The 144179-nt window shown below is 43.4% G+C and overlaps 1 non-coding gene across 1 annotated transcript; it reads right to left on the reverse strand.

Annotated features, from left to right (window-relative positions):
• Nucleotides 1-42653: 42653 nt before the first annotated feature.
• Trnas-cga lies at nucleotides 42654-42728 on the reverse strand. The gene has a single exon. It is a non-coding gene; the product is annotated as a tRNA-Ser (tRNA).
• Nucleotides 42729-144179: the final 101451 nt, after the last annotated feature.

The raw sequence follows: 144179 nt of genomic DNA on the forward strand, positions 1-144179 counted from the left end.
ATTAACACTCACCGCAGGAAGATTACACGGTGCAAATATATCTACAGTTATCTACACGTATTGCAGCTTTATTAGAGCTGTTCTGCAATACACTGCTCCTGTCTGGATGACATCAATTGCCAATACTTCTACGATCTTCACTACTGACGGAATGATACCTGCTAGAATTAAATCCAGCACTAGTAGGAGAATTTTGTATCCGTTAACCAACACAACCACTAAAATATAGACTTATAAGACTGTCAGCAAACTTTGGGATATCACGATTATCACTGGAAACGGTACTATTTAAACAACCTTCGATCAGATTAAATTTCTCAAGTACCCAAGTCTGCCATGCGTCATAACAAGAGCGATTGAAATAACATAGCCAGTATCTTATACTTTCGAGGGAATCATAGACGAACAGGATATCCTGCAACATCTAAAAGAGCCTCAAGACTAATTGAAGCCAACAGCGACTGGGCCTTTAGGGGAGGTTTTCCCTCACTTTTAAGGCAAATGCCACGGTAGCACATATTCCTCCTCACGGGAATCAAGACAAAAAATCAAGAAATAAATATGAAGGGATAATATACCAGAACCCAAATTTAAATAAAATAAAGAGTCACCACAGCGGAAAATATAACCTTTGGTCCAAACGAACTCAAATATTGTTCGAAAATAGGCCAACCACCCCCACCATAGATAGAATGACAACTGAAAAGTAAATAAATAGTTTTGGTCCAAAACGTGGTGGTGTGCTCACATGCCGAAATATCGGCAGCTGTCGAAGATGTTACTAGGCTGCATTACTGTAAGTTGTTGGAACAGTTTATACACCGGGAGGAACACAAGTTTCTCAAATTTCAGCGCTGTTCATGTTCTTAAAGGCTTCTTATGCCTTAGTTATGCTTTGTTCATTGAATTCTAAAAACACCAGTGACTGTGACAACACGAGGTAGCGCAAACAGCTTGTCCTCTCTGGCCGGAGGCAGGTCACATCCTAGTGGAGTGCTGCAGACGACTACGCGCTGGAGAAGTGAAATGTCTGACTGCTGGACTGCGTCAGGTCATGTAAAGCAGGCCTCAGCACCAGAGCCGGTATGCTTTCAAGGGCTCTTCGCACGGTAATTAAGGGAATGGCTCCTGCTCAGTGGCTCCAGCGCCTCAGTCAGTGGTATGTTCTCCAGCAGTGGCAGCGTTTGTGAGGTCACAAGGGGGAGGGCCATGAAATTATAGCCGTATCCAATTTACGTAAGAGCAATTGCCTTCTGGTTAAGAGAGACTCCACGGTAAAAATTGCTGGCACAACCTCCACTATTTAATTACATTAAGTCCTACACTGATGTCCCGTATAGACTACGCGCTGATAAGCATCCCTGGCGTAGGGGAACCGACGAAACATTTGAAAACAAATAAATCACCAGGTACAGACGGAACCCCAGTTAGATTTTATATACAGTACTCTACGGCACCGGCCACTTACCTAGCCTGCATTCATCGAAAAATCTCTCGCCCAGCACAATACCCCAGTGACTGGAAAAAACGCAGGTGGCTCCAGCAAATAAGAAGGGTGAAAGAATGGGCCCGCAGAACTACCGACCAATATCCCTAACTTCGGTTTGATGCACAGTCCTTCAGTTCGAATATATTAAACTTTCGTGAGACTGAGAAGCTTATTTTCACGAATCGCCTTGGTTTCAGAAAGCATCGCTCGTGTGAAATTCAGCTTTCTTTTTCTCAAATGATATGTTACGAACCATGGGTGAAGCGCAATAGATTCCATATTTATAGATTTCCGGAAAGCATTTGGGATGGTGCCCCATTTAGGCTGTTGACGAAGATATGAGCATATGGGATAAGTTCATACATATGTGAGAGGCACTAAGACATCTTAAATAATAGAACCCAATATCTTGTCCTCGACGGCGAGTGTTCATCAGAGACAAGGGTATCGTCAGGAGTGCCCCAGAGAAGTGTGACAGGATCGCTGCTGTTCTCTATGTAAATAAATGGTTTGGCGGACAGGGTGGGCTGCAGTCTGCGGTTGTATGCTGATGATGCCATGGCGTACGGTAAGATGCCGCAGTTGAGTGACTGTAGGACGATACAACATGACTTGGTGTGATGAATGACAGCTAGGCCTAAATGTGGAAAATATAAGGCAGTCCGAATGAGCAGAAAGAACAAACCTTTAATGGTCGGATACAGTATTCGTAGTGTCCTGCTTGACACACCCAAAGCCGGCCGTTGTGGCCGTGTGGTTCTAGGCACTACAGTCTGGAATTGCGAGACCGCTACGGTCGCAGGTTCGAATCCTGCCTCGCGCTTAGCTTAGTTAGGTTTAATTAGTTCTAAGTCTAGGGGAATGATAACCTCAGATGTTAAGTGCCATAGTGTTTAGAGACATTTGAATCATTTTTACCTAGTCAAGTTCTTTAAATATCCAGGCATAAGGTTACAAGGCGATATGAAATGGACCGAGCATATAAGAACTGTGTTAGAGAAGGCGAATGGATGACTTCGGTCTATTGGGAAAATTTTAGGAAAGAGTGATTCACCTGTCAAGGAGACCGCATATACGACACTGGTGCGAGCTGTTCCTGAATACTAATCGACTGTTTGGGCTTCGTACCAGGTCAGATTGAATTAGGTAAGATAGCGAACCAGTTCAGAAAAAAAAAATCATTGTAAGGCCTTATGAGACCAAATTGCTGGGGTCATCGGTCCCTGAGCCTACACACTAACTTAAAGTAACTTACGCTATGGACAACACTCTCACCCATTTCCGAGGCAGGACTCGAACCTCCGACGGTGGGGAGCCGCACGGTCAGTTAAAAAGCGCCTGATACCGCGCGGCTACCACGCGCGGCTGCAGTTTACAGGTGGTCTGGTAGATTTGTTTCCGGTTAAGCTCGAACAACACGCAAGTGTTACTGGGATTCTTCAGGAACAGAAACGGCAAGCCCTGGAGTGAACACGACGTTCTTTTCTAGAAACACTATTGAGAAAATTTAGAGAATCAGCATTTGAAGCTGACTGCCGAACGATTATGCTGCCGCCAACATACACTGCGCATAAGTATCACGGAAATAAGATAGGATAAATTAGGGCTCACACAGAGTCATCTAGACAGTCGTTTTTCTCTCTCTCTATTTGCTAGTAGAGTAGGAAAGGAAGTGACTAGTAGTGGCACAAGGTAACAAGGTAACCTACACTGGCTTCAGGAGCATCTCTGTAGATGTAGATGTATAGCTAAGTCCCGAAGGGCGCAACCGGGATACACAGAGCAAACTGCAAAGGATATGTGATCCGACTTGCATAACGCCATCAGCCTTCCGGTAGGTGTGATGGGGCAGGACAGAGTTTCATCTACATTGTCAGACCCTTCATCGCAGAGTAGCACTCACACCGAAAGACTGTTTAAAATATCCTTAATTATATGCCCTGTTACGATTTTTCCTTTCTATACTTCGCTCTAGCCCCACAGAAACTATTTGCTAATGCCTTAACACGTGTCATGTCAAACAATGGCTTCAGCCTTTTTCTGGAGAAACCGCAGATAAAAGACGACTAATCCAAGAATAAGTAATAATAATAATAACAATAGCAAATTTCATAGTAATTATGACAGCTGTCACCTCCATGAGTGAGCTATACTATTTTCTTACAGTGTCTATTACTTGGACACACTAAAGGATTCTCATCTGCGGTACCAAAATGAGCAAGAAATGCTGACTGTACTAACGGAGATATGAACAGTGGGAATAAAGTGCAGCAATAACGGATCCATATTATAACTTTTAATTCTAAATGACATAACGTGAAATTGGCATTTCTGTTTTGAAAAATTTGTCAGGATTTATCACGTTATTCTGTTTCTTCCATGATCTGGGCACATGTGATTACATTTTCACGCAATTTGGGTGCATAGGTCCTGAGGAATCAGTACCCAAAACAACCACCTCTGGACGTAATAACGGCCTAGAGACGCCTGGGCATTCAGTCAAACAGAGCTTGGATGGCGTGTACAGGTACAGCTGCCCATGCATCTTCAACACGATACCACAGTTCATCAAGAGCAGTGACTGGTGTATTGTGACGAGTCAGTTACTCGGCTACCATTGACCAGACGTTTTCAATTGGTGAGAGATCTGGAGAATGTGCTGGCCAGGGCAGCAGTCGAACATTTTCTGTACCCAGAAATGCCCGTACAGGAACTGCAACATACGGTCGTGCATTAACCTGCTGAAATGTAGGGTTTCGCAGGGATCGAATGAACGGTATAGACACCGGTCGTAACACATCTGAAATGTAACGTTCACTGTTCAAAGTGCCGTCAATGCGAACAAGAGGTGACCGAGACGTGTAACCAATGCCACCTCATACCTTCACGCCGGGTGATACGCCAGTATGGCGATGACGAATACACGCTTCCAATGTGCGTTCACCGCGATGTCGCCAAACACGGATGCGACCATCATGATGCTGTAAACAGAACCTGGATTCATCCGAAAAAATGACATTTTGCCATTCGTGCACCCAGGTTCGTCGTTGAGTACACCATCGCAGGTGCTCCTGTCTGTAATGCAGTGTCAAGGGTAACTGCAGCTATGGTCTCCAAGCTGATAGTCCATGCTGCTGCAAACGTCGTCGAACTGTTCGTGCAGATGGTTGTTGTCTTACAAACGTCCCCATCTGTTGCCTCAGGGATCGAGACGTGACTGCACGATCCGTTACGGCCATGCGGATAATATGCCTGTCATCTCGACTGCTAGTGATACGAGGCCGTTGGGATCCAGCAAGGTGTTCCGTATTACCCTCATGAACCCACCGATTCCATATTCTGGTAACAGTCATTGGATCTCGACCAACGCGAGCAGCAACGTCGCGATACGATAAACCGCAATCGCGATAGGCTACAATTCGACCTTTATCAAAGTCGGAAACGTGATGGTATGCATTTCTCCTCCTTACATGAGGCATCACAACAATGTTTCACCAGGCAACGGCGGTCAACTGCTGTTTGTGTATGAGAAATCGGTTGGAAACTTTCCTCTTGCCAGCATGTTGTAGATGTCGCCACCGGTGCCAGCCTGATGGGAATGCTCTGAAAAGCTAATCATTTGCAAATCACAGAATCTCCTTCCTGTTGGTTAAATTTCGCGTCTGTAGCACGTCATCTTCGTGGGGTATCAATTTTAATTTTTTCACATTAACAACCTTTATTACCTCTTTTCCGTAATCATCACAATCAATAAGCTCTGCAGTGTGTGACATTGTAGAATCTTCGAACTTTATTTTGCCAGAAAAATCAATCAATACAAATTTCTGGAGGTTTCCAATTCACTCAGTATTTATTGTTGCAATAGTGCTTAAGGAATACAAGAAATCAGGTTGCCCTCCATTCAGAAGGCTGTTGCACTCAGCGACTGTTATATTGACTTGTAAATAATAGATTTCAGCTATCACTCATACTTTTTAATTTTTGTTATTGATAGATCCCGATTTCAGCTAGAAACTATCCATTCTCAATGTACTATCATTCTCTTTCGTTTCCGATCAATGCATGTAATGCCTGTTGCTCGGGCGTCATCCACAGTTCATTGAATACTCAGCCACGTGAACATTCTCACACCCGTAGAAGCGATTCTGGATATCCACGCAGTACAGATGCCCGCCAGGCTCGTCCTACTGTATGGGCAGCTGCGGCAGTGTGACAGAACGTACAGCTACCACACCACAGATAAGAGGGCTCGTCACACAAACTGTTGCAAAGGACTACTGGCATTTACACCTCCAGCCTGTCTTCAAGGTACACAACAGCATCGACGTGCACGGCTCGACTGATGCCATCACTGGATCATTTGGAAGATGGAATGACGCGCGGTGGTCTTCAGGACGTAGATTCCGCTTGTACACAAATGATGGTAGTTTGTGCGTACAACGTGTACCTTGTGGATGATGTTTCATAGAGTGCATTCGTCCAAGACACAATGGCCCATCACAGGCCTTATGCTATTTTGGGGGGGGGGGGGGGGGGCAGTTCTCTGTACGTACAGAATGTTGTTAGATCTGATCTTTTGCAGGCCTTGCAATAGGAAGGTGACGTGTTGTTCCAATAGGGCTCGCCCATGCACTGCTTTTCAAACCCAATGTGCTCTGCAGGACGTGCAGCAACATCCCTGGAGAGCATGATCTCCGGAGTCACCTCCACACGAACACGTGTGGCATATGGGGGGACGAGAAGTGTCTCACGCGACTTAACAACAGATCTTACACATCTGCGTGAACTTTTAGAACAGGCTTGGCGTAACGTAATCCAGGACAGTATTCGCCATCCCTACGATTAACTGGATGGCAGAGTCAGCACCTGCATTGCCACACAAGGAGGCTACGCCACGTGCTTGTATGTGTGTTTCAGCATGGGTAAATTTAATCATTTCTTGTATTGAATTGTAAATAATACATTTCAGCTATCAGTCGTCCTTTTCATTTTTTTTTATTGGCAGATCTAAATTTCAGCTAGAAACTAGCCGTTCTCAATGCTCTGTCATTTTTGATCAATGCATGTAATACCTGTTGGTTCAGATTCATCCACAGTTCACTGAATACTTGGTATATGTTAAATTTTGGCTTGAATCCGTTAAGTATTTCTGATTTCATTGTAAGTACTTAAATTGACACTCAAGAGAATTACCGCTTTTTGCTATAGTGAAGAGAGCATTCGCTTTCAATCACTGTTTGAACCTGTGCGAAATATGAGCATCAATGAACGCTTTTCTCACTGAGTAGAATAAAAATATGGATCTAATTCCAGATTTTCGTCTACCCAGATTTATCAGTTTGACTACGTTTTGGTGGGCTGATTTAGAGTCTTTCCACAAATGAACCAATATTATTATATCCCAATGAGTGCCCTGAAGAGGTTGAATACTGTAAGCCAGGGATATTAGAACTGTAGTATCATGGCGAAGTTAGGTCCTTACTTTCTTTGTGATGCACCTCTAGTGATTGTGCACCCTGTTTTTCGTGTCGTGTGTAACATCCTGTCAGATATTGTTAACCTGTACAAGCGTTACAGATCTTACAGCGTTCCGAAGTATGTTTTACCTTGAGGACTTCTGTAGAAAGATACCTTTCTGATAAGAAAAATGTTAATTAGAGCTCCTCCCCTCTCTGAAGGAATCATATTAATCCTAGCATTACAAATGAGGGGCAGGGACTTCGTCTGCGCACCGATTTTATATTTGCATATAGTATCTACGACCTTTGATATATGAACTTGAAGTCAAAGCTAATTGTTCATTACTGCATTTAAAACGGAGTTATTATGGAATTTGTTAAAATAAATTAGTTATAATTTATTTATTTGGTTTAATTCTCCATAGGCGTCAGAAGTAACCCCCCTCAAACACCACCACCACTAAACGGTAATTCCAAGGAAAGAGTTCATATGATTGTGACTTTGGTATTAAATATTCAAAACGTAACGAAATTTTGCATTGTTTTCTTCAAACATACCGTTTTTATTTTCACTGCTTCTGCTGCTGTTGAACAAGCAACATGAATATACAATGTTTACGTGATAGACCTATTGAAAGAGCGCTTGAAGAAGTCTTGAACAAATAAGATGTAGATGAAAGTGAAATGGATGATGATGTGGATGAAATTGGAACTGATTCAACGCCTGAGAATGAAGATGAGATTCTGCCCAGCACACCATATATGGTAACGATACTAACCGTGATAAACTTATTTCCAAAAATGGACGCATGTTACGGAGCCATATCGAGAATATCGGCGTTCTGTACAAAATATAGCACGACTAAGAACGAGGACTAAGACAACAAGGAAGAACTGAATCTCCGAAAGAAGCTATAGAGCTCTTTTTTACATATCGTGTTATGAATGTAATAAAACTACACCCTAACGAAGAAGCTTCTCGACGTATTGAACACACTGATGAAGAGGAGTTTTTATTTATGAAGGGCTCTTACTTATCATGAGTTCATATCACGACAATAAGATACCTGTCCAAGATTCATGGTCTATACTTCAGGGCAGGCAAGTGTAGCGTGGATAAATGAGTTCGACCTGATTTTTCGACCTAACTAAAATATTGTGGTTTGATGATAAGTATTCAAGAGAAATTCGTCGCCAAACTGACTAGTTTGTTCCAATGAGTGAAATTTTTGAAAGCTTGAATTTTTCATTTCCATCGTATTTCATTCCTTGTACACACACCACAGTGCATGAGATATTGTCTTTGTTCCTTGGACGCTGCCCATTTAGAGTATGTTTAAAAGGAAAACCTGAAAAAAAACAGCATTCTAATTAGAACGCTGTCTGATTCTGAGCCTAGATATGTGATCAGTAGGGGCGTCTACACAGGAATGTCTGGAAATGCAGAGCATCTAAACGGACCGATGGATATTGTAAAGAGACAAATAGAAACCCATTGAGAAATCAGACCGCAATGATACCACGGTTTGGCACTATACTGCAGTGGGATTTGCTGAGATACTATTGAATGATTTTCACCTCACACTTGTCGGCAACCTGCGACCGAACAGAAGAAGCATACCTGAAAACCAGAAGACAACAGCTGGACCCAGTGTACAGTCATCCGCCTTTGCCTATACAGACACTCAGACCAGCTACTCTCGCATCAACTCTAGTCAGTGAGAAACCAAAGCGACTGTTACTGATGCTTTCGACTTACCACTCAGAAGGGGTGATTAGACAAGACAAAGAAAAGAGAAATATAAATATTTTCTATAGTTCTACAAAGGGAGACGTAGACAACATAGATCAGATGGCAAGATATTACAGCACAAAGAGAGAGAAACAAAAAGATGGTCTATGTCCTTTTTCTACACACTTTTTGACATAGCGGCAATAAATATATATTAAGTCTTCCGCTTCAACTTTCCAAGTTAGAAAAAGAATCTCCTAAGTCGCAGAAGAATTTTTCTCACTAACCTAAGTCATGAAACAATAAGGTTTCATGTTGATAAACAGGGTCAAAGTTCGTATGGGCTTTAGTAGTCAGTACTAATGGCAATGGAAAGCATCTCACAACTGAAGCTTACCTGTGCTATGGAACCGTCACCGTCAACAGCAGAGCCAGGAACACGGGAACCGTGCCAACTTTGCTGCCAAGAAGCTGCATAATGCACAATAATTTGGGAAAATGAGTTGTAACCTGCACTCAGTGCTGCAAATTCATCTGTGAGAATCTTTGCAAGAAGACAGCGTTGTTTGAAGAGTGAGATAGTAAATTCTGTTTGCTTCATGTAGTTGATTGAAATTAAATAGTTGTTTTATAAGAGTTCTATGATTTGTTGATTTTGTTCCTATTACAATTTCATTCTTTATTATCGAATGTACAATTATAATGTCTAAGCATTTCCAAGTGTTCTCATTGGTATCAGAAGTAAATAAACTTGAATTTTGATTAATTAAATTACCACTTTCTTTCTGGGTCCCTGAGATCCCACCCCCACTCCCCCATCGTTGCTGTTACTCGTAAATGAAATAAAAATTGTCTTGGAGAATCCTGGGTTAATAGCTTCGTCCTGTTTTAATATATAATGAAAGAGTTGAAAAGGAAAATTTTATGAGCTAATAAATGCTTGTTTCATGGAATATATTCCACTTTTGTTGTCCCCACCACTTTCCTACATCCCCGTTGAAATCTCTGTTACAATGAGCCCTGCTTGGGAAATGTGTAATAAATGTTTGGTAAAACTCATTCCTGGCTTGTCGTGCTGATGTCCCAGTATTAAATCCCATTGCGCTTTTCAAATAATTCATTGGGTCAAACGTACCTAAAATTTCAAGAAGACTTCGCATGACATGGCATGACAGGATGGATCTGGGATATAGAAAGAGTTTAGGTACTATTAATAAGAATCAGAACAGGAACGAAAAGGCTTAAATACATTGGAGTGTACAACCTATATAGCGTAGTTCTTGCCAAGAAGATTTAGTTCATGCACAGTTGGGTAAACTGCGCCTTTCATGAGGAAACTTTGCCACAGGATTCAGTGTCGCGGCAATCAGCCGTTTTTCACACTCAGAGTGTAATACCTGTATAAGGCGTAAGGCTGTAATTGACTTGTTTCTGTTCCTTTACGTGTCGTGCATTAATGATTTTTGTTTTCTTATTGATTTTTCTGTGTTGATACACAACCCTGATACGTCTGTTGCTTTATATTTGTGATTATTTGTTTTTTGTGGGGGGGGGGGGGGGGGGAATTTTATAAATTTCTGTATCAGTTTTACGTGAATATGGACTGTCGTTAGGAATTAATCACTTAATGGAGAATACGGTAACTGCTGTTCAAGCAGCGCATTGTTCCCTATAAACAGTGGTCATAATGATTCACTCATGAACTAAACGCTTGCTCAATATTACTTCTATATGCAAAAAATGGCGGAACTGTCCGTGAATGACCCCGTTAGGTGATGACACGTGTAAAACAGGCGTTAACCTGGACATGAATTTCCTTATCCTATGTCTTGGACAGAATGGCCCGGAGACAGCTCTTGCGCATCCCGACCAGTCACAGCCGGTATTGGGCGAGGTCTATAACCTTCCATTGGCCGCTATGATGCACAACAGAGCAGTAGAAACTGCACTCAATTTCGACCTAAATGTTTTTCAAGCTCAGTTAAATTAACTACCTCAAGCACAAAATACGGGCGTTAAGGAGAAATTTGATGCGCAGAAGGCTAGTGTTTAGGTACAAATTGTTAAATTAGATACGTTGCATCAGAAACTAGATGCGCTGTGCAAGATAATTTTCAAAATTTCGACAAAACCGCGTGAAAATTCTAACGTGTGATTTAATTCACATTTACAGAAAGAGAATTCGTGACAACGACTGCTGCTCTCCCTACGCACAAAAGGGCCAATCAGAACGAAAAGAGATTGATAGAACTTCGTAGAAATTTCAGTTTCAAAATTATTTCAACCAATTTTAAGAAAGAAGCCTCAAAAATGTAAGGAAACATGACAGTCACCTAAAAATTCTGTAAGTGTATTGCAAATTCATCACGTTAATCCATACGAAACTAAACATGAAGTCTCAAACATTCAGAAGTTCTTAAATTTAATACTAATTTGATACTGGCAAAATCCAGCCAGTGTTACTACCAAATTACTGGAACAGAACAAAGCACAAAACTGGGAATAGCGAAGGGAGAACAGTATCGAAACTTCCTTTCCTTGTTTCGTGAAAGTACTTTCAGATAAGTTAGGATCTCATTTCACGTAGGAGTTTTTTTGCAAGGTATGGATCTCTTGGTATTAGTAACTGAGATGTGCTATGTAAAGACAGTTCTCCGTTAGAGTCTCGTTAATGAAATACAGGAAGTTTGACCGATGCTATCAAGAGGAAGTCGGTTAAGTGACTGGAAACAGATGAAGAGCATCGAGATTTAGAGCTCTTTTTCATATTTCTTTTTGTTTTTATTTATAATATTTTTGATGAATTCCTAGACACGGATGTTGCCCCAAGTTTTTGTGGCAGTGGAGAGATTTTTTTGTGGAAGGTGCCTCAATTAACCCAGATGCGACAGTGGCCCCGTGCTTGTGTGAGCAAATGAATCGTAGGAATGGTGGTGGTTGTTGTTGGATGTTTAAGGGGGACTAAACAGCGAAGGTCATCAGTCCCCCATTCCAAAATCAGGCGAGCCGAAAATCGAATCGTAGGAATTGAACAATGGTAAAGTTAGTACTGTAGAGAAGCAGTGATTATTTACAGGTCATCAGAAGAAATATCATAGCAAGGAGTAAGCGGCGCACGACGACTCAAGATGACAGAACCTAAGGACATAACGTTCAGCGCACGAAGGATGAGAAAGTGCGAAATACGGAAGAGAGACAGGATAATCATCCACATTGAGCGTAAATTATGTGAAACAGAAAGTAAGAGGATGGCCAACATTATGAGAAACGAAATGCCAACGCCCACCTATTTTTTCCATGTTTGACATCAATAGCTTAGGGTAATACATTATTTTTAATGAGAGGACAGAGTTAATCATTGCTATGTCTCAGGTCGGTACTGCAGACAAGATAGAAATTCATGGACGCGAACCTATCGAAATCAGAAGATACCCCGTCAACATCAACACTTTAAAAAAGAATGTACTTCCGATGTGTAAGACGAACCAACGTTTCAATGCCTAGTGTGAGTATATTATTATGTCAGTCAGGTCATGCAAGGATACGAAATGTCTAATTGCTTTATCACATTTTCTTTGTGTATAACATAACGCAGAGTATCTAATAGCATTCGCAAATGCGGTTTTATATCCGCTACGGAAGACCGAGAAAAAAGAAGAATTGACGCATTGGGTGCAATGTTTCCAATAGAGTGTAGTTCTCCTTTACTATTATTCAGTAGTTTGGTTGTGTTTATGTGGCTTTATTAGCTATAAGTAGTCATCTGCACACGTCAAAAAGAGTTGTGCATCACAAAGTTTCCGAGAGTTCCGGAACCTGTACAGAAAACTGGAACAGAGATCAACATAAAAATCATTTCCACCCTTTTTATTGCTCATGACAATCACACATTCCGTGCTGTAACACCATACAGCGAGACCTTCAGAGGTGGTGCTCCAGATTGCTGTAAACACCAGCACCTCTAATACCCAGTAGCACGTCTTATTGGATTGATGCACGCCTGTATTAGTCGTGGCATACTATCCACATGTTCATCAAGGCACTGTTGGTGCAGATTATCCCACTCCTCAACGGCGGTGCGGAGTAGATCCTTCAGAGTGGTTGGAGGGTCACGTCGTTCATTAACAGCCCTTTTCAATCTATCCCAGACATGTTCGACATGGTACATGTCTGGAGAACATATTGGCCGCTCTAGTCGAGCGATGTCGTTATCCTGAAGGAAGTCATTCAGCAGATGTGCGCGATGGGAGCGCGAATTGTCGTCCATGAAGACGAATGCCTCGCAAATATGCTGCCGATATGGTTGCTCTATCAGTCGGAGGACGGCATTCACATATCGTACAGCCGTCACGGCGCCTTCCATGACCACCAGCGGCGTACATCTGCCCCACATAATGCCACTCCAAAACAGCTGGGAACCTCCACCTTGCTGCACTCGCTTGACAGTGTGCCATAGCCGTTAATCCTGACTGTGTTGCCTCCAAACACGTCTCTGACGATTGTCTCGTTGAAGGCATATGTGACACTCATCGGTGAAGAGAACGTGATGCCAATCCTGAGCGGTCCATTCGACATGTTGTTGGACCCATCTGTACTGCGCTGCGTTGTGTCATGGTTGCAAAGATAGACCTCGCCAGGGACGTCGGTAGTGAAGTTGCGCATCATGCAGCCTATTGCGCACAGTTTGAGTCGTAACACGACGTCCTGTGGCTGCACGAAAAGCATTATTCAATGTGGTGGCGTTGCTGCTCCGAGCCATAATCCGTAGGTAGCGGTCATCTACTGCAGTAGTAGCCCTTGGGCCGGCCTGAGCGAGGCATGTCATCGACAGATCCTGTTTCTGTATCTCCTCCATCGCTTTGGTTCACACCGAGACGCCTGGACACTTCCCTTGTTGAGAGCCCTTCCTGGAACAAAGTAACAATGCGGACGCTATCGAACCGCGGTATTGACCGTCTGAGCATGCTTAGCTACAGACGAAACGAGCCGTGTACCTCCATCCTGGTGGAATGACTGGAACTCATCGGCTGTCGGACCCCCTCCGTCATATAGGAGCTGCTCATGCGTTGTTGTCTAGATCTTTGGGCGGGATTAGTGACATCTCTGAACAGTCAAAGAGACTGTGTCTGTGATACAATATCCACAGTCAACATTTGTCATCAGGAGTTCTATGAACCGGGGTGATGCAAAACTGTTTTCGATGTGTAGATAATGTAGTGTGACTCAGGTTTGTACTTGTTTGCGTGTCCAGTAGAATGGGAGGAATGTACAGTAATTACCAATGGACTGGTCGTATTCTTTGCATTTTATAGTATGATCCTAACTTCTTCTGGTAATTACTGGAAAGAACGAACCGCTACTGTGTCAACGGAAGTCGTGCCTAAAGGGATGATAAATCTCTTTCGTTGTTTTTTTCCAATAAGATTCATGCAAATTGTGTTTGGGTTATGGTTTCTATAAATTTTGCTGGCACCTTCCTGGTCATGTACAAATATTTGTTAATAATATCATTGAGAAGTTTGCCTAAGAAAGTAACTCCTGTAATACTAAGATAAGAGAGTGTCTCGGGTACGTGATACTTTAGGAGTAATGGGGACCCATTCAGAGAAGAAGGACTTTAGAATGAGATTTTCACTCTGCAGCGGAGTGTGCGCTGATATGAAACTTCCTGGCAGATTAAAACTGTATGCCCGACCGAGACTCGAACTCGGTACCTTTGCCTTTCGCGGGCAAGTGCTCTACCATCTGAGCTACCGGACCACGACTCACGCCCGGTCCTCACAGCTTTACTTCTGGCAGTATCTCGTCTCCTACCTTCCAAACTTTAGAGAAGATCTCCTGCGAAACTTGCAGAACTAGCACTCCTGAAAGAAAGGATACTGCGGAGACATGGCTTAGCCACAGCCTGGGGTATGTTTCCAGAATGAAATTTTCACTCTGCAGCTGAGTGTGCGCTGATATGAAACTTCCTGGCAGACTGAAACTGTGTGCCCGACCGAGTTTGGAAGGTCGGAGACGAGATACTGGCAGAAGTAAAGCTGTGAGGACCGGGCGTGTGTTGTGCTTCGGTAGCTCAGATGGAACAGTGCGGCTCTCGCAGCCGAGCGAAACAGACGTGCGGTGTGTGCTCTCCGCTGTCAGAGGGCCCGCGCGGCTTGTTTACTTTCTTCGGCCGACACTACCGTGACGCCGTAGCGCTACAAGACCATGGCAAACCAATACAGAAGATAAACCTTGAAATTCACATTTCGGAACGACTTTACCCGACCAAAGGCGCTCGAAGTCGAACGCTTTTTAAAAGAGGAAGCCAAGATCCCGGCTGCCGACATTGTCGGCATTCACTTTTCGATCGTCAGTAGCACGGTCTATGTAAAGCTCATAAACGAAACTACATGCGACAAGGTGCTCCGTGAGATGAAACAAGAACTCCGCTTCTGCCACGCAGATGGCAATGTTGGCAACGTCGAGGTCGGCCATGCCGCAATGGGACTGCGGACTATACGCATATTCGAACTTCCATTTGAAGTCCCGGTGGCAAAAGTTGTAGCGGCGCTCCGCCCCTACGGCACGGTACACGAACACGTGGCTGAAAAATGGACCCAGTTTAAGACGTATCCAGTACTCAATGGCGTACGCCAAGTGCGCATAGATCTCCAACGACACGTACCATCCTATCTACAGATAGGAGGGTGCTGGGCCACAGTTATTTATGACGGCCAGCCGAAGACGTGTTCCGGATGCGGCAAGGAAGGTCACCTTCGTTCCGAGTGCCTCCAGCGTCGGATCACACAACTCCCACCGACGGACGTTGCACCACCAGCGACGAAGATTATTCTACCCGTGACTTACGCGGCGGCGCTCACGACGTTCTCCACACAACAGACAAGGCCGACCGTTTCAGCGGTATAGGAATCACTTTCCACGGACAAAAACCTAGATGATCCGCCGACCTGGCCAGTGGTGGAAAATAGTACTACGACTCTGGAGCTACCGAACGCGACAGACATTGACGACAGCAAGATGGCAATTGATTCCCTTATTGTACCGACCGAAGCGTTTGTTCCGGCGGAGCGTGAGTCAGTGCCGTCTTCTGACAATGAAGGCCGTGTACGGAAACAGCGATCACCGAAACGCCGAAAGCGCCGTCGTAGGACCGTGTCGGAACACAGCGGTTCGCATTCGGCCGGGGAAGAACAACTGACCATTCAAGAAGCCAGCCGCGAAGCTGAGGCTGTTTTCACTGACTCCAACCTTGGCAGAACGGACAGAAAAACATGCAGCTTTCGACCATCAGAACATTGACAGAAACAGTGAGCAGCGGGAAGGTACCAACCAGTGCAGGCAGCGAAGTCGCCCGGTCCCTTACTATCAAACATTCCGAGGCTATGGAACATGAACAGACATCCGCGCCCGCTTCGTGGGCCGGGGACATCGAGACACAAGATCCCGATCCGCGGCCAGCTGAGGCGCCGCCGGATCATGCAGCATAAGCAGCACAGGGAGGACCGCGTTCGGTGGGGGGTGACATCACTTCCGATGTTCGCTTCTCTCCAACTTCAACATGGATAACCTCGCCCAAACAACGCGTTGCCAGGCTTACCGCCTGGCGACGATGAATATCAACATGATCAGTTCTCCTGTCAAGATCCAACTTTTGAAAGAAACCATACGAGCCATGGGAGTTGACTTTTCTTTCCTACAAGAAGTGAAAACGACTGCACTCCCGCACTTTTACGGTTACGTCACACATGTGACGCCCGGTAGCCCTGCAGACACCGGATTGGCAATATTAGTGCGTGAAGGTATTGAAGTTACTGACGTCACATTTCTTCCCTCCGCGCGAGGAATAGCATTTACGGCACTCAACACCCGATTCATTAATGTTTACGCACCGTCGTACCACAAGGCGTCACAACCGCGCCAGATTCTACTCCACAGATGTCGCTCCTCTTTTCCTTGGACGATACGACCACAGCGCCTTCGCCGGCGATTTTAATTGCGTACTTCACCCCAAGGACCAAATCCCACATTACATGCCTTGTCCGGAACTGGGTGCGATGATCCACGAACTTCACTTGTGCGACACGTGGGACAAAGTCCACGGTAACCGCTCTGGCCACACTCATCTTACCAGTCATTCGGCCAGCCGACTTGACCGCATATATGTGTCACAAGATCTCACACAAGGTGTGGTGGACGCCGAACTATGGCCTCAAGCCTATTCCGATCACAGTGCCTATATCTGCACTATACACCTACGCCCCCAATAAGTCTGGCGCAGCAATGGCTTTTGGGAGCTCAACATAACTCATCTCCAGGACCTGGATTGCCGTCGGCAAGCTGCAGCAACGTGGACTGACTGTGAACGCCGCCACCCACGATACTCCTCGACCCTGGAGTGGTGGCTCCTCTGTGCCAAACCAGCAATCCGTAGGACACTTATGCAATATGGCAAGGACGTGACTGCGTGGCATCGACACACCCTCGATTTTTACTACGCGGCACTCAGGGACCTCGACGCCTTACCCCCTTCCCCGGAGAGACAACGTGACTAAAGCAGAATCAAGGCTCACATACTACCATTGACGAAGCGCCGACTAGAAGGTGCAGTAGTCCGACCGCGACGACACGGTTGCAGAGGAACCCACTATGCACCACGTTGTGGCAGATAAGCGCCGACAACGCCAACATTTAATCACACAACTCAGGACACACGACGGTCGCTTATGTACGACCCAGGCAACCATCGTAAAGGCGGTGGAGGATCATTTTCGTCTTTTTTACAAGGAAAGAACCGTCGATGACGAGGCCACTACTGAAGTGTTACAGCAAGTAACACGTACTATTGACGAGGCTACCGTGAATGCACTAACAGAGGAAATCTCACTCGAAGAAGTCGAAGACGCCGTGGACGAAGGTGCGGCCAATAAGTCTCCAGGACCTGATGGATTGCCCATCGAATTCTACCGGACTTTCCGTGACATCATGATGCCTCGCTGGGTTATAATTTTCCGCGAACTTACGTCTCCAGACTGTGTTGTGCCGCCAGCGTTTGTAGAAGGTCTTCTCATACCGGTACACAAGCCAGGTGGAGGGCTATCGATTAACGACTATCGGCCGCTTACAATTCTGAACGCCGATTACAAGATTTTCACCAGGATTATGGCGAGCCGTATTAAGACGACTTTGCCGATGATCCTCGCTCCAGAACAGACGTTGCAGGGGGGAGAAGCCAACATACACATGGCCACCGGTGACTGTAGGGACTTAATAGCGATCGCTTCTGCGTGCCGTCTGAGAGCGGCGATCGTCTCCGTCGATTTCAACCGCGCCTTTGACAGAGTACACCACAACTTCCTCCTACGAGTGATGGACTGTATGCGATTCCCCCTGGGCCTCATCGACACCCTCCGGCGTCTTTGGACCTCAGCCAGCTCACACGTCCAGGTCAATGGAAGGACGGTAGGACCAGTACCCATTAAGAGGTCTCTACGACAGGGTTGTCCCCTTTCTACCTACCTTTATGCAGTCGCACTCGCGCCACTCCTAGGGGACCTTAACCACCGCGTATCTGGCATCACGCTGCGGAACGTCACCTTTCGCTACAGGACATACGCTGACGACCTGCTACTGCTGGTTCGTTCCAATGACGAAGTTCAAAGCGTACTAACCTGGATTGAGCGATACGGACAGGCCGCAGGCAGTCTTCTGAACATCAACAAGTCGGGGGCGTTGGATTTTGGGCGTGGTCTCGGACCGGAAGCCCTCGCTCCCCTCCCATCAGTTTCTGATCTGCGATATTTGGGAATCACGTTCAAGAAAGATGTACGTAAAACAGCTGCAGCAAACTACCGACGGTTATTACAGATCATACGCGCAATGGTGCGACAGAACCTGCTCCGGGACTTGAATCAGCTACAACGTGTTGAATACCTGAACCTCTACGTGGCATCAAAACTCAACCACGTGGCACAGGTCCTACCACTACCGCTGGAGATAGGTCGCCGGCTTCAGGCGGCCTTCAGTTACTACGTTTCCGCAGGTCGTATCTTTAAAGTACGATACGACACTCTTACCCTCCCAGTGCACAAAGGAGGGCTGGGATTGGTCAACGTGAGGGCGAGAGCAGCTGCCCTTTACATGAGCAACATGAGGAAACGATTGAAAAGTCAATATACCTCTCTCACAGGTCGTTTACTACAGATTCTGATGCCAGTCTCTAACGTCCCGCCGGTGTCGGTAGCGCTTGTCGCACCACAGATCTCCCATGTGTCGACCTTCATTCTTGATTACAGCTATGTCAGCTCGAACTTCTCCGCCACACGTCCACCAAAGGCGAAAGATTTTTATACCAACCCTCTGCGGGCTGTTCCCCATAACGTGGTGGAAAACAAGTACCCTACGGTTCACTGGCCAAGAGAGTGGAAAACGATACACCACAACTTTCTGTCATCCACGGTGCGTTCGAAGTGGTATCAGATCGCCAACAAAAAATTTGCCACACGACAGCGACTTCACACTATTGGACTGGCAGACTCCCCTTATTGCCCAGATTGTCACCTTTTGGATACCGATGAACACCGTTTTACTTGCGCATCATCGTCCGGAGTTTGGCGACTAACACAGAAGATATTGGCTCGTTACCTCCGGTTCACACCTGATATGATTGACTCTCGGACCCTATTCGGTCCCGATGAAACTTACTTTCCGGCTGCAAAATATCATGCGCTTACATGGTTCAAAGGACTTACCATCGCCTACATCTTTAGCGACGGAGAGAAAGAGCAGCTTGATTACTGGTGGTTCCTACAAAATGCTCACAATGCCCTCGAACGCACACCGAAATACCGTACGCTCTTCGCAAATTATTTACGCAGCGGTTTCGTTAACCCCCCCACTCAGCTGGGGAGTGCCAAGCTGCGGTTAATGTTATGTGCCGCATCACACTAACGGCTGAACGTTCTGCCTTGTCAGCCATGGGCGAAGGAAGAGACAAGCTGCTGCAAGGATGCTGTTTTCCTTGAGGCACTAGCAAAGCAGAATGCCTCCGTTGCAGATGCCCTTCAAAGGCGCTATTGGAGATATCGGATAACGATGGCGAGGATCCAAGTGGAACCAGTTACATTATTGAAGAACCTTTTAGTTGGAATTACATCAGTGATTTATATTTTTATTTTTTGATTTTGTTTTATGCCACCTTTGTTGTTGTAACACTTACTTGTAACACTTCGTTACTAGAATTCTCATTTGTACACGTTGTCTAAATGTAATCATGTAAAAAAAAAGTTCCAAAGGATAGCCCTAACCTTGTTTTCCCATATTTCCCCTGGTATATCGGCACCTCTCTGGGGTGGGTTTACTCGGGAGCCGACGCCTGAAGTGGATCAGATTTTTTGTTATAGGATGAAACGTGGCGGTGGCACGTAGGTGTTTTTTTTTGGTTCCATTTTCCTAAGGAGCTTTTTAAGGGAAAACTATAAAAAAAATGTCGCGCAGTCCGGAACCGTGCGACTGCTACGAAAAAAAAAGAAAAAAAAGTGGTAATCGCCGTGCATGCTAAACTTATAGTCGCCTGTTCGCGTCCAACTACATTTTATTCTTTTTTTAACCACATTTCGGTCTAAAGTTATGAAAAAAATAAAAAAAAGGATGGTAGAGTACTTGCCCGCGAAAGGCAAAGGTCCTGAGTTCGAGTCTCGGTCGGGCACACAGTTTTAATCTGCCAGGAAGTTTCAAGAAGGACTTTATGTGTAGGTTATGCATGTATTTAACTATCACATTGGCATTTTGTTTTGATATGCTTTTGTATCCAGACTAAGAATCCTATTTGCGTTTAGAGGCATTTCGTGACATGATGGGAAGACGGCTTATTTTGTGCGTGAACGGTTGCCGGTATTTCCACGGTGGGCCTTCCATATACGCAAGCGGGCAGAACCCGATGGACGATATGAACCACCAATACCTGTCTGCCTGGGAGTCTTCTTTCTCACCTCTACTGGGCCAAAATACTCTCTTGAACCTACCTACTTGGCAGGTGGCTCTAACTACCGTCAGGTGTTCTCGGCGACTCCTGCAGACGACACCCTAGGACGCATCAGGGCTGCACCTGCTGCTTGGGGAAATACCAGCTACATGTTTCTGTCGCCGTGAGCATTTCTCCCAATGAGCGCCTTACCAACAGGCCTGCTCATGACGCCACATTTCGGTCGCGCGCCCACGGTCATCGATTGTGGTTGCAGGCAATCTCTCAATGAAATCAGCGTCTGAAAATTTGGACAACTACGGCTTGTTGTGACGGGGTTGTTTTTAGTACGACCTTCCCACATATTTTTGTTGTGAAGGCCTGTATAAATGTAAGAGACATGTTTTGCTTTGGTGTGATTTGCATTTGTACGCATATTATCAGGTAACTATGGCTGAGCTTTGTCATGAACTCTGAATAAATGTCTGTCACTTTCAGTGAGACTGGTAGGATCTCCATCAAATAAAAAAAGGGAAAACTTTGTCGGCTTAAATTAAGGATATGTGAGTCTGTGAACTGATATATAGCAATAGTGGGTAGTATGTCGACGGATTCCGAAGTTTTTAATTGCTGGTGTCATGAACACAGTGGCAGAGTCGTGAAATCGCGCAGGAAATGCTTCCTAATGAAGGTGGAAGTAACACATTTGAAACTGCATAAACCTTGGTTGACTGTTAACTTACGAGGCAAACATAAATAGCGACAAGGGCAAATGATGGATACGAGACACTAGTCTATGAAATGACACTTAGTTTACGTGTGCCTGGCAGTAAAGTTTCATGGACTTTCCATGACCGCCTTCCTAGTTTGCAATTGAGAAGAGATGTCAGCCCTAACGAAACTTCCCGTCATCCCTCCCCTCTTTCGACAACTGCGAAAATCGTGCGAAAAACCCGAGTGAGGTGGCGCAGTGAGTTAGCACAATGTACTCGATTTTGAGAGGACGACGGTTCAAACCCTGGCCACCCACATTTAAGTTTTCTATCATTTTAACCAGAGTTTTTGCTCCAATGGCCTCGGTGTCTAGGAGACGTTAAACCCAATGTTACTTCTTTACTTCTTTTCGTGTGAAAAGCGCAGTGGCGTAGAAACAAATGGAGAGACGTGAAACACCTCAGTGATTTTCTATTCATTATGTGTTTTCTTCTAAAATCGTCCCAAGGGTTTGTACTATTGATGCTATGGTCTCATAAGCCACACTGTCCAAATCATTCCATAATTTTTCGTAAATACTCATTTTTGTTAAATTCTTTTATTATATTGTAATGATGACTCACGAATTGTAGTGCCAGTAAATATCTTTCATTTCAGTTATGCACGCTAAGACTGGTTAGACACACAGACATTAAGACATGATTTATTACCTAGCCCTTCTTTTTTATTGACGTAATTATTGATATCCCATGATAAGAAATTTTGTTAAACTTATGTATTAAGATGATTTTTCTAAAACAGTTTTAATTGCAATGCTCAGTATTATACCTCGACAGTCACACATGTTAGATTATGTGTAACCAAACAACTGTAAGTAAATGAGTTGCCTTTTAGCCTTTTGGATGGTTATCATGGTGTTCTCCACGACCAGTTTGTTGGGCATGTATACTGAAACATTGCTCTGTCGAATGTAATTGTGAAATTAGTAACGTTTCATTTGGTGGGCTCAAATCTGTTTGTGAATCCTGTGAGGGCGAGAATCACTTTTTCCTGATGTTTTCCTTTAATGAACATCACTATTACCAAACTTTTGTTCAGTTTTGTGAATTATTTTGTGTTGGAGGGTTTAATTTACACATGATCATTAATTAGTATACATTTGAAATAGTTTCTAAAGAGAACAGGGTTTACTTTTCCACAATATGGCCCTGTTTGCTGTATTATGCTGAAAGCAAATACTTTTCCTTTTTGTCATATCATAACAGCAAGTCTAGCGCCATTTCCCTTCTCAGCATTGGTGTAATGAAATGGGACTCTTTAAGACTATTTACACATTCTTTTAATTTTTGTGTTTCATATTCGCAATCTGTCTTCTCCCTTTTCCATAATCCCCACCGTGAATAAGCTGTGCCCTTTGTCATATGCGGTTCATTGAATATCCAAATGAATCGGTAGAGAGGAGGGTAAATTTTCCTACTTCTCTTTGTTCGGTCTTGGGAATTTTCCATTAAGTCTTTGTTCAAACATAGGTTGTGGCCTGGTGTGGCTGAGGACAATGGACATCCTGCGTCTTTGTGATTCATGAAGCAAGCCGAATGCGTGAAATCATCGAAATTTTCCACTTAACTCTGCTCAAAATTTCGTCTGGGAAAGTGGTGTGAGTACAGAACAATGTCCTCTCACACTTTTTGATGTCCACCACACTGGGTAAGTGAATGGCACCTCCTGAGAATTTGGCAACTGACTGGCCACCGCCCCGCTCTGTAAAGTCAAATCCAACAACTGCTATTGTAAATGAGCTCTAAAAATTACCAGCACAGAACTGGGAACAGCGTAAGTGCTAGCCTATCGAAATTACCAAAACCCTAATTCCTTTAGTATCCAAATACAGAGATATGTAGACAGGGAGAATTCGGTGCTGCGGTCGGCAACGCCTATACAAGACAACAAGTGCCTGACGCAATTGTTCGGTTACTGCTGCTACAAAGGTAAGTTATTAAGATTGGAGTGACTTTGAACGTGCTATTATAGTTGGCGAACTAGCGCTAGGACACAGCATCTCCTAGGTACCGATGTAGTGAGGAATTTCCCACATGATCAATTCACGAGTGTACTGTTAATATCAGGAATCCGGTAAAACATCAAGTCTCCTACATCGCTGTGGCCGGAGAAAGATCCTGGAAGAACGGGACCAAGGACGACTGAAGAGAATCGTTTAACGTGACAGAAGTGCAACCTATCCTCAAACTGCAGCAGATTTCAGTGCAAGGTCATCAGTAAGTGACAACATGTGAACCATTCAACGAAACATCACCGATAGGGCCTTTCGGAGCCGAAGATCCACTCGTGTACCCTTGACTACAGCACTACACAAATCTTCACCCGTCGCCTGGGCCTGACAACACCATTGGCCTGTTGATGACTGGAAACTTGTTACCTAGTCGGACGGGACTCGTTTCATATTATATCGAGCGGATGGATGTGTAGGGGTGTGGAGACAACTTCATGAATCCATGGACCCTGTATGTCATCAGGAGACTGTTCAAGCTGGTGGAGGCTCTCTAATGGTATCGGGCGTGTGCAGTTGGAGTGATATGGGACCACTGATACGTCTAAATACGGCTCTGACAAGTGTCACGTACGAAAGAACCCTGTCTCATCAGCTGTATCCATTCATGTCCACTGTGCATTCTGATGGACTTGGGGAATTCCGGCAGGACAATGCGACACCCATACATCCAGAACTGCTACAGAGTGGCTCCAGGAACACTCTCCTGATTTTAAACACTTCCGCTGGCCACAAAACTGTCTTACCTGGTATTCAGAAAATATCTCCACCCCGTCGTACTCTTACGGATTTATGGACTGCCCTGCAGGATTCACGACGTCAGTTCCCTCCAGCACGACTTCAGACTTCAGTCGAGTCCATGCCACGTCGTGCTGCAGCACTTGTGCGTACTCGAGGGGACCCTACACGATATTAGGAGGATTCTTCAATGTAAATGCAGGTGACTAAACGTTCAATCCAAATCTAAAACGTCTAAAATAGTAGCATATTCCAAATGTTGGACAGGCCGTATATTTTCGGCAATCTGGGTGGACAATGATTTGCCAGAAACTGGAAAGAAAATCATTTGTCAAAAATAACGCCACCCCCTTGAAATTTTGTATCAGTTCTTCCGGTTTATCTGGTCTGTTCGACTCTGTCTCAATAGTTGTGTTTATTTGATACGTGTGCAGTACGAGACGAATGGACCCGTCAGATTTTCGACCACAAGGGATGGAATATTATAGGCTGATGTTGCCCGTTATGTAATGCCATTATCTATCATTCCACAAAAGTCCAGGAATGTACTGATACGCATGTGGAATCGTATATAGTGGTACGAAGGATCTTCTGTGTTGTTTTATTCTGAATGTGAAGCCAAAGTTTTTAATGGCTCCTGGCTTCGGCGATAACACCTCCGAAGTATCTCACAGGATGACCTGCAGTTCTTCTTTTTTCCCTGAACTTCTCACGTTGAAGTCCATTGTGGTAGACGTGAATAGGGAGAAGAAGTTACTCATCTTCCAATGTCTAAGACAGCTAGCTGTTCGTTTAAACAATCGACACCGAAAATTCTGTCGGTTCCCAAATCAGGCACGGTTACGAAGATTGTTCCTGGCACATAAATTGAAGGTGGGTCTGTAGGCGCACTCCTGTATGATTTCCAATAAACGTACCTTCGATTTGTGTCTTACTCATCGAGAGAACTAGCGGGTTTTATTTTTCATGCATTTCTTATTAGGTATTTCGGAATCGGCAGTCCTGTGGCTACCACTATCCAAAATGCCAGTCAGCTTAACACCAACCACCACCTTTAGGAACGAGTGCAAATTCTCCCTTGTGGTCACGAACTTTTCTTGTAATAAAGTTTGACCTGGGTCCTCGTACTACAATATGCTTACTTGGATCCTTCTGAATGGCGTTGTGGATGAATTATGAGCCAGATCCATAGCGACAACTAGCCAGTTACTTGTAGAGTTAGCATTTTAATGTTCCTCCATGGCGTCTGGAGGTTGTACTTTCATAATAAAAACTGGCTGTGGGTTCAGTTCACGCTAGTTTCTTTCGAAATGTCGTTGGTTGTTGTTCCATACAAAATTATTCCAGCTCTCCTTCCTGTCAGCTGGTGGACCGTCTCCATGAAGCCTGCCGTAACCATGACTTCCTGAATTCTCACACCGAGGATAGTTTCTTCTGTTTCGAGAATGAAATTTTTACTCTGCAGCGATAAGAAACTTCCTGGAAGATTAAAACTGTGTGCCCGACCGTGAATCGAACTTGGGACGTATATTTTTCGCGGGCAAGTGCTCTCAGTTGTCTCTAGTTCGAGTCTCGGTTTGGCGCAGAATTTTAATATTCCAGGAAGTTACAGTTTCTTATGTTGTTATTTCTGTTTGGATGTTCTTTCACTTCCTCTTCTTTTTTCTCGTGCATCGTATGCTTCATATGCGAAATAATGCCTTCTGACGATACTCTTAACGCTTCAGTGCCATCGCCACGTCTATCTGCCAATACCTACTGGTGTTAGTTTCATATAGAAAAAACGTATCAATTGGCTTGCACTGCAGGTTGCATAGAGGAACTTGGTTCCCTCAATGTGTGGTTCAAATAATTTCACAAGGCTCTTGAAACCCGGTGATTTCAAGTCATGACAAAACATTATTTCGTACTTAATTCTTTACACCAAAGATTAGCGAGGAAAACGTTTCTAAATTCCTGGTACATAGTAACAATTCTTGAGATCGTGCGCATCTTCTCTGCGACCAAACGTTTCATGTACCTGCAGCTAAATTCTAGTTTTTACTCTACTGGCCAATAGATAGGTCGAACTGAGGTATCCAAGGTCTGGCATGTAATCAGCTCCCCGTGTCTCAGTACATCTGGATGTTTTGGAGCGACAAAAAATGTTTGTAGTCATAACCCACGTCTTGGTTCGCATTTAATCGTTCTCGACGCTTTTAGACACGCACTTCTTCTCTGCTACCATTAATTACATTTTACGACACGCTGTCAATCCTCCCAACACTATTCTCTCCATAAATGTAAGAATTACATCACCTCAGTGGCAGACCTGTAAGGTTATAAGCAAGTACGTCTGCCATATGAACGGGCTCCGTCCAGTCTGAATATACTCCTCTTCCTCTTCAGTATATCTCGTTCGAAACTCCCTCTCCCTGTTCACGTCTACCGCAATGGACTTCAACGCTCTTGACACGTGCCTGTATTGATCTGATATCTTTGTCAATCTCAGAGTGCTGATCTCTAATTCAGGTCAGCTCGGTTTCCCCTTCAGATTCGAACAACTCTATCCTGCGAAATTTTTATGTCTGTTTCATGTACGACCTTCTTTCCATGCTCATAGCGACTAGCTAAAACCTTTCCCGTTTCCGTCATGGCACACCTGGCAATTTTAGCTTTTCTCTTCGCCACAAGTGCCTCCTTTCTTGCGACTACTATTATAGCTAAGTTTGCTTCTTTCTCGTTCGCTACGATTTTCGAGTAGGACGAAATCTTCTTTATTTTGGTGATCCCGCCCATAATCTTGTTCATATTTTCTATAATCTCTTTTTCAAATTTCTTCATTTAGTTTTCGCGCATAGCATTTAGTTTTTCCTCTTTATCCCTCTTTCCTACCCCAGCTAAAAACAATTGCAACACTTTATCTATCTTCTGATGCTATCTTTATCCACAACTGCTGTCCAAGCACGAGAACTTGCCGCATTGCGTCTTTGATTTGGCGAAAATGACTGAATACCGTCTTCTTTGGAAAAGTTTCTGATGTACACCACAGCATCTACATGACTGGAAGCTACCGCTGTGTCACTGATACTCGCATCCATCTCCCTCGCCGGTTCTTCTTCCTCTGAATCAGACCTATTCATTACGTCATTCCGACTGCTTGACCGTTCCGGTCGCGAATGAATTTCATCGTCAATCATGTTTAACTTTCTAATCGAATCTAGATCCATATCGAGAACGATTCTCACGCCTTCCTATTCTCAACGTGCCTAATTCCTAGTTAACATTCATTCTAATACGTGCAATAATTAAAATCATATAGTTGTCACTTGGCAATCCACAGAAAATGTCCTATAATTTCACTACCACAGCATAAAATATCAGAAACTCGTCCAAAATGATTGATTCTGTTATCAATAAAGTGAACACATCACTCAGCCGTGACGCACGTACAAGCACTTTTGAAATAAAGACAAAAAAAAATTTGTCATCTTACGACATGCACTAGCACAAAATAAAATTGACTAATACTCAATTCTGACATCGTCTCCGAAGATTGTAAAGCTCTAAATCCTGGCAATTTACGGGATGTGAGGCTTTTAAAATATGGGAAAGGGGGGGGGGGGGCACCTGCTGTAAACTTCTATCCCGGAAAATCACCCTGATAAGAATGACAAATACCCTGTGCACAACGCAATTAAATGCAATTTGTCATATGCATAGCTTCAGTAACTGGAATGCTTCACACCTCTATCCCCAAATATCACATTTATCTATTATTTTCCTCAGTAGGATGACATTCAAATCATCGATAGCAGGATACCATCTACTTCAGTTCTAAAAATGGTTCAAATGGCTCTAAGCACTATGGGACTTAACATCTGAGGTTATCAGTCCCCCAGACTTTTAACTACGTAAACCTGACTACCCTAAGGACATCACAGACATCCATGCCCGAGGCAGGTTTCGAACCTGCGACCGTAGAAGCCTCGTGGTTCCGAACTGAAGCGCCTAGAACCGCTCAACCGCAGCGGCCGGCTACTTCAGTTATAGATCGTATGTCATAAAAAGTTTTTTCCCAATGAAATGCAAGTTTATAGGATCTAAGAAGAAGAACTGCAACACCACAAGATGATTAAATATATGTTTGCTAGTCATATGTACATTGATTGATAAACTTACACAGCATACAGCGACTAAAATTAATTAGGATTTACGAAGTCGAGGAAGGATTTCGACGACTTTCCCCTGGATGAAGTGAACGGATAGCGGCACCTAACAAATAAATAAAAAATAGTGAAAGTGCTGCAAACTCACCGGTATATGGCGTCTAAACCTCACGTACAACGGCTCTTATGTTAAAAACGGTTCAACTTTACTCGTGAATAAACTCTTGTGTGAATTTTTCAGCCTGAGCGTCGAGAATATTGCAGTACGTTGTCTCACAAGTAACGTCGAACGGACAGCTGCCTATCCTGGAACCTGCCCAAGTAGACGCTTGTAGACGGTGTGTTTATTCCACGGCTCTGCTGGCCCAAATCTCCTTTCTCTACGACGCCGACGGGAGAAGTCCTTATTCTCCGGCTCCCATGATCATAGTGTCTTCACTGCACGCCGCTCACAGGCGAAGTGTATCCTCTACGTTCGCTCCGTAATATTCCCACGTTGCTCTACGTGGAGCAGTCACAAAAATATGTTAGAACACCAATACGAGCGTTGTTTCGCTTCTCTGCATCGATCACACCCATCGATCGCTTTTAACATGGCATAACGCTTACACAATCGCAGGACAACCCATCTGCTTTATTTCAGAGGGACGCTAGCAAGAGCCGACGCTATCCTAAAAATAAGCTAGCCGACCTTTCACACGGCGGACGTCTCAGAGCTCCCCAGAACACTGTAACCTGCATTCACTTCTCTTTTAGCAGAGTTTCTTCTCGTGCGCAGTCACCCAGGGAAGGGGACGAGACGTGGCATCGCCGCTTTGTCACAGGATTGTTCGCCCTGTGTTCAGAAATCAAAATTTCTCCGGCGACGCTCAGCCGGTTTCCCAGTCCCATATGACAAAATCCGTCCAACACAAAAGAATAGCTTAGCACTGTACTGGCCGCCCAAAAGTCGCCATGCTAACGCAAACCTCGTACTGTGCCAGACGCAACGCCTGTTCGCACCTCTCCGTCCAGCGAGCACCCAGTTGCTTTTACAATGTGCGACTGAAGGTGTTCCAGTACCTGGCCGCAGGAGCGCTGCTACGGTACAATCACAAAAGATCATAAAATCTTTTCTCTCCCTGGTGACGCAAAATACATCTGTTCATCCCACGGCTCTTCCCAACAAGCGATATTATGCACAGCAAAATGCCTTCATCTGTCAACCAAATCCATTTATAAACCATTCTCAAAAACGTTTTACATATGAAGAGGTTGAAAACTCTGCCAAGGAGTTGCAAATAAAGGTTTATTAGCCCTTGACCAAGGTTTCGATATCGATAAAAATATATTCTCCACAAGCAGTGAAGAAGACATTTTTGCAAATTTCGAAACCTAGGTCAGAGGCTAATAAGACTTAATTTGCATTTGGTTGACTGACTTTTCACCTGTTCATATTCACACAGCTGCTGTTTCGCAACCATATTTAAGGTTCTGTTTAAGATATGCACCTACAAGGCCAGCACAATTAATTACCGAATTAACTGGCCCCTTAAGAGAGCGTCTTATATCTCGATTTTGATCTTAAAGTGGAATGAAAGTGAGTCAAAATAATGTGCTACGTTTCATAATCTCCAGACAAAGCATTCCAAACATGAAACAGTAAAAAATGAAAAAAAAACCACTGTTTCTGGTATGAAAAATAAGCTGAAAACTTAATCAGACGGACAGAAAGACAGTATTAGAAAAGGTCATCTCCACGAAAATGAAGAATACTCCCACAGAAACAGCGGTAGGACTTTTTACAAAACCTTAGAAACAAAACTAAATTAGAAGCTGCAACGAATCTCGATTTAAGAAGGGAAATGAACAGTTGGCACATAGCACCCAAGAAAATTGCAAGGAACTTCATAAAAACTACTACATTTCCGTGAATTCATGGAAATTTTTCCAACAGAAATTCCAATGAACACCACGACAGACTGAGAAGCACCAAATGAACTGCAAAACTGCAAGGGAATTTAAATGTTAAAAATAAACAAAGCAAGTGGCGGAGACAAAGTAGCTGCAGAACTCCTGCAATTACGCGGCCAAAAATGTTAAAAGAAATCACACTAAAGAAGGTAAACATTTTGAAGACTGGGAAATTTCTAGTTAACTGGAAAACTGCTTTACACGTCCACTACACAAAATGGAGGCGGAACAGATGGTAATTATTTTTGACGGATTACTCGTCTTCTTGTTCCATACAAAATTCTTTCCCAGTGTATCCTGCGCTCAGCTCAAATGCGGCTTGAACCGAAAACTGGCGAATAACAAGAAGGTTGCAGACCAAATAGATCGTGTCCAAAACAAATATAACTTGTGATTCTAATTAACAGGCATAAAAAAATTTCAGTTAGAAAGTAGTTGGTACTTTCGTACATGTTATAAATGCTTATGACTCTGTGGACCATAAGTCTCCCTTTCTGATTTTAGAAGAACGAGATGTGGACTCCAAAACCATTGCTATTTTCAGCGATACAGTTACGGGTACAAAATATAAGGTAAAATTCAGGACAGATATTACGAATATGTTGAAATTACAGGATGAATGAGACAGCTGTAGTTAAGAAAAGGTATCCAGGAATTTCAGAAACGAAACCAGAGAGAAATTGAGGAGCCAATCAAATAAGGAAGAACTTCTATTACGAGAGATTTGTAACTCCTGCAGGCGGCCTGGTATTTCTATGTCAAGTCGTTCACACCGCACAAAAAAAATTAGAAAGTCTTAAAGACACAGCAGAAAAAAATAGAGCTCCAAGTATCGTCTGAAAAGTAGAATACGCGACCAATTCTAAAAACAAAGCACGGTGTAATGTAGATCAGTAGTCGTCACTCTGCGACCCGCAGCTGGCAAGTATCCCGAATCAAGCACTCACGTGGCTCGCAGTTCTCAGCTGTATTTTATAACACTGTAACGCTAGAAATAGCCGAATCCAAAAACGTCAGAGTTGAGAGCTTCTTAAGAGGACAGTTTTTCCGCTGAGTGACAAACAGGGAAAGTACCAGAGGATATTGAACGGTTAATTCAGTAAGTGAAAGCAGTTATAGGAGAAGGAGTAGGAAAAGAGTTATGGGAGAATATTAAGGACGTTTTTTTTTTGTTCACTCTGAGACTCAGAGTCCTAAAGTTAATGACCTCTGAAAAATCTGTTGTCCACAGCTTTCATGGAGACTTAGTTTGCTACTACAGGTCCTGTGAAAGTCGACGGTAATATTTTCGACGGCGCTGAAAAATCTGCAGTTAAGTTACCAGAAACATTCAAGTATATATATAATATTTCTGGTATTTCAAATGCAGATTTTTCAGCGCCGTGGAAAATATTTCCGTCGACTTCCACAGGACCTGTGGTAGCAAACTAAGTCTCCATGACAGCTGTGGACAACATGAACATTATTGCGCACCATCAGTCCTTGATTTGTGGTGTTTGATAAGGAACTAAGGTTGAGGCTTTGTAGTGATCTTTATCGTCCTTGCCGTTAATTTGCTTCCAACATTCCCTAACCGCCTGTCTCTGAGCGCATAGGTACGCATGCTTTCCAGCTCCCGCATATTGCAGCACAATACACTCATGTTTCACGTGGGATAATTAGTCAAGGAGATACTTTTTTTCCCTGGGCTCGAGGTGCGGCCACAATACACAGCAAAGTTCCTCCATTAACCGTTGGCCTAATACTGATGTATACCGATTTAAACATTCCGATTAAGGTCCCGTGGATGACCTCTTATTATTGATACGTTTCATGACGAACCTAGGAGCTGTCAACAAATAAGTCGATAGATACGGTGTGCTGTAAACCGCTCACAGTGCAATATCTGCGCAGTGCAAATTCTGGACAGTAAAAGTCGAGGAAAAGTGCAATAATCCACTGCTTCCCGACTTGCTTGACAACTAGAAGAACCGAGGAGTCTTATGTGGTGTGGTGATAAATAGCATTTGAGATGAGACTTCCTGGCAGATTAAAACTGTGTGCCGGACTGAGACCCGAACTCGGGACCTTTGCCTTTCACGGACAAGTGCTCTACCACTTGCCCGCGACAGGCAAAGGTCCCGAGTTCGAGTCTCGGTCCGGCACGCAGTTTTAATCTGCTAGGAAGTTTCATATCAGCGCTCATTCCGCTGCAGAGTGAAAATTTCATACACCATTGGAGATGTTCAAACGAGGATGCAAACACAAAAATTTTTGAAGTCGGTGCGATCATCATTTATTTTATTGTTTGTTGGACGCAGTCACAGAATCTTTTGTTGTTACCCTGCATCCAAGAACTACAAGGGGAAACTCAAAAACCAAGTTACAGACAAGCAATTTGAAAATCGTCATTATTCTACTAGATAAAGCAACAAATATAAAATAATACAGTAAATGTAAAATAGTGTATCGTCTGTACCATTGTATCAGTTTATGTAACGTGCAATTTACGTAAGTTGTGTTGTTATATAAGCTGACTGGCCAGGGTTAAGCGTGTATAATAGTGTCGTAAGTTGTACATGGCTCCTTCCTAACATCTTAACGTCACTGGCCATTTGGATGGCGGCTTTGACGAGGCTTCAACAGGCCAACACAACACCTAATTAAGAGCATACGGAGTGTTTACCGCTACGGGAACTGACGCGGTGGTTGTAAGCCATCACTTGGCGAGCAGGGAGTTTCCAGAAAATATGGGCGCAAGTTTCATAGATTTTTTGTACAGGCGCGAATTTCATTAGGAACAGATTTCACACGCTCACTGGATAGCACAGTGAGCCAGCGGCTCCACGGCGCCGTGAAAGCAGGAGTGTGGGCTGCCTGTGTGGTCCTTGCGACTTGTCTGATGGAGTGGCGGACCTCCGGGAGTTTCAGTTGGTCGCCCGTAACACAATGGGTCAGAGGGAGAGACGCCGCTAGCTCCCCCCTCCACCACAGTGCAGCACGGCCACTTGTTGTGCCCTGCATCCATCCCAGATCGATACCCCTTCGCAGTGCATAAATCTACGGCCGCCCACCGTTCCGTTCGCCAACCGCGGGTTTCGCTAGAACATCTCTCTGTCACGCCTCTCCGCCCTCGCTCAGACCTCACACTGACTCGACAGTACTTTAGATGGAGCACGTTGATCCAAGCCGGACTGTCTGAAACCTGCTTCTACACCAATTCGTCTTCTCCGCGCTATTTCTGGCGTGGTTACAAAGCTCGAATGAGCTTTCAAACGTGTCCCATACTATGCTCTATAATGCCAGAATCACCAGAATGTGAATATACTTCCCTACGTCCACCGACAGTATTTTTATTGCTCCCGTATTAGATGTGTACCAAATGACTTACTGAACAAATTGAACCAAAGGATATTAAACGTTTTGTGAAATCATATGTCTAAAAACAAGAAGTAAAATAGATTAGAAAGTCATTAGCAGAGTCCATCAATGATATGTACCGCTGCTGAGATGCCCATACGTTACCGACACCGTATAGTAAAATTTCTTCAGACAAATACCATCTACTACTTCTTAAAATTCTAAAATTCTAAGTTAAATATTGAAATTTAAACTCTCAGTCAGCATCTCGTTTGCTGGAGTTGATTTCGACAAGCATTCAATGGAGAATCAAATATTTAACAATTTTTGTTTCAAATTTTTTTATTATTTTTAAACCTTATTCGGAAAGTACGAATTGTATTTTAAAAGGTCAATCGAAATCCTATAATTATTGAGAGTTTGTATATCTAGAGAAAGTTTCGATTTATTGCTGTGATTTGATATTTCTTGACTTTTCCTTTACTCAGCTATCAGTAGCTGTCCGAAACATTTCAATATTTCCTCGGATCGGGAATTAAGTTTTTCTTATCTACGCTGATTACTTTCAAACCACTGAATACTTTTTTGCAAAACTAACAGTCATTCATCTATTTTCCAATCTTCTTGGGAAAAAATTCCCTCTGTTCTCTTACTTACTCTTAATTACCCTGACTGCTTTCAAGCAATTACACTCTCTTTTTGCAAAAGCAGACCCTACACATATCAATTTGATATCTCATTTCTGCGTATCCCATTCTTTGTTTGACTATAAAAATTCGGACGATAATCCGTTGCACAGTTTCTAAGCAGCCATGATTTTGCTCCTCTCAAACATTTGACCCAAACTCAGCGACGAAGTAGCTATTGGATAGTCATGGACATGGACACGAGCTACTCTTGACTCTAGGTTTAACATAGGCTTATCATACCTACTTCTAGGCCAGGCAAAATATTGTGGCTAAGAACTCTTCGGGGTTGCAAACAATGAGAGGTTCCTCGTAAATATTTAAATGTTCCAATGTGTCTGAATTGCTAAGGGAACAAACTGCTGAGGTCATCGGTCCCTAGACTTACACATTACTTAAACTAACTTATGCTAAGAACAACACGTACACCCATATCCGAGGGAGGATGCGAACCTCCGGTGGGAGAGGCCGCGCAATCCGTGACATGGCGCCTCGAACTGCGCGGCCTCTCCGCGCGGCTCGTAAATTTGGCGCATCTGTAACGTCTGTTACAGTTTCGGCGCATAGTAGGCAGCGATATTAGGCAATAATACATCGTAGCTAGGACAGCTGTTCTTGATACAGAGCAAACGAAGATAGCGATTTTCTTCTCTTCAACTGAAGAGATACAGATAAAACATTAAAGCAAGGAAAGCCAGATGAGTGGCCAAGTGTTGGAACACCTCGCTTTTTTTGAAATCGTAGTGAGTTTGATGATATATTCATGTTGATTTTCGTAACTCGTTTACGACTCACTTGTTAGTGTATTCCATAATATGTGAATAATATCGCATTATATCCCCATTTTTGCTATGACCATAGGAGGGCGCCAATTAAGTATTACAGTATTTGCACTATATTCATGCAATCGCTCAACGGAACATTCATCGTATTGTAATATAATTCTACTCAACTCTCCGCTATTTTCATAATTCCAAGATCGGCTGCACTCTCACGATCTGTCCCAAACCTATTTCATCGGAGCTGGTTTGTAAATTGTAGCAAGTTACTAGATTAAAAACAGGAGCCTTAGCTGAATGGGGGAACTTAGGCAGTGTAACGTGACTGGTACATACAACTTCACGTCTCTGTATCAGCAAATTACATTTATTGTGTGAGTAAAAAACGGAAAGTACTAATTTAGGAGGAGGTTGTAGGTTCTCAGGTACGGAAGGGAATTCTGGTATAGTCCGTGTTTATTGTCCAGTTGCGGCTGAAAAGCTTTCCTGGAGAGTTTGGTGGCATACTTGGAAGGCTCTCAGGGATAAGTCGGGACAGCCCACTTGCCGGATTCTGAAGTGGCGGCTTCCTGGTACACAACCTCAGCGCGCGGCCGTAGGAGTGCCTCAGTCCTTAGGTGCCCACTTGAGCTGTGACAACTAACTATTCAACATGGATGTCAACAAGTACACCACACCTTATTTTCCCTTGGAGCATGAGAAAATTCGTACCATCTCTCCAACCAGACACTACTTACACTAAATCCACCAATAGCAAAAGAGCGTTCAAACTTGGTATCAACGTTGCAGCTGTAAAATGGGTATTTTCATGCCATGTCAGACAAAATCTAGCAGCCTTGCCCTCAGTATCTCTGTTATCTTTCACTTCTTGTCTATTGTTCTCGCCGAAAGAGGAGTTTGAAGATATAAGTGTCCCTTTTACAGAATCGCACTGGAGTCCGTATTCTCAGCAGCTCGAATCTAACTCATTCAACCATTCGTACATCTAGAATGCGGAGTTCATTATGTTTTTCTCATGTTCATTTGAAAATGCGAGCTGACCGCAGGAGAACTTTTCTTTTTCTTCTTCTTTCAGTCTTCCTACCAGTTATTTCAATTTAAGTCCCTCATAAGCTTCAGATTCTCGTGTTATATTTCTGAGCTCTTGTTTTTAAGGGTTATATTACAGCAAGATTTCCTGTTGGCTTTTTAAACTGAAAAAAAAGTTTGGAACCTGCGAAATCAACTTACATTTGTGAACTCTATTTGATACAGTTTCTCCCATGCTTAGGCGAGCCTTACCAACCAAGTGCACGTTAAGCTGATGTACCACACAAGCGGCTCGTAGTAAAATTGCGTGCTTATGGAATATCGTCTCAGTCATGTCACTGGATCTGCGATTTCCTGTCGAAGAGGTCACAGTTCGTAGCAATTGACGGAAAGTCATCAAGAAAAACAGAGGTGATTTCAGGCGTTCCCCAAGATAGTGTTATTCTGTTCCTTATCTTTATAAACGATTTGGGAGACAATCTGAGCAGCCGTTTTCGGTTGTTTACAGATGTCGCTGTCGTTTATCGCCTAATAAGGTCATCGGAAGATCAAAACAAACTGCAAAACAACTTAGAAAAAATATTTGAATGGTGCGAAAAGTGGCAGTTGATCCTAAATAACGAAAAGTGTGAGGTCATTAACATGAGTGGTAAAAGGAACTCGTTAAACTTCGGGTACACGATAAATCAGTCTAATTCAAAAGCCGTAAATTCAACTAAATACCTAGGTATTACAATTATCAACAACTTAAATTGGAAAGAACGCATAGAAAATGTTGTGGGGAAGGCTAAACAATGGCTGCGTTTTATTGGCAGGACACTTAGAAAATGTAACAGACCTACTAAGGAGACTGTCTACACTACGACTGTCCGTCCTCTTTTAGAATACTGCTGCGCGGTGTGGGATTCTTACCAGGTAGGACTGACGGAGTACATCGAAAAAGTTCAAAGAAATGCAGCACGTTTTGTATTATCGCGAAATATGGGAGAGAGTGTCACAGAAATGATACAGGATTTGGGCTGGAAATCATTATAAGAAAGGCGTTTTTCGTTGCGACGGTATCTTCTCACGAAATTTCAGTCACCAACTTTCTCCTCCGAATGCGAAAATATTTTGTTAACACCGACCTACATAGGGCGGAACAATCACCACGATAAAATACGGGAAATCAGAGCTCGTACAGAAAGATATAGGTGTTTACTCTTTCCGCCCGCAATACGAGATTGGAATCATAGAGAATTGTGAATGTGGTTCGATGATCCCTCTGCGAGGCACTTAAATGTGAATTACAGAGTATAGATGTAGATGTAGAATGCGCAATGTGATGGTGTTTGCATTGTGCACAGTAGCCAAATAATAAGAGCGACGATACACACAGGGGATGGACAAAAATATTGAACACCACAAACACAAAGCATTACCATGTCTAATATGGTGTAGGAAAAGCACTGCCATTCAAAACATCCAGTCGCCTAGGCATGGATAAATACAGGCCCTTCTGGGTTTCAAGACAACCTTATACCACTTTTCTCGCAAAATAGTGAAACGTTCTGACAACGATGATGGAGGTAGATAGTAATCACGCACGCTTCTCTCCAAAGCAGACCACAAAGACTCGGTAATACTGGCATCTGGCGACTGTGGCGGCCAGTGAGGTTTCGACGATTCATCGTCGTGCTAATAGAACCAGTCCTGTACGATGTGACCATGGGCAATGTCGTCTTGGATCAAACGTTGTTCCAAGAGATGGGTCTGATCAGCCAGAACTGTCGCGTAATGCTTGGTAGTAATGAGACCGTGCACAGTAACCAAGGAGCCCATGGGACACCACGGTATGGCTGACTAGGCGAGTAGCTGCAAGCAGTGTGAAATAAGTCGCAGCCGATCAAATGACGTTCTTCCATCGGACCATAGTCCAGATTTTACGGATTCGGCACTACATTTTCTCGTTACGGGCACTTGCTTCTCTGATCACTGATTTTGGAATGCCAATCGTACTGAAATTCCCGGTTTGTGGGTGGACCATCGTGCTGATTTGGTGCTGACATGGTTCGCGAGTGAGACAGTCATTTCTGCAGTGGCCTGCACCTGTCGCCTCGTTATTGTTCGTTAAAATCCTCGTCAGTGACCGTCATTCACGATCACCCAGTGCACACTCTCGTCCGCATTGTGACTTAGTGGAGGTACGCCGTAAAATTCTTCGATTCGGTGCGCCTTGAAACCCCAAACACTTCGGCTATCTTGATTGCGGAAGCACACACCGTAAGAGCATCAACAAACTGACACGTTCCAGTTCACATAGCTCCGTCATAATGCATTCACAACTACATAACACTGTACTGAATGGTTCTGAGCACTATGCGATTTAACTTCTGAGGTCATCAGTCGCCTAGAACTTAGAACTAATTAAACATAACTAACCTAAGGACAACACACACATCCATGCCCGAGGCAGGATTCGAACCTGCCACCGTAGCGGTCGCTCGGCTCCAGACTATAGCGCATAGAACCGCACGGCCACTTCGGCCGGCGCTGTACAGAATACGGATGATGCTTGCAGTGTATTGAGGACATTACACAAGATGCTGATCGCAGTCGGATACAATAGATCAACCTCCTGGCTTGGATACCCTCTGCATTTACGTGAACATCTGTAATAAGCAGGCGAGCGGTGGCCAGCACTCGCACGTTTTGACAACAGAGTTCTAAATTAAATGCTAAAGATGAAGTATTCACCCGTATTAGCAGTTGTCGGGAGAGTCTGTATACGATAACGACGGATGCAACAAGGAAACGTTTTAACAGCTACAGATGCTCATGTTTTCATAACGACCACGTATAGTTTTGATCTAGAGCGGCACGCCGCGCAGCAAGATATTTCGAAGCATTGTACCAGCGTTGCTGTTTAAACACAGAATGATAGTAAACAAGCATTACTCTAAGATTCTTATGTTACTTAAAAAGTCAAAATCACGTTTAGTACATTAAGGAACCCAGAATAACCAACGAAGTATATTACTTTTGAATACATTGTGGGAGTGAACAGTGATCAATGTGTTACAAATATTTACTACAAAAATAGTCTTGATCCAATTTATTTATTATTTACGGTGACCGGTTTCGACCACTACTGTGGTCATCTTCAAACCAATGAGTAAGAACCTCCTTCTGTTGGTAAATCACTACTCTGTAGTACGAAGTATATCCACAGGAGTTTCGGATTTGGGATTCTACGTTATCAGAGGGGTCTATTTCAAATAAACAGTAGGGCGAGGTGAGTATGTTGGGTATATGCGTTTCTCATTATACATCCAACTGTAAAAAGTTCCAATGCTACTTCTGAAATTTATCTTGAAATTAAAGTTTATATGTGCACCTACATTTGTAAAATCTCAACTCAGCCTACTTACGCTGCTCAGTAAAATGACAGCTTTGGCTCTGTATTCCAACTGTCATGTCGATACTCTCAGTGATAATTATTATAAACCCAATTAACTTTATAAACCTCCTACAGCGTAAATTTCGTAAAAAAACTTAGTTTGCCTACACGTAACCACCTACCACATTAAGAAACTATGAATACTGGCACTGCTTGATTAACCTTGGCAGTTCAGGATCCAGCCGTAACAGATATTGCTTACAGAGATGCAAGTCTCAAGTATGAAGTATTCAGTCTGTATCTGTTCATGAAAATGTCTCGACATGAACTGTCGAAATAATTTGATGTTCACAACATTAGAACTTTACAATTCATGAACGGCATCACTTCACATTTCTTATTATGTTGTTGTTGTTATCTTTAGTGCAAAGACTTGTGACCCGTGCTGCGGCTCGCTGTTGGTGTTGTTTGTAGATTTCCACCCACTGTTGCAAGCCAGACGTATCGTTAAATTGGCATGGTTGCGGTTGTTTGTCTTGTCCTCGCACTGACTGGCGCCACTCGGTTTCGCAAGCGTTGCCTGTTCGCTAGTGTCAGCAGCGGTGGTTATCGAAATGTAGTAACTGTTGCCCTATCTTTGGGGCGATGTCGTTGTTTTTCCGGATTGTGTGAGTGTGCCAGTTCAGTTGGGAACTCATGAGGAGCCAGGTCCGCCCAGTGCGGTAACACGCCGAGACCGCTGGCGACACGCATGCACTCCAGATGGAAGGGCGGTGGTCAGGGGGGTGCATGACCTTGTTGTAAATCGGATCCAGCAAGCTTTGAGTGCATTTCAGTCCTAGTAGAGCAGAGTCAGTCACTTGGACCCCGTAGTACGCATGTGATGTTGTAAGGCGTATGTTTCGCCGGCGATGGGCGAGGCATGACAGAGTCTCTGACCAGAGAGTAGTTTATTGTTAGTTGTTGTTTGTCGCGAGCCTGCGCTAGTCTGCGCGAGTCGACAGTAGAAGTCAGTCTGCGCTAGTCTGCGCGTGTCTGCAGTAGTAGTCAGTCGGATACAGTAGTCTGCGGGAGTCGGCATGCGTCGGCTGTGTGCTCTCCTAGCGACTCTGGTCAGGATTCTGGAGGATGAGCATTGTTGTAGAAGGTAAAGAAGCAGCCTTGCGCATATTTAATAATGTATATTAATTGTAATTAATTTGTTCAAAAAAATGCCCCAATAATAATTTTTTATAAAGTCACGTTAATTTCGTTCCCAAATTTCGCTTTGTTTTCCTTTACTGCTTGCTCATTGTATAGATAGAACAATATCAAGGACAGACTGTAGCCATGTTCCGCTCCTTTCTCAACTACCATTTCTCTTTTATGTCGTACTCTTACAACTGCAGTCGAGCTTCTGTACGAATTGTAAGTAGCCTTACGCTACATGTCTTATAGCCTTACTCGTTCTAGAATTCCAAGAGCGTGTGTTTTATTCGACATTGTCAAAAACTTACTCTCCTACAACTACAGATGTTACAAACGTAGGTTTCCCTTTTGCACCCCATGTTCTAATATACGACGTAGGATCAACATGCCTCTCCTGTTAATATTTTTCCCCAATACCCAAACCGATCTTCCTCGAGGTTTCTGTCTACTGATTTTTTCATACTCCTGAAAAGTAAGAGTGACGCAACAGCTTATTCCAGTTAATATCTTTCATGAAGATATTTGTCTGAAGTACAGGCTCGTAAGGTAATGAAACGTGGACGATGAGCAGTTCATACAAGAAGAGAATAGAACCTCTTGAAATGTTGTGCTAAAGAAGAATGCTGAAGCTTGGATGGACATATCAGGTAACTAATGAGTCGAACAGAATTGGGAACGAATGAAATCTGTGGTACAAAACATGGGAGAGGTTAATAGGATACTTTCGGAGATACCAAGCAATCGTCAATTTTGTATCGGAGTGAAGTGTGACGGTAAAAATTGTACACGGAGGAGAAGAGGTGTATACAGCAAGTAGGTTCATATATGTGTAGTTTGCAGTAGTTATTCGGACACTGAGACGGTTGCATAGGAAGGAGCAGCGTGGAGGGCTTCATTAAACCAGTCTTCGGACTGAAGACCACAACAACAGCAACAATCGATTTCAACAACACATTTAAGGTTCAAAAAATGGTTCAAATGGCTCTGAGCACTATGCGACTCAACTTCTGAGGTCATCAGTCGCCTAGAACTTAGAACTAGTTAAACCTAACTAACCTAAGGACATCACACACATCCATGCCCGAGGCAGGATTCGAACCTGCGACCGTAGCGGTCTCGCGGTTCCAGACTGCAGCGCCAGAACCGCGCGGCCACTTCGGCCGGCCAGATGGTGGACGAAATTTTCACTGCCACTCTTTCGCCGGCAGGGGAGAGAGATGTTTCGACGTAAGGTTTCTGATCACCAGTCTTCGCGCCAACGTTCTGGATAAAATTCCAAACCTCTCCGCAGTGTCTCATCAAGTGAGGACATACGACACTGTATATGGCGATCCATCCTTCGGGTGGGGACTTAAATCCAGGCTTCGCCGTTGGTGTTTTTCAAGAGGAGTAAGCAATGCGCCGGCTTCTAGTTTCAGTCTCTCCCTTCTCTATCTATCTCCAACACGAACATGACATCACACTACACACGCGCAACCATTACGGTCACCTACATCTGAGGCATCAAGGGATCACCAATTTAGTATTGGAGGGCAGCGTGGAGGGTAAAAATCGTAGAGGGAGACCAAGAGATGAATACACTAAACAGATTCAGAAGGATGTATGTTGCAGTAGGTACTGGGATATGAAGAAGCTTCCACAGGATAGAGTAGCATGAAGAGCTTGCATCAAACCAATCTCTGGACCGAAAAAAATGGTTCAAATGGCTCTGAGCACTATGGGACTTAACTTCTAAGGTCATCAGTCCCCTAGAACTTAGAACTACGTAAACCTAACTAACCTAAGGACATCACACACATCCATGCCCGAAGCAGGATTCAAACCTGCTACCGTAGCGGTTGCGCGGTTCCAGACTGTAGCGCCTTTAACCGCTTGGCCACCCCGGCCGGCTCAGGACTGAAGACCACAACAACAACAGCAACAAGAATGAGATTTTCACTCTGCAGTGGAGTGTGCGCTGATATGAAACTTCCTGGCATATTAAAACTGTGTGCCCGACCGAGACTCGAACTCGGGACCTTTGCCTTTCGCGGGCAAGCGCTCTACCAACTGAGCTACCGAAGCACGACTCACGCCCGGTACTCACAGCTTTACTTCTGACAGTATCTCGTCTCCTACCTTCCAAACTTTACAGAAGCTCTCCTTCGAACCTTGCAGAACTAGCACTCCTGAAAGAAAGGATATTGCGGAGACATGGCTTAGCCACAGCCTGGGGGATGTTTCCAGAATGAGATTTTCAATCTGCAGCGGAGTTTTAACAACAACAACATTTAACAGATGCACTTACGCACACGGTTCACATATTTCGCAAAGGAAAAGTGACTGCAGGCACGAAGGAGAGGCAAAGCCCTTTCAATTGGGGGTCTGAACGTGCCATTCATGGTCTCTCAGACGTTCATTCCATATGAGTTTACTTTTCTTTAAACGATTTCAACAGGAGGCTGCGTGTCGGTGCGTCATATATCACATGACGCTGCCACATGCTAAGACTCGTTAGATCAGTTATTAATACTGATATATAACCAGAATAAATGAAGTCCACAATTTCATTTTGCTTCTATTAGACTGGTTAACTCTTTACGAAACTGACTGATAACAGGACTGTTTATTTATTTATTTATTTATTTATTTTTTGTTTCGCGTGCGCAGTCGCTTCGAAGTTCTAAGCATGCCGCGCTACGTGTAACGTAACAGTGCAGTGACTCATACACTCAGAGACAATGCTACCCTTTCACTTCCACACAATGACCCATGATGTAGCGATCATCTAGAATGAACTGCAGTCTACTATAAATCCCAAAAAACATCATCTGGTCATGGTGCAGCGCCGTATTGCGAAATAGCTATCACTGGCTGAATCCGACGTTTCGGCCACGGTCACCCACTACTGCACCCGCTTCTGTACACTTTATTGTTACAGATCTGATGTAAACAGGAGCAACCGTTTTTTGATACTGAACATGTAAGCAGCCTGAAACACTCCATCGATAGCTTTCTTCAACGGAATCGAGTCTTTTGAACATCGAATTCAGATTGTCTATATTTGAGCCCTAAACAAGTTGCAAATGCGAAGAAACAGGTGTATTACTACAACTTATGTATTGGCAAAATATCTTTAATGTGCCTGAACGTAGACATTATTCGTGTACACTGGAACAGTTACTAGTAGTGAAACTTAAGAGGCAAATGAAGGGGAAAATCACATTGGTATTAAGAATTTTAAGTATTCTCCAGCATTACAATAACGAAATACAGTCCTACGATAAACAGTTTATTCGTTTTCAAAACACTATATTTCCAGATTATTACATGTACAAACAGGATTGATCATCGATGCATTAACGGAACCGTACATTCACCAAGTTTGCATTTTGCACTCTAGGGACCTTCTATAGGAGCCCCTCGGTGTTCGACACACATGCAAGTAGCAATCAAGTTCGTTCCATACCATTGTGGCAATGTGTAGACTATGGTCATCAAAGCAGCATTGATACGTTCTCTAAACTATTCCAGGGCTCTAGAATGAAATTTTCACTCTAAAGCGGAGTGTGCGCTGATATGAAGCTTCCTGGCAGATTAAAACTGCGCGCCACACCGAGACTCGAACTCGGGACCTTTCCCTTTCGCGGGCAAGTGCTATACCATCTGAGCTACCCAAGCACGACTCACGCCACGTCCTCACAGCTTTAATTCCGCCAGTACCTCGTCTCCTATCTTCCAAACTTCACAGAAGCTCCTCTGCCAACCTGCCTATTCCTGGGTTCTTGGCACTGGGGGCACGTAAATAAGTCTACGGGACTGATGACCTCAGATGATGAATCCCATAGTGCTTTGAGCCATTTGAACCATTTTGAAAACAGTCCCTATGGCTTTGTCTGCGACACTGCACAGAAAACGTTAATCTTCGACGAATCACCCACACGCGATACAATTTCATGAGGGTTTTCATTGTCAAACACTATCACATTCAGGCGATTAACGTCTCCCCATAAATGGAAGGTTAGTTCGTTGCTGAATATCAGGCAGGAAGTGAAAAGTTCATCCTAAAGTGCTTTCTTTATTGTGGTGCAAAAACTGAAGGCACCGGGCATAATCTTGCGGTTATAGTTGTTGCAATTTTTGCAGACACTGCGGTTTAAAATGTAACTGCCGTCGCAAAATCTTGTATAGAATTGCTGCGATATTCTAAGTTTGTGGATGTGCGGACAGCTAATTTTTTTGGACTGCGCACTAGAATTTTCCCTCGCCGTCTCCCCTTGGTCGACCGGTAATTTTCTGTTTACAAAGACAAACATTATGCCTAAACCATCGAGACTAATGCTCTGTTTACATGGCGGTTGTTTTCCGTAAATCCTTGTGAATGCACACAGGACTGTTATAACAGATGAACTCTTTTCTTCCTTTGTCACTATTTTGTCAAGGCAGTGCACTCGTAACGCCAACCGGCGGGCACAATGCAGACTCAGTCAGCTTACCGTTCAATTCATGCATCAATCATAGCTGTACACGTAATACTTCGAAAAATATAGAACTCTGAAATTGTGCCTAACCGATCAAATTATAGCCTGGAATCCCCCCTGGAAATACTGGTAATAACGGATTCCACAGAGACAATGATTTGAAATGGGCCGGGTTGCTTTATCCGTGGGTAAATATGATTTCGTGGAAGGTACTGAAAGAACGAAAAAGTAATTTCTATAAAAATGGGAGTCGACTATTTTGCACCTTCTGTGATATTGCGATCGCGAGACCTGTACGAAGTATTCATTTCGGTCAACGTATTTCAGTTTCATACAGATAATACTCCAATGGGAAGAATGTAGCTCTGTGGTCGAGTTAACACGTGCTACGTTATATCCTACATCAATGAACTTCTGCTTTCCATGGAACAATAGCGATCCAGCGAAATGGATTTTCATTGTAGCTATAAAAAGTAACAGTTTGCTACGGGCACAATAGGGCCATTGTCCCGTTCAAGGGCTCTTCCGATGCCCTCAGCTGTGACTGACGCGTCGAAAAGAGCTCGTCATTTTGCGGTCTTTTCCATTGTACTTTGGGAAATTTTACATTGATATACGTTAATCCACACTTCTCTCTCAGCTGTAGCGATATATATAACAACGGGTGGACAAGATCATATCCAAGGATTTCACGTTATCGTCACTTTATTTGAAGACTGTCTTGGGTAAAGACAGGCGTTTGGAGAAACAAAAAAAGAGGTGAAATTATTTTATAAGGAACTATAAACATAGAAAATGTCTTCTCTAACAATTTAATCTGATTCTTTTTGCTATTATACGGTATTTCCTTTATATATGTTTGTACATCATATTCGAAGATTTGACGTTTTTGTTTGTTTGTAAAGACAATACATGTTTCGCCTAGGAAACGTAAAGTATTCAGCACATGTCTGTTCATTACTCAATTATTATCTGGTTAGTAGGGAAGAGTGTTGTAACTTGAGAGGATTTTCATACTTTGCCTCTAGCTGCCTTTGTTATAGAAGATTAATGTCTTTTTATTCGATTCTTAAATGACAGCAGTCTTCCTGAGTTTGGGAAGTTACTCTGGTCTTTCCCCATGCAACATCAACTTCCGCGATACGACATGGTCGTCTACCTATTCAAATTTAAAAGTGTTGTAATTGGTAGATGATCTATGGATTGTCACCCGTGGAGAGTGAAATGAGACGTCAGGACAACTGTAAATTATGTACTAAGATGGTATCTGTTCTTTCGGACATGTCCGAAAGAACAGATTCCTCGGTGACCATACAGCTCGTTAGGCTGAAATTACAATGAAATGAAAACCCTTAGCTGACGACAGGCGTTGACATACATCAACGGTGACAGATGAAAATGTGTGCCACCACCGGTACTCGAACCCGGGTCTTCTGCTTCCATGGCAGAAGCTCTATCCATCTCAGCCACCGAGGACACAGAGGATAGTGCGACTGCAAGGATGTATCTGTTGCACGCCTCCCGCGAAACAAATTCTCAACGTATTGTCCCGCACTACATTCATAGTGCCCCCGCCCATTATACTCATTACCCGCGGTGCGGTGCCGATTCCCATAAGAGTTGTGGCACTGGTTGTGCATCCGCACAGAAGAAGAAGATGTTCAATTGGCCAGTGAGTCTTAACTATATATACACTAAGATGGTATCTGTTCTTTTGGACATGTGCGGATGCACAAACAGTGCCCGAACTCTTACGGGAATCGGCAACGCCCCGCGAGTAATGAGTATAATGAGTGGGGGCACTACGAATGTGGTGCGGGACAATAGGTTGAGAATGTGGGTTTCGCGGGAGTCGTGCCAGAGATAAATCCCTGCAGTCGCACTATCCTCTGTGTCCTCGGTGGCTCAGATGGATAGAGCGTATGCCATGTAAGCAGGAGACCCCGGGTTCGAGTCCCGGTCGGGGCACAAGTTTTCATCTGTCCCTGTTGACGTATGTCAACGCCTGTAAGCAGCTAAGGGTTTTCATTCCATTGTAACTGTATATTAGTTTAATTAACTTCTTTATTTTGATCCTCATCGGTAGTGCAGTTGGAACAGCTTGCATCTCATGTGAAACAATAGACGTTTGGCACTCCTGACAGTGCAAAGAGTGGGGCTGAGCATGGTGTCATTCGAATGCCGATCTCAGAAGCGTCTCCGGCTGTGACTGTGACGACACCGTGGCAGCGCAGCTGACGATACTGTGGAGATGACCGTGAACTCCCTCCAGCGAGGAGGAGGCCCTCTACACTGGCAGCGACTGCTCTCGTGACTGAGGACAGTCTTCTTCCCCATCGTGTGGTCCAACAGCAGACTCTGTATGGCATTCCAGGTGTCACAGGCTCGTGGTGGAGGCTGTGATACTTAGACGAGAATAGTTTAGTACACTAATGGCTGAGAACTTACAGCTCTGGGCTACGTTTCTTTAGAGCTTAAGTCACGTACTCTGAACTCTTCCATGATGCCAAGTGAGGAAAGGCTTCAATCCTCCTACTAGCGCGTTGCCGTCTCGGCTGTACCGAACTCAGACGGATTTGCTGCCCAACGCCCGTCAGCCGTGTTTTGCTTCGCAACGCTTACCACACTAGCTTGCCTGTGGCTGGCTCTGTTGCAGCTCACTTCCACTCTGGTGTACTTTTTTACTGACTATGTTCGATATGCTACACAGTCGAGGATATCTTATCAATAATGCATTTAGTCACCTAACTGTTACATCATCAGTCTACACATACTAGTAGTCAGCGAGTGGACTGAAATCAAGCAGAAGCGTTTTCATAAACCAGTTAACAGTGAAACACTTTTTGGGGTAGAAGCTATTGGGCAGTAGCAATGTGTTGGTGGTCCTGTGCCGGGCGAGGTATGTAAGTTTTGTACTCTCATACAGATAATTGTTTTAGTCTGAAATAAACTTAGTTTAATGCTGACAACTAATTAAATACACATATTAGTGTGGTTTTGATGCCTATCATTAAAGGTTTCATTTTTCTTTGCATATTATTCGAGAAAAAGCGAAAAAGTCATAGTGTTATACATTTCGGCACAGTAAACTTAAAGAATCTCATTTAATTGACCTCCTTTCATTACAATAAGTTAAGTACAGCATATCCCTTGATTGTTTTAATTTTTGTTTGGGAATTGCAGCCTAAATTCAATTTGATAGATCTAGAAATATTGAAATAATAGCTTTGTTTACTTACTGTTGCGAATAGGCCAAATTTTTGGAAACACGTTATCTTGTTTTTCGGTAACGTAATTCACTTATCCTCACTGAAGCATTATTTTTACCATGAGTGAAGAGTGCCTGATATCTGTAGAACTGTTAGCTCTTGGTTTGGTGTGATGCATGCTGTAGTTTTTCCATTGGGGTGGATGTAGTGGCAAGGGAATTGAGGAAATGAATGAAACTCATCAGTAGTTCTGTAGAATATGTAGTAAAGTTAGGTAGATAGTGGAACAGGAGGGGAACATTGCTCCACTCCAGGCTGAATTAAGCCAGGCAAGTAAAGATCTGCACAAGTTAAGGAAGGAGAACGGCTAAGAGACATGAGAAGTGGCAACTGGCAACACAAGGATCAGGATTAGAACTTCGTCAGACACCTTGGTGGTGACTACAAAAAATAAGTATAACCTGATACTTCAGTTTGAAACTAATGAGCTTTAGGCAGAGGCAGGTGTTGACAAACTTTCTTCAAGAATTTTGGTAAGAACGTAGGGAAGTCAGTAGGGGGCAATAAGGTTAGTTGTTTGGCACTTATCATGCCAGAAATGTAGGCCAACTTTTGCGGGATGGATTAGGATCAGAAAACCAGATCCCCATTCTTTTAAACCCATTCCTTGTTTTGGTGAGATGACAGAGGATTTAGGTTCACTCTATAAATACTGTACCAAGGAATATTTGATTATTGTGGGTGGGCAAGGCAACAGTATTGACAGAGATCCTGGGTACAATAGAGAGTGTAACCTGGTAAAGATTACATCAGCATCGAGGCATACCAGAGTGCGGTTTGTGTCTGTGTTGTTGCGCCATGACAGACCTCATTTGAACCCTTCTGTCAAGAGAGAAATTTGGAGTTGGAACAGCTGCATGAGTCGGGTGTGGGATCACGTATTGGTTTGCTTCCTGTTGATTTTGTCAGTATAGGGGATTATTCTACACATGACTTACATCTGAATAGGAAAGAGAAGGATAAACTGGTTGGGCTAATAGCAGGAAATTTAAGGGTGCGGAGGTGATAAAATACAAGCGGTTACAGGTGTTGGACCAGCACCTCTTTTTAGAATAGGTAGGCAAGAAAGAAATCAAGTTGTAAGAGATGTCTACAGCATGTAGAGCTGTGGAGCTGCACGCCGAACGTATTTCTATGGCGGAAGCGTTCGACGTCTGTGTCAGACGCTCGGGAACGGCCCAGCGATTTGCCTTTACGCAAAGAACCTTTCGGGAGTGTTCTGCCATTGTGTGCAGGAGGATACTCAACATACCTGGTACAAAAGTCACGCTGAACGGTTGCTACTGACCCGCCCTGCTCGAAACTTAGAAAGCAAAACGCTTTCTGGTGTTCCGCCACCATTTTTACTAGACCTGAAGTGGGTGCACACAGCTGCTACCTAGCGGGAACCATGCAATACTCTAGAGTTGGCTATTTACAACAGTACGTTGTTCACGAACATATCTCAAATAACATTATATATACGACTTTGTTTAAATCGGATGATTCTTTTTGATACACCCGGTAATTTAAAACTGGTCTGTTTTTTTTTAAACGCTGACTAGATACCAGGAATAGTTGTTACAACGCAAGTGCATTTTGAGCCGGCATGGATGAGGGAAAACATAATTTGAGTTAAGGAATAAAAAAAGAAGATAGCGTGAATGGCAACTGAAAAGATTTCTATACGTGTTATTCATCAAATTTATCTATCTTAACATCTTGTAAACAAAGTACAGGGTTATTACAAATGATTGAAGCGATCTCACAGGTCTACAATAACTTTATTATTTGAGATATTTTCACAATGCTTTGCACACACATACAAAAACTCAAAAAAAGTTTTTCTAGGCATTCACAAATGTTCGATATGTGCCCCTTTAGTGATTCGGCAGGCATCAAGCCGACAATCAAGTTCCTCCCACACTCAGCGCAGCATGTCCCCATCAATGGGTTCGAAAGCATCATTGATGCGAGCTCGCAGTTCTGGCACGTTTCTTGGTAGAGGAGGTTTAAACACTGAATCTTTCACATAACCCCACAGAAAGAAATCGCATGGGGTTAAGTCGGGAGAGCGTGGAGGCCATGACATGAGTTGCTGATCATGATCTCCACCACGACCGATCCATCGGTTTTCCAATCTCCTGTTTAAGAAATGCCGAACATCATGATGGAAGTGCGGTGGAGCACCATACTCTTAAAAGATGAAGTCGGCGCTGTCGGTCTCCAGTTGTGCCATGAGCCAATTTTCCATCATGTCCAGATACACGTGTCCTGTAACGTTTTTTTCGCAGAAGAAAAAGGGGCCGAAAACTTTAAACCGTCATATTGCACAAAACACGTTAACTTTTGGTGAATTGCGAATTTGCTGCACGAATGCGTGAGGATTCTCTACCGCCCAGATTCGCACATTGTGTCTGTTCACTTCACCATTAAGAAAAAATGTTGCTTCATCACTGAAAACAAGTTTCGCACTGAACGCATCCTCTTCCATGAGCTGTTGCAACCGCGCCGAAAATTCAAAGCGTTTGACTTTGTCATCGGGTGTCAGGGCTTGTAGCAATTGTAAACGGTAAGGCTTCTGCTTTAGCCTTTTCCGTAAGATTTTCCAAACCGTCGGCTGTGGTACGTTTAGCTCCCTGCTTGCTTTATTCGTCGACTTCCGCGGGCTACGCGTGAAACTTGCCCGCACGCGTTCAACCGTTTCTTCGCTCACTGCAGGCCGACCCGTTGATTTCCCCTTACAGAGGTATCCATAAGCTTTAAACTGCGCATACCATCGCCGAATGGAGTTAGCAGTTGGTGGATCTTTGTTGAACTTCGTCCTGAAGTGTCGTTGCACTGTTATGACTGACTGATGTGAGTGCATTTCAAGCACGACATACGCTTTCTCGGCTCCCGTCGCCATTTTGGCGGCTTCAGCCGAACAAAACTTTATGAGTTTTTCTACGTATCTGTAGTGTGTCGTGACCATATGTCAATGAATGGAGCTACAGTGAATTTATGAAATCGCTTCAATCATTTGTAATAGCCCTGTATTTGTTACGTGAATACCTGTATCTGCGCACATTGCAGAACTGGAAGTTTCCGCATTGGCGGCAAAACATTAATGACGCTTATCAGGAAGGCCAAACACCTACAGAACGAGTGAAATACAGACAGTATTTTTCTCTGCTGTCATTTAATTATTTCCACGTGGATTCTTACGGAAATTACTGCTGCGTTGGCGCCGTGGCTTCGTCGTTTATCAGAGAAATCACTTGCGCGGCGGGGCTGTTAGAGCAATGAGTCTTTTCCGACTCGTTCTCTAAATTACTCTGCCCCTGCCAGAGCCGGGAAAGGAAGAAGGAAATGATGTGCGTTCAGCTAGACAGAATGTGACTGGCGAGAGCACTTGTTTTACGCGGTCTTAAGTCATTAGCGCCACACAGTCGCTCTCATTTCTCTTGAACTCGGAAAAAGTTTGAAAAGTCAGTAGGATCTCATTACCGTGCGCTGTTTGTACCGAAATAGAAGGAAGAAAGAAAGGGTAGGTTGACGTTTTTCCTTCCATATAGAGGTCACTAGTGATGGAGCGGTGGGTAGCTTCGGGAAGAACGAAGATGTTCAAACGGTTCAAATGGCTCTAAGCACTATGAGACTTAACATTTGACGTCATCAGTCCCCTAGACTTAGAACTACTTAAACCTAACTAGCCTAAGGACATCTCACATATCCATGCCCGAGGCAGGATTCGAGTCTGCTACCGTAGCAGCAGCGCGGTTCCGGACTGAGGTGCCTAGAACCGCTCGGCCAAAAGGGCCAGAGACGAAAAAGTGCGACCAAAGCGATGTTGAGTGAAACATTCCTGCATTTATGTGAAATGAGAAGACTCTGAACCATTCAATTCCGGATACCCTGTTCTGGAATTATTACACAGACACCAATTTGTGATTACAAATAATGGCCTTACTGCTGTCCACTGTATAATCTGATAAGTTAACAATTAACGGGTAGGAAAGTTAATTGTTTCCTTATAATAGTTAAAGTGTGTAAAGAGAACTACATGAAAACTGTTCCGTTCACCAACGATAGAGTCGATTATTGCACCTCACCTTGAGGTCAATGCGACCACGACAGCGCCTAGAACCCCGAGAAGTTGCCTATGGAATTTTGATGATGGGAATTGTAGAAGTAAAATAGTGAAATTTGCACTTCACTGCTAGAATACATTCAAACCAAAACTAAATTCTGTGATCAGGGCGAAAGGACCGAGCGATGACGAGCGGCCGTTATGTCGTCTTCCTCCATACATCTCATTCAGAGATGGTATGTAGACGCATTGCATCAGGTGTAGTGTCCAAATGAATAAAAACGAAACAAATATAAGGACGAAATATACAAAATAACATTGTGTCAGCAGCATTGCCAGTCGGCAGAGATACGATAATAAATTATTTCAAAGAAAATTCCGCACTGGCTGTATGAGTGATTTTTATTAAATCTGCGACCGGTTTCGCACCACTTATCGGTGCATTCTCAGGATATCTGTACCAAAAATAATATAGTAAGAGCTCATATAAACTATTCGATTCCCCCCTTCTGAGGTGTAAATTAAACTTTTAACCAGCCAGTTTTTTAATGAAACAAGAAAGTACTCACACATACGCTATTTATAACATAGTAACGTAGAACATAGCCCTGTAGCCACTCCACACCATTCACGTCCAATATATCGTCATCTGATGAAAGCGGTAGTTAAAATTTAAAAATCTTTTTTTTCTTAATTTTAAATGATGGGAGCAGCATATGACCTACAAATAAAAATAAAATACGGTGCTGATAAAACTCCCCTAAACACGAGCGACGAAGAGCGGAACCTTAACATGAACAAACAGCGCAATTAGGGACATGTAAACATATCGGAACATACTGTGCGAGTTGAAAGGAGCGTCGCGAAAGCGGACACGGCCTGACTGACTCTCCGAAACCCGGAAAGCGCTCACGAAGTGGCGCGAGAATCGCCAGCGGCCGGATGACGTGTACAAGGTGTGAAGAGTGGAGGGTGCTGAACATTTGATAAACAATTCATTATGTGTATTTTTTAAAAAAAGTCTAATACCATACTAGGAGGCCAATATAAAAAAAGAGCAGTTAGTTAGAACAATAAGAATAATAAATGTGGTGGTTCTGAATGTGAAAGGCCGGGAGTACGCATAAAAGTATATTGGACAGAACCTGCTAACAAGTAAGCTACAGGGGTAAGGCTACCTGTTTAAGTAATCAACATTTTCTAAAACGCCCTTGTTGCTCAGATCGGTCTGGGCATTAAGTGAGGAGCGAGGGGATTTCTTCAGAATTCTGAAGATTTCAACCTCTTCCAAAACATTAAGGGTGTTGCCCTTACTTTCCAAGTGTAACACCCGCATGTTGTTCTGGATACCGGTGATATGGTGACCCGTTTCCCGCAAATGCGCAACTACGGCCGATTTTGAGCCTGGGTCACTGATGTGCTCCTTAAAGTGGGTCTCAAAACTTCTTCCTGATTGGCCTATGTACTCCACATCACAATCATCACCCCGACGACTTGAACCTATTCCATGTTGCAGCTTCCTTGTGCCTGAACTTCTGTCCATTGTTTTTAGGAATATTAAAAAGCCGGATTTATTCCCTTAGAACTTCAGCATTTGTCGATTCTGCTTGAAATGTTACCATAGAAAGGTATCCTGTGGAATTTACGCCCGATAGCTAATTGGCTACTTGCTGGCTGTAGGGAAGTGAATGTTCCGGGTGTGAGTGGGGTGCGAGCTGTGTTATGTTTCATGTCTATCTTCCGCAATACACCCCTGTTAATCTTTCCAACAAAACCAGCGTCCTATCCATTCGAAAAGGTGATAAACTGTATTACTTTAAATTCCCTATCCCTGGCTTCTTGAGATAATGTAATCGTATGCATCCTGTGTAGTAAAGCCCTGAATGTTGCCTTTTTGAATTGCAAAGGATGATTAGACGATCCATGTATCGCGACGTCAGAAGTGGTGGGCTTTCTGAAAATATCAAAATTAACCGAGTTCCCATTGATTTCTACCAATAGATCTAGGAAGAGAAGGGTACCATTAATACTCTGTTCCATAGTAATAAATGTTACAGCTGAATTAATTGAAGTAATGATTAACCGATTTTGCTATAGTTGTAACTGACAAAAATACCACCGAAGACTGCTATCAGGGTTATCTCAACAACAACAATAACGAGTTCGTGGCGATACGTATACTGAGGTGACAAAGGACATGGGATAGCGATAGGCGGTAGTAAACAAGGTATAAAAGGTCAGTGCACATGCGCAGCTGTCATTTGTGCTCAGATTTATGGGAAAAGGTTTCCGACTTGGTTTTGGACGCACGACGGTAATTAACAGACACTGAACGTGGAATGGCAGTTGTAGTTAGACGCATGGGACGTTCCATTTCGCAGATCGGTAGGGACCTGAATATTCCGAGATCAACAGTGTCAAGAATATGCCGAGAACAACAAATTTCAGGAAATACCTCTCATCAGGGACAACGCAGTGGCCGATGACTTCCACTTAATGACCGAACGCAGCGGCCTTTGCGTACAGTTGTCGTTGAATAACAGACAAGGAAACTGCATCAAATAACCGCAGATCAATGTATCCCGTACGACGGACGTATCCTCTAGGACAGCGTGACGGAATTAGGCGTTAATAGGCAATGACAAAAGAAGACCGAAGCGAGAGCCTTTTTCTAACTGCACGGCGTCGCGTGCTGGACCTCTCGTGGCCACATCAGTTGGCATTGTCGCATGAGTCCTGATTTCAGTTCAAATCTGATGTTAGGGTTTGGGTGAGACGCTGGCTTCTCGAAGCCAAACTGCCAACGAAGCACTGTGCAAGCTTACAGTGACTCCATAATGGTGTGGACTGTCTCCTCTGATCCAGCGAACCGATCATTTACTGGAAATGTTTATATTCGGCTACTTGGAGGTCATTGGCAGCCATCCATGGAGCTCATGTTCCCAAACATATCACTGGGTCACAGTGGCTCGCGATTGGTCTGAAAAACATTCTGCACAAGTCGAACGATTGGTTTGGCTACGCTGATCACCCGAAATGAGTCCCATCGAACACGTGTGGTTCAAGTGGTTCAAATGGCTCTGAGCACTATGGTACTTAAATTCTGAGGTCATCTGTCCCCTAGAACTTACTACTACTTAAACCTAACTAACCTAAGTGTTGTGGGTTGGCAGGAGAGCCAACACCGGGTTACAAGAGGAAGCCGAAAGGCACGCGTTTTAGCTCACGCAGGCTGGCGTGAGGTCTGGAACAGGACAAGGAAATTAGAATTTACAAAAACCCTACGTAGCTGGTGGAATACTTAACGTCAATCCATAAATGGTGAACGTCGCCCTTGGCGGTACATTATTCATAATATGAATAGTAACTGGTAATGGCGCCTTGCTAGGTCGTAGCAAATGACGTAGCTGAAGGCTATGCTAACTATCGTCTCGGCAAATGAGAGCGTAATTTGTCAGTGAACCATCGCTAGCAAAGTCGGTTGTACAACTGGGGCGAGTGCTAGGAAGTCTCTCTAGACCTGCCGTGTGGCGGCGATCGGTCTGCATCACTGATAGTAGGGACACGCGGGTCTGACGTATACTAACGGAGCGCGGCCGATTTAAAGCGTGATTACATTAAAGGAGAAGGAGGGAGGAGTATATGGACAGACAGCGAGGGGGAACGTGAAGATGGACACACATATAGACAGGGGCAGAAGAGGAGATAGACAGAGATAGAGGAAGGGGGAAATGGACAGAGAGAGGGGGAAGGTGGAGATGGACTAAGAAGACTGAAATAAACACATGCCCATGCAAAGCTGGATACTCAGTACCCTATACATTTACTATATTTTGTTCTATTTTATCATACTTTCTTTCATAGCTGTCAGAAAAAAAGACTACCTTGAAATCTAAGGCTGTTACGTTTTCATATAACGCGAAGATATCTGTACTGGAATTCATGATAGTCAAGGGAGCTTCTCTAATGGTTCATGGGTAACAGAATTACGTGAGAAATCTGAAAATTTACAACAGTAAATGAAGATGGATTTCGCGGTTCCAAAGAAAATAGAAGAAGTCGGTATGTTACCGTTTTTGCACAAACAGAAAATTGTTGAAATATATGCATTGGGAATTGAAAAATATAAACTCAGATGGAATGGTAAACATGGAAACCATCTTCGAAAATTTAAAGATGGAGTTTCACAAGGCGTCAGAGAGTTTATCATTGCCACACCAACGTATAAGAGTCATTACAATAGGCAACGGAATCCCTAAAAAGTGTATTTGGAACGTGATGTAGCAACTGCATTCTTGTTTTATGACAAATAGTTGTAATACTGCAATTCATCTGAAAGTAAATTCAGAGAATCATAGGTTTCAAACTGACAAATAGCGACAACTTTTCACAATTTGATGCGTTTCTAATGGCAAAGAATAACCAAGGATTGTGTAGAGCAGAAGTAGCAGAAAATAAATGACCATAGCAACTGTGTCCGAGAAAGGCTGACAGCTGGCAAAATGCGAGTACGTCTTTAACTGCTCTGACTAAAGACAACTCTAAATGGCACGGTGTAATAGCAACGCACATTCAAGATACGTTACGTACAGCTAAACTACTGTTGGTCCAGCATTTTGTGAGAGGAAAGTGTGGACATACAACTACTACTGTGGATCAAATAAGTGTTATATGTTTCATTGGAGCGAGGAAGTTGGAGGAAGGGTTTCAGATTAGTTTGGGAGCTGCTTCTTAAAATACGTGGAAGTAGCTTTCCCTCAAACAAAACATCTCGGCATTGCTACAGTTAACTGCAACGGACAGGCAAAGAATTTGTCACTTATTGTTTTCCAAAGGACTGTGGTGGCTGCGAAAAAGATTTGCTGCTAGGGCACGCTGTAGTCTTTATCTATCGCGATTTTGATCTCACTGAAGTGCACATCAGAAACAGAGTCCTATAACATGCATTCAAGATGAATGAGTAGGAGTAGCAAAATTAGAGCGTCAAAAAGTTCATTGTAACCAAAATGGAAAGGGAAGAGTTTAGAAGTTTGGTCAACCTTAAGAGATTAATCTCGAAACGCTCTCTATACTCCAGCCAAATTACGAAAACTGGGTGAAAATCTATAAAGTTTTGAGATTTTGGGAGAACACTCTTTGTGGATGTCGAAGTAAAAAACAAAAATGTTCCCTCCCTCATCAGTGGTAAATATTAAATAAAACAGAAGCCGACTGATGGTGGCGCAGAGGTGCTGAAATATGTTTGGGAACTTGGAAAAAACGGTGTTTTGCATGACTGGTGGACCTTACATCCAACATTTCTTTAAATCATCAAGTGAATGAAACGTGCCAAGTATTCTCTGAAATAACTGCTTTGTATCGACTTCAGTTATATTTTTTTTCAAGTCGAACAGTTGAGATGCACATTGTCTTAACCATGCTGGACCGCTTAAGCTTCAGAGAACCAATTTTTGACGAGACAGTAACTATTGTTTGAAGAGCTTCTTCACCAACAGACACAGGTTTGTAGGAGTTTACTTCCTAAGGAGCTACTAATCCAGATCCTAATGAATACAACTGCTCCTTATAAACAAATGGAGTGTGTTTTTGCAACCATACCTGAAATGGTCTGCGAATTTTCTCGTCAATTTCTATCCTCCCACTCCTCAGTTCAACATGTTGATCACTCGAAACCGAATGTAACTTGCAGAACTGTTCCATACCTTCACATACGTGATGGGCTATTGGTATACCGCAAGTCCACCGGTTCAACACACTACCGGTGGAACCTCTTCCGTATGAAACACCTCCAACATCCTTCAGGTTCTTCATGAGCGTTTGTTCTATCGTCATGCCGGTCCATGCTCTACACCAATAATTATCAGAGCGTCGAACCGTGAAGAAGCTGTCCTTGGTGAACTTACCAAACTCCGCGGGTTTCATGGTTTCTTTCGGTTTTTCCATGTCCTCGAGGTACGCCTTAACGTACGGGAAGTGTGCAGTTGCTTGGAATATTGGGAGCATAGCTCCCACGCATTCTATGTGGAGCTCCCAATTCCCCATACACTCTACCTGGATGAAATGCAATGCCAAGATGACGAGCTGAATATATTGTATCCATAACTGGGAAGCTTTACCTCGTTGCTTAATATCTTCCACTGTGTTGACAAATTTATTTTTCAGCTTTTCAATGACGTGATGTTTTTCCAAATCGCCAAGGAATGCACCATTTCCACTCATATCAGACGTACAGTGTTGATTCTCCTCCTTCATGACTGCCATTTCCTCCAGTATTACGTTGGAAAGAGCAAATACGACTGCAGGGTGAGCCTGAATTGCGCTCGTGCATGCACGACCAGAAAGTATGTGGGGAAAAGAATCTACAGCACGTACAATCTCCAAAAGTTGAGAGAGTCCACTGAATCCTATTGCTCCTAAAAAAGGCATTATCAAGTGAAAGCCTGCTAATGGAATAACTACATTAGTGATAGCTCATTCCCTCCATCAATCTCCACTGAAACCGTATCTTTAGCTTTAATGTTGAGTGGTTGATCGAAGGTCACGATTATGTTTGCTGTACGGTCTTCTTACTCTCCGTGATGGCATAAGATGGAGCATTTAAAATAGTACGATTATCTCTGAACGGATTGTTGATGATTGAAAGCGCAAATACATTTGACTGCGTACAAGGTACTTTAGTCGTGATTTTTTCCATATAACCTTGCTATGCAGAAATATAAAGCTGTAAAAACTTTCCCATCAACCCAGTCAAATCGTGATAGGTAGGCACTGTTGCTTTAGTGAATGATTGTTCAGAGTAGAGATTTTGCAGAACAATTTCTCCAATTGCAACTCTCTTCTGCCTTCGGAATATTAGCAGAAAAACTTTTGGGCACTTGCTGTTTCAGTAGAGCTCGGCAGTATAGAGAGTTTCGATATTTTATGATGTTCTGCCGCTATCCAAGAAGTCACACACCTGATTTCACTCATAGCATGGAACGTACCTTTGCTCTTTTTTTCTTTTTTTTTTTTTCTTTTTTTTTTTTTTTTGATATGTTACAATACAGCATCACCGGTCTATTGCGGTCTAACTGTGTTGGTGAGGCAGTAAATTTCGTCCACAGGGCAGTGACTGCGTCACTGCAATTCGCTTTGGAGGTGTGGCGGTGGGACTTGTAGTCCCGTACCACCCTCTGACGGTGACAGTACTACATGAGTCAGGCAGAAAAATTTAGCCTAACGTGGGCAGGTATGATTGGAAAGTATTGGACGTAGAATGGGGGCTAGTCCCGTCAAAGCATGCGTCCGTGGTGGGCGTGCCAGACCTATCGTTAGCCATCGTCCGAATCCGTTTCCTCTAGGATGGTTAGGGGAACCGGATGTCGATGCCAGCGGCGTGGAAGTGTGGTCCCAACGTGGCGTAACCCGTGGACAGTGTCCCGCACGGCATCCATTTTCTCATAGAGCCGCCGCGCGTTGTTGCGTATGGTCGTCTTTAGGGGGACGATACCTGTCCTTCTTTCAATATTGAAGTCAACATTATCGAAAACGAACTGCGAGAACGAATTATTTGAAATATTTGGTTTCCCGAACCGAACGGCAGAAGCCTCAAGTAAATCCACAATGCTATATGAACGGCAGAAACCAATATTCCCACTGTACGAAACAAGTACACTTCAAGATCAAGATGCAATGAGCAGATACACGAACGAGGCCTGGTAGCTGAACTACCGAATGGGATACTGCTGTACATTATTTTATGTAAAGGGAGCTGTTCAGTACCTTTCTTTTTTGACAAAATCACACCCTTCAAAAATTCGTGTAAATTTTAAGGAATCATAACTTCAGCAATCTCTGTCAAGTCATTGATATCTGGATAATCGGCAGTACTGTAAGGCGTCATTCTTTTTATCTTCGAAGATGATAGCTGCTGCTGCTGCTGCTTCTACTTTTCTCTTTCTCTCATCTTTTTATTAACGGCTCGTTCACTGTATCACTGATTCAAAAGTTTGTGGCCATTGCCACGAAAACATACAACCCAGGGAGTTTTGGCATTGTCGCAAATAAGACTCCACCACCCAAGTGTCCAGTCAGTTTATTTTTCAGAGTTTTTACAATCATTGTCTCTCCTTCTGGGAGACATTCGTTAATTTTCTGCAACAAATCGAGCAGTGATACTTGACATTCCTCTGAACTATCTATAAATTTGAACAGTTCTTGAAAAGCAGCATCTATCTTGAGGGCACCGTCTGTTTTGAACAGAGGAGGGGTTCGACACTAATTTAGCATAGCAGTCTTGATGATAACGGGCTTCTGCAGCTACTAAACACGGAACACTGTTGATGCGTTCGGCAATCTTTCTACCGAAAGCATCATCGCGTTTCTCTGCTTTCTCAAGCAGCGTATGTTTCACAGTTAAAGAGCGATCTTCAAACACTCCACGGCGTTATTGGAGTGGTCTTTTTGTTTCCCCCTCTACATCACATTTTTCAGCACATATGGTACAGTCTTTTCTGAAATTGAACGGATAAGAGAGAGAGGATCTCAAACTTTTATCATCTGCTTGTGCAACATTCTGGTTAATTAGTTTCCCTATATTACGTTCCTTAATATATTCACGTCGACATACCTTATGCACTTCAATCAGTCCAGTATTCTGTAGAAGATTTGCCTGCGGTATTAGTCACACTACAGATCCCATTTCAATGAACCAACTAAAATTTATGTTTGAGTCTGAGGATCCCTTAAAACTAAGTGTGCATTGAAGTACTGCTATTCAGACATGGGAGTCCACACGTCAGTGGATATTCATATCGGGAGGAAAGGAAGGCCTGTTGAACCAAATCCCCTTCAGCTGTCAACAAAATACAGGAAGCCATTCTCGGCTGGGGGAAAAAAAAGGATGATGTACCTCACGGCGTACACACCTGATGGAAATCACGCTTCTTTCGCTCATGTAGTGGAAACAATGTGAACAATGATAAGGTATAAGAACTTCCTTGAAGTAAATATCTCAATGTAAGATGATTTAATAGTCTCAGTTCTGTCCTACGTATGTATAAATGTGTACAAATTACAAACATTGGTCACATATTAAGTGTTGTTCAAAATAAATCCTTAGAAATTCGTATTTTAAATTTTAAATTATTTCTGGGAGTCGCAGTAATAAGCCACTGTTGAGTACATCTCAATTATAATGGCTCTAAAATTGTTTCAGAGTCATGAGTATTTCTCTGCACGCTTTTCATGGCACTAAGCTATTGTATAATGTATGAAGAAGGTTTCTGCTCTGAGTACACATTTTTAGATTTCCATGAAACTTTAAACTTGCTGTAACACGAAACTTGTTACACGTGGCTTATGACTAGATCTCTCTGACCCATTCAATTATTGTCTTTGTTGCATGGATTGGCACCTCCATAGCACAACTGTTTATCGCTTTCAACCTAATCTTCCCCAATTTTAGTGTTTCGCTACATGATTTTCTCATCTCTTCTGCTGTCCACTACTTTCGTCCTCGTTCAATAAATTGCGCGAGTCTTCCGTGATATTCCATTGCTGCTACATTCACTATTGCAATGTTGCCAGAAAGAATGACATCCAAGTTGCAGGTTACAGAGAGGTACAAAAATTACAGCAGACGTAGCGCGTCACGATTAGGGAGGAAAAAGTTTCTAATTACAAGAGTGAAAGCGACGGGAAAAGGATAGAGGCGAGGCAGAAAAGAACTGAGACGTCCGGGTGTGCAGTATTCAGGCGCCGTAATATGAGACGTAATTACCTCTTTTACCTCGCAACATGGCCGCCGATCCCCGCTCATACACACACACACACATACACGCACACTCTCTTTCTCTCTCTCTCTCATACACACACACACACACAACACACACACACACACACACACACACACACAAAGACTCGCACTCGCACTTACACACGTCGAAACTCACCCTTTCATAGTCTCGCAGTATTCTATTCTTTTCTCTTTCTTGGTGAAAAATGGGATAACCTCGTCATAATTTCGCTGCCAGTGACGACGGCTGAATGATTAATTACGCTGCGGTCCGAGGTATTAGGACAGATTTGGTATAATCTATGCCTCTGCGGCTTTTATGAATCCAGGAAATAACAGTCAAGTCAATAGCAAACAGTGGAGTTCACTGGCAGTCGTCTCTCGCTTTATTCTGTTAGTAAAACTGAGCCATTTTTTTATCTCACAAACAGAAACGCTTGTTCCAGAAGTTCAATACTGAAACAGTGGTTTGAAGGCACAAACGCGACAGCTCGAACATCTGTATTTTCACTTTCAACGGGAGGTGCATGGCAGAAGTAGAAGTTCCTTGACCATTATACCTCACGGTATCTTCCCCTTCAACAGTATAGTTTATTGGTTGTTGAGCTCCTATGTGGATTATATTACAAAGATGTCAGCCGGCAACATGTCGGACAATGCACTGCTATGTGCAACATACAAATGAAGAAGTGATTGTGCCACGATTGTAAATGCCAAAATCGGAACAACAAAAATGTTTAGAATGAGACTGCGTCTAGCGAGTAATATGTTGCAAATATTCGACTCGCGTGGTGTATTAAATAAACAAAGTTATTATTTTGCAGCTGCGGCGTTCAAACTGAACCGATGATTTTAACGGTGTGCTGAGCGAAGACTGAATTACGCCAGCTGAAGATGGCTGAATGCCCGAAACGCATATTAACGTAAATAAAAGTATATAAAAAGGTGGCTGGTTGCTGTGTTTCTTAAAATAAGGGGAATGTGGGATAGTTTGTTTCTAAATTTATTCCCTTAATACTGATTCCTGATACCTAAGTGGCAGTTGGTGGGATAAATGACGTCTGTTTTCAATGGCTTGACAGTGCAGGTTCTTCAGCATCTCCGTTGCATTCTCCAGTGACTCAGACAAACCTTCAACCATTCGTGGTTGGTTGGTTGGTTGGTTTGGGGGAAGAGACCAAACAGCGAGGTCATCGGTCTCATCGGATTAGGGAAGGACGGGGAAGGAAGTCGGCCGTGCCCTTTCAGAGGAACCATCCCGGCATTTGCCTGGAGCGATTTAGGAAAATCACGGAAAATCTAAATCAAGATGGCCGGACGCGGGATTGAACCGTCGTCCTCCCGAATGCGAGTCCAGTGTGCTAACCACTGCGCCACCTCGCTCGGTCAACCATTCGTGCTGGGCTTCTCTAAATACATCCAAAACCCCTGTAAATCCTATCTGATATGTGTCCCACACATTTGGGTAATATTGTAGGAGGAAAGCCACGAGTGGCATGCAAGAAATCCCCTTTGTAGGGCGACTGCATTTTCCCAATATCCTGCCAATTAACCGAAGTTTGCCGTCTGCTTCCCGTACGACTGAGTCTTTGAGATCGTTCATTTTGTATATCCACAAACTGTGGCACACATGTATTTGCGAGTGTTGCTTGACTCCAGTTCTGACTCACTTCTCAGCGTTTTGTGAAGTCCATAGTTTCACATTTCTGTATACTTAAAAGAAGTGGCCAATGTTTGCACTATTTTCGTTTCTTGCCAAGGTCTGCCCTAATGTGTGTGATGATTACTTTTAGTGGTACCTTACAGCAGTGGTTCCCAATTTTTACGATACCACTACCACTGAGTCCAATCAGATATGAGCTAGAACCCTCCACCGCCTCATCCCCCATTTCCCCCAACATCATCAACAAAGACTGAGAGTGAAAAAGTACTTTCTTTGAACACTGTCATTTTTAACTAACAAAGGAAACACATTATTTAGTTTATGTGGGTAATTTATTAAACCACGAACTAATGAGTCCATAAGACAACTGCTGCTACTTATTTCTGAGAATCCTTTTTACACAGTAATGATCGTAACTGGTATGTACCTCTACTCCTCAGAAACGAAAGATTACCATCCTCGCCGCCCGGAGTGGTCGAGCGGTTCTAGGCGCTACAGTCTGGAACCGCGCCACCGCTACGGTCGCACGTTCGAATCCTGGCTTGGGCATGGATGTGTGTGATGTCCTTAGGTTAGTTAGGTTTAAGCAGTTCTACGTTCTAGGGGACTGATGACCTCAGAAGTTAAGTCCCATAGTGCTCAGAGCCATTTGAACCATTTTACCATCCTCATTGGGGGCTTCCCTCTCTCCCTAGCGACACTTGCTACACCCACAATCTGATCACACATTTAATTTCAACAAAGTTAAAATCTGTGCACTAAACTTACAGTTTGCAAATCACTTGATCGCTGGACTCCTCGCTTCTGAACTGGCAAGATTTGGAAGCCTTCAGTCGACGCTGCTTTGTGTCTGTTCTCTACAGCTAGTATAACTATTAAAACAGATGGAGCAAAGTAGTTGTCAGAAAGTATTTGTTTATTGTGGCTTAATCGTATGCCATAAATGATTCTCCTTGTAATATTGTTGTATTGTAGCTCTGAAAATTTTTTAGCTCACTCAACAATGTCTCAGTTCACATTTCTGAATGGTAACACTAACACTCGAACAGCATTTGTGTAACTAGAGACATTTCACGCACTCTCTGGGGGTATTTTTGTGGCGGGACGTGCATTCAGCAGCACTGTTGTTCAAGAACATGTGGCGTTCGCTGTGTTATTCAGTGCTTTGGTATATAAGTAATTTGTAAATGAAAATGATAATGTTTTTTCATTACAATGAGTAATTACAAAATAAATTTTTCTCCCGGCTAAAGACTTGGTCAAGTTGCTAAAGAAATCCAAGTTAACGTTGGGTCAAAGTGTTGTCTGTAAGTTGTGTAAGTGTCACTAAATCACAGTTCATACAACAGATTCTATACAACTATTGATTATGATGGAAACAGTTACCTTCAGCAAAATGATCATTAAAACCACCGAATATCAGCTGCGCACAGCACTGACGTATGTTACCTTAAACAATATTCTTCGCAACTCGTGCGTAATTAATTTCGGCTACATACATCAGCAAGAAAAGTTTGCTATATGGAGCGTGCTATGACCACTGTTTTTAAAGAACCAATCTGATTCGAATTATTTTCGTTAAAGTGAGTTCGGGACCAACGCACATTTACTTTTACACATTTTTATTACCTCAGGCATGTATGTCTGCAGAGTTGCGTAATTTGAATTTGCCGCTGAGATAATTGTTAAGATGGCGGCAGACAATTGACAGAGACTTTCTATTGTTAGAGCAAATTTCCTTTATCAGGATAAGTATTTGAATTAATGGTTACTAAACATCACTTTTATATTGTGCACTATTTAGACTAATTTTCATCAAGCAAGCCTTTTATACTTTAGTAAGAAACACAGATAAAAATGCGACTAAAATCTCAATCAAAATGGCTGCGCTCCTTGCCGCGGAAAGAAGTAATTAACACAGATAATGCTTATTGAGAGAGGAATTATAGTTACAAATAATTATCCACTCATACTTATAGTAATAATGAACGCTATTCTCAAGTAATAAGTAACAAATAATTACAATTTCCTAACAGACCTCAGTTTGTTATACGTCTTTCGTTCGCAACCTACAAAAGCCAACCAAAAAAAGATAAAAACAAAGGAAGTCGAACGCAGATCATAAAAGGAATTTACAATTATCATTGTCTTTGTATGATACACATCGATATGTCCAATTACATCATAAAAAATTATATAAATAATTAATATTTATCATCGTTTTGTTTTATTTCACTGTTATTCTGTATGTCGGAGAGATACTGTTTGTAACTGTTGGAGGCATAATTTCCTCTCGTCGCACTGTAGCTAAAATTTATCTCGTCGATGTTACAAGCAGCACCATCTGGAATGTACAGAACTGAAGACAAATTTTACTGACTAAATTTAGCCGGCCAGGTTGGCCGAGCAGTTCTAGGCATACAGTCTGGAACAGCGCGATCGCTACGGTCGCAGGTTCAAATCCTACCTCGGGCATGGATGTGTGTAATGTCCTTAGGTTAGTTAGGTTTTGAGTAGTTCTAAGTTCTAGGGTACTGATGACATCAGAAGCTAAGTCCCATAGTGCTCAGAACCATTTGAACCATTTTTTGACAAAATTTAAGCACGGTCTGTTACAGATTCTGTGCAACTCTTTCCCAGTTTTTTAACAGGTTGATGAAATGTTTTCAAAAGATCGCATTCCTACAAGATTCCAGGAACTGCCGGTCAGGCCGATGAGCCCCAGTCGTAACCCAGGACAACGTGGCACGAGCGAGAGTGTTATTCAGCGAGGAGACTACTACAACAACGTGATGTGCAGCGCAGCAACTCAGGAAGTCGCGATGGTCTTTCCAGAGGATAAGAAAGAGAAACTTTTCCCTCAAGAGAGAAATGGAAAGTGGAGCGGCCATATTCGTTTGGAAAATGAAAGGTAGTATTGCATTCTCCAGCAAGGCGAGTTCCGCGCATCACATTTTGTCAAACGGTGTGTCGAAAATCCTAAAACCCGTCACATTAGAACGCACTATAAGCTAAGGTTCGTCGCCATCAAGTTGGCATCACCTGTCTCCTTGTGATTTTTGCCAATGTGTATATTTAGAATAGTGAGTCTGAATGTATTTCAGACAGTTGTTTGGAGACTAAAGTGAAATACCTTTAAAATACGTTTCCCATGTGCTAGGAAACAAAGCGACACATTTTTCCCTTACATGCGTTCTGCAAGGACCTCGAAGCCGGCTGTTAAAAGTATTTTACGTACATGAAGTATTACAAACACTGCCTACGATGTGCCAGAAAATGTGTATTGATTTTCGACATTTGTGCTTGTACGTGTGTGTGTGTATGTGTGTGTGTGTGTGTGTGAGTGAGTGGATGCGTGGTTGCAGGGGAAGGAAAGAGGGCGCATATGTCTCTCCCGAAGCAGCACTAAACATGTTCTGATTTAGGTTATGACATGTTCGATATGCTTGCCACCATTGGCGATGATGTGGCGGAGACAAATAACGAAATTCTGCATGACCCGCTGAAGTGTCGGAACATCGATGCTGTCGATCACTCCCTGAATGGCTCTTTTCAGTTCAGCGATGGTTTTGGGGAAGTTCTGAACACCTTGTCTTTCATATAGCCCCACACAAAGTAGTCGCATGTGTTCAGATCCGGAGGATATGGATGCCGTCCAGGCCCATCCGGTCCTCAAAATGCTCCTCCAGGATATGAGACACACTCCTGCTTCGACGGAGTCGAGCTCCGTCTTGACTGAAACACATCTTGTCGAAATCAGGGTCACTTTGGATAATGGGGATGAGATCATCGCCCACATCCTTTACGTGCTATTCGGTAGTCACGGTGCCAACAAGGAATATCACACCGATTATTCCGCGACTGGACATTGCTCACCAAACAGTCACCCGTTGAGAGTAAAGAGATCTCTCGATCGCCAAATGAGGATTCTCAGTCTCGCAAATGTGCCAATTTTGCTCATGGACGAACGTATCCAAATGAAAGTGGGCTTCGTCGCTAAACCATGCGTGAGCGTACTATTCCCATCATTCCCCACGACCTATTGTGGAGTTTGAACGTCCTACGCAAACAGTTCAGAAATTACGACAAATTTATTTAGTTTAGTTCAATAATTGTCACCCTGTATGTTTTCACTGTTTGGGGAAGAATATACAAGTTATTCGAAACATTACTCTGAATTTCTTCCTTCAGTCTTGGTCATTTCATTATTTTTATCGCACGTAAAATAGTTTCACGCTACCATGCTGTTTAATTGTCATATCACTGAAGAGTGTGTGATATCACTGTGTGATAAGTTAAATGATTCAGTCCTGCGGTAGTGTTGCAGCACATCAATAATGAATACTGAGTCTTTGCATGAAGTAAAACTACAGGAGGAAAAAAGTAGGTCACTGGAGCTGTGCTGGAATATTGACCACTTTGGAAAAGTGTGTGTTGTATTTTGCTATAATAATGAGACATTTCGTGGAACATACGATTGTAAGAGGTTCTCTGTTTTCAATAGTATGTAGAGGTTTTGTTCTTAAAGTACGTCACGTTCTCATTGGTTTACTGAAGGATTTGACTAATTATTTTTTCAAGTGAACATCCGGAATTTAGTGATTCAAGAAAACAGCCTCATTGCAATGCTTTTGAATACAAACGGAAAGTAAACACACTAAATAAACGTTTGGACTGTTTTTGATGAGTGCTTTCCTACTATCATGCGTCACAATACGTATGTATGCTTGTTCATTGCTATTGCTTTTGTATTAAGTAAGTGTATTCGTGTGTGTGACTACTTCGTTAATCAAATGGTTCAAATGGCTCTGAGCACTATGGGATTTTACATCTGAGGTCATGAGTCCCCTAGAACTTAGAGCTACTTAAACCTAACTAACCTAAGAACATCACAAACATCCATGCCCGAGGCAGGATTCGAACCTGAGACCGTAGCAGTCGCGCGGTTCCGGACTAAAGCTCCTAGAACGGCTCGGCCACCGCGGCCGGCCTTCGTTAATCATTTGTGGTCAGATATAATTTGTATACAAGAGGAGAAAGAATTTGTATACAAGAGAAGAAATATCCATATTATACAACATAATCTCAATAGTTCAGGGTGTACTTAGCTGCTCACGTTAATATAACACTGCACCCATCTTACAACAACGGTAAGTCATTATAGATGAAAAAGTTAAACGAGGATTTTGTTATTACTTGTAGTTCATTACCGTGTCGCACTGTAGAATTAATCCGCATATATTAATATTTCTATTTTGATGTCGAGATGATACTCTGGCGATGCCCGTCGATGCTGTGAGAGAGGTTCTGTGTAGTTATCCCCACATGCCTTCAGAATTATGTTAAAATACCTGCTCAATCATATTTCGGCATAACGGTACGGCAATGTTGCATATTGTCGTCAAAGACTGAAAGAAAGAGATATTTCCGAGTATTACTTTCAGTAAATATGGTCATACTGATATATTACACATTTAATGTAGTGACGACACCATGGTTTGTGATACGTATAACGAACGGTACACATTTTTCTGTCGGTTTTCTGCTCAAAGATATACTGCACCAGTTCAACTAGTCTTTCTCAGCCACCTGCTTCTCTCGCGCCTCTGCAACCCAATTGCTATATTTCTACCACATTGGCCATCACTTACTTTTGCACAGCTCTTGCAGGTGATGTTACACAACTACTTCATGCGAAAGGTTTCTATGTGTCTTTACTATACAATAATACCTTAACTGCGTCACAATTGTTGCAAATTGCAGGCTGTAGCTGTGAGATCCCTTTGTGAAGTCTATTTGAAATTTTGCGAATACATGTGATATTGCAGCAGTTTTCGCCACTGTTGTCGCGTTCCTGTTGACCGGGGTATGGAAGTGGCATAACACTACTCATTTTCTTGTTTTTCATTCGTGAGTTAGATCAGGCCTTTGTCCGCAATTGCGTTTGAAAGGTTGATTCAGATAATGGAAGAAATATGAGGTGATGCAATATTGAATGGAATGCTGCATTCAGGAATTAGTGTATCAGTATTTGTTTTCATGCAGTTTCTATGTGAGATTTACGTCTGTGCTAACCTGTGTATTGTAGCCCAACAGATTTATAGAAGAGCTGCCCAGCTCCATTGTGAACTGAATTCTGTTGTGGCAGGAGTTTAAATGTGGGAAGAATATAAGTAACTTTCTATTGGTACCAGCCCATAAACATAATACATCATCCATCCATCTGACGTTGTGTTTAATTTTACCACGCTAGGGCTGTTTATGCAAGAAAAACTTACCCGGAACTGTCTACGAATATTTCAGCTAAATCAGGTCAGACAGAGGTACCAAAGGCTGGCCCGTGAACTTTAGAAACGTGTTTCAAACTGGAAGTAATTCTGATTTAAGCATGTCAGAGTATCACAGTAATTCTTCAGAGATTAATCTAGGTCACTATATAATACCGGCTTATACGTTTGGTCACTCATCAGTGGGTACTTTTGTAACTAAGCCACTGTCGTCAAAATATATAATCTGCAAGTAGCTAGCACCAGCATATCTCAACCATATTTAAGTATTCATTTTATTTCCTTTTTTATGTTAAACTCAAATAGCCATGCTCAGTTCTCAATTAGACCTGCGTATCAACACAAGTTGTATAAGACAGACGCTAGTAGAGAAAATTTAACGCCTATGTGGCTTAGCACCTCCTGACAACATGGGTGGCGTGAAGTAGTGACCCAGAGAGAAAGACTTAAAGCTTCCACCTCCGAAGCATATCCGCTCTATGGACACGTATCCACCAGTCAACGCTTCAAGTGGAGGAAAAGCTCTGTAATCTACGCACCTAACCGAAAATCTGACTGACAAGCAAACGCCCCAGCTTGACCTCGTATTTGAAGGAGAAAAAAAAGAAAGCACATTTGCAAGATATCGGGCCCAGCAATCGATCCCGACCTTCTGAAATTCAGTTTTCATTCTCGCGCACGGGGTATTTGTCATTTGCATAATGCACGAGAGTGAAATACATTGGAGTAAGAGGTTTATAAATTACTGTTTTCAGACCGTCAGCATGCTTTGTTCATTGCGTCAAATTGAGCGCTTTCTAGCCTGTAGCTGGTGCCAGAGTTCTCTTTGCTTTGAACATTTTTATATAGCAATCCACAAATGCTGGGTAAAAGTACGAAACGAATTGTTGTACCAATAAAGAAGTAAGGTAGCACTATTTAATTACTAATATCGCCATAGTGCGTCTTTTTTTCTTTCCACTTAAAGGTAGGACTGTTAAAGTGAACTTCATTTGCAGGAGATGCGCTGTTCTTCATGGTGATTTGTGTGAAAAATTGTAAATTGACAATAATTAAGCTTCATTTCGTATTAATTCTCCAGTCACTTGTGGTTATTAATTTCGACTTTGAGGCATACATTTAGCTGCAGAATATCAGTACGAGAATACTGTTAACATCTACATCTACGTGATTACTCTGCTATTCACAATAAAGTGCCTGGCAGACGGTTCAATGAACCACCTTCAAGCTGTCTCTCTACCGTTCCACTCTCGAACAGCACGCGGGAAAAACGAGCACAAAAATTTTTCGGTGCGAGCCCTGACTTCTCTAATTTTATCGTGATGATCATTTCTCCCTCTGTTGGTGCGTGCTAACAGAATGTTTTCACAATCGGAGGAGAAAACTGGTGATTGAAATTTCGTGAGAAGATCCTGTCGCAACGAAAAACGGCTTTGTTTTACTGGTTGCCACTGCAAGTATCATGTCTGTGACACTATCTTCCCTCTTTCGCGATAATAGAAAACTAGCTGCCCTTCTTTGCACTTTTTCGATGTCATCTGTCAGTCCCACCTGATGCGGATCCCACACCGCACAGCGATACTCCAGAATAGGGCGGAAAGGCGTGGTGTAAGCAGTCTCTTTGGTAGACCTTTTGCACCTTCTAAGTGTTCTGTCAATGAATCGCAGTCTTTGGTTTGCTCTACTCACAATATTACCTGTGCGATCGTTGCAATTTAGGTTATTTGTTATTTTAATCCCTAAGTACTTAGTTGAATGTACAGCCTTCAGATTTGTGTGACTTATCGCGTAATCGAAATTTAGCTGATTTCTTTTAGTACTCATGTGAAAAACTTCACAATTTTCCTTATTCAGGGTCAAAGTGTATGTGCTTGGGGTTGACATATCATGTACTCACATTACCCACTATTTTTCACGTAGAATATCATGTGCTCTAGTACAATATTACAAAAGATGTTGGACAAATGCTTCGACTTCCCACCTCCTCTGCCCGCGCCTTCGATATCTCGTCAATAACACGGTTCTGGTTGTAACTCGCGTGCACTACAGTTAAAGCAAGGTCATTAGGCGACAGCAGTGGCGACGATCGAGCGAAACAACTGGTCAACTCGAAAGATTAAAAACTGTATTTCCAGAAGCTCATAACTGGGAACTGTCAGAAATATGACCCAGACTGTCCCTCCGGATCGATTTATGAGGCTATCTTGCTAGAGTGCTTTATACTCCTTAAAATATGAGGTGAAGTTCGAAGTGTTTCCTTGCGAGTCGTCCCGACAGACCTGGCTACAACAATTGTTATCAGGCAATAATCAACTGCCTGACAGGTTGCTCGTTGCTGTATAGACTTCGTACAGGAGTGGGTAGATGCAGAACTGAAAGAATAAGGTGCGGCAATCGGTGGTAATCGGCTATATGCTAACGTGTAGATGAACAAGAGGTGTGATCTCATGGACAGTCCTCTGTGCTTGATAGCACGCTCTTTTGAACACCTGTTGGTAAGAATGCCGCTTTGCGTTCAACGTACTCACTTTCTGACCGAACGTATCATTTCTTTACTGTGTACTTGTAGCCGGCCGAAGTGACCGTGCGGTTAAAGGCGCTGCAGTCTGGAACCGCAAGACCTCTACGGTCGCAGGTTCGAATCCTGCCTCGGGCATGGATGTTTGTGATGTCCTTAGGTTAGTTAGGTTTAACTAGTTCTAAGTTCTAGGGGACTAATGACCTCAGCAGTTGAGTCCCATAGTGCTCAGAGCCATTTGAACCATTTTTTTGTGTACTTGTATGTTCGTTACGTGTTACGTACATGGTCTGCTTGTCGAAGTCTTAGTGATATTTCTCAGTGAAATGAAGAAAATTTTCAGACATAATGTGATTAAGAGATCGGGAAGCTACATCTTCAATTGCACCTCCATTTATGCCAACAATATTTTTGCTTTATAAAATTGCGGGTTTATCTCCGGTGTGTTACTCCAGTTTGTACTATGGTCAGCTACGATTTATGTCTCCACACTGAAGAATGTTTCTATCTTTGCGAGGGTTGGGGGAGGAGGATGGTGGCTACGGAGGTCGTTAATCATGAAGTAACGTTCGTGCGTGTGACACGAGACGTTGTAGTTCTAGTCTGCTCTGTCCTGAACTGTGTTATGTTCTTCGTTCTTCTTTCTGCTTTATCTGGCGTGTTCTGGATTCGGAGTACTGGAATGTGGGAGATTCTGGGTGAGGTTAAAATTGCTTGCCTTGTTGCCTAACAGACGATGTGTTAGGACATGTCAGTCAAGCGCTACAAATTTCTGCTCCAATCGTCTTGTACGCAGAACATTTAGTGATTTATATAGTGAGATGGTAACCTTACACGTGGCCACGCAAAGGCTCATGTATTGCTTACTTTAAGGGAAACGGAAATTGATTAAACGATAGAGCAATATCTTTCCCATCCGCAGTGTTGTAGATTCAAGCTTATCATCCTCTCCAGTCTTATAAATGGTTTATTGTCTTATTGGAAGGAGTGTCTTAATCACATCCCATTTCTTTATTTTTTTTCTATAAATTCGCTTCATGTTGTATTGCTTGAGAACAGATGAGGTCTTTGTGCTCCGTCTACTTTGTTTTGAAAATAATATACCCACTTTTCGTAATTTTTCTCTGCAGTATTTCGATGTGTCTAAATAATTTCTTTGTTACCGCACGTAAGATGGATACACTAGCTGTCACACTGCGACAGCCAGTTGCCTTAGTCTTGGTCATAACATTGCAGAATCAGTGCACTATTTCTTACATGATTCACTCTTACGCTACAGTAACAGTACATTAATAGGGAGACATGGCGCAGCAGTTCGATCTACCTTTGCGCGAATATCGTCTTTGCCTCATACACTGGTCAGCCAAAACATAATGGCAACCTACGTAATAGACGGTATATCCACCTTTCGCAAGGATAACAGCGGTGACGCGTCGTGGCTTGGAAGCAATGCGGGTGTTAGCACATAAAAGGTACCTAATTCAAATAAACCCCGGGGAGGATGGCCGATGAGTTCTTACGCCACGTTCAGTCACATCCCAGTTACGTTCGATCAGTTTCAGATCTGGCGAGTGGGGAGCCAGCGCATGAATTGGAATCCTCCACTGTGTTCCTCCAACCACTCCATCACACTCCTGGCCTTGTGACATGGCCCATTATGTTGTTGAAAAATGTCAAAAATGCCACTAGCATCGGGAATCATGATCGCCATGAAGGGATTAAGTGATCTTCATCCAGTTTCCGATACCCCCTGATCATCCTGGTTCCTTGCACTGGACCCATGGATACCCACGTGAATGTTCCCCAGAGCGTAAGGAAGCCGTCGGCAGCTTATTTTCGTCCCGCCGTACAGGTGTTGACTGATTCGTGCCCTCCCATTAGCATGACGAAGAACGTATCGTGATTCATCAGACCATGCAACACTCTGAAACTGCACCAACGTCCCGTGCCGACGGTCACGTGCCTATTTCAGTCTTCATTGTCGATGTCCTGGTGTCTACATTGGCACGTCCATGAGTCGTCGGCTGCGAAGGCCCATCGTTAGGAATGCTGGGTGCAGTGTGTGTTCCGACCACTTGTACTCCGCCCGGCAATAGTGTCATTTTAGCTCCTCCCGGCGGGGTCAGGGATTTTCTTTGCCTCGTGATGACTGGGTGTTGTGTGCTGCCCTTAGGATAGTTAGGTTTAAACAGTTCTAAGTTCTAGGGGTAGCGTCCTTGATTCATAATCAAAAACGTCTTCGGTCCCGGGTTTGATCCCCGCCACTGCCTAAATTTTGATAATTAATCAGCATTGGCGGCCGAAGACTTCCGGAATAAGAAGTCAGCCTCATTCTTCCAACGGCCTTGTCAAAGAGGGCGGAGGAGCGGATAGAGGTTCAGGGCACTCTCTTGTCCTAGGGGTGGGAAATTGCCCCTAAAGGCGGAAGAATCATCAACGATCAATGACATGAGGATGCAGAAGGCAATGTAAACCACTGCATTAAAGACACGAAACGTGTATCCATAGGACATGTGGCCTGTAATTGAAGAAGTGTCATGATGATCTCTCCATTGGCAAAAGATTCCGGAATAGTCCCCCATTCGGATCTCCGGGAGGGGACTGCCAAGAGGGAGGTTACCATGAGAAAAAGATTGAATAATCAACGAAAGGATAACGTTCTACGAGTCGGAGCGTGGAATGTCAGAAGCTTGAACGTGGTAAGGAAACTAGAAAATCTGAAAAGGGAAATGCAAAGGCTTAATCTAGATATAGTAGGGGTCAGTGAAGTGAAGTTGAAGGAAGACAAGGATTTCAGGTCAGATGAGTAGCGCGTAATATCAACAGCAGCATAAAATGGTATAACTGGTGTAGGATTCGTTATGAATAGGAAGGTAGGGCAGAGGGTGTGTTACTGTGAACAGTTCAGTGACCGGGTTGTTCTAATCAGAATCGACAGCAGACCAACACCGACAACGATAGTTCAGGTATACATGCCGACGTCGCAAGCTGAAGATGAACAGATAGAGAAAGTGTATGAGGTTATTGAAAGGGTAATGCAGTATGTAAAGGGGGACGAAAATCTAATAGTCATGAGCGACTGGAATGCAGTTGTAGGCGAAGGAGTAGAAGAAAAAGTTACAGGAGAATATGGGCTTGAGACAAGGAATGAAAGAGGAGAAAGACTAATTGAGTTCTGTAACAAGTGTCAGCTAGTAATAGCGAATACCCTGTTCAAAAATCACAAGAGGAGGAGTATACTTGGAAAAGGCCGGGAGTTACGGGAAGATTTCAATTACATTACATCATTGTCAAACAGAGATTCCGAAATCAGATACTGGATTGTAAGGCGTACCCAGGAGCAGATATAGACACACATCACAATATAGTAGTGATGAAGAGTAGGCTGAAGTTCAAGACATTAGTCAGGAAGAATCAATACGCAAAGAAGTGGGATACGGAAGTACTAAGGAATGACGAGATACGTTTGAAGATCTCTAACGCTACAGATACAGCAATAAGGAATAGCGCAGTAGGCAGTACAGTTGATAAGGAATGGACATCTCTAAAAAGGGCCATCACAGAAGTTGGGAAGGAAAACGTAGGTACAAAGAGGGTAGCTGCGAAGAAACCATGGATAACAGAAGAAATACTTCAGTTGATTGATGAAAGGAGGCAGTACAAACATGTTCCGGGAAAATCAGGAATACAGAAATACAAGTCGCTGAGAAATGAAATAAATAGGAACTGCAGGGAAGGTAAGACGAAATGGCTGCAGGAAAAATGTGAAGACATCGAAAAAGATATGATTGTCGGAAGGACAGACTCAGCACACAGGAAAATCAAAACAACCTTTGGTGACATTAAAAGCAACGGTGGTAACATTAAGAGTGCAACGAGAATTCCACTGTTAAATGCAGAGGAGAGAGCAGATAAGTGGAAAGAATACATTGAAAGCCTCTATGAGGGTGAATATTTGTCTGATGTGATAGAAGAAGAAACATTAGTCGATTTAGAAGACATAGGGGATCCAGTATTAGAATCGGAATTTAAAAGAGCTTTGAAGGACTTACGGTCAAATAAGGCAGAGGGGATAGATAACATTCCATCAGAATTTCTCAAATCATTGGGGGAAGTGGCAACAAAACGACTACTCACGTTGGTGTGTAGAATATATGAGTCTGGCGACATACCATCTGACTTTCGGAAAAGCAACATCCACACAATTCCGAAGACGGCAAGAGCTGACAAGTGCGATAATTATCGCACAATCAGCTTAACAGCTCATGCATCGAAGGTGCTTAAGAGAATAATATACAGAAGAATGGAAAAGAAAATTGAGAATGCGCTAGGTGACGATCAGTTTGGCTTTAGGAAAAGTAAAGGGACGAGAGAGGCAATTCTGACGTTACGGCTACTAATGGAAGCAAGGTTAAAGAAAAATCAGGACACTTTCATAGGATTTGTCGGCCTGGGAAAAGCGTTCGACAATATAAAATGGTGCAAGCTGTTCGAGATTCTGAAAAAAGTAGAGATAAGATATAGTGAGAGACGGGTCATATACAATATGTACAACAACCAAGAGGGAATAATAAGAGTGGACGATCAACAACGAAGTGCTCGTATTAAGAAGGGTGTAAGACAAGGCTGTAGCCTTTCGCCCCAACTCTTCAATCTGTACATCGAGGAAGCAATGATGGAAATAAAAGAAAGGTTCAGAAGTGGAATTAAAATACAAGGTGAAAGGATATCAATGATACGATTCGCTGATGACATTGCTATCCTGAGTGAAAGTGAAGAAGAATTAAATGATCTGCTGAACGGAATGAACAGTCTAATGAGTACACAGTATGGTTTGAGAGTAAATCGGAGAAAGACGAAGGTAATGAGAAGTAGTAGAAATGAGAACAGCGAGAAACTTAACATCAGGACTGATGGTCACGAAGTCAATGAAGTTAAGGAATTCTGCTACCTAGGCAGTAAAATAACCAATGACGGACGGAGCAAGGAGGACATCAAAAGCAGACTCGCTATGGCAAAAAAGGTATTTCTGGCCAAGAGAAGTCTACTAATATCAAATGCCGGCCTTAATTTGAGGAAGAAATTTCTGAGGATGTACGTCTGGAGTACAGCATTGTATGGTAGTGAAACATGGACTGTGGGAAAACCGGAGCAGAAGAGAATCGAAGCATTTGAGATGTGGTGCTAAAGACGAATGTTGAAAATTAGGTGGTCTGATAAGTTAAGGAATGAGGAGGTTCTACGCAGAATCGGAGAGGAAAGGAATATGTGGAAAACACTGATAAGGAGAAGGGACAGGATGATAGGACATCTGCTAAGACATGAGGGAATGACTTCCATGGTACTAGAGGGAGCTGTAGAGGGCAAAAACTGTAGAGGAAGACAGAGATTGGAATACGTCAAACAAATAATTGAGGACGTAGGTTGCAAGTGCTACTCTGAGATGAAGAGGTTAGCACAAGAAAGGAATTCGTGGCGGGCCGCATCAAACCAGTCAGTAGACTGATGACCAAAAAAAAAAAAAAGTTCTAGGGGACTGATGACCATAGATGTTAAGTCCCATAGTGCTCAGAGCCATTTGAACCATTTAGCTCCTCCATAGTTCACCACCTGTCCTGTTTTACCAGTCTGCCCAGCGTACGACGTCCAACACCTGTAATGATTGGAGACAGCCCAACCCCACGACGTCTGGACGTGGTTTCACCTTAGTTTCGCCATTTGTTGAAGACACTCAAGACAACACTGTCTGAACACGCGACAAGTGACGAAGTTACCGAAAAGCTCGTGCGGAGCCTTCGGGCCACCACACGCTGCCCTCGTTTAAACTCAGATAGATCGAGAGCTTTCCCCGTTCTACACACGGGCAGCACCCTCGCCGATACTGCATGCATCATGCGTGTGTCTTACTAGCTTTTATTCCTCTCCAGGCGACGCTGCTGTCTCTTGGATGGGTTTATATTAATAGATGATCAGTGGTCATAATGTTCTGGCTGACCAGTGTATATCGACAGTGGTCAGCTGTTTGTTTGGTATCAGAGGATAGTATGTAGGGGAGCGTATTCTCAGTAGTGTCCGCTTGATGAGTGATCTCGAGAGAAATGCAGCGGTGTATCGCGTTCGTCAAGACAACGTGAGTTGTGGTGCGCTCTTACTGTTAGCTGTGCACTTGCTTCGTCCTTGAGTGTATTGCCGTGGTGTTTCGCAGCGCGTCGTGGCGGCCTTTGGCACAGCGGACGGAAATTAGAGTCGGTTGCTTAGTAAGCACGATAGTTGTTTAAGTCCAAGTAGTAAATTTTGCTCGTTTGTGGAAATCTGAACGGGTTTCTTCTCAGCTGTGCGTGTTCCTTTTTTCTGTTTCTCTTGTGTGTTCCAGGTGCCTTGATACTTGTGCTTGTAAATACTAGCGCTTGTACTGTTGGCTAAGGAGTGTTTTGTAGATCATGGCGTGGTGGTTCCATGTTACCGCTACGTGTACGTATTCCGTCACTTGGTGCCAGTAGCTGCTGTATTACTGTAATTCTTGAGACAACATGCAGCCTTACGGATGCGTAAAGTTTAATTCTGTAAGTAGCTCAGAAAGTAATTCATTTAATGAAATTCTGTGGTAAGGATTCAATTGGTTTTAACTTTGTTAGTGTCTTGCAATCTTGCTTTGGTCAATGGTGAACTTAGTCACGGTAAGAAATTATTGGCTTGTAGCAGCTGTAATTTTCCGTAGTTAAAGTTAATTGGGCGTTTCAAGGTTTGATTAAGATGTGATTGAGTTTCCTTTTCGACTGCTTGCTTTTTCTAGTCCATTGTGGACGAGATATCAAAAGGTGTAACTAAAATACTGTTGTCCTCTGGGAAATTTTGTATGTAATAAACGTGTTTTAAGATGCTATGTGTTTATTAGCTAATCCAGCCCCTCACCACTATACTACCTAGCTCCTGGCTATTGCAGCATTTCAGGCAATAAGTATCAGGCCCTATGCAGTATCAAGTTGGAGAAAATAGGCCACTGGACGGTACTCTGGAATGATGAAGACTTCGGAAAACAATGTATTGTGGTTTTTACAATATTCAGAAATTTCGTAGATCACAGGAAAGTGAAGGGTCTCTATTTTCAATAGAATGTGGAGGTTCTGTTAAAAAATTACGTCATGATCTCACTGGTTTAATGAAGCATCTGCCTTATTCTTTCTAGCCTAAATCGTGCTGTTACAAGTACGAGAAAACGGCCTCATTTCACTGCCTTTGGCTATAGGCTGAACGTTGTGTACACCAAACGTAACTTTTGGACAGATTTTTGGAGTTATTACCTACTATCTGATGAGAGAATACACAGCTATGCAGTATGGTTCAAATTGCTCTGAGCACTATGGGACTTAACATCGGAGGTCATCAATACCCTAGAACTTAGAACTACTTAAACCTAACTAACCTAAGTGCATCACACACATCCATGCCCGATGCAGGATTCGAACCTGCGACCGTAGCAGTCAAGCGGTTCCGGACTGAAGCGCCTAGAACCTCTCGGCCACCGCGGCCAGCAGCTATGCAGTATCATATCGTTGCGCTTATATTAAGTATGTATCTGTCTGTGACATTTCATTAATCATTCCTAGTCAGGTTGCATTTTCAATTGGATACTGGGGCATAAACATTCACAACACAGCATATCTCAATATCAAGTCTGTATATGACTACTCACGTTAGCAGCTCATTCTTAGTACACAAAAGGCGCCACTTGGATTTTGCACTACTTCTACATGATCGTCAAAATCTGCGGCTGGGTTGCTAGGCAGTAGCTGGAACTATGTACTGCAGAGGAACCTGTTAACATTTGTTGTTTCTTGTCAATACATACGAAAGCGATGGCATTGTCATCTGGCACAAATGGCGAAACGCCTTAGAACCACTGTAGGTTGTTATGCGCCATTGTTACATGCCAACTGCTGCTTTTACGATTGTTACACAGTAAACGACCCATCATAACGATGCTGCGTGACAGAATGTGCTTCACACCAGTGTTGCACGGCAAGGGATGCTTATTACCAATATGGCATGGCAGAACGTGCTTCGTTCGATGCATGGCACAGGTTACTTCCAACCAGTTTTGTGTGGCTAGTGGTGCTTTGCTCCAATGTTACTTGAAAGAGACTGTTTCCTATCAATGTTGCGTGGCAGAGGGTGCTCCATACCCATGTGGTGTGACTGAGTGCTCCCCTTACCAATATTGCAGGGCAAAGGGTGCATCATACCGATCTTGTGTGGCAGAGGTTGCCTCGTACCTATGTTAGGTGGGAGAGAATCCCTTGAACCAGTGTTGCGTGGCAAGGAGTGCTTCGTGCAAATGTTGCATGGCAGAGGGCGCTTCATATCAGTTTTCCGTGGCAAGGGCTGCACAGTGCCAGTGCTTCATAGCGCGGCGTGTGGCGGAGGGTGCTCTGTGTTGGCTGTGTATGGAAAAGTTTGCTTCATGCTGATGTTGCGCCGAAAATTGTGCTTAGCAACGATTTTTACTTTGCGAATACTGGAAAAGGTCACACAGAAAAGGGCACTCCCTCTGTGCAGGTGAGCGACCAGTAAGTGGCCATATACAGCTCTGATCTCCATTTCGGTCATGCTGGCCGTGCCATATTGGCACTGCAGTCGCGTAGTAGGCAAATGGGCGTAGCTCGTGCTGAATTGGCACAGCATTCGGGTGGAGTGGGCGGCGAAATAGCTGGGAGCTCCCGTAATTACAGTGAGATGTCACAGTAAGTACCAGCTAAATATGAAACAGATAACATTTGCGCCTACTTAGAAATTTACTGCACGTGGAATTTAAATCGTTTATATTATATGATTGTGCTGATATCGAGTTACGTGACGTTGTTCTCAGAACGTTCGCCATAACTCCATGCAGTGACTCCATCAACAAAACTACCGCTCCGCGTGTCAGGTCTTCTGGCTGTAGATATTTAGTGCTAGTCATATGAAGCCGGGACAAGTCGCTACTTACTAATACGGTCACTTTTGTTCAATAACATGAAATAACATTAACTTCTTTAATTGGTTTGGTTTGGTAGCGATGACGTCGTTGGAACTCATTTATTTTAAGCTTGCTGGGGATATGCGTTTCATGGCATAGAATTGCGTCACTACTAGCAGCCATTACTTTTAGATAGTGAGATACCAGTTAGTGGTCAGAACGTGATCCTCTACTGCACACTCATAGTCCAATTTTTAGAACGTCTGTCTGTTATCAGAGACGGTGCAAGGTGCAATATATTTAACTCTTTTTCTACAGTACTTCGAGATCCGCAACGATAACTTATGTTTGATATTCCTGTTCCTATTAGCTAACTTCTGCTAGCGAATACATCTTACTATTAGATTTTCTTGTATTAATTGTAACAGATTTTTCGCTTTGCTGCAGATATATACAGGGTGTTTCAAAAATGACCGGTATATTTGAAACGGCAATAAAAACTAAACGAGCAGCGATAGAAATACACCGTTTGTTGCAATATGCTTGGGACAACAGTACATTTTCAGGCGGACAAACTTTCGAAATTACAGTAGTTACAATTTTCAACAACAGATGGCGCTGCATGTGATGTGAAAGATATAGAAGACAACGCAGTCTGTGGGTGAGCCATTCTGTACGTCGTCTTTCTGCTGTAAGCGTGTGCTGTTCACAACGTGCAAGTGTGCTGCAGACAACATGGTTTATTCCTTAGAACAGAGGATTTTTCTGGTGTTGGAATTCCACCGCCTAGAACACAGTGTTGTTGCAACAAGACGAAGTTTTCAACGGAGGTTTAATGTAACCAAAGGACCGAAAAGCGATACAATAAAGGATCTGTTTGAAAAATTTCAATGGACTGGGAACGTGACGGATGAACGTGCTGGAAAGGTAGGGCGACCGCGTACGGCAACCACAGAGGCAACGCGCAGCTAGTGCAGCAGGTGATCCAACAGCGGCCTCGGGTTTCTGTTCGCCGTGTTGCAGCTGCGGTCCAAATGACGCCAACGTCCACGTATCGTCTCATGCGCCAGTGTTTACACCTCTATCCATACAAAATTCAAACGCGGCAACCCCTCAGCGCCGCTACCATTGCTGCACGAGAGACATTCGCTAACGATATAGTGCACAGGATTGATGACGGCGATATGCATGTGGGCAGCATTTGGTTTACTGACGAAGCTTATTTTTACCTGGACGGCTTCGTCAATAAACAGAACTGGCGCATATGGGGAACCGAAAAGCCCCATGTTGCAGTCCCATCGTCCCTGCATCCTCAAAAAGTACTGGTCTGGGCCGCCATTTCTTCCAAAGGAATCATTGGCCCATTTTTCAGATCCGAAACGATTACTGCATCACGCTCTCTGGACATTCTTAGTGAATTTGGTGCGGTACAATCTGCCTTAGACGACACTGCGAACACCTCGTGGTTTATGCAAGATGGTGCCCGGCCACATCGCACGGCCGACGTCTTTAATTTCCTGAATGAATATTTCGATCGTGTGATTGCTTTGGGCTATCCGAAACATACAGGAGGTGGCGTGGATTGGCCTCCTTATTCGCCAGACATGAACCCCTGTGACTTCTTTCTGTGGGGACACTTGAAAGACCAGGTGTACCGCCAGAATCCAGAAACAATTGAACAGCTGAAGCAGTACATCTCATCTGCATGTGAAGCCATTCCGCCAGACACGTTGTCAAAGGTTTCGGGTAATTTCATTCAGAGACTACGCCATATTATTGCTACGCATGGTGGATATGTGGAAAATATCGTACTATAGAGTTTCCCAGACCGCAGCGCCATCTGTTGTTGAAAATTGTAACTACTGTAATTTCGAAAGTTTGTCCGCCTGAAAATGTACTGTTGTCCGAAGCATATTGCAACAAACGGTGTATTTCTATCGCTGCTCGTTTAGTTTTTATTACCGTTTCAAATATACCGGTCATTTTTGAAACACCCTGTATAATTGATAATAGCAGTTGCATGTTCATTTATGAGTACATTGCCATAAAAAGTATTGAACTCCAGTGACAGTCGTAACTGTATAGCAAAAAATTTAAAAATAGCGAAGATACATTGTCGAGGGTTCCTTTTCTCAAAACGGCTCTGAGCACTATGCGCCTTAACTTCTGAGGTCATCAGTCGCCTACGACTTAGAACTAATTAAACCTAACTAACCTAAGGACATCACACACATCTATGCCCGAGACAGGATTCGCACCTGCGACCCTAGCGGTCGCTCGGCTCCAGACTGTAGCGCCTAGAACCGCACGGTCACTCCGGCCGGGGGTTCCTTTTTTATTTATTTACACGTCACATTCCGTAGGGCCAAATTGAGGAGCAAATCTCCAATTCCATGGAACGTGTCAGTACATGAAATTACAACATAAAAGTAATAACAGATAAAAATAAATGGCTATAATCCTGAGAAAGTCTGGAACGCCCGCTAAACCCGCTGGGCACAACAGGTGATTAGGATTGTGGAAAGGGCCAAATAAGGTGTCGGTGAGGTTCACTCAAAATTGTAATTTATTGTAATTTAATAACACCTTCAAACCATGGCTGAAGGTCTCCAAACAAGAAATCTTAAAGGAACAAAATAAATCTCGGCAAGGGTGAATAGACAAACATAAACAAGATGCAATACGAAGGCCCACAACAAAATTTTCAAGATTTTAAAATATATTACCATAACCTTTCAAAGGCAGAAGGCCGCAATGTTTTTTTTTTTTATTTTTTATTTTTTAGAATAAGGATTTAAGTGGTTGAAAGCCCACAATTGATTTCCCAAAATTCAAAAATACATAAAATACAGTAAAAGCACGGATATTTTAAATCATTGGTTATGAAATATTATAAACAGACAATTAAACACCAGTGAGAGGAAAAATAAAGAAAACGACACTCACAAGCCCTCAGGGAGGTCTGCCTGTCCTCATTCACTTAGGTGAGACAGGTGGTGAACCCAACTACACTTGATCCGTCGGAACCCAACCAGGGGACAGCCACGGACCGACCGAGAAAACGACTTGCTTGCCACCAATCAGTACATGAAAACTCAAACACAAAATGTTACGAACGTGATTGTCCACAATGGAATATGTATTAAGCTGTCAAAACTACATGTCATGTTGGACAGCAACAACAGGTGAGGAAAGGACGCTGACTGAAACTAACTTGGTGGCTAGGGCAGGTAACAGGAACACTAACGGCCACGAGACAGAAAATTCCGCTAGTGGACTTGAATTGCAGTCAGCCAATACAGTTAATTGCACCGCATTGTGGCTAAATTTCAGGAATAGAGACACTCCGTCTTACTCACAGGAGAACCTCCCCAACAGTGAACCACCGAAACGAACCACCACAACATGAATGGACGTGGCTTGGGTAGTTGAAACTACTGCTCAACTTTGACTTCCTGGGTCAGTGAACCACGAAGCTCGTAGCCATCAGACACCTCCACAGACTCTCCGACACTAGCAGGGACGACTGCAACGTGCGGAAATAACTTCCCTGGTCCGCAGCAACCGACCGACTCTTCTGACAATGCCGACAACATCTAAAATAGTCGTCAGTGGAAATAACGCCAACTACACACACAACCTGACAAACACTTTCACGATGACCTGAACGATACCCAACAGTAACTAAGCACGCACGAAAACAAATCAGGAGTCGATGCCCACACACACACCGCCGACTCATGAGCGATCGGCGAGCCAAATCGCGTCGTCCTGTAGGACGACCGACCGACGATCCACCAAGACAGTGGCCCGGCGCAAGTGATGCCTGGTGGCAAAGGTCGGGCGAGCCATGACGACGCAGACCACACTGCTGCTCCAACACGACTGCACTAGTGCCACGTTGCAACTCCCCGACCTGGAGGTCCGGACTCGCTATCCACAACTGGCTTACGACAGATTTTTTTTTTTTACTTTATTGTTATTTTAACACCTGAACAATCAGGTAGGCTGTCAGCAGCATGCTACGCCGCTCTTCAGCCATAGAGTTGACAATAACAGTACAAGAACGGAGAATGAAAATGAACATAGAGACGGGCAAAAAATAGTGGTCACAGTCACACAAAAAACACGGAGCCGTTCACACTCGACGAGAAAGACAGTGAAAACACGTTGACACGGCGCACAGAACACTGATGAATCCGATGGCGCAAGTGAACGGAGAAGCGTGATGGCGGACACTAAAAAACACTAAACGACGTCACACACACGAGACACAGATGGCGATGATCTCCGGCGCGCGAAAGTCCACGTAGCGTGTGCGAGTCCGAGGACCTGCCAAGAGGGGAAGAAGGGTGAGGGCGGGTGGAGAGGGTGGAGAGGGGAGAACAGAGATGCCAATGGCTGAGGAGAGGGGAGGAGGAGTAGAAGGACAGGGGAGGGGAGGCCCGGGGGGAAGTGGGGAGAAGGGGGGAAGGGATGGAGGCTGCCCAAAGGAACAGATACAGGAAGAGGGAGGGAGGATCAAAGTTGGTAAGAGGGGTAGATGGAGGGGAGGAGGACATCATCAGGGAGGGGGAGCTGGCGGAAGCCACCTTGGGAGAGGGTAAGGTGGGTGGAAAGATGGAGACCGGGTGGGACGTGGGAGTACAGGCACGGCAGCGGGCGGGGGTGGGAGAGGACCGGGGAGACGAGCGGGTGAGGAGGATCGAGTTTACGGGAGGTGTACAGGATCCGTATCCTTTCAAGGAAAAGGAGGAGGTGGGGGAAGGGGAGGAGTTTGTACAGGATCCGCATAGGGGAGGGGAGACGGATACGATAGGCGAGGAGGAGAGCATGGCATTCAAGGATTTGGAGGGATTTATAAAAGGTAGAGGGGGCGGAGATCCAAGCCGGATGGGCATAACAAAGGATAGGGCGGATGAGGGATTTATAGGTGTGTAGGATGGTGGAGGGGTCCAGTCCCCACGTACGGCCGGAGAGGAGCTTGAGGAGACTGAGGCGGGAGCGTGCCTTGGCTTGGATTGTCCGGAGGTGGGGAGTCGAGGAGAGGCGACGGTCGAGGGTGACGCCAAGGTACTTAAGGGTGGGAGTGAGGGCGATAGGACGGCCATAGATGGTGAGATAGAAATCAAGGAGGCGGAAGGAAGGGGTGGTTTTGCCTACAATGATCGCCTGGGTTTTGGGCTTACGACAGACAACAACCGGGAAGTAATAGCAGTCAAGCAAAGATACTACAAGATGGTAAATATCGATATGTGCTGCTAACGCCTCTCACAGTCAGGCAAAACAGCAGCTCAGTGACACTAGTAATTCAAATTAACGTAGTGAGGTGGAAGTACGCTAAAAACAGGGTGTAAAATACATGATGGCGGGAACACGAGCTACGCACGGCTCGAAGTCATTTCATAAGTTTGAGTAAACACAATCAACAACAAGAATCAGCTTAATTTTGCAAGGCACTCGTCGACAGAATAGAAGGAGTGACCCATGAGGAAACTCTTCAGTTTGGATTTGAAAGCGCATGGATCACTGCTAAGATTTCTGAATTCGAGTGGTAACTTATTGAAAATGTATGGAGCAGTATACTACACACCTTTCTGCACAAGATCTAAGGAAGTCCGATCAAAATGCAGGTTTGACTTCTGCCGAGTATTAACCGAGTGAAATCTGCTTATTATTGGGAATAAGCTAATACTGCAAACAAGAAATGACAGCAAGGAATATATATATATATTGGGAGGCCAATGTCAAAATACTCAGACTCATGAGCAGGGGTGGACAAGATGTTCGTGAACTTATACCACTTATTGCCAGGACCGCCCATTTCTGAGCCAAAAATATCCCTTTAGAATGGGAAGAATTGCCTCAAAATGTAATACCGTACGACATAAGCAAATGAAAATAAGCAAAGTAGACTAATTTTCGTGTCTAACGATCACTCAATTCAGGTACCGTTCGAACAGTAAAAATGGCAGCATTAAGACTTTGAACAAGGTCCTGAACGTGGACTTTCCATGACAGCTTACTATCTAACTGAACACCTGGAAATTTTAACTGTTAAGTTTTAGTAATCATATGCCCTTTCTGTGAAATTAAAACTTCAGGTTTTGTTGAATTGTGTGTTAGAAACTGTAAAAACTGAGTCTTACTGTGGTTTAGCGTTAGTTTATTTTCTACAAGCCATTAACTTAGATCATGTACTGCAGTATTTGAAGCCGAGCCAATGTTGCAAACAAGATCCTTTACTATCAAGCTAGTGTCATCAGCAAACAGAAATATTTTAGAGTTACCCATTGTACTATAGGGCATATCATTTATATAAATAAGGAACAGGAGTGGCCCTAGCACTGATCCCTGGAACACCCTCCACTTGACTGTGCTCCACTCAGACCCCATGTCACAGCTATTATCAACATTGTGAATAATGACCATTTACTGTCTGTTGCTGAAGTAAGAGGTGAACCAATTGTGAGCTCTTCCCGGTATTCCGTAATGCTCCTACTTCTGGAGCAATGTTTAGTGATCAACGCAATCAAATTCCTTAGTTAAATCAAAAAATGTGCCAAGCGTTCTAAACCTTTTGTTTAACCTCACAGAGAAAAGAGAATACAGCATTTTCAATTGTTAAACGACTTCTAAGGCCGAACTGTACATTTGATTTCAATTCGAGTGATATAAAATGATCAATTATCCTTACATACACAGTCTTTTCAAAAACTTTTGCAAACGCTAATGGCTAGAAATAGCTCTAAAATTATCTACATTATCACTTTCTCCATTTTTATAAAATGGCTTTACTACTAAGTACTTTAATCGTTAACGAAAGTAAAAAAAATTAAAAATATAGCTAAATAAAGAGCTAATATGTACAGTAGAGTACTTTAATATTCTGCTAAGCACTCCATCACAACCTTGAGGGTCCTTAGTCTGTATCACAGAGGAGTATTTCAGACATCAATCTCGGAAAGGCATTTGCCAAGAACGTTATATGATTCCCTGTAGAAACTAGCGATGCTCAGAAGAGATTGTCAGATACTGTACATATATTTGATTTATCAGCAACAGAAATATTTTTGCTGTGAACTGACTTTATATCGTCGACCTTGTGCTGCTAACCAGACACTTCCTTCACAACTGACCATATGGTTGCAAACAGCGTTCAGCAGGTACTGTCAGAAACGGTGAATAAGGATCCCAAGCAGCTCACAAGAATCGAAAATGTGGCGCAAAGTGCTACACAAACCAAGAAGAACTGAACTCTTGGACGGAGAGTGGAGCTATTTAAACATATCATACATCGTACGATTCAGAATGCTGATATTTACAAAGACATCGAATACTCCAGAAAGTACTTATTCACTGCTGAACAGAAGTTTCGAATACTGTCGTAAAATGTAATCTACGATACCAGAGGTCTCATTGACCTAGGCACATCATGAATTCTCCAGTTAGAGCCCATATACTGGATGGTTTTAGTGTTTTGTGGCCGTTTGCCAGACATGTAAACATACCGCTATCGCAGCGCCATGCCGCGAGCTGTCCAGTATCAACAGCAGCTTCATTCAGTTGGTGTTCGGCACTGCAGTAACATGCCACGAACAGGAATACAACACTTTGACAGAGTCAGGATAGTGGCTTTACCTTCATCAGGTCATACACAGCAAGATGTTGCTGATCGGTTACATATCACTCAAAGAAGTGGGTCTAAGGTGTGAAGAAGGTACAGGAAGACGGGGAATATGAACGATAGACATCGCAGTGGTCGTCCTCTTTTGACAACACCAATTGAGGATCGTTTCCTCCAAATGTTGTCTCGCAGGCTCCCGACATCAGCTCCCAGAAATATTGGAAATTACATTTCACAGGCAACAGGCATTAGCATCTCAGGCCAAGTTGTAAGGTGGCAGAATAAACGAAGATCAGATTCGCACCTTACATGAGAGCTTTATACATCGCAATGGGAAGGTGAATATGGCACCCAACTTAATTCGGCGGTAATGAGTAAATTTCCCTAGCAGTATGTATTGCAAAAAGGGATGACATTCAATGCATGGTAATTAACACACCATTCCTATAATGCATGTTTGAACGGAAGGTGAAACAAGCAGCGAGAGGAATTTTAGTTTAAAATTCAAAGGGACAACGCAGAGGCAAGGTTGCGCTATGGGGGGTAATACGGAAACCACTTAAAGAGGTGTCCCAGGTGGAAAATCAACGACAACCAAGTGACTCAGCCGGGGAGAGCGAGTATAGCGGCGCATCTGAGGGAGGACAGGAAAGAAAGTTTTTAGAAAACTAGATTTCGGAATTCCAAATGGATACAAAACAAGACCAGTGACGCATTTTCGATCATGTGTCCAGTGAGTGGTACACACGTGAGAGAGTCAATGTACGCATTTAGGCGTCTGGAATGGGCACAAAACGTCCGATTGACGGAAACGCGCTAGGAAGGAGAAAAGAGCCAAAGTTTTGACGCAATTTGATGGTAGAGACCTTGCGATTGGTAGAGAGAGTTTCCAAAAAATAAGTGGAACGCTCCTCTTGGTTGAAAAAAGCAGTACCGTGAATCTGTGTGAACACTGCGTTCACACCGGCTGATATCCAGCTAGAAATTAGCTGTAGCAACTTCTTGCTCCAACTGTGGAGAAACGGACCAGCGAATTAGTTAATTATTCTTGCGAGAACTGAGAGGGCATTATAATATGGATGCTGCTCCAAGCATGCGCGTGTATATCGCCACATTCTAAGACTAGGGATGAGTACATGTTCTCTCGCATAACAAGAAACGTAGGGAAAGTTTCTGCTGGAAAACTGAGCAAAGGTGTAATTAGTTTTATAAGAATTTCAGTGGACGAGAGCGACCTAGCAGATGACAGCTCATCGCACATTAAGGTAAATACCGCTTGCAGAGGCGTAAACTTGTTGGTTCACCAGCTTGCATCCACTGTAAACTCGAGCGACCTTGGGTAATCATTTGCTCAATTTGTCACATAACTAACCATCCATTGTAGACTTGATTGTCATCCTAAAAATAGTACCGAACCTTGAACCGGAATCGGAAGGTTTTCGTAGTACTGGCCAATATCATAATGTAAGTGTAGGAACAATTTTGTAAAGGAACTTCTAATTAAGCTTTAATATTGTCATGTTTAAGAAAATTTAACCTTCTGGCAGTTAATATATAATATTGTTGTGTTAAGGATTTTTCACTTTGTGATGCTGATGAGATGCGTTATCCAGACAACTGTTTTTTGTTCTCACATTGAAAACTGTGTAAAAGCATGTATTTGTGGGGTAATATTGCGACAGTAAATACGTCATTTCAACTTACACAGTTGTCTTCAATCCTAGAATAAGTAAACCGAAAAATATTGCACCTTACAAAGTAGTGCGTAGAATTTTGCATCAGGACAGTCTTCATTCCAGGACACCAATGAAACGTTTTACGCTGCACCAACGGAACTGACGCATTCGAAGGGCCTGGACTCTTGCACATCAGAACTGGACCATTGTAGAATGGAGAAATGTCTAGTTTGCTGACGAGACCAGCGACGCTGACTCCTACGCCATGGTAGGTGCACTGTATCTCGCGACATTGCTCCTTTTCCTCAAGAAACGGCAACACACCGTTTTGGAAATTCTCACTGGTACCGAGTGCGGCACCCTGGATGTCGATGTTGTCATTGGTCCTACGTGTGGCGGCACTGGCGGCTCTTCCCGTTCAAAAAATGGCTCTGAGCACTATGGGACTTAATATCTGAGGTCATCAGTCCCCCAGAACTTAGAACCACTTATATCTAACCAACCTAATGACATCACACACATCCATGCCCGCGGCAGGATTCGAACCTGCGACCGTAGCGGTCGCGCGGTTCCAGACTGAAGCGCCTAGAACCGCTCGGCCACTCCAGCCGGCTCTTCCCGTTCCTTTCGTGTTGTTACAACCTCTTCACTACTATGAGCGTCGAAGGAAGCCTCTCCCATTGCTGCTTCACGATCTTCGAATGAGTCATCAGTTTGTGCAGGCGTCAAAATCCAGACAAAATCTTTTGAACTGTGTCTCGCTGTCGGCGCTTGGCGTTGTAGCGCCCACGGTGTTTCTCCTACGCGTCTAATGTACGTATGCAAGCCAGCTGCCTTGTTTCTTCGTCCCTGGCGATGATGTGTTTCACGTAGCCATAATGAATATCGTCCGGTTGGAAGGGGAGTAGTATATCTGTTGTCGTTTCAGCCTAGCTACCATGGATAAGAAAGGTGTGAATCCTGTAGTTTCTTCCTTCGCTGTGTTGTATGTGAATATCATGAGGAGCAGAATTACATCCCAATCTGTTTTACATCAACGTATGTCGAGAGCATATCTGCCAGAGCGCTATTAAAGCATTCTATGAGGCCACCAGAAAGGCATTCTGACGTTGCCGTTGATGATCGCAGAAACACTAAAGATAAATCGAGACACGTTAATAGGATTTGTCGACCTGGAAGAAGCGTTCGGCAACGTCAAATAGTGCAAAATGTTTAAAATTCTGAGGAAAATAGAGTTGAGCAGTAGGGAAATATACAACACATGCAAGTGCCAAGAGAGAAAAATAAGAATGCAAGACCAAGTACGAAGTGCTCGGATCGAAAAGAATGTGAACAGGGATGTAGTCTTCTCTCCTACTGTTCAATCTATACATCGAAGAAGCAGCGATGGAAATAAACGAAAGATTCAAAAGTGGAATTAAAATTCAAGATGGAAGGATATTAATGATAAGATTCCCCAGTGACATTGCTGTCCTCAGTGAAAGAGAAGAAGGACTACAGGATCTGCTGAATTGAATGTACTGTCTAATGAATACAAAATATGGACTGAGAGGAAGTCGCATGAAAAAGAAAGTAATGAGAAGTGTCGGAAATGAGAACACTGAGAAACTAAACATCGGGATTGGTGATCACGGAGTAGATGAAGGAATTCTGCTACCTAGGCAGCAAAATATCCCATGACAGACGGAGCAAGGAGGACATAAAAAGCAGGCTTGCACTAGATAAGGGCATGAGAGAAGTCTACTGGTATTAGATATAGGCCTTATTTTGAGGAAGACATTTCTGAAATGTACATTTGGAGCAGCACATTGTGTGGCAGCGAAACATGGACTGTGGGAAACGCAGAAAAGAAGAGATTCAACATTTTTGAGATGTCGTGGTACAGAAAAATGTCGAAAATTAAATGGACTGTTAAGGCAAGGAATGAGATGCTCTCAGAAAAATCGGCGAGAAAAGGAATATGTGGAAAACACTGGCAATAAGAAGGGACAGGATGGTAGGACATCAGTTAAGACATCAGAGAATAACTTCTATGGTACTAGAGGGAGCTGTAGAATGTAAAAATTGTAGAGGAAGACAGGGATCGGAATACATTCAGCAAATAATTGAGGACATACGTTGCAGGTGTTACTTTGTGATGAACGGGCTGTGCAGACTAGATAATTTGGTGGTGAACTGCATCAAACCAGTCAGAAGAGTGACGACAAAAAAAGAAAAAAAAGAAGACATCCGTCTTTGGATGATATGCAGATGTCACCCTGGGAACGTTGCAACGTGAAATTAACTCAGACACTAGTCTCGCCTGGAAAACTTACTGATGTGTCGACAGAAGTGCTGACACAGTGTTATTTTGAGGGGGCCGATAGGCACGCTATAAGCTCACGCAGAATATCTTGAAGTCGGCCGATTTAAGCTACCACCTAGCAAGTGTGGTGTCTGGTGGTGACACCACACTTACTCATGTTTAAAGCTCATCACACGAGGTGCTTTAGAGCTGTGTCTTCCAGAAGGAACCTTGCAATTTCTAGAGTTTTGGCAGTCGAGAAAGCTTTATTGACAACATATCGAGTGAGGTAATAATGCAGACTTATTATCCATCGGTCCTGGTTGTTGATTTCAACAACCTCTCCAAGAGGTCGATTTCAGTTGGTTGGAACGGTGTTGCTGCAGGCGGGCATGGTACCAGGTGTTGTTATACCGGAGCCAAGGTAGCCCCTGAGGGCCGGCAACCCATAATAAGTCGCAGGGGATGAGGTTGTCTATGCCCAAGGCGAACCAAAAGCATCATGGTAAACACAGGCTATTTACATGTCAGATTTTGGGAACAGACATTCCGAACACTACCTCCAGCAGGGGGAGCTCGACCTACGGCCTGCAGGAAGTATCACTACGCCAAAACCTGATTGGCTGGAAACAGCTATATAGGGGCTACAACCAGTCCCAAAGTTCAGTTCACGTCGGATTCCTACCTCATTTACTGCGACAGTTGAAGATTACGTCTTCGTCTCGGAATTGGACTGTTATTAGTGTGTGTGTGTGTGTGTGTGTGTGTGTGTGTGTGTGTGTGTTACCACGAAACTTTGTGGAAAATTAGAAGCGAACTTTTGTTTGCCTCAGTTAGGAGACTTTTACTGGTATCGTTATTGTTACCTTTCGTTGTTATGTTCAGTCATCAACCTTATGAACTTACATCAATAAAAGTTGTGTTGCGAATTGTCAGTCACAACACCAGGTGCCCCAGAAGAAATTCGGGAGTGCACGTGGCTCCGTCCTTGGCATTCCTTGCGGTAGCTGAGATAGTGTCTAAACGGATTGGCAGAGAACTGGCCCGTGATATTTGCTTCTGATTATGGCTATACTCTCGACAAGTCCCAGGTAATCAGATGTTGGTGCGTCATGGAAATACTTCAGGATAGCAGGATTTAGAGGATCTGGGATGATGAGGAAGCATTCTGGCCCGTTAGATCGTAGTTATACAATGTTTCATTAAATAATTCGAAGTCCCCTTTGATCGCATCGTCCTTCAAGTCTTTTACAGTTTACGGCAGTGCTGGATCTTTATCCTGTTAAGCAGCAACGCCACTTAATGCGGCAATTATTGAGATTTCCTTCACAATGCTGTGTTCTCCAAAGGATTCCTTGGAAAGTGGTAGGCGTCCTTGTGTTTGCGCCCGCTTTTTTATACCTCTGGCACGTTGTATTGCCCTGAAGCCCCAGTGTTCATGTTACCTATCCACCCAGTTGATCCTCCAGCATAGAGAATGGTGATCCGCCACAGTGTTGAACGGTTTGCCAAATGAATACTGCTGGAACTTGTTGTTTCCCAAACATACTGCAATGTACTCTTTCGCGGTTTGCAGAGTAGTTCATCTGGCAGCACTTTTCTGAATTTGTACTAGACTTGCCCCTGTTACAACACCCCTATCATTGGTCTGAATATCTTTCTCGACATACAATGCTAAGAACTGGAGAATATGTTAAGAATAAGGAGAGATCTCTCTACTGCCCCGTTCCACGAAGGTCTGGCGCTTCCTCTATACTACTTGTTGCAAGGGATGGTTTTTGTTAGGTGCCACTACTAAGTACCAACGCATTCCGACTAAACCTGCCAGGTCAGGAATGTACTGAAGAGTCAGAAAAACTGTGACTGTTCTTATTTTCTCTGGATCGGTACGTACACCATCAGTATTCACTATGTGCGCATTGATTAATTATTTTATTTATTTATTTATTATGGTGACAAAGGGGACTTTCTCTGATTCAGGCGGAGAGTTGCGATCATTAGACAGTTCAGCATGGTTGTCAGATTGCTTGGACATCCTTCAATTGTCTTCGATAAAACGACAATGCCATCCAGACAGGAGAGACACTCGTTCCTTTAAGGTGTCGAAACAGGTTGACAATCATACTTTCGAAGGTGGCAGGCCCTTTACCCAGTCCAAACGGCGTGGCTTTAAACTCACGGAGGCCGTTACGAGTTACAAAGGCAGTCTTATCCCGGTCAGCGTCATCAGTCTTAATTTGTCAGTAGTCTGCTACATTTCTGTAGTTGATAAATATTTTACTCCTTTCAAACAGTCTAGGATGTACCAGTGCGCAGCACTGGGTATACATGTTTCTTTGTAATTTTGTTCAGTGGTCGGTAGCCGACGCAGAAACGCCATGTACCGTCCTTCCTTTTCACTGACAAAGATCACAGAAGACGTAGGCTGTGGGAAGGATCAATACTGTCAGCTTTCGGCATCTGCTCCACTTCTCACATGATTACTCGTCATCCAACCGGAGACCATAGACACGGCCTCCCAAGTATATGCCGTGTTTCTTGACTTCCGCAAGGCGTTCGATACAGTACCCCACAGTCGTTTAAAGAACAACGTAAGAGTATATGGACTATCAGACCAATTGTGTGATTGGATTGAAGAGTTCCTAAATAACAGAGAGCAGCATGTCATTCTCAATGGAGAGAAGTCTTCCGAAGTAAGAGTGATTTCAGGTGTGCCGCAGGGGAGTGTCATAGGACCGTTGCTATTCACAATATACATAAATGACCTTGTGGATGACATCGGAAGTTCACTGAGGCATTTTGCAGACGATGCTGCGGTGTATCGAGAGGTTGTAACAATGGAAAATTGTGCTGAAATGCAGGAGGATCTGCAGCGAATTGACGCATGGTGCAGGGAATGGCATTTGAATCTCAATGTAGACAAGTGTAATGTGCTGCGAATACATAGAAAGAAATATCCCTTATCATTCAGTTACATGGCCGTGCGGTTCTGGCGCTGCAGTCCGGAACCGCGGGACTGCTACGGTCGCAGGTTCGAATCCTGCCTCGGGCATGGGTGTGTGTGATGTCTTTAGGTTAGTTAGGTTTAAGTAGTTCTAAGTTCTAGGGGACTTATGACCTAAGATGTTGAGTCCCATAGTGCTCAGAGCCATTTGAACCATTTAGCTACAATATAGCAGGTCAGCAACTGGAAGCAGTTAATTCCATAAATTATCTGGGAGTGATTTAAAATGGAATGATCATATAAAGTTGATCGTTGGTAAAGCAGATGCCAGACTGATTCATTCGAAGAGTCCTAAGGAAATGCAATCCGAAAACAAAGGAAGTAGGTTACAGTACGCTTGTTCGCCCACTGCTTGAATATTGCTCGGCAGTGTGGGATCCGTACCAGATAGGGTTGATAGAAGAGATAGAGAAGATCCAACGTATAGCAGTGCGCTACGTTACAGGATCATTTAGTAATCGCGAAAGCGTTACGGAGATGATAGATAAACTCCAGTGGAGGACTCTGCAGGAGAGACGCTCAGTAGCTCGGTACGGGCTTTTGTTAAAGTTTCGAGAACATGCCTTCACCGAAAAGTCAAGCAGTATATTTCTACCTCCTATGTATATCTTGCGAAGAGACCATGAGGATAAAATCAGAGAGATTAGAGCCACACAGAAGCATACCGACAATCCTTCTCTCCACGAACAATACGAGACTGGAATAGATGGGAGAACCGATAGAGATACTCAAGGTACCCTCCGCCACACACCGTCAGGTGGCTTGCGGAGTATGGATGTAGATGTAGATGTAGACACTTTGTATCAGCCCTGGCTAATAAGGTGTTTGGCTCTTATATGGAAATTGTCTTAAGTGATTAAATATGTCATTTTGTGCTCCTAAAAAACTTTCTTTCTTCTTGTAGTTCAGTAGTAAAATATAAAAATGGAAATGAAATCAATGTAATTTGGAAGCTCGAGTCATTTGATGCCTGTGACGTCACTGGCTACGTCGCTGCTCCTACTGTCATAATGTTAATTTAGTGATGTCTTGTTTTGGAATCTACGTTTCGTAAAATGGGTTGCAAATAGTGTGTAGTACCATACGGTACAAACGCATCTATAAGAACTCCTGAAAAGTTGACCTGAGTATTCCAGAAAATGAGAAAAGTCATAAAAAATGGTTGCACTCTACGGGTAAATTGCCACCACGTCGACGCACAAGTTCACTAATGTAATTAAAAACGTGTTTCACTGTGATATAAACGCAAATTTACCTACGAGATACGCTCTCCACGGTTACAGAGAAGAACAGCGTCATTCAGCGAAATTAAAAATTTCGTCAAAATTGTCATTTTACCCTACCGCACCTCAGTTATATGGTAGTTTCGGCGTTAGAGGAGTAGACCGTGGAATTTTACCAGCTGATGTCCATGGATCGCTGGTTTGTTTCTAACCCTAAAGAGCACTTTTATTAGTAAAACACATGTGATAACCAGACCACAATCACAAAGCTTCACCACAACCATCAAAACAGAATATTATTGTGTTTTCCTTGCTGTTCACATGCGCTTAAAATTGCATTCCCTATTCACACGATTTACACACAAACTTTTTACTTTATGAGAAACAACTTTTTTTATCTTCATGCTTTCCAGCTAGGAACCTTACTGTTTGAACTTACGCAGTTTCATCGTCTTACATAAAGCTGATGTAGGTCTGCCTCAGACGCCAACACTAGTTTACATTCACAAACATCACAGCCCTTACATTTTTGTGATCTGCATGTTGTACAAGCTTATAACCCCATTGTGCTACACCACATTGTACTGTGGGGTTATAGTGATACCTTCACAACTAGCAATATTTCCAAAATACTGAATTGGTTATTTGCAAAGTAAATGCGTTTATCCTCCGCTGTCCATTTCTCGCACTAAGACTAATGTGAAGCTACGTATATAACACATCCCACAATCGAAGCAACTGCTACAATCAGCTCTTACTGACGCTATTTCGTATTTCGTGCCAAACCTTTAAAAATATGTGGCATCTATATCTGCATTAAAATCCGTTATCTTTGCGCCATTGAACGCCTGATGCAAACAGTACCTTCGCTGAGTGTCTTCTACACAGGAAATTAGAACTAAGTTTTGCCAAGAATAATTTTATTGTGCTTCGTGTCGTAGTGCATGACAGATGGTGGACAATCTAGTTGTAATGTATGGACACATTTGCAAAATTTCTACATTTTTTTAGTTCTGAGCGAGTTTAAGGATGTTGCAGAATGTCCATCGTTTCACATATTGCCACTCTAAGTGGGTGGAGCATAAACATAATTGACGCAAGGCTTCCACTATCAATTTCATAAAATTCCTTTCTATTGTTGCTTAAAAGTTGTAATCGGGTTTTCCATCACTAAATAGCTAACCATTTTGCAGAATAAGTACGTAAAATGTTCGTAATTTCGGCTACACTCCTATCACACACGTATAGGTCATCTTACTCCTAGCCTTTGACATCTCCAGCGCATCAGCCAATAATAGAGCGTTTTCTATTACGTGACCAGATTTTGATATTTAATGACTTTCAAGCATCAATTACATAAAAGTAACAGATATTTTCTGATAACGTTGACCGTAAATGCTATTTAAATGTTATAACCAATCAGAATAACAGCAATCCGACACATATTTTTAACATACGAAAATATCCTATTAGTGGATTATCCCGTTGTTGATAAGGTGTCTTATCACGTGCTGCTTGGTCTGTCTTTTCTCGGCGCCAGATTTGAAACAGTTGAACTGAACATCTAGATTGACGATTGGAATTCGTCTTGTTCATGATGGCGGTACAACAACTTCTTCAGTGCCAGACAACCACCCAGAGACATTTTTTTACGTGTGCTAGTGGAACAGTCTATGATTGCTTGTGATACCTGAAAGAAGTTCTATCCGAAATTATGAACAGATTCTGACGGAACGACATATTCAAAGTACATGAAGAATATTTAATGTTGTGTATATGGACAGTCAGCAGCTGTGTAACGAAATAGCGACATTCAGAATTTGTGCCGGACTGGGATTCGAACCTGTATTTCGCAGTTATAGCGAGCGTTCGCCTGTAGTTAAGGTAACCGTTCTCTTTAAATGCGAAATCGGTGCTCGAGTCGGGGTTCGGCACAAATTTTGAATGCCGTCATTCCATTACACACACATGCGTGTCCGGAGGAACATTGCATCGTATTTCTGCAACAATGGCACTGTAGTATCGTGCAAATTCGAAAGGTTGTGTTCTGTCATTGACAGTTAGTCTTTCAGTACCTGTTCCTGTCGGTTGGACGTGTGTCCCACTTGCGCCTTTTAGCACAGTCGCGTTCTTATAACGAAACACAGTCTTCTTTAGCTGACGCAGTTAAGCATCGGACAGTACAAACAAGGAATCGGGTATTGACCATCGAGTGATGTCATCAACGAGTTTTCAAGACTACTTGATAACTGTCGGTCATGTAAGATCTTCATTGGTGGCAACGTCACCTCTATAGACGGTCGCCTCGCTTAGTTTTCCTCAAGTAAATGGCTAAGCGAGCGGCTGATACGTCTGTACGGCGACGAGGACCGGATAATGCCTGTTGGAGAGCGACCTCGTCCAGGGCACGTCTCGCAGGTCTATTATAATCAAGCGCAGTGAACAGGGCTGTTGCGAAATTAGACACTTTGCGGCGTAATACTCGTCGAACGTTGTTATTATCTCCCTGTAGTAGCTTATAATGTATCTAGGAAGTCCACAGTAAAAACGTACCAGCGAGTTGTTCGCCGTCAAAAGATCTGTTATTTTCTGCAGCGCTTTGTACGTCTGTTTTTTTTTTTTGTTTTTTTTTTTGCCGGGCTTCGTAATCGTACTTCGAGGAGGAGTTGGTTGTACGTGCGTTTGTCGGATGCTCGGTTGTCGTTTGATAGGTGTGGCGTATATACGAGTTAAACAAGTCCCTTCCTCATCGCTGGTTGGACTAATGGCGGAGACAGGTGGTAAAGATCGATACACCTCTTCTTCTCACATACGCTCTTACCTCGCGACAAATGTAGACAATATTCATGGCTGCTGTCACCTGTGTACTAGAGCATACATTCTTGGCTGCCATACACTGCTGTACCTCTTCTCTTATTATATGGCGTATGATAGAGGCGAACCCATGGAGGTCTTTCACAACTGCTAAAGACACACCAGAAGATTAGTTTGGCACTAACACGGGACACGTTTCACTTAGAACGGTCTGAACTGGACGAAACCATTCTTAGACTAGCAATCGATCATAAAAAGAACAATGGTCTGTGTTATTTCCATGCAAATTTCCACTTTTGTCTGCTAACGCCATCAAACAATGGCGTGTTGTAGCTGCACTAACAGGTGTTCGAACTGAGTGAATGGCATAGCAAGAGTAGGACTTTGTTTGATGGAGGGTTCCAATGCCGATTACTGTGTACACTGATATCAAAAAAAGAATTAATCCTACGTATACCAGGGACAAATTTGCATCATGCTGAATATTGAAATGAAACCGTGCTCGAGGATAGAGAGTTTGTGGATATACTGTGTAATATAATAATTCAAAAATATGGGGATGACACGGAAATACATGACGCTACGATGGATATACTGGCTATGAAGGAGAGGAAGATCTGAAACTGAAGATGGCTGTTCAAACAGCACACGATATTCAGTTCCAGAGCAAAATGAACAGTTCAGTTAAAGCGAGAGCGAAGAATCTCCACACAAACTGCAGAGGCCCAGTGCATTAGCAGATATTGACGACAATGTGCTACAGAACAATTATCAAGACTATTAAAATCGTAGCTTCAGTTCCTACAGCAAACTAATGAGGCGCTATAAGTGCATTAAAAGTATATCAAATCGTAGATTAATCATAAATTACGTGTCTAGCAAAATGCGAGCAGGGGCTCGTTTAAGAGGAAACAGACTGTAGCAGTTCCAAACTGTAAATGGCAGTGTAATATCGCAATCTGATAGAGCAAGGTCGTATGAATTTACAGTTTATTACTGGCATCTGCAAATGTGGGCGCTAGAAGAGTGTAAAATTGTTGGCTTGAGCAGTTTCAAAGCGACTTAGTTTATTGACAAACTTAAGGCTGAATACGGCATTTCATCCGAGGACATTACTGCATTTGTCACAGGTACATAGAAGGACAACAATTTTGGGGGTAAATGAACATCTTTATGAGAGAGCTGTGTGTGGAGAAAGGAAATGTTAGGAACAGTGACCAGAGACACTACCAGTATGAAGTGTCTTCATGATCAACACTGTCTCACAGAGGGGGGAAAACTACAGCTAGTATGTTGCAGTCCGTACATAGGTACACAATTGTTGTGGCTTTCTCCATGACAGGCAGACTAAGACATGTATGTATGGTTTGCTTGCGTCCACAGGAATGTTTCGTGAGTAGGTTGTTACATGTTTCTTTGGGATATTTGGACCTAGAGTGTCTTATGCCTCTTCAAAACAGACGTACAACTTATTTCTTGTGTTGCTTGAGGCTTTCCCGACGGACATGTTGTATGTATGGTTCTCGGGCGAGACGTCGGATGTCATAGTGAAAACTCCATAATATTTCATCAGCGCGACTGGCCGACATCTTCAGGTGCGACGAACACACTGCTAAGACAGGTTTTTTTTCTTTATTGTTATTCAAACCCGTACAAACAGGCAGGCTGTCAGCAGCATGTTACGCCGCTCTTCAGCCATTAAATATATAAATAAACAACAGAAAGAATACACATAAGTGACATAAAGGTGGGTACTAAAACAGTACACACATAAGGACAAACATGGAGCCGTTCACACTCGACGATAATCCACACTACAAACTGTTGACACGACGCACAAACACTGAAGATGGCGATGGCACAGATGAACGATGTAGTGCGACGGTGAACACTGAATACTAAACACGACGGCACACACGAGACACTGATGGCGATGATCTCTGGCGCGCGAATGTCCACTGAGCGTGTGCGAGTCCGGGGACCTGCCGAGAGGGGAAGAAGGGTGAGGGGGGGAGGGGAGAACAAAGATGCTGAGGAGATGGGGGTAGGAGTAGAGGGACAGGGGAGGGGAAGCCCAGGGGAGAAGTGGGGAGATATGAAGGAGGGAGGGAAGAGGGAGAGGAGGGAGGGAAGGTGGCCAAAGGAGCAAACACAGGAAGAGGGAGGGAGGATCAAAGTTGGTAGGAGGGGTAGATGTAGGGGAGGAGGGCATCATCAGGGAGAGGAAGCTGGCGGAAGCCACCTTGGGAGAGGGTAAGGAGGGTGGAGAGATGGAGACCGGGTGGGACGTGGGAATACAGGTGCGGCAGTGGGCAGGGGTGGGAGAGGATGGGGGAGACAAGTGGGTGAGGAGGATCGAGTTTTCGGGAGGTGTACAGGATCCGTATCCGTTCAAGGAAAAGGAGGAGGTGGGGGAACGGAATGACGTCGAAGAGGATCCACGTGGGGGAGGGGAAACGGATGCGATAGGCGAGGCAGAGAGCATGCCATTCAAGGATCTGAAGGGATTTGTAAAAGGTAGGGGGGGCTGAGATCCAGGCAGGATGGGCGTAACAGAGGATTGGGCGGATGAGGGATTTATAGGTGTGGAGTATGGTGGAGGGGTCCAGACCCCACGTACGGCCGGAAAGGAGCTTGAGGAGACGGAGTCGGGAGGTTAAGGCAGGACCAGAGCCCCATATTTATGCCAGTCTGAGGAAGGAAGTGCGCATTCTTGGAGGCGCCAAATTCGATGGCCAATACCGATAGCTGGAGGGACAGCAACGCCACCTACAGGATGAAGAACCAAGGAATTCGGGGCATGCGCGGAGGCTGCCGCCGCTGCTCTGCGCTGCCATCGGCCGCCCCAGTGACCTCTGTTGGATGCAGCAAGCGCGGAGGCTGCCGCTGTTACTCTGCGCTGCCATCGGCCGCCCAAGCGACCCCTGTCGGAAGCCGCAAGCAAAAATGCGCGCCTACGTAGGCGCCTTGATTATCCTCCCGTTGCCAACAGAATATTTATGTTGGTGGCGAATCGTCATCAGTCTTATGACCAATAGTACTCCTCCCTGCTCGAAGCGACTTCAATATGGCCAGTGCTGGATACCAAGTTGTACTAAGCTGAAAGTAGCTACTCCATCTGCGTACCACTTTCCAACAAAATGGATACTTCGAACGGGAGATTCGCCGTGCCTTACAACCGAAGCGGGTTACCCAACGTGAGGAAGTGGAAGAAGGCGAAGAAGAAAGGGGAATGGTCATCTTGCCAAACATCGGCGGTGTCTCTTCAAAAATAGGAAGATTATTGAGGAGGCATAAAATTAAATGTCTCTTTCGTCCCCCGGCAAAACTCAAAGCTCTCTTGGGCTCATCTAAGGACAGCCTTGGTCTAAAAAGACCCGGTGTTTACGAGATTCCTTGTAGCTGCGTCATGTCGTACATCGGACAAACTTGTCGCACTGTAGAAGAGAGATGTACTGAACACCGACGCTACACTCATCTGGAGCAACCAGAAAAGTCTGCAGTGGCCGAGGATTAGTACAGGCCATTCTATGAATTATCAACATACAAAAATTCTCGCATCGACGAGTTCGTATTGGGACAGTGTTACTAAGGAAGCAGTGGAAATACGTAGTTCGACGAATCTTGTAAACAGAGACACGGGCTTTCACCTTAGTACAGCTTGGTATCCAGCACTGGCCATATTGAAGTCGCTTCGAGCAGAGACGAGTACTATTGGTCATAAGACTGATGACGATTCGCCAGCAACATAAATATTCTGTTGACAACGGGAGGATAATCAAGGCGCCTACGTGGACGCTCATTTTTGCTTGCGGCTTCCGACAGAGGTCGCTGGGGCGGCCGATGGCAGCGCAGAGGAGCGGCGGCAGCCTCCGCGCGTGCGCCGAAGTCCTTGGTTCTTCATCCTGTAGGTGGCGTTGCTGTCCCTCCAGCTATCGGTTGATATCGTCGCTATTGGCCATCGAATTTAGTGCCTCCACGAATGCGCACTTCCTGCCTAAGATTGGCATAAATAGGGGGCTCTGGTCCTGCCTTAGCAGTGTGTTCGTCGCACCTGAAGATGTCGGCCAGTTGCGCTGGTGAAATATTGTGGAGTTTTCACTATGACATCCGACGTCTCGCCCGAGAACCATACATACAACATGTCCGTCGGGAAAGCCTCAAGCAACACAAGAAATAAGTTGTACGTCTGTTTTGAAGAGGCATAAGACACTCTAGATCCAAATATCCCAAAGAAACATGTAACAACCTACTCACGAAACATTCCTGTGGACGCAAGCAAAAGGGGGAAAATGACTAAAGAACACATGAAACATTTTCTAACTTCAGTCCATCGGGAACATGTAACAAGTGAAAAGAGCTTTTTGCTTCGTGATTTTTGATCAGGACCCCTTCGAACACTTCTTGTTTCAAGTTTTCCAAACAAAGATGTTATGCTCGAGATTTTACCACAGAAAACAATAAAATGTTGCCAACCCCTTACTGTTTCCTTCTCTCAGCCATATAAGCTCTGTATCAGAAAGGTAGCTGATTTTGTAAGAGTACAATGTGCCGAACCACATCATCAAACTTCACTTCCTGATTTAAAATCAATTTTATGCACCAAAGTAGACGTCTACGTCGCAGTGCGCTTGGTTATGAAACTAAGATACTAAACCTACCATTTGAAAAAGAAATTAGTGTGGCTTTTGATATCGCGCTGCTTGAATGCGAAAGTTACTTTAAACATAAAAACATGGCTATAGTGAGATAGGCACATTGTTCTCTTCCACTTTGTTTAAACCATTTCATAGACAAAAGCACCAGAACAATGTCTAATAAAAGCACTGTCGGTAGTGTAGGGTATGTGTTTTGCTGTGTTATAATTACTTTAAGCAGAGAGGTTTTGGCACTGTTTACTGAAAATGTAGTCATACACTGACGTCATTGCATTACGTGTAATTTCTCTTCTGTGGTACTAATAGCTTGTTACTTTGTTTCTCTCTATTAAAATTTCACCCGTTGTAGAATGCAACCTTTTGCAGGGAAATAACACCAGCCATGTTCTTTTTTATGATCTAATGTTTTTTAAACAAGGTTTCGTCCGTTTCCGAGGGTTCGGGACAAAGGTGTCCCTTGTAAGTTGAGGGAATCAGTGCCAATAAATGAATATCTCAGCTCGCTGAAACTCCTTGAACTCCATAATTACTTCTACGAGGAAAGGTAACCTACTTGATTAGTCTCTTTATATCAAACACGGACAGAGATGCCTGTAGACCCAAATTAAAACTATATCTACCACTAGAACTGACCTAACAAATACAAAAGTAACGAGAGTATGCTAGCAATGGATGAGACAATTCGTTAAAGTAAGAGCCAGTAAGACAATTGGTAGTGAATACGAGCAACACTGGGGTTTTTATTAAATATTTAATCGGAGAAGATAATCTAAATTACAATCTCTTGTATCAGAAGTATGTCGCAGGTATTCGAGAAAGAAAAGTTAACCGAAAGCGTTATGTCTGATAATTCTTACTTTGGATCCGTGTAATCACAATGGAAGGAGTTTTACATTCCATACACATTTCGCCTTTATTATCTGGAAGGGATTATAAGGGACCTGAAATATATCATCATTTTTTAAAGCAGATCATTGTTCTATGCTTTGATTTAAAAAAGCTAATTTATTCAAGATGCACAATACAATAGTCTATTTTAACAAGTGATTGCAAATCTTCTCTAAAGACGTAATGTCAGTTTTGCATAAAAGTTCGTTTTTATGCTATTTTTTGCATATTACACATTACACATTGAGACTATAAAGATTTCTCGCACTTTCTGCTTTTCTATAAAGTAATGACAGTTTAAATTTCTGCTTGTAAGTTTCGTAGATGTTGCTCTAGATGTGTTGTGATCTCCGTTTTACAACTGTTCTTCATCTGATTGCTGCCATACGAAACATTCATATGCTTGATGTTACGTTTTGGATGTTATTCTTAAATGCTGAATGTTATTGACGACTATTGAGCGTGTTCTCTCTCTCTCTCTCTCTCTCTTTCTCTCTCTCTCTCTCTCTCTCTCTTTGCGTATATATAACTTATGTGTCTGTCTGTGAAATGGCATTTGTTTTAGTATGGTTAAATGTCGATACGTGCCTGACTGTTTACCACATGTTCTCTCCACTTGCTCTGTGGACATGGCAGTTTTCCTGATTTTGCTGTGATTTTTATCCTAATGACATTCGTTTCTTGTTCTTATTTGCTAGACTGACGGTTACGAAGCTTTAAGCACTCTGCAACCTTGGAACGATTTGTACCACACTTCCAACATCTAATGTTTTATTTACAACATGTTTCAAAATTCCTGTGCGTCATGCACATGTTTACTGATCACAACTTTGACAATGAAGTTCGTGTATTCCTGAACTGTGGAATTCGTTGTTCTTGATTATTGGTTTACTGAAGTTTCTATGGAAAGTTTACACAGTTTTATATCCTATATTGGGGCCCTATTTCTTCAGTATGTTTGCCACTCTGTGAAATAATTTATGTGTTAAGTCATAGTGTACCAAGTTCTGGGTCGTGATGTCATTGCGAATATGTTTGTTAGTTTTCTTGCGTTCTGGATGTGTTTTATGTATTGTGTCTGTTTCGTATTTCTATTTTAATTTTTTAATTAAGTCTGTGTACGATATGTGAGGAATATCTGTTATTCCTAGCTCTTTGTATTGTTGTACTCATTTTTTTTCACAATTTCTCTTGTTGAGCGGAATTATGTTCATCCTATGTAACATGTGTGTTGTGCAGCTAGCATCCGTTTTTGACGATGACTATATATGAAGTATATTTTTTTCCAAGGATGCTGTTATTGGGGTTTCTATGGGTAATCAATCAGTTTACTTATAATAGTCATACTCCAAAAGGACGTAGTTTCATTCAGTAATTAGTTTGCGTATACTTGTTATTTCCGTACAAGAGAAGTTAATGACACCGAAACGAAAGCATACCTCTAGAGGAAACAGAGGTAGATTTACATTTATTAGTTTCATACAATGAAAAAGTCTTTTTTCTCTTGTAATGAACGGTCATTATGCTTCATCGGTCGTAATGAAGAATAATTTTTGCACAAGAATAAAGCAACGTAAGGTGTTTGAAGAACATAATACTGAAGAGAGTACGGATTGGTAGTAAAGACAGATATGGAGCAAGAAAGAACGAATATTAAACGTTGTCCGCCACACATGGTAAGAAGATGTGAATGTAACATTCCGACTGCTGCACACCTGCAGTTAGTCGCTAAATGAATTATTATCACAGTAGTGTTTATTTGTAACTACTATAATTTATTTACTATAATTTCAAAGCCACAATGAAATTATTTAATTACACTGTTAGAAGGTGCATCTAAGGGAGCTTAATTATTCTCCGCTATCAGGAGCGAATGGATTGTTGGGAGGATTTCTAATTTTATTTTAAGACAGTATCCACCTTTTATCGTTGACTGTACGTGAAATTTTCGGCAATGTTGAGCATGTTCTTCTCTGAGATGAGTCACTTTGAAGAGTCGCCCTAGAGAATGGCATGTGTCTGGACTGACCGTCACCTTGTAGTCTGCATGTAAGTGATAAAACCGGTTTTTATGATCTATCTTCTTACATCGGTATCATCATTGTTGTCCTCGCCGTTTGCTTCATTATCAAGAAAATAACTACACATTAAATGCACTCATCACACACACTAATACTACACAAAAGAAAATTTAAAGTGTTGGACAGGAAAACGGTTGAAGTAACGTATTTTAGCAGGTTCCTGCAGACAGTGAGCATCAAGAAAGTGAGAATGTAGGTCACAGAATATCTTTTAATTTGTATGATTTGCAATTTAAAATAGAATCTGCAATTTTCTGTCGATTTCCGTATAATTTCCGTTGTCCTTCACTTCCATGTCCTCTCTTAATTTCCTTTCCTTTAATCGGGTTTGCTCCTTAGGGATTTCGCTATTTCACAGGCGGCAAGGAACACGAATACACACGGTGCCCTTACCCATGTCTGGCCACGGGAAAGGATTTTACAAATATGTTCCATTTTTGAGTGTTTTGGAAATGTAGCTGAGGACATGTTTTCGAAAATGTCGTTTTTCTTTTTAGGACTCTTCATAACCCCCACCTCCCCCCCCCCCATGAACCATGGATCTTGACATTGGTGGGGAGCCTTGCGTGCCTCAATGATACAGATAGCCGTACCGTCGGTGCAACCACAACAGAGGGGTATCCGTTGAGAGGCCAGACAAACATGTGGTTCCTGAAGAGGAGCAGCAGCCTTTTCAGTGGTTCCAGGGGCAACAGTCTGGATGATTGACTGATCTGGCCTTGTAACATCAACCAAAACGGCCTTGCTGTTGTGGCACTGCGAACGGCTGAAAGCAAGGGGAAACTACAGCCGTAATTATTCCCGAGGGCATGCAGCTTTACTGTAGGGTTAAATGATGATGGCGTACTCTTGGGTAAAATATTCCGAAGGTAAATAGTCCCCCATCCGGGTCTCTGGGCCGGGACTACTCAGGAGGACGTCGTTATCAGGAGAAACAAAACTGGCATTCTACGGATCGGAGCGTGGAATCTCAGATCCCTTAATCGGGCAGGTAGGTTAGAAAATTTAAAAAGGGAAATGGATAGGTTAAAGTTAGATATGGTGGGAATTAGTGAAGTTCGGTGGCAGGAGGAACAAGACTTCTCGTCAGGTGAATACAGGGTTATAAATACAAAATCAAATAGGGGTAATGGAGGAGTAGGTTTAATAATGAATAAAGAAATAGGATTGCGGGTAAGCTACTACAAACAGCATAGTGAACGCATTATTGTGGCCAAGATAGACACGAAGCCCACACCTACTACAGTAGTACAAGTTTATATGCCAACTGGCTCTGCAGATGGTGAAGAAACTGATGAAATGTATGATGAGATAAAAGAAATTATTCAGGTAGTGAAAGGTGACGAAAATTTAATAGTCATGAGTGACTGGAATTCGAGAGTAGGAAAAGGGAGAGAAGGAAACATAGTAGGTGAATATGGATTGGGGAAGGAAATGAAAGAGGAAGCCGTCTGGTAGAATTTTGTACAGAGCATAACTTAATCATAGCTAACACTTGGTTCAAGAATCATAAAAGGAGGTTGTACACATGGGAGAACCCTGGAGGTACTAACAGGTTTCAGATAGATTATATAATGGTAAGACATTTCCAGGGGCAGATGTGGACTCTGACCACAATCTATTGGGTATGAACTGTAGATTAAAACTGAAGAAACTGCTGAAAGGTGGGAATTTAAGGAGATGGGACCTGGTCAAACTGATTAAACCAGAGGTTGTACAGAGTTTCAGGGAGAGCATAAGGGAACAATTGTCACAAGTGGGGGAAAGAAATACAGTAGAGGAAGAATGGGTAGCTCTGAGGGATGAAGTAGTGATGGCAGCAGAGGATCAAGTAGGTAAAAAGACGAGGGCTAGTAGAAATCCTTGGATAACAGAAGAAATATTGAATTTAATTGATGAAAGGAGAAAATATAAAAATGCAGTAAATGAAGCACACAAAAAGGAATACAAACGTCTCGAAAGTGAGATCGACAGGAAGTGCAAAATGACTAAGCAGGGATGGCTAGAGGACAAATGTAAGGATGAGAGGCTTATCTCACTAGGGGTAAAATAGATACTGCCTACAGGAAAATTAAAGAGACCTTTGGAGAAAAGAGAACCACTTGTATGAATATCAAGAGCTCGGATGGAAACCCAGTTCTAAGCAAAGAAGGGAAAGCAGAAAGGTGGAAGGAGTGTATAGAGGGTCTACACAAGGGCGATGTACTTGAGGACAATATTATGGAAATGAAAGAGGATGTAGATGAAGATGAAATGGGAGATAAGATACTGCGTGAAGAGTTTGATAGAGCACTGAAAAGCCTGAGTCGAAACAAGGCCCCAGGAGTAGATAACATCCCATTAGAACTACTGACGGCCTTGGGAGAGCCAGTCCTGACAAACCTCTACCACCTCGTGAGCAAGATGTACGAGACAGGCGAAACACCCTCAGACTTCAAGAAGAATATAATAATTCCAATCCCAAAGAAAGCAGGAGTTGACAGATGTGAAAATTACCAAATTACCAAATTAATAAGTCACAGCTGCAAAATACCAACACGAATTATTTACAGACGAATGGAAAAACTGGTAGAAGCCGACCTCGGGGATATCAGTTTGGATTCCATAGAAATGTAGGAGCACGTGAGGCAATAATGACCTTACGACTTATCTTAGAAGAAAGATTAAGGAAAGGCAAACCTACGTTTCTAGAATTTGTAGAGTTAGAGAAAGCTTTTGACAATGTTGACTGGAATACCCTCTTTCAAATTCAAAAGGTGACTGGGGTAAAATACAGGGAGCGAAAGCCGGCCGCGGTGGTCTCGCGGTTCTAGGCGCGCAGTCCGGAACCGTGCGACTGCTACGGTCGCAGGTTCGAATCCTGCCTCGGGCGTGGATGTGTGTGATGTCCTTAGGTTAGTTAGGTTTAAGTAGTTCTAAGTTCTAGGGGACTGATGACCACAGCTGTTAAGTCCCATAGTGCTCAGAGCCATTTGAACCATTTTTTTAGGGAGCGAAAGGCTGTTTACAATTTGTACAGAAACCAGATGGCAGTTATAAGAGTCAAGGGACATGAAAGGGAAGCAGTGGTTGGGAAGGGAGTGAGACAGGTTTGTAGCCTCTCCGCGACGTTATTCAATCTGTATATTGTGCAAGCAGTAAAGGAAACAAAAGAAAAATTTGGAGTTGGTATTAAAATCCATGGAGAAGAAATAAAAACTTTGAGGTTCGCCGGTGACATTGTAATACTGTAAAAGACAGCAAAGGACTTGGAAGAGCAGTTGAATGGAATGGACAGTGTCTTGAAAGGAGGATATAAGATGAACATCAACAAAAGCAAAACAAGGATTATGGAATGTAGTCGAATTAAGTCGGGTAATGCTGAGGGAATTAGATTAGGAAATGAGACACTTAAAGTAGTAAAGGAGTTTTGCTATTTGGGGAGCAAAATAACTGATGATGGTCGAAGTAGAGAGGATATAAAATGTAGACTGGCAATGGCAAGGAAAGCGTTTCTGAAGAAGAGAAATTTGTTAACATCTAGTATAGATTTAAGTGTCAGGAAGTCGTTTCTGAAAGTATTTGTATAGGGTGTAGCCATGTATGGAAGTGAAACATGGACAATAAATAGTTTGGACAAGAAGAGAATAGAAGCTTTCGAAATGTTGTGCTACAGAAGAATGTTGAAGATTAGGTGGGTAGATCTCGTAACTAATGATGAGGTATTGAATAGGATTGGGGACAAGAGAAGTTTGTCGCACAACTTGACTAGAAAAAGGGATCGGTTGGTAGGACATGTCCTGAGGCATCAAGGGATCACAAATTTAGCATTGGAGGGCAGCGTGGAGGGTAAAAATCGTAGAGGGAGACCAAGAGATGAATACACTAAGCAGATTCAGAAGGATGGAGGTTGCAGTAGGTACTGGGAGATGAAGAAGCTTGCACAAGATAGATTAGCATGGAGAGCTGCATCAAACCAGTCTCAGGACTGAAGACCACAACTGTGGTGTCACCGCCAGACACCACACTTGCTAGGTGGTAGCCTTTAAATCGGCCGCTGTCCGTTAGTAAACTTCGGACCCGCGTGTCGCCACTGTCAGTGATTGCAGACCAAGCGCCGCCACACGGCAGGTCTAGAGAGACTTCCTAGCACTCGCCCCAGTTGTACAGCCGACTTTGCTAGCGATGGTTCACTGACAAATTACGCTCTCATTTGCCGAGACGATAGTTAGCATAGCCTTCAGCTACGTCATTTGCTACGACCTAGCAAGGCGCCATTATCATTTGCTATTTATCTTGTGATGCATGTACCGTCAGACAGATGTTCACCAATTATGGATTAAAGTTAAGTATTCCAGAAGCTACGTACTTCATTTGCTAGTATCCATTACTTGTCCTGTTCCAGACCTCACGCCAGCCTGCGTGAGCTTAACGCGTGCCTTTCAGCTCCCTCCAAACCCCGTGGATTGGCTCCTGGCAATTCACAACGACAACAACAACTCTACATAAAAAAATCACGTTGCAAACGTTAAAAACATTGCCCCACCACGAAAAGTAACCGCCAGGACCACCCCCAGCCCATGTTAAAAGATAGAGCCCTCCAGAACAACAGTATAGATCTTACGATAACACTAAAACGGCCACACCAGCTGCAAGTTTTAGCATGAGACTTTTTCGCGTCTCTGTTACGTTGCAAACTTTAAAAACATTGCCCCACTACGAAAAGTATAACGTTTCTCATTGGATAGACAGAATTTTTGTAGGCGGAGCTTAAGTTTAACATTGAGACCCTCATTGGTAAGATGAAAACACAGCCAGATAGTTTTTTTTTAACCAACTTCGGTAAATTGTAGTAAGGAGAAGTTAGGAGAGGATTGCTTCCGAGACGGCGAGCTGTATGGAGCTGCGTCGCCCGCCGCCCTCTGACGCTGCCTAACCAACGACAAGGTAATGAACGCACGCAATGCCGCGTAACAGCGCATACAGCTTCACTCAGAACTGCAGAAGTCTCATCTGTTACACCCCGTTTTTGCGTAATACTAGTGTCGATCGTCAATTAAATCTCATGGTATTCACATTTGCTACGTAAGTTAAAATCTGAAACGCGATGATTTTTCTGTTATATAATTATTGAGAAGCCACATCAGCCACTGTAATTCACGACAAGTTAAATAAGTAATTAAAGATAACTGAGACCATTTTGTTAGTTTTCTCATTTGTAAAACTTAATATAAATCTAGATTATAGATGTGATATGGCATAGGTCATCCTTCGATCCATTATAGAACTTGGAAATCCATTCAGGGAATATTCGTTCACATTTTTTGTTGAACGCAGTTGGTTTTTGTCATCCAATATTAAAACATTTCCTTTTATCAATAGTGCAATTTATAAACAATGTTTTGTGAGTAGAATAAAATTTCCGATGGTAAACTTAACTGCTTTTTTTTATTTTAACAGCTAACTAAAAATAGGAAGGCTTTGAACCCCTTCCACTAAATTTAGTTAGTATTAAGATTCTTTTACAGGGAGTGCAGTGGAGTTCACGTTGAAATCATTAAGTATTTGGTTATATCATCGCTAGTCTCACTGAACTCTTGTGAACTCTACATGTCATGTGTGGTCTGGCGTCTCCTTACCAGCAACAGGTCCCAGGTTCAAACTAGTCAATTCTCTAAAAAACACGCTCAGAGCGTCGTTGCACGAAAGTGGTAGGGAGACACGACATAGAACAACAGATGCAGAATGTTAGACGATGACCAAACTGGGAACAGGAACCGCTCTCTGTGGAAACGAGTGCCCAGTATCACTGTACTCTGTTGCGAAACTGTATACTCCTAATAATGGTGGATCAATGTTGATGCCTCAGAGCTTATTTCTTATTAGTGTTTCGCAAGGTCAACCACACGCTTTAGGGCTATGGTTTTGTTACTCTTTATGTTTCTTAAGTGTTTCTAAGAAGCTGTCGAAGTGGTGGAGCCACTAAGACGCACTTCTAGTGAGAAAATTAATTTTTCATTCTTGTACACTGTAGTTACTGTGCCCAACGTGGCATACGTCAGTGAAACGATGTGACAAATACAATGCTTCTTGATCCAGAACACTGTTTTCACCGTTTAGGTTTCCTTCAAAACCGAGAACGCTTTGCCGTGCTTACTCGTCTCTTTCGTTGAAAAGGATCGATGTGGCACTTGTCTTCGTTTTGTATAGGAGCAAATGTGTTGCATCTTCTCGCTTAGACATCATTTTCCTTTCATACTTACTGGATTGCTCCTTATTCATTGGTGCTGTTTAATGAACGATGCTATTCGTAAGAGGTAAGTGTGTTCATACATTCCGTCTTTTATACCTGTTCACGGATAGCGGGATAATGTTTTTCAGTGTTAAATAGTGGACAGCTATTTAAATGCACATCTAGCATTGCAGTCTCTGGCACTCAGTTATCAAATCCATATACATTAGCAAATCTGTCTGCGTGAGGAGAAAGTCACTGTTATCTCAAACGAGATGAACAGGTGTAGTAGTTCTAGAATTACGTAGTTCCCTAGCCGCCGGGAGACGACATATGCGGAGTGAAGAGAATTTCCTTTATAAATTACGATATTCATTGCAGTGACTCTTGCCTGCTGCAGTGTAACGGCGCGGCCACAAGCCAGGGCGCGATGCAGAAACCTAAACACTCGTCAGCACTCTCTGGCTCGGCATTTGTAGCCATGCCAGCAGTTCCGCAACCAAGAGCCGGGCAATCGGCCGATAACCAGCGTTTAGAGACATACTGACGGCGCTTCGCCGTCCACGTACGTGATACAGCAGCAAAAAGACCTACCTTTATCGTACAAAAGCAGGACGCCTGACCAGGCTGTCATATCGACACAACGGGCATTTGAATTGCCGTGCGCCGTGTTTATTCCCTCCGTGATACCGCCAACATCTATCCTCCCGCTGGAGTCCACCTGCAACCTCGATGGGCCAGGGGTCCAGGTAGTGCCATCTCAGTTCCATCTACAGAGTCTGCCGCCGCCTCCGACTCACCAGACCCGGGTTCGATCCTGGGTCACAGCCGTCCATCGCTGGGGTCGCACGCCGCACCGTTCCGACAGCAGTTACAACAGCGAAAGAGTACCTCCTGAGCTTCACGGGGCTGAGCGATTCACTGCTAGCCATGTCGCCAGCGTGACGTGATGACAGAAGGGCTGACAGTGGAGTCTTCTAGCCTAATTTCCGGGAGTGTGTAACGTCTCTTAGCAAAAAACATATTATATAATAAACAAAAAAACATTATGTATCATGTTATGGTCTTGTATGGAATTATGTACTATTTTTTATTATTTATTTTAGATAATATCTGTGTCGGCGAGTACTGAAACCGCCACCGACGATAAATATCAAACAAAGATGAGAATATGCAACTAGTATAAATAATGCAGAACGAACATTAATTTCTCTGTCTTCTTCTTGGAGTTACGAGAGTAGGATAGCCTGTGACGTATTCTACGCTAGCGTAGCATTCTTTTGTCGAGACTGAGAGATGTACGCCATTACGTACTCATTTTAAAGGTGTGTAGTAATTAACATATTTAAATGTTTTGAATAGAATTATTTAATGAAAACTTGCATTATTATTTGTAATAGCTTGCCAGGCATATTATTCCATCCCTTTAAGACATTTTCAGTTCTTTAAATATTATCCGTGGTGCAGAGCTGCGCTACGAACGAACGAGCCGCTGCCGCGGCGCATTCAAACTGCATTAAGTGAAATATATCATACCGCAAGGAAGCGGGAAGGTAATAGTGAAATAAAATTATTTCTTTCAGCTTCCGGACTTGCAGAGCAGAGCAGCAGATTTTATGATGTGTTTTGCAGGTTGACGCGGGCCGCTGAGGATATATTACTAACAGTACAAAAAAAGATAATTTACCTACGTAACATAATAGGAATCTTGCTGTGCTTAGTTCTGGTCTGGCAAACCTTATAGTAAAAACGTAATTTTACTCCGATAATAGTCTCATGTTCTTGTGCTAGTCGTGGTAATTATTGGTGTTATACTCTTAACAAAAATCCACTGCAAAATTATGATGTTGAACAATCATTGCGAACTGTAACATCAGTATTCATAACAAAGTAATTTTCATTTTCAATAACTACAAGTAGGGAAGATACGTTGAATTTTATCGTGAGTTACAGTAAACGAAAAATGTTCCTTTAATAGAATGCCAGATACAGAACAATAACAATACGATACATTCTGTTTTGTTGAAAATTAATGATTATAAAGAAATTCACGGCACAGCGTTAATAAAAGGTATTTCGCGGCTCTATTCGTATATGCGTTGTTACGCAAGTAATAATAATAATAACAATAACAAAACAAAATAATAGAAAAAAGAGACACGAAGCGAAACTGGCGCCCAAAAACGCGGGCCCCGAATTTGCAGTGGCCACGAAAATAATTGTTTTATGTATTTTCTTTCAGTGTCTATTGTTATATATATGTATGTATTTAGTGATAAATGTATGTATGTGTATCATGATTAATGACATGTATTAATGAATGTACAAACATTCTTTCATGAAAAAACGCACTACTGCAAGCGAGTCAGAGGAAACGATCCTGATAGTACTGAGAAACTGTAACGACTACATAATCCGGGGGCAGCCGAGCCCCGAGATCAGATAAACTAAAGGTAAGACTACAGTGTAGTAGTCCTGTTTGTAGAAGCTTAACTCCAGTGAAGTGATCTCATATCGCTAGTGGTGTGCGTAGTTTGATGTTGGTATTTATGACAGGGCAAAGTTGATTGTTGATAGTAATTTTTAGCGTACAGTGTATTGTAGATAAATTAACATATTTTGTGTGCCAGTGGCAAAACTGTCAGGTCTTGTGTTCGAGTAGGTAATTTATGAATATGGTTAAATTGCGTAGTCAACGTCCGAGCAATATGGATACTGAGGAACAGCCATTAGTTAGTGCAGGAAATGTAGAAACGGGTGCATTAAGCAGTACCAGTACTCTCTTTGAGGATATACCATGCGAAAATGTGGGGCCAGGAGCACAGGAAGTGATGCCACCGCCCACCAGCGCTCAAGGAGGGGTAGATAAAGAAATTGCACCACCTACAGAAAAGCAGGAACCAGAGAGTGGTAATCTGCCTGGTGGGTATTCACTTCAGGTGGTATTAGAGCGCGTGCTGGATTACCAGGCAAAATTTGCGCAACAACAAGCTGAAAAGGACGAAAAAATTGAGATCTTTCTCACACAGCAAGCTGAGCGAGATCGCCAGCAAGCTGAGCGAGATCGCCAGTTAGCAGAAAATTTCCTTGCCCAACAGGCTGAGCGGGATCGACAGCAAGCTGAGCGGGACCAGCAACTTGTGCAATCGTTAGAAATTGTGAAAAAAGAGATTGCTTTTATGAAACAGAATTATGAGTCGATACCTAAGGCCGTGCAGGAGTTGACTGTACAGGTCAAAAACCTGCAAGTAGCAAACACTAACAGGGTAGACGAGATAGGTGTCTTAGCCAACCGATTAGAAAAGCTAGAAATAGATTCCACACAGCTTGTAGAGCAGAAGTGGAACGAACGAGCGACTAAAATTGAAACCGAATTCAACTCATGGCTAGAAGCAAAGGAGAGTGAGATCGACAAAAATATAGTTCCAAGGTACAAGCAGCTATGGCAGATAGAGATTCCGAATCGTTCAGTACCGCAGTAAATAGTCAGGTACAGAACGACGTGCAAACCATCAAACAAATACTCAGTGAGGATATTCCGCAGTGGCAAGTGAATATTAGCAAACTGATATCCGACTTGGAAAGGGGTTTAGCACAAAGCAGCAAACATCTTGAACATGAAACTATGTCGCCAACAGCCAATGTTTTTGGCAACGCACAAACTTATACGCGACGCAACAATGGTGAATCTTTAGGCGATAATGCGAAGAGCTGTAGCTTCGGTTCGGAGCACACAGCCTATGTCCTAGGAGCAAACCAGTATAGTACAAAAATATTAGTTGAAGAAAGTTTGATAAATAATAGGCAGTTTCAAATGTTTACTACTGAATGGAAGTCAGTACACCCAGTAGTATTCATAAAAAGCTTTAAAAATATCTTGCCTAGTGTGTGGAACGAAGCACAGAAAATTCAATACGTAATGTCATACATTTAGGGTGATGCAGCGTTGTGGGCTACGGAAGTAGCAGACAGCTGCATGACGTATGAACAGTTCGAAAGGGCGTTTTTGTCGAAATACTGGTAGCCTTGTATACAAGAGCGGCTAGGAAAAGAAGTATACAATCCCGAACCGTACTCACCCCGTCTTGGGAATCTGAGACGGTATTTTGAGAAATATATAAACAAAACGCGCTACTGGGACGAGCCTATCTCACCAAGAGACATAATAAGACTCCTAAAATCACATTTACCCATTCATATCAAAGAAAAATTAATACACGTACCAGAGAGCGACATGGAACATTTCCTGTCTGTTCTAGATTCAATAGACTTAATCCAGGAAGACGCAAAAGCAGCGTGTGATCACTCGCGGAATAATGGATCAGGGTGTAAACATGACAGAAATAATAGTGCACAAAACCACAACCATGGAAATGGTGGGGGTGGTAACAAGCGGCAAGAGCATTCGCAAAATGGTAATAATGGTAGAAGTCAGAACGGGTATGGTCAACCGTCCCATAATAAAAAGCGTCGATTTGACGACCGGTACGATTCCGGACTGCCAGGGACCAACCGCTGGAAAAATGCGCGAGGTCAATGGCATAGCAATTACAGTGACAGTAATCGCAATTGGAATCAGAATCAGCGACCAAGCCCAGAGCGACAGGGTAATGACCGGTACGACAACAACAGACCACCACTCCAAAACGCGCCTATTGCGCTGTCGTGGCGGCCTACAAATCAAAACGTACACATAGTAGAGGTCGCGGACAATAGCCGTCCAAGTACCTCGCAAGCAAGCCATCCAACAAACTAGAATCGGCCTCGATATGCTCTCCATCGCTGGCCGAGGGGTGGAGTGAGAGCAACACGAATGACAATAATATGCCTGGAGTACATATGCTGCGATACAACGACGGTATCAGTGTGGATAAAGATCTACTGACCGAACCGCATGAATGTAAGAAAGATAGCAACGAAAATGTGCAAGCCATAATAGAAGCGAAAATCAATGATGTTGCAGTGAATATAATCATCGACACAGGTGCCTCAGTGAGTGTAATGAATACAGAGTTGTTTAAAGCGCTGGGGAAGGGACGTAGCATACCGACTTTCCCGGTTAATAATTGCAAGGTGTCTGGAGCTATAAGTGCACAGAGCCAATTAGTTAAGTACCAGGTGCAGGTGGAGATTTATAAGGAGGGCGAAGCCATAGTGAGCTCGTTCCTCATTGTTAAAGGTTTAAAGGTGGTCTGCATTCTGGGAGTAGATTTTCTCCGTGAGAGGGACGCAGTGATCGACCTCTCCTCGGGAAAACTAAGCATAGTTAATAAAGGTAGGAGGATTGAGTTGTCTATGATGAAATCGAAGGAGGTACTTGTGCCATGTTGTAATCGAATTAACATCAAAGGTAGGAACCCCTGGGTACTACACCTCAATGATTATTCACCTGTGACGGATCTCTATTATCCGAGTATAGAAGATCGAAATTTTGAAACAAATGTTGATGAATTTCAAACCAAAGTACAGGAATCTGAAGGTTTAAGCAACATACAAAAGCAACAGTTGACGTAGCTGCTATCGGAATATATCATGGTATTTACCGACCGACCAGGAATAGTCAAGGGGTACCACTATCACATAGAGGTGATGCCCCACAAAACATACTGTCGCGCATCTTACTCCATCCCTTGGTCGAGGAGGGAAGTAGTAGCTAAAGAGATTCGGAAGATGTTAGAGTGGGATATCATTGAGCCCTCTCTCTCCCCTAGCAGTAGTCCTCTTGTAGCAGTGGCGAAAGCCAACGGAAAAATCCGGCTATTGTTAGATGCACGGGACATTAACAAAATTATTATACCTGCCAGAACTCGTCCAGAAAATTTAGATGAGCAGATACAAAAATTCCACGGAGTGCAGTACTTGACATCGGTCGATCTTAAAAGTTCGTACTGGCAAATCCCACTTACACCAGAATCAAGGAAGTACACAGCCATCATATTCGGAGGGCGAAGTTACCAATTCAAGGTACTTCCCTTCGGATTGAATGTAAGTGCTGGAGTATTTATTACTGCTCTAGACACGGTACTGGGTCCCGACGTGTTAGAAAAAATCACAGTATATGTTGATGACCTTGTAATCGCTACTGCTACTTGGGACGAACATATGGAATTGCTGCATAGAGTATTAGAGAAATTTAAGCAAGCAGGTGTGACAGCAAATTTAGAAAAGTCGAAATTCGGACGCAATAAAATTAAATTTCTAGGCCACCTTATCACGTCGCTTGGTATCAGCCCAGATAACAAAAAACTAGAGGCGATCCGAGAATTTCCGAGCCCCCGAACTAAGAGACAATTGAAAGCGTTCATTGGACTTACGTCTTTTTTCAGAAGGTTCGTACCTAATCAGTTGTTAAATGACGCGTCATTGTTAAATCTACTGCGAAAAAATGTGCAGTGGGTTTGGACTGACAAATGTCAGCAAGCTTTCGAAGCAATTAAAACCGCCCTGCTGAATGCAAGTATTTTGCAGCACCCGGACCTATCAAAAAATTTTTGTCTTGCAACGGACTCGTGTTCCTATGGCTTGGGAGCGTGCCTGTTCCAGTGGGAGGAAGGCAACGACCCGGCAACAATAAAGATTATCGGCTTTGCAAGTAGGACTCTAACTAGCTGCGAGAGAGCCTACTCGGCAACCGAACTGGAAGCGCTCGCCGTAGTCTGGGCTGTAAAAAAGTTTAATTACTACCTATATGGGAAGGAGATTAAAGTGTATAGTGACCACCAGGCGTTAAGTTTTATGATGTCATGCAAGCTATTCCATACCCGACTAAGGAGATGGATGCTTACCTTACAAGAATACCGAATAAAGATTATGTACATAAAAGGACAAGATAACATAGTAGCGGATGCTTTGTCGCGACTGCCGGTAGGATTACCGGAGTTAGCAGAAATACTAGAACAATCCGCCGAGTATAAAGTGCTTTTAGTACGAGACAATGCTTACAGGAAAGATTTTCTATATATATGTAAAAATATGTCTGAACTACAGAGATCAGATCCGACGTGGGCAAAAATCATTAACAATATTGAAAATGAGGCCAACAATAGAGTTGAGCAAGGTTTTAAAATTGTCGAGAATATTTTGTATCATAAACTTAGCACGAAAGAAGACTGCTGGGCAGTATGCATACCTAAGCAGTCCGTCAGAATCATAATATGGCACACGCACTTGGCATGGGGCCATGCAGGGATCGGGAAGTGCGCAGAAATCATGGCGAGATACTGCTACTTTCCCCGCATGAAACACCAAATTCAGGTAACAGTTAGGACTTGCGCTATATGCCAGAAAGCAAAACACTATAATAGGTCCACAAAATTTGAAATTCATCCCATAGTTCCACTCCGGCCGCTTCAATTAGTATCTGTGGATGTAGCAGGTCCCTATCCCATGGCCAGAGGAGGTATGAAATATATACTGGCCATGTACGATATTTTTTCCAAATACTTGGCAATTTATTGTATAAAATCAGCTACTGCCAAAACCATAGTCAGACGGATCAATCAAGAATACTTGCCTCAAGTGGGGAAACCTGAAGCCATAACGACTGACAATGCAACTTATTTCACGGGTCGCACTTGGAAAAATTACCTACTGGAACAAGCTATACAGCATATTCTGGTATCCCGGTTCCATCCAGAAGCAAGTTTAGTCGAAAGAACATTCAGAGAATTGAATAAGTTCCTTAGAATTTACACTCCTGGAAATTGAAACAAGAATACCGTGAATTCAATATCCCAGGAAGGGGAAACTTTATTGACACATTCCTGGGGTCAGATACATCACATGATCACACTGACAGAACCACAGGCACATAGACACAGGCAACAGAGCATGCACAATGTCGGCACTAGTACAGTGTATATCCACCTTTCGCAGCAATGCAGGCTGCTATTCTCCCATGGAGACGATCGTAGAGATGCTGGATGTAGTCCTGTGGAACGGCTTGCCATGCCATTTCCACCTGGCACCTCAGTTGGACCAGCGTTCGTGCTGGACGTGCAGACCGCGTGAGACGACGCTTCATCCAGTCCCAAACATGCTCAATGGGGGACAGATCCGGAGATCTTGCTGGCCAGGGTAGTTGACTTACACCTTCTAGAGCACGTTGGGTGGCACGGGATACATGCGGACGTACATTGTCCTGTTGGAACAGCAAGTTCCCTTGCCGGTCTAGGAATGGTAGAACAATGGGTTCGATGACGGTTTGGATGTACCGTGCACTATTCAGTGTCCCCTCGACGATCACCAGTGGTGTACGGCCAGTGTAGGAGATCGCTCCCCACACCATGATGCCGGGTGTTGGCCCTGTGTGCCTCGGTCGTATGCAGTCCTGGTTGTGGCGCTCACCTGCACGGCGCCAAACACGCATACGGCCATCATTGGCACCAAGGCAGAAGCGACTCTCATCGCTGAAGACGACACGTCTCCATTCGTCCCTCCATTCACGCCTGTCGCAACACCACTGGAGGCGGGCTGCACGATGTTGGGGCGTGAGCGGAAGATGGCCTAACGGTGTGCGGGACCGTAGCCCAGCTTCATGGAGACGGTTGCGAATGGTCCTCGCCGATACCCCAGGAGCAGCAGTGTCCCTAATTTGCTGGGAAGTGGCGGTGCGGTCCCCTACGGCACTGCGTAGGATCCTACGGTCTTGGCGTGCATCCGTGCGTCGCTGCGGTCCGGTCCCAGGTCGACGGGCACGTGCACCTTCCGCCGACCACTGGCGACAACATCGATGTACTGTGGAGACCTCACGCCCCACGTGTTGAGCAATTCGGCGGTACGTCCACCCGGCCTCCCGCATGCCCACTATACGCCCTCGCTCAAAGTCCGTCAACTGCACATACGGTTCACGTCCACGCTGTCGCGGCATGCTACCAGTGTTAAAGACTGCGATGGAGCTCCGTATGCCACGGCAACCTGGCTGACACTGACGGCGGCGGTGCACAAACGCTGCGCAGCTAGCGCCATTCGACGGCCAACACCGCGGTTCCTGGTGTGTCCGCTGTGCCGTGCGTGTGATCATTGCTTGTACAGCCCTCTCGCAGTGTCCGGAGCAAGTATGGTGGGTCTGACACACCGGTGTCAATGTGTTCTTTTTTCCATTTCCAGGAGTGTACATAGGGAACCGACACACAAAATGGCCTGAGTTGGTACCTAAATTAGTAGAAATACACAATTTAACACCCCACTCAAGTACAGGATACCCACCGGTAGAGATATTGAAAGGGGTTAATGAGACACAGAATGAATGGCTCACGCCTTTACCGAGACTACCAGCCAGGGCAGAAACAAGAGAGGAAAAGATAAAAAAGATATGGGACAACCTAACCAGCTGTGCCGCAAAGAGAAAAAAGAAGTACGACCGAGGTGTAACTAACAAACAGAAATATAATGTAGGGGACATGGTGCTTATTCGTAACCACCCCAAATCTTCAGCCACCGTAAAGCAAAATAGTAAGTGGCAATTGGTATATTCAGGGCCCTTTGAAGTAATAAAGGTGCCACTCGAATGTAGCTATTTGTTAGCACATCCCCAGACGGGGAAAATAAAAGGACTGTATCCACGTAAAGACGTAAAATTATTTATTCAGTGACGTGTCAGATGTAAATAGTAGTAGTTACGAGAAGATTTCAGTTGTGTTTTAGAGTATAAGTATGTTAGCTTTAAGAAAGAATTTGTGTATAGTTAAAATTTTGAGGAAGTAAAATCAGTAAACTGAGCAATAGCATGCAAATGGAAGACTTTGTTTACAGACAATTAGTGTTATTAAAATACTATATGCTCATCAAGCAATGAATAATCTTTTTGTTGATAAAATAATGATTAATTTCTTGAATCATTTTTCATTTGTAGTAAGTAAGTAGAATTAATGATGAAATCTCATATAGTAATGTAACAGATGTAATTGTGTTAGAATTAAGGAACCCTGAGAGAGAGTCTCTACTGGCCAAAAATTGACTTTGTAGTACGAAATAATTATGTGATGTAATGTTTACTGCCAATAGTGATCTGAGAACGACACTGGAGCAGAATTCAATCAAAAACAAACCCGTTCCGTGTGACCTATGCTTTGTATGTATCGATGCTTCAATTGAAGCCTGTTTACTTGGTACACGTCCTTGAATATTAATTACGCGGTACGTGAATCAAGTCACGCGGAAACTACACTGTAGTCCTGTAGGACAGATCATTAAAAATAATACTAGTACTAAATGATGTATTTATTGAGCAATATGCCCAAGTCAAGCTGTCATGCACATGGTAAAATCTGTTTGCTAGATGGGTGATAACCTGGCAAGCTACACTGAAAAAGGAAAAGAAAGCTATGTACCAAAAATCACACACCTTTAAATAATTACAAAAAAGCCATATATGCCTAGTAATAGTATTAAAAGTGTGTAATGACAAGGTAAACACAATGGACTCAATGTAGATGAGAGTGATTATACTAAGAACAGTTGATATGCATTAAAAATAAACTGTGCGCATAAGCAATCTAGGAAAGGACGGAATACTGTGTGTAGTAGAGACAGAAAATGACTGTTGTATCTGCACCAATATATACGTCAGTATAAGTCAAGTGTTGAGCGACTAACTGTCATAGTGTAGTGCTCAACGAACAATACACTGTGTGTAAAAACGGTAGTTAGTGATCCGTTCGGAGTCGATACAAACAAACATCGCTCGATGGAACCATTTAGTGTGTGTGAACCGAAACATTTTCGCGTGTTGAGAGACGCTCTGGCAGCGTATCGACCGTGAGAACAAGTGAAAGTGTATAGTACAACGTGTGTGTGACGAACCCTGAATACCAGAGTCACAAGAAACCTGTTATCACGCCAAAACATCCTATGCATACCAGCGAAGCGACGGCTTACTGAACAATAAACGCTTTTAAACAAATTGCATTTTCTTCCACAGTACACCGTTGTGGAATATTTGTTTCATGCGTTACGACGGGGAGCCATGCGGAGAAGCAGAGACGGGTGCCGTGCCGCCAGCCAGCCGGTCGCGGGAAACCACTGCCACACGCCGACATTGGTGAATGGTTCGGCGCGGTTCGCGACTGCTCGGGCGCCACCTCAGCACTCCGTCGCTGTTACTGCGAGCAGGTCGTCGACCCAAGCGGCCGTTGGCACGCCGCGTTCCAGACGACGCTACGCAACAACTGCTTCGCACCGCCCGCTCCGTACGACATTGTCGACACTCAACCGAACATTACCAACTACGTTGTTAATGTACTAACATGAAAATGATTTATTGGACACGAAATTACGTGACAAACATTTTTTTCCTTTATTTACTGTGTATAGACTCAAAATATTCATTGGTTCAGTGATATATGTTATATGTTTTCGTCACATTAGTGAAGCAAACTGACACGAATGCCATACCATGGTAGAACATTTGTCGTGTGTAAGTGTAGAGACAATCCATTACACTAATGTAAAACTGTTTAATGATTTATTTTACTTGTGACACAGAACACAAATGTGAAAGAGTGTAGAAGGTACATTTTTAACTAAGAGACTAAAACATTAACATTTTTTCATAAATAACCATTGTTATCTGTGAACATTGGATGAAGTCCAACCTTTTTTGATGAACAATCGAACTGTGTTTTAAGACAAACCAGGCGAGATGACCATGGCTCCGGCGCAGTTTTCCCAGGTTTTCTGACCGCACGTAGCCCGAATGGGGGAGCCAGAAAATTGTAATGACCCTGGGACTAGGTTTACGGTCACCTCGCAAAGTGTGAGAAAACCACAAAGAGTATAATTAAAACTATAGTGCAATAGGGCAAAGAAGTGAACAGTGAATATTCCAAATAAGGTGATAGACAGTGACAAAACGGACGTTAGTGGCAGCATATTGCCGAACATTCTTAACGTTAGTCAATTGCTGCCAGGGGGCATTGTAACGTCTCTTAGCAAGAAACATATTGTATAATAAAGAAAAAACATTGTGTATCATGTTTTGGTCTTGTATGGAATTATGTACCTTTTTTTATTATTTATTTTAGATAATATCTGTGTCGGCGAGTACTGAAACCGCCACCGACGATAAATATCAAACAAAGATGAGAATATGCAACTAGTATAAATAATGCAGAACGAACATTAATTTCTCTGTCTTCTTCTTGGAGTTACGAGAGTAGGATAGCCTGTGACGTATTCTACGCTAGCGTAGCATTCTTTTGTCGAGACTGAGAGATGTACGCCATTACGTACTCATTTTAAAGGTGTATAATAATTAACATATTTAAATGTTTTGAATAGAGTTATTTAATGAAAACTTGCATTATTATTCCATCCCTTTAAGACATTTTCAGTTCTTTAAATACTATCCGTGGTGCAGAGCTGCGCTACGAACGAACGAGCCGCTGCCGCGGCGCATTCAAACTGCATTAAGTGAAATATATCATACCGCAAGGAAGCGGGAAGGTAATAGTGAAATAAAATTATTTCTTTCAGCTTCCGGACTTGCAGAGCAGAGCAACAGATTTTATGATGTGTTTTGCAGGTTGACGCGGGCCGCTGAGGATATATTACTAACAGTACAAAAAAAGATAATTTACCTACGTAACATAATAGGAATCTTGCTGTGCTTAGTTCTGGTCTGGCAAACCTTGTAGTGAAAATGTAATTTTACTCCGATAATAGTCTCATGTTCTTGTGCTAGTCGTGGTAATTATTGGTGTTATACTCTTAACAAAAATCCACTGCAAAATTATGATGTTGAACAATCATTGCGAACTGTAACATCAGTATTCATAACAAAGTAATTTTCATTTTCAATAACTATAAGTAGGGAAGATACGTTGAATTTTATCGTGAGTTACAGTAAACGAAAAATGTTCCTTTAATAGAATGCCAGATACGGAACAATAGCAATACGATACATTCTGTTTTGTTGAAAATTAATGATTATAAAGAAATACGCGGCACAGCATTAATAAAAGGTATTTCGCGGCTCTTTTCGTATATGCGTTGTTACGCAAGTAATAATAATAATAATAACAAAACAAAATAATAGAAAAGAGGGACACGAAGCGAAAAGTGGGCCACAAACCTCCGACACTCTGCGCTTCCTGTGGATAAGGTTGCTTTGGCCGTGCAGCCTAGATGTCGACAAATTGTTTGACTACTGACTGCCTCTATCTTCTGTACCACCACACCGCCTCCACCAGAGAACCACTTGCCCACATCCAAACTCTACACGCCTCTACAACAGGCAAACACCCTCCTTACATTACTGCGGTATGGAATTCATTGAAACGAGGCAAATGGATATTTCGCCAGTAGAGGCCATGGAAGTGACGGTGCCACCTGTTTGTAGAGCTGCGGAGTTCAGTTGTATGGGAGACACCTTCACCCTCAGTGCTCTAACCATTGAAGCAGAATGCAGTCTGGGACAGCTGTAAGTAGTGGGGCTAGGAGAGAATGGCGACAATTTCCATTGTTGCCAGATGTATCCAAGATGGCAGAGATGACGTCATCCAAGATGGCTGCCTGTAGAGTTGGAAAAAACAGCACATGATGTCATCCTAGATGGCAACTGTGACGACATTGCAGATGGTGGGTTTTGGTCAGAAGATAGGTCACTTGGGCTACCTCCACTAACCTAAGTCACCTGACTGTCACCTTATCCTAGAAACTGGTTGGAAGAGTCTTTCTTTTGCATGCAGTCTTCCACATCCATGCCCGAGGCAGAATTCGAACCTACGATCGTAGCGGTCGCGTGGTTCCAGACTGAAGTGCCTAGAACAGCTAGTCCACAAAGGCCGGCTGTGACGCCTCATTCAGAGCAGATTCAGTCTTAAGATATAGGTGACCTCCACAAGAGTCACGCTTTGGATAAAGCGGGAATGTGGGAAACTTTCTACCTTGGCCGCAAGCAGAATATACACCCTGAATAATGGTCTCCAGTGAAAGAATGGGAATGACGCAGATTGCGCAGCATCTCGGGGAAGCGGAAGGCCGGCTTACCTCACCTATTTGAAGATAAATGCTTGGGAATGCCGGACAAAACGAAGCTAATCCGTTCTCAGCACAGTCTGCCTCGACACTATGGCAACGCTTGCATTTGTTATGTAAGCATAGCGACTCTGAGAACTTCAGAGCGATTTGCAAACCACGAAAGGATGTTTGTCTGCGACTGCCAAGTGTTACTTTCCACTTAAAGGTAACAGTGGTGGTTTCGAGAGCACAGCTGAAACGCGAGGAAAGAGCAGGGCGGTGGATTGAAGGGATCCGAGTGATAGACGTGAGCGCGTCTCAAAGAGTGTTTGTGTGGCGATCAATCAAATGAGGGAAAACACCAAGTGTGTGTAGTGGGATACTGCAGTTGGAAAGGGGCCGAGGCAGTCGTTAATATTCTGAGGTTGGGGCAGCCAGGCTGAATGGAGAGTTCGTACTGCTGGAAGAGGCGGAGGTATCAGCGCGAGGGAACAAGTTGGTAGTCCAGACTGCAGCAGCGGAAAGCAGAGAGATACTGTGGTCTCTGTGAAATTTTATGAAGAGAAAAAAACTTCCCATTCAGGTTGCACCAGAGCCGCGTCGACAAATATTCCGAGGCAGAACTATGGATCAAAATAAGAAAACAATATATGGTAAACATTGACTCTAAAATGCACTCCCTAAGAGCTAGGTGCATTTGTTCATCTTCGATACTACGAAACAAATCTCTTTACCGCAAGCCCTTTGCTTTCCATATTTTGGGAGAAGAGAGTGTGGACCAAAAGAAGAAAGAAATGTCCAGCAAACATGGACTCTAAAAGGCATAAGTTAAGAGCTACGAGGAATTGTTTAGTAGAGGAGACGTGTTTTGCATTAACGGCGATGAACAAGTACACCTAACTCTTAACCTGTTCACTTCAGAGACCATGATTAGTAACCTTTCTTCCGCTTTTGGTCCATACTGCGACCTCTGAATGCTTGCCAGTGGAGTTGTGGTTCACCCTGCAGTTTGTTTACCAGTGGGTCCGAGTAATTGTATTTGGCAGATGACTGGAGGGCACGTATTGTTTTTGTGTTTAACGAACAGCTAAGGCTGGGAGTGTCTAAGAGTGTTACTGGGGAAAAATTGCTCTTTAATCTCCCAAGTGTAACAATATAGGAACGTTAATTAAATGAGATGAATAAAAGCCTTTCATTTTTAATTTATGTCTCCGTGCTCTTTTAACACTTAGTCTTATCGCGTTTTAGTGCATTTAGACACTGTGTGTTGTTAATTCATTTTCAGTGTCCGCCGTAATCTTTGTGCGATGGTCTAATTTCACTTGTAGTTGTCAGTCTATCGGAACTGACTTCCTTGCAGTTCAACGACTGTTGTGAACAGTTGCTGTGTCATCGGCAACTGCCACAGTTACTGTGATTCCCGTTTAAAGTAAATGCCCTCGTCTCAGTGGGTTAACCTGTTATATTGAGGCTGGTGGCCCGATTGATTTACGCAAGAAGCGTTGGTGGTGATAGCTGAAAGAGGCATCTGAGCATAGCTTAAGTAGCTCAGTAATCGGACGATATGTCACAATTTCACTGCACTGGTCTTAACTGGTGGAACTAGAAGTAGCTAAGAGTTCTATCCACAGGTTTCAGCGCCGTGATAGCGATTCAGACGCCGGAATATGACACAGTAGAATGCTCGTAATCGATATGTTTTTTTTTCAGTGTTCTATTTTAATGGCTGTAGCCGGAGAGAGTGGCCGTCAGCGTGACGTCAGTATGATTTATAGCTTCTATGTCCTTCGTTGACCAGTGGAGCGTTAAACCTCTCGTGACAATAGAAATACCCAAATACAACTTATATGTTACCATAAGCGGTTGACTGGCAGACAAAGATAAATGGCCATTCTGTCAGTTTATTTCACCCTCACTGAAGCTGTGTTATATTTTTTTTTTCCTTTTGTCTTTCAATCACTGCGTTTCAAGGGGCTGTGCAAAGAATAATTGCGAAAAAGAACACTTACAACTCACCCTGTACCAACAGAGCTGACATGGTATTCCAGATGAAAAGATGCACTATAAAATACATATGTTCCGTTAAATAGCTAGATTATTTCATATCCCCACAGTCTGAGTCATGTTCGCAATCATTTTCCAGGTATCTGACCAGGAGGAGATGTAGCACCACTTGCAGTGATAGGAATTTTGATTCGTCACCACACGTTTGGACGTGATAATGAGGCAACGTGGAACCCAATTGTCCGTGGCAGAAGGTCGTAATTTAAAGTCAGCTGAACTAATCCAAATAGCCTCCTTTATTGTGGTAGGTCCTGACAAACAGGGATGACAAAAATGCCTCTTAGCATTTCGATTAACTAAATGAGACTTGAAAAGAGGATTAGCTTGAATATTCCACGTTCAAACACAGTACATGGAGCCAACGACACACACACACACACACACACACACACACACACACACACACACACATATATATATATATATATATATATATATATATATATATATATATATATATGCCCTCTAAGCTTCTAGTTCCTGGTTAGAGCCCAATGAACTGAATATTACAAGGAGGGTGCAGTAGGTACTGGTAGGGGAGTAAAACACAAAAGATTTTAATGACATTCATTGTAAAGATAACACACACAGTACTTTGTCCTTGTGGTACGCTGCACAGTGGAGCATGAACTCAACAACAACACTCTAAAAAAAGAGGAGAAATCATACCTCATATTAGCCACAAGAGCAGAAAACACAAGTCAAACTTGGAAAGGAAGATTTTGATGTGATAGTCGATTGCACTTCAAAATTATGTGATACAACATGGAAAAATGACTATTGGGGTAGAGAAATATATGATACAAAATGTATTGCACTCACAAGAGTTACAATAACTCGTACTCGTCTCATAGCACAAGCATGACAAACAGCCATGCGATCCACCTCGTAGACAGTAGAGGAAAACCAAAAGTTAAATCGGTAATTTACACGAAAAGAATAAGGAAAACATCCGGTATATTTTGTGCAACGAATGGAGAAATCTTCGTCTTTTAGCGTACCTAATCTCATCTATGGCCACTCTGTCTAGCACATAAAGTGTAATGAAATCTGAGCAAATATTCTCCTGCGTGTGCCCCACCGCTCTGCTAAAAGACAACCGTCCCTCGACCGTTGCCGAGCCCTCTCTCCCAGACCGGTTTTCGTTCTGCGAGGCTCACCGTGACGTTTTACTGCCAACCGTGGCTGAATAGCGCACCTAAGGCTTTCAAACATCTCTACTCAGAGCACCGAGTGTGCAAACAAGAAAATGGTTCAAATGGCTCTGAGCACTATGGGGCTTAACATCTGAGGTCATCAGTGCCCTAGAACTTAGAACATCTTAAACCTAACTAATCTAAGGACATCACACACACCCATGCCCGAAGCAGGATTCGAACCTGCGACCGTAGCGGTCGCGCGATTCCAGACGAAGCGCCTAGAACCGCTCAGTCTCTCCGGCCGGCAGTGTGCAAACATAGAACGAAAAATACACTACACTGTTTCTTTAAAAAACCTACAGCAATAACTAAAGTTGGATAAGAGAAGGACTTACTAGACTGATACAAGAAGAAGAAGAAGAAGAAGAAGATGTGAGGCTGTTTTCAACCATGTTTCGAGACTCAGAATGGTACAGATAAGACATTATCGTGTGTATCTATAAGATAATTTCTTCAAAACTGTGGCAGTTGTTTAAGAAGTAAGTGTCACATGGAAAAAGATTTTGAAGGAAATCAAAATAGAATAGAAAAGATGTGAAGGGTTATGTAACCCAAAGATACATACACTATATTAATAAATCTGGAGCTGGCTATATCAGAACGCGAAATGAGTTCAGTCATCTGAATGACTGAGGGAAAATTACTGAGGTGTTTTTACTCGCAACTCTTAAATCACGTTGCTCCCGCCACAGACCTCTTTCCGCTTTTAAAAAGTTCCGTCGCTGATGAATCGGCTCCTCCGATATCCTGTCTCTCCGGGAGACGGCTCTAATTGGAGCAACAGGTGAGATGTTTGGGAGGCTGTTCTCACGGCGCCTATCGAAGAAATGCGGTTCTCCACGACGCAAAGGGCGCCGCAGGGGAGCAATCAGCAGCAGGGCCGGCCCTTCCTGAATGGCACTACTGATGTGGGAGGCGGCGTTGAGAGACACAGGGACTCCGCTTCGGACAGCCCAGGGCCAGTCGAAGCACTTGACCGGCTGTCGGGAGGAAAACTCTTCCGCCGTTATCTCTTGTCTGCGATAAATGTTATCTAATTTCTATTTCAGAAAAACTATACTCTGAAACGAGCGCCTATAATCTCCATGTTGTGATAAGACACGTGTGTGACTGTCAGCTATACTAGGTGATCAAACCGTAATCCCCGCATCCTAGATTCATTAACGACTCGAAATCCCATGTATAAGAGTTAATACATTAAATATTTGACGCTAAGCCCGTAAAGCCTTTATGATTGAAGACGAAAAATCCTTTTACACTACTCGACATTAAAATTGCTACACCAAGAAGAAATGCAGATGATAAACGGGTATTCATTGGACAAATATACTAGAACTGACATGTGATTACATTTTCATGCAATTTGGGTGCATAGATCCTGAGAAATCCTGACACAACTACCTCTGGCTGTAATAACAGCCTTAATACGCCTGGGCATTGAGTTAAACAGAGCTTGGATGGCGTGTACAGATACAGCTGCCCATGCAGCTTCAGCACGATACCACAGTTCATCAAGAGTACTGACTGGCATATTGTGACGAGCCCGTTGCTCGGCCACCGTTGACCAGACGCTTTCAATTGGTGAGAGATCTGGAGAATGTGCTGGCCAGGACAGCAGTTGAACATTCTCTGTATCCAGAAAGGCCCGTACAGGACCAGCAACATGCGATCGTGCATTATCCTGAAATGTAGGGTTGCGCAGGGATCGAATGAAGGGTAGAGCAACGAGTCGTAACACATCTGAAATGTAATGTCCACTGTTCAAAGTGCCGTCAATGCAAACAAGAAGTGACCGAGACGTGTAACCAATGGCACCAAATACCCATCACGCCGGATGATATGTCAGTATGGCGATGACGAATACACGCTTCCAACGTGCGTTCATCGCGATGTCCCCAAACACGGATGCGACCATCATGATGCTGCAAACAGAACTTGGATTCATCCGAAAAAATGACGTTTTGCCATTCGTGCACCCCGGTTCGTCGTTGAGTACGCCATCGCAGGCGCTTCTGTCTGTGATGAAGCGTCAAGGGTAACCGCAGCCATGGTCTCCGAGCTAATAGTCAATGCTGCTGCAAACGTCAACGAACTGTAAGTGCAGATGGTAGTTGTGTTGCAAACGTCCCCATCTCGTGACTCAGGGATCGAGACGTGGCTGCACGATCCGTTACAGCCATGCAGACAAGATGCCTGTCGTCTCGACTGCTAGTGATACGAGGCCGTTGGGATTTAGCACGGCGTTCGATGTTACCCTCCTGAACCCACCGATTCAATATTCTGCTAACAGTCATTGAATCTCGACCAACGCAAGCAGCAATGTCGCGATACGATAAACCGCAATCGCGATAGGCTACAATCCGGCCTTTATCAAAGTCGGAAACCTGATGGTACGCATTTTCTCCTACTTACACGAGGCATCACAACAAGGTTTCACCAGGCAACGCCTGTCAACTGTTTTTTCTGTATGAGAAATCGGTTGGCAACTCTCCTCATGTCAGCACGTTGTAGGTGTCGCCACCGGCGCCAACCTTGTGTGAATGCTCTGAAAAGCTAATCACTTGCATATCACAGCATCTTCTTCCTGTTGGTTAAATTTCGCGTCTGTAGCAAGTCATCTTCGTGGTGTAGCAATTTTAATGGTCAGTAGTGTAGTAAGCGATAAACATTTCCTTTCATTATTTTAAGCGGCTGCAGGCGAGAAAAAAATTAGATATGGTTTCAAATTGTGAATTAGGTTTTATAGTTTTCTAAGTGCTCTCTGTTATCAAAAACTGGACGAGTATAGTATGGCTAATCTTCGTTCCATTTGAAGAAGAGCTAGTTTTTCAAGCACCTGAATCCTTACTGTATCATATCTGCAGAACTATGTGAGTTACAAACATATAATATTGCAGTCACACTCAATGGATGTCATGTATTCTGAATTATGTGCTCTACAAACATGTAATGTTATGGGCACATTAAATGGTATATGTAGATACCGACTGCGAAATTGGTTGCCAATATCCTTAATGCTAAAGGAATAATAAAAGTAAAACCTCTTGCCTGGTTTGGGATTTCCACTGCATAAACAGCGGAATTGCAGGAACGATAAATTCCACTTTTCCTTTTACTATATTGTATGGGCTCTGCGAGAGGAGGATTAGGAAAGGTTTGAAGTTAAGTCTAAGGTTCGTTGAAAGTCACTAAGTGTTCCCATTCTCAAATACTGGGTGAACAAAATCTGGATAATTTGCACGCCGTGAGCTACTCTGGCTCAAGACATACAGTTCCTAACGTTAACACTTGACTAACTGTGTTAAAGCTGTATCATAATATTATATCTCTTAAGGAGCAGAAAATGACAGTATCTTAAATTTTTAAATCTCTTCGTACATAAAAACGTCTAAGGTTTTAAAGCGTGTCATTTCGAATAACATTGTCAAGCTTTCGATGGCCATCTCTGCCCTCGTCGTCAGGGGTAAAACCACTGACTGCCAGGTCTGGTTCTGTTTCCTATATTGTTATTTCATCCTCTCGCGCCACTTAAAAGCAGGGGGTGGCCTGTGAGCAGTACAGGCAACCCGCTGTTCAGCCAATTGATAGTGAGAAGTTAAATGAGACAATGAACATGAAACAGATAGTGTTGATAGATACATTGGATTAAGAACGGAAGTTCTTTAGGTGTGTGAGAGACTGCTTCTGCCACTGGTAGTTAGAAACCATAATAAAAGCTAAACTGAAACACAATAAGCGACCTTTAAAACATGTTCCCGAAACAAATATTCAAAAGATGCACTTTCCTTTCACTAGGAATTGGAAGGGCCTGCCACGCTATAGGGAGTCAGTTGTTAAAGGGGAAAAGATTGGCCAGTTAAGAGGGTAGAGATGTGAGGGCGTTAGTATTGAGAACTGGTGCATAGCAGCAAAGGGGTAGGAGTGGTTGTTGGAACAGAAGTGGGGGTGGGATGAGTGGGGGAATTGATGACATTAATTGTTGTGAAAAGGGTGGTATGGAAAGAAAGGCAGAAGGGAAAAAGGGCGGTGAGGATATATGAGGACGTGAAGGAGACAAAGCCCTGAGTAGGTGGATTGGGTGGCGGAAACCTGTAGTTGGTAGGATGGGTAAATGTTGGGTCGGAGTTTATGTTCTGGGAGAAGGAAATGGTTGAAAAATCTTTGAAAGAGCATGTGGAGTTTGTGTAAGTGGAGGATCGGCGGAATGTGTTGGTAAAGGCGCAGCGGTATTTGAGGATTAGGGAAATTGAGGGGAAGCTTGGCTCTGAGCACTATGGGACTTAACCTCTGAGGCCATCAATCCCCTAGAACTTAGAACTACTTAAACCTAGCTAACCTAAGGACATCACAGACATCCATGCCCGAGGCAGGATTCGAACCTGCGACCGTAGCGGTCGCGCGGTTCCAGACTGTAGCGCCTAGAACCGCTCGGCCACTCCGGCTGGCTGAGGGGAAACTGTAGGATTATTGGAGTCGAATTTGAAGATGGTGTGCGTAGTTAGGAGGTTTTAAATGCGAGTGAGGAGAGGAGGGAAAGTGATGAGTTGGTAAAGATTCCTTGTGAGGGAAGGTAAATGGATGTGGAAAGCGAGGTGGAGTACTGGGTGATCAAAAAGTCAGTATAAATTTGAAAACTGAATAAGTCACGGAATAATGTAGATAGAGAGGTACAAATTCACACACATGCTTGGAATGACATAGAGTTTTATTAGAACCGAAAAAAAATAGACCAGTTCAAAAAATGTCCGACAGAAGGCGCTTCATCTGATCAGAATAGCAATAATTAGCATAACAAAGTAAGACAAAGCAAAGATGATGTTCTTTACAGGAAATGCTCAATATGTCCACCATCATTCATCAACAATAGCTGTAGTCGAGGAATAATATCGTGAATAGGACTGTAAAGCATGTCTGGAGTTATGGTGAGGCATTGGCGTCGGAAATTGTCATTCAGCAACCCTAGAGATGTCGGTCGATCACGATACACTTGCGACTTCAGGTAACCCCAAAGCCAATAATCGCACGGCCTGAGGTCTGGGGAGCTGGGAGACCAAACATGATGAAAGTGGCGGCTGAGCGCACGATCATCATCAAACGACGCGCGCAAGAGATCTTTCACGCGTCTAGCAACATAGGGTGGAGCGCCATACTGCATAAACATCGTACGGTCCAGCAGGTGTCTACCAGCCACGCTGGGGATGATGCGATTCTGTAACATATCGGCGTACCTCTCACCCGTCACGGTAGCAGCTACAAAACCAGAATAACGCATTTCCTAGAAGAGAAAAGGCTGGATAACGGTAGATGTGGTAAATCCAACCCATACCGTGACTTTCTCATCGTGCTATGGAGTTTCCACGACGGTTCTAGGATATTCGGTAGCCTAAATTCTGCAGTTGTGGGCGTTGACAGATCCTCGGAGCGTGAAATGAGCTTCGTCGGTCCACAACACGTTACTCGACCAATCGTCATCTTCCTCTATCTTTTGAAACGCCCACAACGCAAATGCCCTCCGCTTCACTAAATCGCCAGGTAACAGTTCATGATGTCGATGGATTTTGTACAGATAGCATCGGTGGGTACGCCTAAGTTCCAACCAAAAGTAGTGTATGGAATGCTGGTGCGACGTGCGACTGCACGAGCGCTGACTTCCCCGTGCATAGACGAACCCGCTACTGTCTCCATTTCTTCCTGAACTGTCTCAGCAGCATTACACCGAGTTCTCGGTCGGCCACTACGGGGTCTATCGTGTAAAAAGCCCGTGGCTTCGAACTTCGAAATCATTCTCGCCACAGCTGCATTTGTCAACGGACCTTTACCCGTTCGCATCCACTTCCTATGGCGATAGGATCGTAACGCTGAACTAGCACATTCCCCATTCTGATAATACAGCTTCACTAAAAGCATCTTTTCAGGTAACGTCAACATGCTGCGACTGCTGGCCCATCTGATTCTCTCTCTCCTTACAGCTCCTTTTATACACGATTGTCATGTGCAGTCACTGACGTTTTGCTGTCCAGCGCCATCTGCCGGACATTTTGTGAACTTTTTTTTGTTCTAATAAAATCCCATGTCATTCCCAGCATGTGTGCAAAATTTTTAGCTCTCTATCTACATTATTCCGTGGTTTGTTAAGTTTTCAAATATATACTGACTTTTTGATCACCCGGTACATGGCGTTTGAGGATCTGGAGGGACTCACAGATCGTGGGAAAGGCGGTTATCCATGCAACACTTGCACAGCAAAGGATGGGGTCGATTAAGGACTTGAACATGTGAAGGACAGTGGAGAGGTGTAATCCTCATGTTTGGCTGGTTAGTAGTTTTAGTCAATTGTCGGTTGTCTGTTGAATGGTTGGTAGGTGGAGTTTCGATGTCTGTTGCCAGTCGATGGTTACTCCAAAGTTTGCTGTACGTTGATACGGCACTGTCCTCGCATTTAAGACGCGACCGCTGCCTTCTCGAGCACCGTTTGCTAACGCTGCAGTGGCAGCACCGCGGCATACTTCAAAGTGCTTACAGTCCAGACGCCACAAGACATGCATCAGTCATACTGCTCGACTCGACGGAGCCACGTGATTAAGTCCCGTCGTCGCGGCCCGGATGGGGAGTCGTCAGGTGGGCCTCCTGGGGTATGGAGTAGGTCTCCTCTCATTCGCGAGGCTGTTAGTGTCACGGTGAGATGTACTTTGGTTATGGACCTCGACACGAGTGTTTACACTGAGTTATTTTTCTCTTTGTCTTCTAAGTTGTAATTTATTCGAACTTTCATTTGGTAGTTTGTACCTGAGACACAACACAACGTTTTAGTGTGTTAGTAGCATGAGACAGCCATGAATGGTGAAGCAGAAGTCATGGGAACAGAGGGTGCGGATAGTGCGACTTATAATTACTGCCTCGGTTCTGGAGGCGCTAATCTTAAGGAGCCATTGGTTACACCAGGAAGTAAAGACATTGGTGTGATTTTAGGGAGAGCGTTGGGATGTTTGAAGTGTAGGGTAGAGGATGAGGAAAGCGGTGTCATCAGCGTATTCAAGGAGGTGAATGGAGGTGGTGGTTTGGGCATGTATAAGAGGGACGAGAGAGCAGGACCTTTGGGCTCTCTTGTACAGGGTTATTACAAATGATTGAAGCGATTTCACAGCTCTACAATAACTTTATTATTTGAGATATTTTCACAATGCTTTGCACGCACATACAAAAACTCAAAAAGTTTTTTAGGCATTCACAAATGTTCCATATGTGCCCCTTTAGTGATTCGGCAGACATCAAGCTGATAATCAAGTTTCTCCCACACTCGGCGCAGCATGTCCCCATCAATGAGTTCTAAAGCATCGCATTTCTGGCACATTGTGTCCGTTCACTTCACCATTAAGAAAAAATGTTGCTTCATCCCTGAAAACAAGTTTCGCACTGAACGTATCCTTTTCCATGAGCTGTTGCAACCGCGCCGAAAATTCAAAGCGTATGACTTTGTCATCAGGTGTCAGGACTTGTAACAATTGTAAACGGTAAGGCTTCTGCTTTAACCTTTTCCGTAAGATTTTCCAAACCGTCGGCTGTGGTACGTTTAGCTCCCTGCTTGCTTTATTCGTCGACTTCCGCGGGCTACGCGTGAAACTTGCCCGCACGCGTTCAACCGTTTCTTCGCTCACTGCAGGCCGACCCGTTTATTTCCCCTTACAGAGGCATCCAGAAGTTTTAAACTGCGCATACCATCGCCAAATGGAGTTAGCAGTTGGTGGATCTTTGTTGAACTTCGTCCTGAAGTGTCGTTGCACTGTTATGACTGACTGATGTGAGTGCATTTCAAGTACGACATACGCTTTCTCGGCTCCTGTCGCCATTTTGTCTCATTGCGCTCTCGAGCGCTCTGGCGGCAGAAACCTGAAGTGCGACTTCAGCCGAACAAAACTTTATGAGTTTTTCTACGTATCTGTAGTGTGTCGTGACCATATGTCAATAAATGGAGCTACAGTGAATTTATGAAATCGCTTCAATCATTTGTAATAGCCCTGTAGTGGGGTGGAAGGTATGTTGTTAACAAGGACACAGGATGGGCGCTTGATGAGGAAGGATGCAATAAAGCAGACATAGTTGATGGGAAGTAAGTAAGTCTGGAGTTAGAAAAGGAGACCAGAATGCCATAAATGGTCGTACGCATTCTCTAGGTTAAGGGAAACAAAGATGTCGGATATGCGGTTGTTGAGCAGTTGGGATTGGAGATGGGTGACGTTCAGTGAACCGTGATTTATCTTCATGGAATATTCTTAAAATTTTATGTTATTTACTAACGATTCATCCAGAACATTAACACATTTAATCACACTATGTGAGCGTGGAAGTAGTTGCCAAAGGAGTAACTGACGAAATCATAATCAAATTGCTTTTAACAAATGGAAATTTTATTCAGTGCTTTTTTTTAAAAAAAAAACAAAAAAAAACAGATTTAAAATTATAAGCAAAAAACACCCTTTAAATATCAAATTACAATTTATTCAGAGGCAGAAAGAAACAAATATTTGAGTGTATGAGCTTTCGGGCTGAGAACCTTGCCGTTCCCTTTTGATACGGCTGTAGTCACGACCGCTCACAACAACCTCTGAAAGACTGCACTGGTGCAAATCTGCAACAGACCAGATTACTTTAAACTAAAAGTTTTAACAATTCACACAAGCACACAGACCATGCACCCCGTAGGAGGGATGGAAACGGTACAAAACACTAAAATTAAAAGATTAACTTACCATCGAAGGTGCAACTTGATTTTAACTTCTAAGAAAAATCTTACGGTGGAAGGGTGGCACCTTTATATACTAAAATGACCATTTAAATAAAAGCCCATGAAATGCAATCTAATATAAAATTATACTAGGTTGGCCAAACGAGTTAACATGCTCTACAGTACGCATATACCGCCTCTCGAGATGATAGGCAAGATAAAAACATATTTCAGAAATTAGGCCGTTACACTCCAAGCATTAAATTCGCTAGCACACCGAATCCGACAAACATGACAGAGGCAGTTCCGAACGACAGACATACTAGCACTCCGACAATCGGAGCGATTTCCAACCGTCAGATCCAACTGCACAAACAACAGAGAATATCGGCCGATGTCGAGTAAACCAAGATACCGACACCTTCTAATTCGGCCTCACCAAGATCAAGGCATCAAACACCACTCAAGACAAGTTTAAAAGAATACAGAAAACAGAAGTCACAAGTGTCAAATCACTACGGAAGAAGGCTGCGGGTTCTAGACAACAACACACACCACTTGTTATCACACGCGTGAACGGCTGAGGAAACAACAATCCACAAACAACGAACAAATCGTAACAGTTGAGATTTAAAAGAAGTAACTAATTACTCAACTTGAGGATCCCGCTTCGGAGGAAAGCGAAAAGCTCTCGCATTTAGCGACTCCAAATGCAACAGCGCGTGCCCGCCGCCAAAAGCCCCGGTCTGGCTTCGCGCTGTGGAGACTACGTCGCTGCTCAGTTACAACGAATCAACAGGGTCCAACCACATCCCGACTCGGAAAAAGGCGTGCATCCTGAGGGCCCTAGACGTCGTCGACTAAGACGACCGGCCGAGCAAACGAACAACGGTAGCCCGCTTTCGCCGACAGCGCTCCCGGCGACTACTAACACCATACGGACCCGACTGTTGCTGGCTGCCAACTCTTCCCGACTGATCCTGGTGTCACTGCTCAGCAGACCACATATCGCCATCCGACGACCAGCCGACCGATCGACCAACGGCCTTCCGTCTGCTTCTACTTCGGTCCCAGCGCGTACCTGATCCGTGCGGACCTGCCTGCTGCTGACTGCCAACTCGTCCAACAGCGGGGTAACGACGAACCCGACTCAGTCCACAACCCAACAGCGACTTAGAGCCGACTGACTAACATGCGAGTGTCTGTCCTCCGACTGACTGTCGACTCACTGCACCGACCCCCTGACTGACCGACTGGCGAGCTCATAGCGCTCCTTAAATGCACGTGAACAGGCAACCTTTCCCCTTTCCCACCAGAGGGAGACACCAAAGCTACGATTGCCACAGCGGCGGCACCGCCAGAAACGGAGGGCGACTGCTCCACACTATGAGCTGCGGTGCGCTTTTCAAAGCAGCAATTTTTACCACGGCTCATTCAGGAGTTGATCAGCAGCGGAGAAGGAGGGACGTAAGCCAAATTGGGTAATAGGAAGCAGATCATATTGGTGCAGATAGTGGTGGATGCGAGGGGAGAAGATGGATTCAAGGGTCTTGTTAAACATTGAAGTTAAACATTGAAGTATGGGGCTGTATGAGGAGGTATGGGAGGGGGAAGGGGAGGGAAATGAGGTATTTGATATGAGGAAAAGCAGTATTCTGGAGGTTTTCCCCAGGTCACGATAATAGTCTGAGGAGAGTACAGTATTACACACGGTTGTAAAGGTGACGCGAAAGCAGATAGCGAATTCTTTGAGATTGTGATAGGTAATTCGTTTTCTGTGAAGTACTTGTTGCATGTACTCTACCGTGATTGTGAAGTTTAATTTTATGTGTGGTATGTTGTTCAAGACCGAATACTGAGAGCCAGGGGTCGGACCACGATATTCGAGCGTTCATGGACGGTAGGAAATTGGGAGTTGTTAAAGTGAGGCTCGTCAGGAAAGGAGATGTCGGAGAGGCTGGATTCAAAGTGATCGGCTTCGCTGAGGTCTTCAGGTAACTGAATATTGTTATGAAGGATCGGGTAGTGAAGGATGGGATGGCTGCCAGTAAGTCGATGGAGTTCTTTCTAGTGCGTGTAAGTGTTAACTGCGAGTGTAGACTTGAGTTTGGTGCATGTCCGGCGCCAGTCACGGCGGTTTTCGCCATTGAGTGAATTTCTAACGTGTTGCTGTAGCTGACAGTGGCATGTATCTCCGTCACGAGTCGGGAGGAAGAAGCGATATAAGCGATAGGATTCACGGAGAAGGAGTAATGCTTTCTTGTATACAGGCTGGCGAAAACTATCGGTTTTTCCACCATCATGTACACAAGAAAGTGATCCTGAACACGTTAATACACAGAGCAAAAGTTATTTCTGATTACGACAGATCACAGTCTGTATTAGAGCACTTGAGATACTTTTTCAGAGAGAAAGTTTGTAGCAAGAGAGACATTGCAAACGTTTTCAGGTGCCACGGAAGAAGGACGCCTTGTGAATCGGCTGAAGAGGCCGAACAGTGTGGGGCAACGGGCAGCAAATTAGGAAATGTGTTGCAGAGACAAGGACTGAGACCAGTGTTCTGGTCCGCCCCCAAGATACGAGATTAGATGCACCCTGTTGAAGACGACATAACTGTTCCTATGCTTGCTGTGCATGGTTTCCCTTGCGAACTCGGCAGCATCTATATAGGTCAGACAATTCGCATAGTTGCAGACCGATGTATGGAGCACAAGCGACATATTAAACAAATGGAGATTGACACGTCGGTCGTAGCTGAGGATTGCCTGGAACACGACACAAAATAACGTTTGTAACAACTAGAGTCTTGGCTCATGCGTCAACATGAATTCAGTTATAAAAGACGCAGCTAAGATTAGACTGTACAGCAATAGTTTTAGCAGAGAGCAGAGGCTGGTTTTGGATGTCTAAAGGAAACAATGATGAATTTTTGACGTTTATCAGAAGACAGGAGCGGCAATCTGAAAGGTAGTTCTGGCCCCTCGCGCCACCTGACGTCATTTGGTCCTGCTGCACCGCCAAAGCTGCTGTTAGTTGTCCAATTACCTTCTCGCACGCGTCGTTTTGGTCATTTCTCATTGGTGGTAGGGTCCGCAATCCTGGCCATAAAAGACCTTGCAATCCCCAGCAGTTTTAGAAAGCATCACTTGTGTGAAACTGAGATTGCCTTTTTGTCATATGATATTCAGCGAACTATAAATGAAGGGCAACAGGCAGATCCCATATTTCTAGATTTCCGGAAAGTGTTTGACACGGTGCCCCATTGCAGGCTATTGACGATGGTAAGAGCATGTGGAATAAGTTCACATATATGTAAGTGGCTCGAAGACTTAAATAATAGAACGCGGTATGTTGTCCTCGACGGCGAGGGTTCATCAGAGACAAGGGTATCGTCAGGAGTGCCCCAGGGGTGTGTGATAGGACCGCTGTTGTTTTCTATATACATAAATGATTTGGTGGACATGCTGAGCAGGAATTTGCAGTTGTTTGCTGATGATGCTGTTGTGTACAGTAAGGTGTCGAGGTTGAGTGACTGTAGGGAAATAAAAATACGACTTAGGCGAAATTTCCAGTTGGTGTGATGAATGGCAACTAGTTCTAAATGTGGAAAAATGTAAGTTAATGAGGATGAGCAGGAAGATCAAACCCCTAATTTTCGGATGCAGTATTGGTAGTGCCTGCTTGACACAGTCAAGTTGTTTAAATATGTTGCAAAGCGATATGAGATGGAACTAGTGTGTGAGAACTGTGGTAGGGAAGGCGAATGGTCCACTTTGCTTTATTGTGAGAATTTCAGGAAATACTGGTTCATCTGTAAGGGACACAGCATTTAGGACGCTGGTACGACCTATTCTTCAGTACTCTTCGAGTGTTTGGGATCCGCACCATGTCGAACTGGAGGAAGACATCGAGGCAATTCACTGGCGGGATGCCAGATTTGTTACCGGTAGATTCGAACAACACGTAAGTGTTACGGAGATGCTTCGGGAACAAAATTGGGGATCCCTGGAGGGAAGGCGACGCTCTCTTAGACAGACACTATTGAGAACATTTAGAGAACCGGCATTTGAAGCTGACTGCCAAACGAGTCTGCTGCCGCCAATTGACATTGAGCGAAGGGACCACGA

Source organism: Schistocerca americana, chromosome 1 (assembly GCF_021461395.2).
Source record: "Schistocerca americana isolate TAMUIC-IGC-003095 chromosome 1, iqSchAmer2.1, whole genome shotgun sequence".
Classification (NCBI taxonomy): Eukaryota; Metazoa; Arthropoda; class Insecta; order Orthoptera; family Acrididae; genus Schistocerca; species Schistocerca americana.